We start from the raw sequence: 119,380 nt of genomic DNA on the forward strand, positions 1-119,380 counted from the left end.
CTTAGCAACAGCAGTTACAGTGTTAATTTGACTTCTGCCATTTTCCAGATGTTCCACAGTCACCATTAATTTACCCCCTTCACAAACAAATGCCTGTGGACTATTAAAGGGAGGGTGTGCAGACTCAACATCTCTTTCATCATATGAGAGATCATCTTTGTCTTACGGTCTCCTTTTCATGTTAAAGGTTTTAATAAACAACAATTAAATATACTGAAAATGTTTTAGTTGCTTTCACTGCCATGACATTACCTCATCGTATGGATTACATCAAACAGACATCTGCAAAATGATGTTGATTCCTATTTGTTACAACAAAGACCAAGGAATGGGTAGAACAATTTTACTGCAGACAGCTCATAAAATGCAAAACCTTCTTTTATTCACATCATTGCGTTTGCTCAATTCTGCCACTCTGACCCATTCGATTTGGAAAGATAGTTTTGTTCTTGGCAGTGTTTGCCACACAGATCACACTTTCTCAGGGTGAGATGCAGTGTTATGTTTTACACTTTGGACAGAAAGTTGTTACCTCATCAGAATATCTTCTTTCACATTTTGGCTGTGTGGCCTACCTGACTAAATGGGAATTCATTTGAGATTTCTTAAGCATCAGTATTTTGCTGCTCCTGTCAGTCCGATTTGAGGCGTGCACAACACAGCTGACCTTTAAACAGATTGGTCTGGTGCTTCACCTCCGGAGTTAAACCAAACATTAATCAGGAGTTTACCACTTTCTGATTTATATTTGTTAAAAAAAATTTAAAGCTAGGTTTAATTTTTGTTCTACTTTCAAGAGTTCTGAATGCATTTGGAAGAGACTGTTAATATTCTGTGTTTGTCTCTCTAAAATGCATGGCACAATCTTTACAGTGGAAGTGGAAGTGGAAACCTTTATCACATGCTCTAAAATCAGATTCTCACTAAATGTTTGTAAATTCAATAAAATAAAGATCTTAAATTATCCACTTTTGTTTCACTGGATACCCCTCCAAAGAACTAGTTTAAAACAGGAAGTGCTCTTAGAAATATTATAATGCATCACGTGAAGCCTGGAGCTATTCCTAACAAGAACAACCTCTTGAAAAGACACAATTGTGAGCACAAGTTTGGATTTGGCCTGCAGTGTTTCACTGAAGCCCGTAATTTGGACGACAGGTGGGCCTCAAATGCCTTCTTTGAGGTTTAGCTTGTAAACCTTTCTAACGTGAAGAAAGTGTGCACAGAGGGTGGGCAAACCTCTTTACGAGTAGAGCATATTGCATAATGTCACATTTGCAGAGGCGCCTCTCTTCCCTAGTGTCCGTTCACAGGTGGATGAAAGGCTTCAGACAGTAATGTTTCAAATCATCGCCCTGAGACAGCTGTTGTGTTTCCCCACAAAATCAAGAACAGATTAAGTGAACAAAATGTTCAGTCCTGAATAGCTGTGCTTTCATACAGAGAAGAAAAGTCAAAATGTTCATATCTCATACAATAGTTTCTGACAAAAAAAAAAAAAACATACTACGCCTACTGATGTAACACTGACATACTACCCCATTTCTTTCCCCCCTTCTTTGTTATTTTATTGTAGTGTAGAGTCAATCCTCACAGATCGCACCGCTCCAACAGGAAAATGCACAAACACAACATCCAGCATTATTTCCAAAATAATTTGACACGACAGACTACATTTTGGTGAAAAAGTATTAGCTATATTAATGAATAGAGTATCAGAGCGGAGAAGCACGCAGTGTAAATCCGGAGTTAGTCTCAAGATTGGAAGAAGCACACCTGACAGCAGGTGTAAAACTCAAATCCGTCCCTCCATAAGTTTTTATGTGGCTCTCTAGACTCTAGGGACGCATAAACTGAACCTTTAAGAAAGCAGTTGTGAACTTAAACCAAAGCTATTTTTATCTGTATACTGCCAAACCTCATCAATGTGGAATATAATATCATATATCTTATCTTCATTTGATAACACTTATTACCAAATGATGGGACAGCTGTTTATTACAATTTGTTTTTGTTAATGGGTTTTACAAACACATTCTAGCACAACAGGCCCTTTGAGGACATCCATGATTTGGATATGAAAATGAGTTTGACAGCCTTGCCTTACAGGTCCCTCCATCTTCCTCTCTGCGTTCGTCCACATCTCCTCCGCCACGGCGGAGTCAGCAGGCAACTTGAGAAATTGACAGTTGTCCTGTAAGGTCATATAGTTTCTCCTCCATTAACATAGCTGCAGCATACTGGCAATCTTCAGCTTGAATGATGGTACGCGCTGAAAGGGAGAAAGGGTGTGAGCAGTGTGTACACTTATAACGTTTAGCCACAATAATCGTCTCGTCCCTGGAATCAGATCCGTGTCTCCTGTTAGCGTTTGTCCTAAACTTGACCCAAGCTGAACCTAAACAAAGAGCCATTACCTGCTTGCAATCTCAGTGATGTTTGTCCGGTTTCCTAATGTGAGAGAACACATTTTTTTGTCGTTAGCTTATGTCTGACATCTGGACAGCTTTGTGAAAGCCAGTAGTTAGTTTGGGATGTTTTCTTTATGCTCTATCTAAAGAAACTGAGTTTATAGCTCACACTTGTAAAAAGTGACGGAAACCTTGTAAATTGTTCTGCTGGGTTATGCGTGGTTGGTAAACATATGCTAACTCGTACCTTACTTTGACTTCAGAGGGAAACATATTTTCATGAACATTTGAAGTGTGTACATTTCGTATATTTTTAAATCTTGAGATATTTTTAAAGGCAAATTCAAACCTGGGTTCCTAGAAAGATTTGAATTTGCAGAATTTCACCATCAATGAGGCACATTTTGAATACAATATGTTTACTCAATTGAAGTACCAAGTAAATATTTACAGATAAATCTTGAGCAAGAGCTAACACAGACAGCCAGAAGGGAGAAAGGCTGATTATTAGACTCAGACAGATCCAAGTTGGAGGGATAAGAACGCCAACTCCTTCTTCTATGAGGTTACCCACTTCAGCCTAGCCAAAAAAATAAAAGGTTTAGCACAATTTTATTTTCCTACTTGTTTATGTCCAAATAATTCTTTTCAGTTGTGGTTTCTTGTTGTTTTTTTGTTGTGAGACTCACTGAAGTTATTACTGTCACTAACAGCTGGCTTCCCAGCACACATAAAAAGGCCATCTGTTCTTTTTTTTTTTTTTTCCACGATGAGGCATTATGAGGACAGCACTTAAATATATTAACCGCCATCAATGTCTCTTCTTAATTATCCTGTGTCATCCATTTCACAGATTGCTGCATCCTAAATCCATTGAGGAGCATTATAGTAGATCCTTCCTCCCTGCAGCTGCTAGTCTTTACAAACATCACCGCTCCAAACAAACTCAATAATTGTTTACATCCATGTATCTTTGCAACTTTACTGTTGTACAGTTTTTTTTGTGGTAACTAATTGTAAATATTTTTAAAGTACTACTTTGGATCTATGTTGAAATTTTATCCTTGCCATACAGTATTTTACATTTTCGTCACTGTCCTGCTGTTATACAGGAAATTTCCCATTGTGGGAAAATACATGGCATTTCTATTCTATTCTATCTCAGCGCCAAGCTCAATGTTTTCCAAAATGTATTGCTTTTTGTCAACGAAATCAGCCCAGTGACTGTAGAGGTAAACATTTTATAAATTATTTTGTTAAATAGTTTCTGGGAAAATGAAAAACCCATGAGATGTGATCCTCAGATGTGTGACATTTTAAATAATTGATTTAGTGAAAAACATTTATGTGCATTTGTGAAATAAAAAATGGCTGGACCTTGTCATAATCTATTAAATATGAAGGTGCTGCTGTTCTTGTGTGAAAACATAACCGAGTGAAGATTTCAGTTCTGTTCTGCTACCACTGATACAGCCATCTTGTTTTGTCAGATTGGTAAAGCGTTTCATGCATAACCTCCATTCTAATACACGACTATTTTCTTAACAAAAAATAAATAAAATCACAAACAGTTGCATCGTTTCTGCAAAACGTCTCAAACAGTGAAATAACTTGTTTGTTACTACGCAATAGCCAGCCTCGCCCTCTCCTCTCAATTCCTCGGGGCTGACTACTGACCAGTTCTCTGTCTAACAGGTCCGGAAAATCTCTTAAGACCAGGGTCTTACCCTGAACAAGATCTTTGAGATAATCTGTTTAAACTGGTGGCGAAAGAAATTCGTCCAGCTCTCACTACCTTCGTCCAGAAGTTATGGCCTTCTTAAGTTAGGAAACGGTCAGCCGAGTAGCCCTCACAACTGCATAGTTTCAATAACCACTTCTGTTAACGGCAGTATTCTTTCTAAAATGTAACGAGTACTTGTTAACGGCTGGATAATCTTTAGTGACTAGGATTAAAATCAAGTCCCAAGGCCATCATCTTAAACTCACCAAAGGAAAGTCTGAAGCCACCACATTACTAGAATCGTGTATACTGGTTTTACTATAAATAGAAGAACTTTGATTCAAATGACTCAATTAATTTCAAGGTCCACAACCTGATTAGAATTTTATATTATATGCATTTATTAAGCAAGCTTTAGCAGGGTAAATGACAGGCATACAGAATTCACTTGAGATTAACATACAAAGAAAATCAATAAAATTTAGATCAATTTAACTATTTCCTAATAACCTCCCTACACTGTCATCTTTCTATCAAATAAGGTTTTGAGGTTGCAGCAGACTCCTACTCCTACCCAGATGGAATTGGATCTCGGCAACAGAAGTCCTTGGTTAGAATCCTTCCATTTGTGACCGTGAAAAATTAATCCTTTTTTGGAAATGAAACAAAATGAACTGTCTGTTATATCCAACTGAACAGCTCTTGATCGAATCTTTATCTTTAAAAAAGTAAATCCTTCCTCGGAATGGAAATAAGGTGAACTGTCTGTTATATCCAACCGAACAGCTCTTGATCGGAATCTTTATCTTTAAAAAAGTAAATCCTTCCTCGGAATTGAAATAAGGTGAACTGTCTGTTATATCCAACCGAACAGCTCTTAATCGATCCTGTGACTTTTGTTCAATTCCCCAAGTCTGTGCGATGTATTTTGAGATCGTTGGGTCGAGTGCAGAGTAGGGTAATCCAATGAGGAACCAAGGCAGTGGGTCGGTGGATCTTCCTGTTAATCCAGAGTGAGGTGAGTCTCGCTTTCCTTGGTTCCATCGGCGTAATCCTCTGCTGGTCTTCTTGCCGCTCTTGTGTTGAGCCTCAGCTCCGGAGACGAAGAACCTCGTGTTTCTTCAGACTCGTGGCTTTATACCTTTCTTTTCTCTCTCTCCATGGGAGTGTACCAAGACAAGGAACCTCTGCGCACGCAACCCATGGTCCCATCCAGGCCCCAACTCTCCACGTGTCTCTTTTTCCACGTGGGCGGTTGAACTAATGCACTTGTGACACCTGCAACCCGAGATCTGCTCCATTCACACCTCACGCCCTTCCTCTGATCTTTCACAGGCAGCTGCATCCTTCCACCATTTCAAGTTCAGAGTACAAATCACATTTATAACTTATTCTACCTCTCCAATTCATCATCTACCAATTCATTATAATATCCATAATTCATCAGTTGTAACTTAACGTGAGCTTACTACAAGTTTTCTGAAAAGAAACTAGGAATAATCCATAATTCTAATTACTTGACATCAAAGTTACAGTTTTAATACATGAGTAAATGTTTACTATAAGCAAACCAACATCAACAAAAGCGTTGCTCTTTAAATCTTATTCAATTACTCACAATATTTAGATAGTCTTTCTTATCTGCAGGCTGGAAACAGAATATTTATTTTTTTAACCTTTAAGTTTACTGTTGAGTATAAATTCCTCTTAAATGATTCATTTTAAAGATAACTTTGTTTATTGTTAACTAAAATCTCCAGCATCTTCTTGACTTAGACTTTTCTTGACAAATGACATTTCGTTTCTATTTAAAAACTGGAGAATCAGCGGCAGCAAGCACCTTTGCTGACTTCCTGTTGCTGCTCCCTGTTGCAACTGACAGGATGTCAGCAGCTCCGTGCACACACAACTCAGCCGTTCTCCTCCTCTACATTTCTCAATCATTCATAATGTTATAATAACTAGAATTTATCATAAAATTTATAATTAAACTCTCATGCTAAGTAATAGTCTGAACTATTTTTATAAATCTGCCGTTTCTTAATGAATATTTAGAACTCTCTGAGAATCCGCACACGCTCTGACTTCTAACCACTTCCTGTCGCTGCAAAGGGTTATTTCTCCTCCTGTGTAAAACCTCAATTCATTACATTTTAATTCATTACATTTTAACAACCATAGATTATTTGATTTTAGTTCATCATTATAACTTTTTCTTTCTCTTTATCAATAGAGGGACTACATATCAAGTAAATATAGGGAATACACATTTGATAAACAGCATTAATCAACCTACAAAGCTGCAACAATCTCTTCAGGCCTTTTTATGCTCGGTTTTTCTGCAATGAGCCTGGACAGATCTCATACACAAATATCAGATTTCTTGACACCCCCTCCATGAGATCAGACAGTGCTCAGCAGAAATCACACCGTCTTACTCAAAGAAATCAAGACCGTCATCACGGCAAAGAAATAGAATATACTCTTCATGCCAGGATGCAGGAGAAATAGATGGTGTCCTCGCATCCACAAAGTCGTACTCCGTCAAATTCGATGGGTCGTTCGCGCGTCGTTTTCTGGAAAGAATAGAGGTTCTTCTGGGATGTGAAGTTGCAGATTCTTCACCCTCAGTTGTCACAAAGGGCTCAGTGTAGCCATCAAAACTCCACTACTTTTGACACCCCCTCCTTGGAGTTTTAATTTCCCCCATTAGGTGATGAATGTCGAAGAGAACTTGGATCGCTCTGATTCTTTCACCGGAATCTTCGCTAGATGACTGTCGTTTCTTCAGGATGTTGGAAGGAAGGAGGCCTCAAAAAAAAAAAAAAATCTCGAATATTCAGCAACGCAAAGCAAAAAGAATAAGCAGCAATCAGTAGAGCTAAAAGCGGCAGCAAACTTCTGCAACAAAGGGATTTGTCCATGTTCGTAGTCGTTATCCGTAGCAAGGGTCCTTCAGAGGTTTCCGAGTCGTCGTCGTTGTCATCAGAGTCTTCGAGATCTGATGTGTTAGCAGGCAGATTTGGTATTGTGGGCATTCTTTTCAGGCGGACTTCTTCCATTCTGGTTTTGTCGCTCGATGAGGCAGTTGTTCTCCAGGGTCTGCCTCACTTGGTTTTTCGCAGATCTTCTTGAGAGCCTGGTTGGAGGGGGCCAGGTTCCCGCCCTCTCCAAACCGGAGGTTCTGATGGGGCGAAGTAATGCATGCTGTGCCATGATCTCGACATCTTTACATCGCCATCTCCTACTTTTCCAAAAATATTTTTTCCCGTCTAGTCCTCTATTTTTCTGCTGACCTTTGGTCTTGACGACTCGTTCTCCTCTTGCCTGTGTATCCGTTATTTCTGACTTTTCTTCTTCCATGGTAATGTGGAGGTGAGCATCTGCCAGGTACTGGTTTTAATTTTCTTATGAGGTGGCTCCGGTCCAGCACATGACACGGTGGCATAAACCTGCTCATCCGGCACCTCCGCAGATCATGACCCCCTAAATTGAGACCGGGGAGACGGGGAGGGTATGCAGAAACTCTGCCATTGCCTCTGTTCGTCTGGGTTCGTCGCGGCCCGGTTCCTCCCAAATGGTGGGGAGTCGGTTGGCTGTTAAACAAACCAGGCAGCAGCTCTTAGCTTCACTCCACATCAGCATTTCTTTCTCCATTGACAGGATTCCATTTTTGGCCCAATCCAATTTCTTCAGGGCTCTTCCTGCCCAAATCCCTGAAGCTGTTCTTCTAATTACAACCACCCCCTCTACGGTGGCTAGTCCGAGATAGGGTGGGGTATTACATGATCCACTGGCCATTTCACCGGCTTCTGTTTCTCTTTAGTCAGGAACTGGAGGGAGCTGTTCAACTCCTTGGATCCCCTTCTTCTTCTTTGTCTGTCGAGCTGCCTGTCCCCCAAAGCCTCTCTTAGTACTATCGAGCAGGGATGGGTCCAGGCTGGGTTGGCTACTAGCTTCACTGTCTGGATCTAGACATCTATCCTCAGTAGAAGTTTTCCCTCACCTGTATGCTATACAGTTACTGCGAGGGTTGTGACTGATGGCCTTATCAGTCACCACTAGCTCTTCTCTCTAAGAGCTAGCCCCTAAGCGAGCTATTCAGAATCACACATCTGTTTTCACTGACTTATTACCTGGGGCCCTCCTACTCCGTTGGACTTGAGCCCACCCAGGGACGCCATGTTTGTTACTACGCAATAGCCAGCCTCGCCCTCTCCTCTCAATTCCTCGGGGCTGACTACTGACCAGTTCTCTGTCTAACAGGTCCGGAAAATCTCTTAAGACCAGGGTCTTACCCTGAACAAGATCTTTGAGATAATCTGTTTAAACTGGTGGCGAAAGAAATTCGTCCAGCTCTCACTACCTTCGTCCAGAAGTTATGGCCTTCTTAAGTTAGGAAAGCAGTCAGGAGTAGCCCTCACAACTGCATAGTTTCAATAACCACTTCTGTTAACGGCAGTATTCTTTCTAAAATGTAACGAGTACTTGTTAACGGCTGGATAATCTTTAGTGACTAGGATTAAAATCAAGTCCCAAGGCCATCATCTTAAACTCACCAAAGGAAAGTCTGAAGCCACCACATTACTAGAATCGTGTATACTGGTTTTACTATAAATAGAAGAACTTTGATTCAAATGACTCAATTAATTTCAAGGTCCACAACCTGATTAGAATTTTATATTATATGCGTTTATTAAGCAAGCTTTAGCAGGGTAAATGACAGGCATACAGAATTCACTTGAGATTAACATACAAAGAAAATCAATAAAATTTAGATCAATTTAACTATTTCCTAATAACCTCCCTACACTGTCATCTTTCTATAAAATAAGGTTATGAGGTTGCAGCAGACACCTACTCCTACCCTGATTGCATTGGCTCTCGGCAGAAGTCCTTGGTTAGAATCCTTCCACTTGTGACCGTGAAAAATTAATCCTTTTTTGGAAATGAAACAAAATGAACTGTCTGTTATATCCAACTGAACAGCTCTTGATCGGAATCTTTATCTTTAAAAAAGTAAATCCTTCCTCGGAATGGAAATAAGGTGAACTGTCTGTTATATCCAACCGAACAGCTCTTGATCGGAATCTTTATCTTTAAAAAAGTAAATCCTTCCTCGGAATTGAAATAAGGTGAACTGTCTGTTATATCCAACCGAACAGCTCTTAATCGATCCTGTGACTTTTGTTCAATTCCCCAAGTCTGTGCGATGTATTTTGAGATCGTTGGGTCGAGTGCAGAGTAGGGTAATCCAATGAGGAACCAAGGCAGTGGGTCGGTGGATCTTCGTCCTGTTAATCCGGCGTGAGGTGAGTCTCGCTTTCCTTGGTTCCATCGGCGTAATCCTCTGCTGGTCTTCTTGCCGCTCTTGTGTTGAGCCTCAGCTCCGGAGACGAAGAACCTCGTGTTTCTTCAGACTCGTGGCTTTATACCTTTCTTTTCTCTCTCTCCATGGGAGTGTACCAAGACAAGGAACCTCTGCGCACGCAACCCATGGTCCCATCCAGGCCCCAACTCTCCACGTGTCTCTTTTTCCACGTGGGCGGTTGAACTAATGCACTTGTGACACCTGCAACCCGAGATCTGCTCCATTCACACCTCACGCCCTTCCTCTGATCTTTCACAGGCAGCTGCATCCTTCCACCATTTCAAGTTCAGAGTACAAATCACATTTATAACTTATTCTACCTCTCCAATTCATCATCTACCAATTCATTATAATATCCATAATTCATCAGTTGTAACTTAACGTGAGCTTACTACAAGTTTTCTGAAAAGAAACTAGGAATAATCCATAATTCTAATTACTTGACATCAAAGTTACAGTTTTAATACATGAGTAAATGTTTACTATAAGCAAACCAACATCAACAAAAGCGTTGCTCTTTAAATCTTATTCAATTACTCACAATATTTAGATAGTCTTTCTTATCTGCAGGCTGGAAACAGAATATTTATTTTTTTAACCTTTAAGTTTACTGTTGAGTATAAATTCCTCTTAAATGATTCATTTTAAAGATAACTTTGTTTATTGTTAATTAAAATCTCCAGCATCTTCTTGACTTAGACTTTTTCTTGACAAATGACATTTCGTTTCTATTTAAAAACTGGAGAATCAGCGGCAGCAAGCACCTTTGCTGACTTCCTGTTGCTGCTCCCTGTTGCAACTGACAGGATGTCAGCAGCTCCGTGCACACACAACTCAGCCGTTCTCCTCCTCTACATTTCTCAATCATTCATAATGTTATAATAACTAGAATTTATCATAAAATTTATAATTAAACTCTCATGCTAAGTAATAGTCTGAACTATTTTATAAATCTGCCGTTTCTTAATGAATATTTAGAACTCTCTGAGAATCCACGCTCTGACTTCTAACCACTTCCTGTCGCTGCAAAGGGTTATTTCTCCTCCTGTGTAAAACCTCAATTCATTACATTTTAATTCATTACATTTTAACAACCATAGATTATTTGATTTTAGTTCATCATTATAACTTTTTCTTTCTCTTTATCAATAGAGGGACTACATATCAAGTAAATATAGGGAATACACATTTGATAAACAGCATTAATCAACCTACAAAGCTGCAACAATCTCTTCAGGCCTTTTTATGCTCGGTTTTTCTGCAATGAGCCTGGACAGATCTCATACACAAATATCAGATTTCTTGACACCCCCTCCATGAGATCAGACAGTGCTCAGCAGAAATCACACCGTCTTACTCAAAGAAATCAAGACCGTCATCACGGCAAAGAAATAGAATATACTCTTCATGCCAGGATGCAGGAGAAATAGATGGTGTCCTCGCATCCACAAAGTCGTACTCCGTCAAATTCGATGGGTCGTTCGCGCGTCGTTTTCTGGAAAGAATAGAGGTTCTTCTGGGATGTGAAGTTGCAGATTCTTCACCCTCAGTTGTCACAAAGGGCTCAGTGTAGCCATCAAAACTCCACTACTTTTGACAAACTCAAAGTGAATAACAGAAAATATCTAAAACCAGCAGAGGACCTTAGCAGCCCAAATGAACTATGAAGTAGTTTAACATTCACAAATTTTCTGTTATGGATATTAGAATATGACTAACCAGAAATAAGGAATCTTCCACCACTTTCCTGCTGCTGATCTTTTGAAGATTTTACAAGGACTGTGTGTACTCATGAAACCCTGAGAAAATTAGGAGAGCATATTACGACTATAAAAGCAGTGATTAAGACAATTTGGAAAGTACAAGCATCTGCTCTGTAGCCCGTTGTGCTAGTGAGTGAGACGATGTGCTTCGGCCTAGAGGTGCTGCTTAATACTCTTGATTGATTGTTTGAATAATTGATTGATTCTTACATTGCATTCTAGCTTTAATGATTCTGAAACGTATAGAATTGACTTGACCAGACTGAAGCAGATGTTTGCAGGAACAGTACCAGGGGTCCCAACAAAGTCTGTTTAGATTTTTTCCCTCCTTCTTATATGAGTTTAAATATTATTAACATGGTATTTTATACAATTGTATACATTAATAAAAGTTGCAATTATGTATCAGAGTGAGGCGGATTATTTTTGTTGCATTTCTGGGTATATAGCTATAATTTGAGTAGAGATGCACAATATATTGGCACCAGCATTGGTATCGTCTGATATTAGTCATTTTAAACATATCGATATTGGTGGCTCAGTTTTATTTATTTCCCAATAAATAAACAATCAATATTTGTTTTGTATTTGTTTCTACCTGTTTTTCTCCCGAAGGTGTCAAAATGGTAGTGAAATATATATAATATTGGTAAATATCGGTTATCAGTCATGACAGCGATATTAACATCACATATCAATATCGGCCCAACTTTTTCGTATTGTTGCATTCCTGAATTTGAATATTCATTTTTAAACATTCAGTTATTTTAAACCAGTGCCACAGGCTCAAACTTAACCTACTGTGAGCTATCTGTCCATTACTGATTGTCTTATTGTTGCAGGGCCGAGGGGGGACAGAGCCTTCATCTGAACAAACAATGATGTCACTAACAAAACCTAAGGTTTTACTCCATATGCTCAAAGCTTTGACTTTGAAGCCTGTGGTTTGCCATATTTTTCCTGGCTTTTTAAAATAAATATTCAAATTTATTTGCCCAAAAGTCATAAAAAGAAACATTTAGCAGTCCTCATCAAATAGTTGTGATGTGGATTTAATCAAAGTTTTCTTCATTTTGCATAACTAAATGTAATCTGATTTAGAAAGTCTAATCCTGGGCTCTTTGGCTCCACACAGTTCCAGTTCTTTCAAAAGTCTGGAAGGGATTTCTGACAGCTCATTTAAGTTGGAGACACTGATTAGTGGAAGTTTTAAACCAGTTTTTGCCAAAGTAAAAACCTAATCTGCTCCTCAAGGACCTGGATGAAGTAGTCCAATAATTTATCCAATTTACACTAGACTTTTGCAATACACAGTTTGTTCATCTAGAAGAGTTTTCTTTGTCCTTTTCACATTGTTTGGAATGCAATTGCTCCTTTTTAAATTGGCTTGAAAAAGGGCATAAACTCTGATGCTCTATCTTGTTTACTGGCTCCCTGTCTGTTTTTTCTTAAGGTTTTATTGGCTCTAGGAGCCTTTATTTGAGAGTCATTAGACAGGAAAGTGGGTAATGAGAGGGGGAGACATGCAGCAAAGGTCATCTGGGCAGGACTCAAACCTAAACAGCCACGTTGAGAACTGAGGCCTCCATATTTGGGTTATGCTTTACCCCTCGCCACCACAGCACATCGAACTCCCTGTTTTTTATTAATTTGATTTCTTGCTGTTATTCGAAGCACTGAGAAATAAAACAGGCAATTGAACAAACTTTCACAGCAGCTTCTCTGATTCCGGGGTTTTGCTTTTATAATCCACATTGCTTAGACTGGAGAAAGGTTTTAATCCCTGCTGCAGAGTTATATTCTCTCAGCAGCTTTTCATCAAACAGATTAATGCCTTAGAAGATCATATATGTTAAATTTTGCTAAATTTTTTTAGTCAAATAGTCAACTAAAAACTGCAATCAGATTAGTCATACTTTCATAAAAAAAAAATAATAATATTTTATTGTCTCAAATCAAACATCTCAGTTTTCCAGGCTTTCCTATTTTTTATTTCCTAGGTTTTGAAAAAGGGCATAAGTCATTTTGTTTCAAATATAATTTAGAAACGTTAACAATAAACTGGTTGTGCTTCGTAGGAAGGACAACCAGTGGGCTACATACTAATTTGGCTTTATCCATCGCTGTGTTTTTTAAAGAGAAATTTGCAGCTGAGCACACCAGTCTGACGCTCCTCACTCATTTTTTTCATTTGCGTTTATGACTCTGCACTTATGAATACAGTAAAAGACCACTAATATGAATTATGTAATAATAACATGCTAAAGTTTTTAGACTAATCACAGGCGTTAACGTGAAAGTCTTGATTTTCTTCTACATGTTTTATTTCATTCTTCTGGACCAGACTTCCCTTTAAGATCAACCAAACTTCTGATGTTTTTAATTTCACCAGCCACTTTATTAGAGCCACCTGTCCAGTGACAGCATTATAGTAGAAAACACAGAAGACACTCCAAATACTAATCACATGGCACAGACTCGATCCATTTGGGCAGACAGGCTGAATGTGATTTAAAGTTCAAGTAGACGACCAGAATATGAAAAAAAGGGGATTTTCCTGAATTTGAGCATATGAACTGATCTACTGCAAGTTTTCCACACATAACCATCTCTCATGTTCAAAATGGTCAGACGACAAAAAGGCAGCATCAGGTCCAAAAAGCACTTAATACAACCAGTTGTATTAAGTGCCCTAAATGCACAAAATGTTTGACTTTTTGCAACAGAAGACCACACTTTTATGAGCTTTTCTAGTCCAGTGAATCTGGATTTTAGCTGTAACATTCAGATGGTAGAGTCAGATTTTGGCAGAAATAAGGTGGAAGCATGAATCTGCCCCACCTCGTATCAATGCATTGCACAATATGTACAATTTCCTTCGTTGTTGCAACTCACTTTGTGTCAGTCAGTTGCAAAATATTAGCAGCATGCAGTGTGACAGTAGTGACCACACAAATTGATGGAACAGTGACTAAAAGGGAAACCACATAAATTTAAACCATATTTATTGTGTTCTGTGTTAAGCTTAAGGTGTTAGGCTTCAAAACAACATTTTGTGCCCCGTCAGATGAAGTTAGACTGATACATGGAAGCAGTTCACGGACCCTGAGTATTTTGGCCTCCTGTCTTCATCTGCCACTTGAGTCAAACATAAAATAAATATTTGCACTGAGGTTTCATAAGCCATTCATTTAAAGTGTTAATCTGATCACTATCACAGAAATTGGCTGTGAAGCAGAATATATATATTTTTTGGGGATCAAAAGATTTTAGACATATTGGCTGTACACGTTTTACTGATTAAATTTTAATTAGAGATTTTTCATGAATCATTAATTGTGATGTCTAACAGTTCAGTTTAAGGCCTAAATGACGTATTCATACAAAGACATTCTGGGGAAAAGCTGACTTGACTTTAAGGTAAAGCTTCAACTTAAAATGTTTGAGAAATCATTATTAAACCTTGATCAAATTTTAAACAATGATATGCAACCATATGGATAATAGTTGCATTATAAAGCAGGATTATCTCTGATTGAGCTAGCATGGCAAATATACATAAAAACAAAATTATCCATCTGCAAAAACAACAGAAAATCTTTATGACAGCTATGGATGTAAGAGGGGAAAAAATGCATAAACCCAGAAATGATCATCCGGAGTAAAAAACTTTCTTTTGAATCAAAAGACAAAACAAATACTCGGTTTAATTAATATATTTACCAGAGTTGAATGCCATGTTTGTGGCCTTTTCACAACACCACTAGTGTCTCAAACACTTAAATGCTGGATGTTAATACTTGGTAGAAAGTCCTTTATCCAACAGCACTCAGTGTTCTCTTATAACATTTCACAAGGCTGGAACATACAGAAAAAAATCTTTGAACAATCCTCTTTGCACAGTTTCTTCCATCCGGAGTCCTGACTCTCTTATTCTGTCTTCTTTTTAGTACACACACACACACACACACACACACCGTCACGTATTGGGTATTGGGTCTGAGATTGGAGAAAGATTGCTTTAGTCTTGTTGACCATTTCTGTCTTCACTAATAAACACACTGGATGCCAACTCATCCTTAACTGTGAAAGAAAAAAAAAAAATCTGTCGAAGTTACAACTCACAGATAAGTTGCTTTTGTTTTTTTGTCCCTCATGCAACCCCCATTGTAATGCCACCCAGGGTATCTGCCTGTATGACCCATAAAAAACACAATGATGATCCAGAAACAGGCCCACAGCATCACACATCACAGCATCACACATCCTGCACCAAAGTGGGCAGGTACTGCTTTTCCACATGCCCATACTTTGTTTCACAGTAAATTCACCTGGAGTCTTGTAAACAAAGTATTCATGCAGATGCAGTGCACATATATGACATGCACTTCAACCTGTAGCATTACAAATTAAACCACAATACAAAGAGAAAAAATATTCCAATGTGAAACACCATAAATAAAAATACATGAAAAAAAGAATAAGAAGCAAGAAAAAGAGCACAGTTTTGTATTTATCAAACTTCTCAAGTATTCACAATGTGGCTGGTCCAACTTGCAGATTAAGCGAGGTAAATCTACAAATGAGATGATTTCTTCCTTCTGATCTATTGCCTGAAAGCATTTCTTGTGTGTTCTGTCTTTATATCACTGAATATTTACATTTCATTATCCTCTGCAGTAATACCTGCTGCACCATGACTCCACAGCGATTGTGTACGATAGTCCTGAGGTGGGCACTCCTGGTCCTCGAGGGTCGGTGTCCTGCAACTCTGAGATGTCTCTCTGGTCCAACACACCTGAATCCAGCAGCTGAATCACCTCCCAAGTGCAGTCAGGTTCTCCAGAGTCCTGCTAATGACCTCATTATTTGACTCACGTGTGTTGAAGTAGAGATGCATTTAAAAGTTGCAGGACAGCAGAGTGCCCGGTGATTTAAAAGGAACAGCAGTGCCCACTCCTGAAATAGACTTTATGACCATGTTATATTAATCAGACAACTATAATGTGCATTGAGCATCAAATGGCTACATTTCTCAGATGCTTATCACATATGAAGACTGTTTCTCTCTGTGTCTTTAGTCAGGCTCTGCAGCAGAGATCTCTGAAAGATCACATCGCTGGACTCAGGGATCAGAAACTCCAGCAGCAGGTCACAGATGCTGTAGATCAAATGCCTGCAGACAAGAACACAAACAATCACTGACAAATGTGAAGAGCCTCTAGGAAACGCGAATTCATGAATTAGACCTTCATTTACACATTTTGTTCAATTCCTCTGTGTTGATTATTAGATTAGCAGAATCATGGTGCTTTCCGAAATGACTTACTTGTTTATCTGATAGTCCTGTAAAGACTCCAGCATGGTCTCCAAGCTCAGTCTGTACTTCTCGCTTCCCAACATATCAGCTATTAACTCTATCAAGGCATAAAAAGATAAACTGAGTTCACACCGAGACACCACTCAAATCACAACAGCTAAACTTAAACCCTGCAGCTACTACAGACCAGGAAGCAGCTGCATTAGGCAGTTCAGACATTGCTCCTTGGTTTCCTTCTTTTCAGCAACACTTCGTTCAGGCCGAGGTTGAGCAGGCAGCGTCCCACCTGGCCACACAGCTTCTTGCAAGACCTGGAGGTAAATCACCCAGCAGGGGGCGCTGGTTAGGTGGGCAGCGCCTATGTCCAGCCATCTGGAATGGAAATGGGATAGTTTAGAAGAGGGGTGGGCACTCCTGGTCCTTGAGGGCCGGTGTCCTGCAACATTTAGATGTAGCTCTACTTCAACACACCTGAGTCAAATAAAGAGGTCATTAGCAGGACTCTGGAGAACCTGACTGCACTTGGGAGGTGATTCAGCTATTAGATTCAGGTGTGTTGGACCAGGCAGACATCTAAGAGTTGCAGGACACCGACCCTCGAGGATGAGGAGTGCCCACTCCTGGTTTAGATCTTCTTTATACTAAATGTGGGCATTTTGGTCAATTTATCAAACTCTGATATAAACCAGCAAAAATCTGTAATCCTGATGAATTGTTGCCAAAATAAAAAGAAAGCCACACCCAAATATAAAAATTAAGACTGGAAAATCTTGGTACTTCTCTGTACCAATCCTGGTACTTCTATAACAAAACATAAATGCTTGAAAATGCATCTGTTGCCATTTATTTATGTGTGTGTGGTGCTGTTCGCATTTACTATGCAAAGTCAGATGAAATCCCCCCAAAAAAAACTACCTTTCAATGAAGGTGCCAAAGAGAAGTCTGATGGCCTTCTGGATGTTCTCTGTGCAGAGCCAGCTCCAATGATCCTTCATCAACAGGCACAAAATGTTCAAAGCAACATCTGCCACAGCTGTGTCTGCGGTGGACACAAATACGCGCTGGATAAATCATGTCAACACAGCGACTTAAAACGTCTGAAATGAATGGTTCGGATGCTACAACGCAACTAGGTCAGGTTTGGCCACACGATGGAGTTCTAGCGAACCCTAGTGGAGAAACTAAGTCACTGCAGGTTACTGCTGCGCTACAGTACAGATAAAACTACAGAGTCGTGCAAAAGTATTCATTGACGTTTTTCACATTTTTGTCAAATTCAAAAACACTTTGACTTGTTTTATTGGAGTGTTATATGATACGCAAAGTGAAACATAATTTTATACTGGAAGAAAATAATGTAATCATTTCCTGAATAAAGATTTGTAAAGTGTGGCATGCTTTTATATAGAGTTTGCATGATGTTATTACTCCTGAATAACTCTTGTCTTCAGAAGTAACCTGCTTAATTCAATTAAATTCAGTTTATTGGTATTGCGCCAATTCACAACAAATATCATCCCGAGGCACTTTGCAAAAACTTAAAAAGAGATGAGCAGAGTTCATGTTCTTAAGGGTTTTATGCTCCTTTTTTGCAAAATAGCCCAAGCTAAATATGATTAAATGGAGAACACTTTTCAACATAAAGTTCTCAGTCCTGCAACAGAAGGAATTGGATTCAGGCCTGGACTTTGACTGGGTCATCCTACAACATGAATATAAACTAATTCGCTGTGGGTCTTTAGTGGAAGTGTACCTCCCAGCAACACAGTAAAGTATTTTCTCACAGCTCTATTCAGCTTCATGAATCTTCTACTCTGATCGGCTTCAATTACTTTCCTGTAGCGTGATGCGTTCACAGTGATCGAGTAAAGTTAGTTTTCCACCACTTTCTGGCTTAAAAATGCCAAAAAAGTGTACCGGTACTCATCTCACCAGAGAACATTCTTGTATATGTTTGCTGTGTTTTCCAGCAAACTTTAGACGTACTTTTCATGGTTTACTTCAACAAAGGCTTATTAGAGGAGCACACATCTGAATATTTTTGCAGGGCACTGTATCATTATCCCAACCTGTCCCATGAGTTTTCCCTGAAATCTTCTTGTCTTTAGCGTTCAGCTCGTAGCTCGGCTTGACTGATTCTGTCATGTTTGGCCCACCAATAAGTCTTTCCTGCTCTCTGACGAAGTTCTCCAAGCCACCCAGTGACATGCCATTGAGCACCTGAACAGTCACAACAAATGGATTGATTGGAAGGAATATGTCAACTCTGTCTGCTTTCTGCTTGGAGAACGCATTTTACAAATGTGTTCAGTGTGTTATCTCACAGAGCTGCCTTCACTGAAGCAGTATGTCACTTTAGGATGGAGATCTGGAATATTGAGCGATTGAGAAACTTTACTTGGGAAAAGCCTCCTGAGGCATGACATAAAGAAGCAAACAGAATAACGTTTTACTTATGCTTTTTAAAGCATTATTGCACAGAGCACTAAACAGACAGGGCTGTCACCTGTACTTTCTGTGGTCCATTGTTCTTCCGTCAGTATCGCCCTCAACGTCCTCGGTTGGACTGAAAAGCTCAGGATGAGGGAATGCTGTCCTCAGAGTATCTAAAGCATTTTCCATCATCTTCGGTCGCAAGTTTGAGAAGTTAAACAGTACAAGAGATAATCAAGATGAAACATGAAACTATAAATCTGATTTCTTCAGTCTGTTTTTAGCTACCTTATCAATTCTTGACTTTGTTAAGGGCTTTCTTCCAAAATACGAGCAAACATCTGAGTTGATAGCCAGGAACTCCTGCATGTCTTCACTGTTAGCTGTCTCGGGAGTACTGCTTAATTGCTACAAAAACAAGAGCACATAAAATATATCGCCATACATTTAAGTCCTACATGTTCAACATACCTTCAGGAAGGTATCCAGTTGGCTTTTACGAGCTTCAACCTTCTCGCTGTCCTGGTTGCCAAAAGGAAGGTCAGGAAATATTTTCTTTGGGCCTTTGACATCTGAAAAGCATTCCATTTACAGATAAGGATGCACTTTCATTGGAATAATATGATTTACTTGACATGAAAGTAGTTTATCATTCACTTCGGATTAGCTTCTTGAGCTCTGGCTTCTCCTCCAAGCGTGCTTGCAGGTTGAGGAACTCGCTGTATCTGCGGTTAACGGAGTGACAGACTGCCGGTGGTGCAGCACCTGTGCAGTCGCCATCAGCCACCGTCTCAAACTGTAAAAAAAAAATGATGATGATTTGGTCATATAAAGGTAAACTGCATGGTTAATAAATAGACACACAAAAGCATTTTGTAAAAGTACAGCTTAGCTTTGATCAGAGTAAGAATTTGTTAAACTTTTGATCCTGTCAGACAACGATAACGATAATTTTGTGCCAAGCGTTACATTAGTCTTTTTTGAAATCTTGTACTGATAATGGGAGGGCAAGATTAAGCTTGGGGTCTTCTTAAAGATTAAAATAAGTAATATGGTTAAAGCCTGGATTATTTTTCCTGAAACCTTTAATTTGAGTTTTAATAATTTTTCTGTTGTTATACAGTTTGAAATTTTCCCTTTTGATCTTTTCTAGTTAGACAAGAAATAACCTGCTACCAGATCCAAAATGAAATTAAAACTTCAAAACTGGACTTTGCTTAGAAATCTGGTCTTGTCCTAAATTTGTCTGAATAAAGACATTAAAAATGTCCATTTGTACAAACAAAACCCCATCGTCCCCAACAATGACTCAATAGCGTGTTGACATCCATAAGCTATTTTATTCTATTTGTACATTGATGAGCTAGGATGTCATTTTTATGTATTTCAACAAAATCTTGTTCTGAGTTACGGTAACATAACTCAGAACAATCTTTATAAAGACTTTCGTATCTTTACCTGGAGTTACAGTGGTTGAACAGGGTCGTTTTTTATTCTTATTTTGCTTTAACACTAGAGATAAAGCAATAATTGTGTGTTTGATGTGGTTATTGTTCAGATAATGAGAGAGGTCTAGAAATTTCAATTGGCAGGACAAGAAATCCTTAGTTCAATATCCATAATGGCTGCAGAAACACAATTTTTAAGCTTCTGACGGCTGGTATCACTTTTAGTCAGTACTACACAGAGTTTTTCATTGATACAATATGTAAAATTGACAAAAATACATCAGTGATCTTGGTCTGAAATTGTGATATTCTTATCAATTGATTGACTTGTTTAGTGTGTCACACAGATACACACAACTCCTCTCCTGCTGCTCCTCCAAACAAGATAAAGATAAATGTGTAACACTAACAATTTAATCAAGACATACCAAATAAAGTTCTAATCAATATTTTAAACCATTATAATGTACACTGATCAAATAAAGTCCAAGTGAAACAATGAGATAAAAAAGATCCAGCTCCTTTCAAACAGCCAAAATACTCCTCCTTGATTTGTTCACAAACAAAAACAATGTGAAGGGGTTTTTAACTCGCAACTACGACAGTGGCACCATTCACAGATCAGAGTTCAATCTCTGAGAGAGACTGAATCCACCTCAAGAGTCTCCAGTCATTATCATTGTAGTAATAGTTCAGAAAATATAATATAAATTCGTCAAACAGTAAGTAAAAGCACCTTGAGAGTGTAGAGTGTGTAGGGATTAGTGCCAGCGCTCCTCTGCTCCTTCACATTGACTGTGCCAGAAATGTGAACGTTCTGCACTCTGAATGGCGTTGTAGTCGGGCCGCTGGACAGATCAAAGCTGTACGAGGTCAGGCAAAGCTTTTTGGGGGGACAAACTGGGGATTTGTCCTGCGCAATGCCAGCTGGCCACTGGGAGTGTTTGGGCTCAACCACCTTCGATCCAAAATTTCTCAGAGGTCGAAAACAACCGCAGGCTTCTTCATCATTTACAGGGAGAAGGTTGCAGAGGTTGGTGGTGGGAGCGCAGTCGCAAGCACTTCCTGCCAGGTCGTCATCTGAGTCCGAATGGAGAAGTGGTTCTGCAGAAATGGTTTTGGTCTCTGATGACTGTTTATACTGGCCCGATGTGAGTGAGCAGCAGTTTACCTTGGACGGTGTGGTTAAGCCTGGGTGGTAGCTGGATGTTCGGGTGGTGGACGTGAGGCTGACCAGACTGCTTTGAGACAAGTCTGTCCCAGAGTTCGCACTCTGGCTCTGAGGCTCATCTAAATCAACAGAGGTGTTTTTGGAGCTGAAATCGGTCTGATCAGAGACAGACAGCGACTTGCAAGTAGCCCACGACTCCTCACGTCCATGACATTTATACAGTGCATCGACAGAGGGGTCAACCACGCTAATATCCTGTGATTCTCTGGTTTTGGTGAATATGTCCACAATGGTCTGATTGAGCCAGTCGGGATCGGAAACCCTGCTTATCAATGGCAACAGCACATTGCAGGTGATGAGCTCTGCCACCATGTAACCCCCGGTCCTAGTTTCCATCTGAGGGTATGGGACGAGGATATGCAACACAAGTTTAACCAACGCTCGGGTGTAGTTTAGCTCAGCGGTGGAGCTGCTCACAGCTGGATGAGGAGACTCGACTTTACTGTAGAGCTGCCACTGGCCACTGCTCTCCTTCTGCGCCAACTGGATCTGCCTTACAGTCATGTAGCTCTGCAGGTGACAGCCATACAGCTCTAAGAGCCGCTGAACCAGAGCCTTCCTGTCCACTCGCCGCGCACGCTCCTTCAGTTCCATCACCGACTCCAGCATTGAGTGACGCACAGCTCGTTCAAACTCTCCTTCCACCTCAGGAAGCAGGGTGCGGTACCATGAAGACACAAAGTCCCGTACTGCCTTGTGGACCGCACAGTGGATCTCATGGTTCAGCCTCCACTCATGCTCAGGGGAACATAGAGGAGGGGCAACTTTCCCCAGGGGTAAAAAATGTTCCAGATGCAGGAAACTGTTAGCATCCAGGGCAGCTCGGGACCCGAGCCAACCACCAAGAACCACCAGAAGGCTGGTGAAGACGCAGAGCAGCCACACATTCACCAGCAGATGGAACAGGATGAGCCATGCCAGTATGGCGCCGAAACCCAAGAGCCTCCGCTGGCCGAATAACTCCAACAAAGTCCAGTGAGTGGCGCTCTTTGAAGAGGGCATCACAAAAATATGGAAGATGACGTCCTGTGGAAAACAACGATATGGTAATTTAAAAGAACAAAACGTTAAAGAGAAAACTGTTATATTGACTTTTTTTTTTGCAATTATTAGGTACAAAGCGGAGGTATGTGGGTAAGTCACTACAGTGAGAGAATTTTTCAAAAATAACTTTAAAATACATGATTGCACATCGTTTTAATTTAGCAATCACGTTTTCAGTATCACCCAGGTTAATTGTTGCCAAATTAGAGGAGTGTGTGCCTGTAGAAAAGAGAGCTTCTAAAGCCAGAGCTACGAATTGAGGAATGTAACGATGCTGTGTGGAAAGGAATAAAAGAGCCTTTATTTAAGGATCAACGGGAATTCTTCGACATTGACAAAAGATTCCTCCGGTTTAGAGCACAGATCTGTAATTTCTGATGTGGGCTTGGTTAAAATTAAATCCTTCTTTGTTCATTGAAGTCTGTGTCAACAGAGTCTTTTCTCACGTCGACACGCCACCATGAGGACAGTAAAGAGAGTCCAAACTAAAATAAATTGCATTCATAAATTTTGTACTGAAGAATATTTGATCTACTTTTAAATAAAACTGTAACTTTGACGTACAAAATAGTAAAAAATAAGTGAAACTGTAAATTCAAATTTAATTCAAGGTGAAATAATTGAGAAAATAAATCCAGTATCATATATTAAAATATTTATCATGTAAAATTTTCCATCTGTTCCAGTTAGTTATTTATCGCCTGGGTAATCTGTCAATAATTGATGATGATGATGATGAATACTTTATTAATCCCCAAGGGGAAATTCAAGTACAATTACTCCCAGGTTAACATTGCTCAAGGACGTATTGTCTGTATTTGCATCCGTCTTATAAACATTCTCAAAGTTTACTTTTTGTCTAAATCTACAGCTCAGTATTTATGAAATGTTTGCTGCTCCAAAGGTTAAAGTCACCCAGTCGATATAAATATTAGAATAACTTGTAGGTCAGTTTACTGGTCGGCTAAACTAGATTGAGAGTGTTAAAACAACTCCCTGCTAAACTATGGAACATTATTTTAAAACTAATCGCCATGTAGAACATGAAATACAATGTTATGACTGCAAAATATAGGACTACAGTACCTGATATGTGACTGGTGTATATTAGCTGGAAAACTGTCCTGCTTCTCCTCCTGAAGCTTTCTGGACTTGCTTTAATCCTACAGCAAAGATTATCTGGATTGAAAGCTGCTGCCCATATGGACAGCTGACTGTCTGAGAGAAGCTGCTAATACTTCACTTAGCTGTTTATGCACATAATAAAACAACCAATTCTTCTGTGGATGGAAAAAAATTACATTTTCATAGCCAGCAAATATCTGGGTTTGAAATACTGTAAATATCTGGTCATTCAGATCATTAGTAAGTTACTAAATTCTGCAACAAAAAAAACTGATGTCAAAGGTTGATCAGGCATACAGAAATAAAATTATTATTTTTGTTTGTTTCTATGTTTTGTCTTCTGCAGGGGTTGCCACTTTGAAATACGTATCCCTCCCTTTGCCCCCAGAAGCCTATGTATGTGAGAACATGATGCTGAACATTTTAAAATGATATTTTGTTTTTTGGATTTATTCTGCACTTCGAGATGAGTCGTAGCCTCCATCTGTTCACCAATTTAAAAAGTTCTGGCACCCTCTTCTTGCTTGAAAACACATTCAACCAAGCCTATTGTAAAAAGACAACAAACACAAGACCAACTGTGACTCTGAAACTAGAAAATACAGAAACCTATTCCCCACCACTTATATAAAATGATGTAACTTGGCATGTATGTGAGAAAATGCCAAATAAAACTACTAAATGCACAGTTGTCCCTTACTGCAGCAGCCTGACTGCACAGCAGAGGGTTAATTCCCTGGAGTAAAGCGTTATATAATCCGCATGCCGTGGCTTCGCTGTGCTGCACGCTCGGTAGACGTTGCACAACAGCCCACAGAGCTGAGCTGACATCAGGAGGGGGCGGAGCAATTGTACAGCATATAAGAAACCCTTCCCAGAGTTATAAACGTTTTATAATCGGACAGATCTCAGATAAAGCAGAGAGGATCTGCAACCATCCATCAGTCCTGATGGCTCCTGTTGAGGTGCAGAATCCAGGTGAGCTTCCTACATGTTATACTCTAAGTAAGAATGAAAGCAGCTGTTCACCTGCTCATTCACCATGATATCAAGATGGCTACTTGCACACTGATCTTATAGTAGAGCTTTACTATGTCTAATTTATACAAGTTTTTTCTACATATGCTAAAAAATCAGCTTAGGGTTTTCTTTTGTGGACTTTGTAGGACACAATGTTCTTTTTGCAGCTAAACTCTGGAGGTATCAGGTTTCACGTTTATACGCTGTGTTTTGTTTGAATACAACACTCTCTCTTTAGCACTTCTCCTAAATTAAATAAAGACTTAGTTACAGGCATCATGCCTTTTAGTTGAGCTGTTTTCACACCAGTATTGGTTTTATGAGACTGACATTTAGAGTGTTTGAAAAGCTACATTAAACAAACCATTTTAACTATTTTAGGGGAAACTGCACAAGTAGAAAAGCAAAATTATAGTGTAATAGCACAGAAGACAAAAACCAAAAATATGTACTAAATCTTCTAGGCTTCTACTATTACAAAGCAATAGTACCTCTTTCTGCAAAGTATAATCCCGTTATTGAATGTTAGTGAAATTCAGTTTCCAGAAGTAATCAGAAACTTGGGATTTCTGTAACTCCTAGAAATTCTTCAGCATGCCTGCATGCCAAACATAAAACTCATACACTTGTATGAAGCGTGTGTACAAGACATCTGCAGCAGTTTCAAATAGCTCCCTGTGCTTTGTAAGTTTGATTCTAGGAATCTCTGTCTGATTAGACATATTGGGACCTTTTTTCATCCTTACAAATTCATTCTGCACCAGAATGAATTTTAGAATATATAAAAAGCACAAATTCAGTTTTCATCAGAAGGAACAAAGTGTTTGATAAACTGCATAAAATCAGATTCAGCTTCAGCTTGCATCTTCAATTCCCCCCTGGCCTATTTCACACATGCATAGGTCTGGGTGCACATGTGGGACATGTGAATGTAGACCTGACCGACTGCTGACACTCACCTGAGTTGGCAAAAGCCAACCTGACAGAGGGACAGCTAGTGCAGCACATTGCTCTAAACAATGAAGTTGTTTTGGCCCAGCAGATTCTGTAAAGTGCTTCTCTTATTTGTTAACACATGTCAACATGGTCCTGAGCTAAGTTGATTTTATCTGAGTGAATTACCAAATGAGGACTGCTGGTGTGCATTAAGGTTGTTATTTTTAAGCAAACATCCTCAAACTCTGGAGGTATCAGGTTTCACGAATAGTATTATTAAGAAAATGGTGTACCTTCCTGGTTGAGGAGAGTGTTGTTCCCATAGCAACAGATGATATTCATCTCCATGTTGTGTGGAGAGTCAGTTTATGGGCTAATTGCTGTGTGCTGCAGGCAACCAGCTGTTGAAAAAGAGAAAAGATCAAGTTTAGATGGCTGAAATCCTGTTTATGCTGTAGCTAGGCAACATTAGAGTCTGGACTGTTAATACAGAAACACAACAGAAAGGAGAGCTTGGTAAAGAGAATGTTTCAGTGCCTTTATGGCTAAATGTTGAATACTTTCCTCCACAAGATGATACACTTTGGTTAAACGTGATTCACTGATAAACCAAATTAAAAAATTTTCTGTAAGACAATTTATTGGACTAAGCTCCCAATAAATGGTATGAATTTCCTAAATCAAAGATGTTAATTTTCCTCCAAAACAGACAGTCACTCCTCTCTCAAATTTAAAGCTCAGATTTAACATTACTGCTTTGAAGCACAATTGCAATTCAGCGTTTGTATTTAATTAATTAGCTGTCAAGCAGTTATTTTTTAGACATTTGTTGTAAGTTTATGTTTCTAATAAGTCCGAATTTATTATTTTATTATGTTTTTTTTGTTGTTTTGTTTTTAGAACTGCGCTACTTTTGGAAAGATGTTCAACTTAGATGAATTCTGTTTTGAGTAATGTTGAGTTTTCATTTTGGCAAACTCTTCTTTGAAATAATCCTGCAGTGCCAATCCTCAGGAGAGAGGGAGTTGACTTGTCAGCTACATTTTTACTGTTTCTATGAAAAACAAAACAGCTGCCTACAAGAACAGAGGGAACAGGAACCGCGTGATCTTTATTGGGTTCATGTGTCAGATTTTGTTTAGCATTCAAAGTCAGATGAGAAAAAAATCATTTATTTCTCAGGGCTGACTGAAATTAAATGCATGTCTGGCTGAACATTTCAATGTGAATGTGTACAGAGGTTGATTGTGCAAGGAGGCCACCAGTGATCCAGTAAATAAAACTATTGATTTTTTTTTACAACTTTTGTAACTTTCTTTAAATGAAATAAGTTTGTCACGTGTCCATTATAATAGTCACTTTATTGAAGAAAGTCGTGTAAACAGTTTCTATTGCTGACATAAAAATATCTACCAGAACTGAAATCTAAATTTAGAGTTCAGTAAAATTCTACAAATCAAACTATTTTTGCAATGTCATGGTTATATAATTGTCTTTTGCTTTACATATATTTCATGGTCTTACCAAAGCTAAATATTACTTAAGAACTTTTTTTTCATAAACATATTGTGCAACCAAAGGCAGTTATACTGTGTAGAAACATGCAAACCACATGGATGTTTTCTATGCTTGAAGACCAACAAGCATGATGAATTTTAAGTGTTACTAAATGACAACAAAAGTCTAAAACTCCTCTAAAAGAAATTTTATTTGCATTAATTATTATTAATCTAAACAGCAGTCAATTGTTTAGGGAATTCCTCTGCCTTCAGTTTGAGATCTGCTGTTTTCCCCCAAAAAACCCTAACTAGTTATTCAATTTTCAATTTATCCCAGACGAGCCCCCAAGTGACAAATGGGGGCTCGTCTGGTGTAAATTGACTTCTTAGGTCAATGTAGGTGGACTATTTAATCTAACACATAACACATTTTTGGACTGTGAAAGGAAAACATGGTACTTGGTGAGAGACCATTTGTGTATGAAGAAAACACACTAAGACCATGCAGACAGACCTTGAGCCTGGAATCAAAACCCTTATCTTCTTGCTTCAAGGCAAAGATTTCTAATCCACAACATCACAACAGCTTTATTGTTTAGAGCAGTGTGCTGCACTAGCTATCCCTATAATGAGCACATGGATGATGCTTGATAGAGAAATAAAAGTGATAATAGTAATAGTTATAGCTGAACTGTTATATCCATAGAGTGTAATTAAGATACTGGTTATGTTTTCTTTAGATGAGGCCAAACCTACTGCCAAGACCAAAGTAGCTACAGGACTAGAGAGCATTGCTCCTCTTATAAGCACAGTAGAGGAAACCCCTGAACCAATCACCACCACAGTTGAAGGCTCCATCCCTTCCTGGATCAATGGTAATTTCCTCCGCAATGGACCAGGGAAGTTTGAGTTTGGAAACACGCAGTGAGTATGGAAATCAGCTTGGTTTGCATCACTCTGGTTCTGCTTGGTCTTAATATGTTTTCTTCAAAATGTAATTCTATACATCCAGTTCAGCATTTGTTTTTGCTTACAGCTACAACCACTGGTTTGATGGGATGGCCATGCTGCACCAGTTTAAGATCCAGAACGGCCAGGTGACGTATAAGAGTCGTTTCCTACAGAGCGACACCTACAAGAAGAACAGCGAGCGGGATCGCATCATGATGTCAGAGTTCGGTACCCTGGCGATGCCTGATCCATGTAAAAACTTCTTCCAGAGATTTCTCTCTCGCTTTGAGATGATTGGTGAGTGCAGTGGGTGGATTATTAGATATTGATTTGACAGAGGATGGAGAAAAATTAACAGAGAGACTTCTCTAGAAATCATTCTCAGTTTTGGTGTTTCCTTCTTATTTTCAATCTTGTCTTAAGAAAGAAAGAGTTTAGATTTGTAAAAAAACAAACAAAAAAAACTATAATCTATCTAGCTCTGATTAAGTGTGCAGAAACTATTTTTAAAGTCTTTGCTTATTCAAGCTCTTTTGTACTCCAGCTGTGTTGGAGAGAAGCCTCTTAAGGAATTTTCCGTGAAGCAGTTACATAATAATAAAATATAGCAGGAAGCAAGGGAGGAGGAAACATTTTACATAACCAAACTCCACACAGTAAGTTCAAGATGAAAACTCTTTCATGAACATAAAAGAAGCTAAAGTTGTTTTTTTTTCTGTTCCAGAACCTACAGACAATGCAAGTGTGAGCTTTGTGAAATACAAGGGTGACTACTATGTCAGCACAGAGACAAATTTCATGCACAAAGTGAACCCGGAAAACCTGGAAATGTTGGAAAAGGTACTATCATAGTCATCACAAAGGAGGCGATTCCTCCATTTTTAAATGTTGTGCAACATATTTTTCTGTCATGTAATACAGTTTTAGCAGCTATCATAATCATTTTCTGATTTCTGTTCAAAAAGTCTTTGCTGGGAGGCTCCCTTCCATAAAATAAATCTATAGATGTGTCTATAATGGAAGATTGACTGACATCAGACTCCAGACCTAAATCTCGTTCAGGTGCAAGACTTGAAAGTTGCTGTTCACAAGATACTTTTAAATCTAATCTGACTGAACTTGAGTTATGCTGCAATGAAGAATGGGAAAAATATTAGTCTTTAATATGTCTTATATTCTATATTTGCAGCAGTAATTGTAGTGAAAGCTGGTCTGTACAGAAAAGCACACTTTCCAGATTTTTGTTGGAAGTCACAGCTGTGCACTACTTTGTACCGTTCTCTGTAATGACACATTGAAACTAGAAACTAGAACATTACTTGTGCTTCACAGGTTGATTGGAGTAAGTTCATTGCTGTGAATGGAGCTACTGCTCATCCCCACTACGACCCAGACGGCACCGCCTACAATATGGGCAACTCCTATGGAAGCAAAGGTTAGTGAAGCACACCTATATAACTTTTTCTAGGTTTTTCTACTGTTTGATGTCTTCATTTTTCATAGGTTTTATAAAAAATAACAATTTTTACATATTTTTTTACAATTGTCACTTTGTCCTGACATCATAACTTGTAAAAAATAAAAATAAAAATAAAATAAAATAAAAAACCTGCCAGACTCCCCCATTGCTACAGTTAGCATAGCCACAGATAATTTTTTGGAACGGTAAGTTTTTTCTCCGCCATAAGCAGTTGTGGGATTCCACTGGTGCCAAAAATTGGAACTTCATGCCCTCAGGCTTTGAATGGTTGGTAAAAGTAGCACTGTGAGAATTAAGTTGCTTTCACATATTAATTTCCTCAAATTATACTGTAAGTTTTGACAAATACGTCAACCCCCCCCCCCACGCCCCCCTCCCAAAAAACACTTAAAAAAAAAAAAAGTTACTTACCTCAATATAAATTTCACCGCAAAGCCAATGATATCTCTTATGTTTTAGGAGCACTGTACAACATCATTAAAGTCCCCCCGGAGAAAACAGAAATAAAAGACACCCTGCAAGGAGCCAAAGTCCTTTGTTCAATTGTTCCAGCGAACAAGTCCCATCCCTCCTACTACCACAGCTTTGGTAAAGCCATGCTTCTTGGTACCTCTTCTTTGAACTCTTTTCCATTTGCTGCTTTCAGCTCTAAAGCTCCTCTCTTCTTGCCATTCTTTCTGGTACCAGCCATGTCTGAGAACTATGTGGTTTTCATCGAGCAGCCAATTAAGATGGACCTCCTGAAGATAGTCACCTGCAAGATCAGAGGAAAGGCTTTAAACCAGGGAATATACTGGGATCCAAAGCTGGAAACTGTTTTCCATCTCATTGACAAGCGTTCAGGAGAGGTCTGATGAAAAGCAAGAATTAAAATTAAAACCAAAAGTCATAATTTCATAAAGTTCATGATTTTGTTTATTGCTGTGTAGGTCATTCCCATGAAGTATCACACCAAAGCCATCTCCACCTTCCACCAGATCAATGCCTTTGAGGAGGACGGCTTCCTGATGCTGGATATGTGCTGCTCAGATAGCGGCCAGGCCATCAGCAACTACCTCATCCAGAACTTACGCAAATCAGGAGAGGCACTAGATGAAGTCAGTAAAACAACATAAACAAACTGTGTTGCGCAACCTATTTTCTCCTCTCAGATAACCAGTCAGCCTCCAGACTTCCTTTGATTAAAGACACCAAAATCATTCTGCTCCTCTGTGATCTTTCCAGCTGTATAACACCACTGACAAGACTTTCCCACGGCGGTTTGTTCTGCCCCTAAATGTGACCAGTGACACCCCAACAAACCAGAACTTGAACACTCGGCCTTCCAGCAAAGCAACATGCATCAAAATCAGTGCCAACAAGGTGAGAGGGATTTACAGTGCATTCCAGAGATATTCAATCCCCTTACAAATTTTATATTTTACTAGGTTACAACCACAAAATTTGTTGTATGTCACTGGAACGTTAGAGAACATCTCAAATAAGCTCTCCAATATTAGGAAACATTGGATATAAAAATACAGTTCATTGTTTTCTGCAATAGTAATACACATCAAATTGCAGTTATTATGCCTATTTTCAGATATCAACCAACCAAAGGTTTTAGGCTGCCTTCACACTGCAACCTGAGGTGACCCGATAACAAATTCTTTTTGAGATAATGTGACCGGTATCTGACTTTTTCATGACAGCCTGAACAACACAGATCGGGTTTTTTTTTCCCCAAATATGACCCAGACTACTTCAATATCCGATCTGATTCAAATGTGACCTAACGACCAGGTCACATTCATCTGACCTGAACGTCACTGATACTCAACAAATATCCCTATTCTGCATCCTGATGCACGCAAGCGGGAAGAAAAACGACAACCACGACAGACTATAAGGAGGATAAAGTTGTTAAAGTGCTGGCTGCGGTCGTACAACAACTTCAAAATCTATGCTCCACCGTTAGCATCCATGTTTACTTCCGCAAACACTGAGCACTTCTTTTTTATGGCGGTTGGCAGGGCACGCTATGTCTGTGTGACGCTATTGCGCCCTCTACTGCGCATGTGAGACACTTCCAGGTCGTTTGCAGTTCACGCTGGAGATCACATACAGGTCGCATTTATTTGGAAGCGTGAACGACCACGGCAAAAAATAAAATAAAAAATAAAACAAAAAAATAAAAAATCTGATTTTACAAAAAAGGCAGTCGAGTATTTACCTAACATCAGGGCCAGTAATGAAGCTTATAAATAGAAACAAACACATTCTAGTGATGCATAAGGTGTCCAACTTCGTTGAATTTGACTGAACGAAGCCTAACCATTCTTTAAATGAGAGTCTGACTTTAGCAACACACAGCTTTTCTTGTCTTCGTCAACAGGTTTTCTGCCAACACGAGGATCTCCATGGAGATGACCTGTATGAGTACGGTGGCCTGGAGTTCCCACAAATCAACTACAGCCAATTTAACACCAGGCCATATCGTTACTTCTACGGCTGTGGCTTCAGACACATGGTGGGAGACTCCCTGCTCAAGATGGACTTGAACGACAAGACACTTAAGGTGTGCTCGTGTTGCTAAATGTTCATTTTGGACGATGCACTGTACCATCAACAACTGTATGCTTCGACCAGGGTTCTGCAACATGTTGTTCTTTAAGCCTGCAGAACAAGCTAACAATAGACATGATCAGTAACTCAGTAGAGTTGCTTTTTTTTTTTAAAGGCAAAAAATAATAATAATAAATTGAAGAAATCATATATCAGGTTTGTAAAATTATTTGCAAGAAACCACAGAGGATCTGATCCTAAAAAAATCCAAATAAGGATTTCTTGTTTAATTTAACTAGCAGTAAATGTCAAAGAAAACCTAAAGTGTAATGTGTGGGCCATAAATGACTGCAGGTCTGGCAACAGAAGGGTTTCTACCCATCAGAGCCGGTGTTTGTGCCGTCGCCTGATGCGACGGACGAGGATGCTGGAGTCATTCTGTCGGTGGTTCTCACACCTTCACAGGTAAAACTCCCCACATCAGGCCTGATACTGAATTTTACTGAAACAGTTACATGAAGACAAGTGCAATACTTTTACCACTGAGTTTGTGTGCAGAACTGTCTAACGTCAGGGGATTTAGTTTAAGATTGAACATTTACTCAATTAAAAACCTATGATTTATACACACAATATACCTCAATAAATATTCCTCAAAGAAATCATACAAAGTGTTTACTTTGATATTGTTGAATATATTTTATTGCAAGAGAAACAAAGCATCAGTATTAAAATATTGAAACATGAAAGGTCTGTCATTTGCTTGTTCCTGTGGACGTCACACAAATATGTTATGTTTGTGTCCCAGATACATACAGGAAAATACTGATTATGTATACAAATTTATGCTAATTAATCCTAATAAAAATTATGAGTAAATTTATAAAAAATATTGCTTTAATCACAGACTAAGTTTTAAGTTAAGCTTCAGTGTTGGAATGCTTATGTTAGGTTTAATATAAATTCATGTTGACTCCAGTAAGAAGATGATTCATTTCTTTCTTTTAAGCTAGCAGCTGTATGCTGCATTTATATTACGTTACTGGAGGGTTAATGTCACCAAAAGATGGACTGCAGTGGTTTTCTGTTTGTTTGAATTGATTGTCCTTTCCATGCCTGATTTTCTCCATTCTCTCTGCAGGATAAAGGGACATTTCTCCTGGTTTTGGATGCAAAAACGTTTGAGGAGCTGGGAAGAGCTAACGTGCCTGTTAACATGGCTTATGGCTTCCATGGTGCCTTCTCCGCCTCTCCATAAGCCACTGCCTTCTACATTAACAGGATTAAAGTTACTGCATATAATGCAACTGGTACAAATCAAGTAGTAAGCAAAAAGAAACAGTATTCCTTAGGCTACAAAGTTGCTGTTACAATGTGCACTTATTTTCTTAGCTAAACCTTCTAGCACTTGTGTTTGTCTTCAGAGTTGTTTTAATTCTTCATGGTGCACTTTCAGCAAAGTGTGTGAAACAATCCCCAAAGGTTTTTGTCATGATGCGAATCTTGTTGAATGTAGCAGCTCAGCTCAAGACTCCTCTGATCTGATCTGTTATTTTGTCATTTTAAGAGCAGGTATGAATTGTAGCTGGAGTTTCTTGTTCTTAGCTGACAGCAGTGGCACCCGTTGTGGTTTGCAGCCTTTCCCCTTGAAGGTACGACATGTTGTGCAGTCAGAGATGTTATTCAGTTTTTGAAACACTCAGACAAACCTCGTCTGCAACCAAAATTATGCCATCTTCAAATTCACTTCCCCTTATTTTCCCATTCTGAACTGCAGGAAGTCGTTTTCACCACATCTAAATGTTTACAAGCACCAAGTTGCTGCCATGTTTTGGCTGATTTGCCTTTTGTCTCACGCAATTGAAAAAATGTGCCTATAAAGAGGCCTGCGCGTGAAAAAATGTTTAAGCGATTCACTTTTTATACTGACTAAATGCTGCTAACATATTATCTGCTTTCTTGAAATTTTTGCCTATAAAGCTATTAACTGACATATGATATTCTTATTTTCATTCCTTTTTACACATTAGCTCAAAACTGACAAGTTGTTCCTAAGGACACAGTAGTTTTAAATAAGCTGCCAAAATCAGTTGCCTTTGTGCAATTTTTCTTTTCCGTTTGTGTACTTAAATATTTCTATTCACGTCTACATTTTCTATTATCGAAGTTATAATAAAATTTTTAATCCGCTAACTTCTAAAGTGTTCCTGGTCATCTGTTTTACACATCAAGTTAAGGTTGTGTGTGACCTATAATCATCCAGATAAGTCCAACATTAAATTTAGTAAATTTATTAAATTAGTGAATGGAAACCAACAGAATCCCACTAAATAAACTCAAACAATAATTGTTTACATAATATCTGTTGCACAATTATTCTCTTTTCAATGATATTTTGTGGCTTCCTGTTTTGCTGTTTTGTTAATATGAAACATATAACTCAAATTTACTCAAGTTAAAGATGGGATTTCTATTTTGAATATTTTTACATTTCAGATTACGCCTCTGAAAACCAGATGGATTTTATTTTATGTTGTGTGCTATCCTCTTCCAAGGTTGCCAATAAGATGTAGATGGGAAATTCAAGAAAACTGCATCCCATATTCATGTTATGGCGCAAAAAGAGCCAGCCAGGGCATTGGTGAACTAAACTGCTGCGTGAGGCCATCGCACCAGCAGGGGGCGCCCGTCAGCGTCCTGCTTCTCAAGGAAGACACAAATTTAAAAAAACTCGAAACTTGTAGGTAGAATTATGGAAGCATTCTTTCCAATAAACCAAAATTTTTAAAAATAAGGAAATTTCTTTGAATGTTTAAATTTATTTAGAATTCACAAGAACTGAAAAAATATATAGCAAATATAAAAATGAAGATGTTTATATTTTGTCAAGATTTAAGTGGTCGTAATATTAATGCCATTCTCCATTCATAATTTCATTGCACAAATTGTTCAGTATAAATGAATCATTTATCATTAATAAATGCATTAATGACTTCTGTTGCTCGTGTTAACACTGAAAACAAAATTTTCGCATTTGCATTTTGTCATCACACCAAGAAAACCAATTTTGTTTCCAGTAGAGCAACCAATCATGTTACTAAATTTTGAATGAATTGTTTTTCAATAAATATTTGCCCAATCAGATGTCTAATAAATATGTAATAATATCACAAACAAGCACAGTGATTGTCAAGATTCATGACTGCGGTAAAATAATCCAACACTTGTCCACTAGAGGGCACCATTTGGCAAGAAGTGACTTCAGTCACTCGGATCCAAGATTTCAGTACAGAACTGAAATCAGTTCCTCGACAAAATAAGTGGTTATAAAAAGAGAGAGAAACTCTAACAAGTGAAAAACTGCCACATTCTTCCCTGTAGGAGTTATTCATTGATACTGCTTATTTTTGAGCGGAAAATGCCATATGTTGTAACATTGTTAAACAGAAACTCTCCCTGTTTGAGCTGTGCGGTTCTAAATCGTACCAGATGCAGTTTGCGTTGAAATGTTTGAACAAAAGCAGAGGGGAACATTTCTGGACCCAGCATGGACAATCCAGTCATGAGAGCGATAAAAACTGCGCTTTTCTTTAATGGAGGGAGAGGCAGCATCAAGGAGCACCAGGCTGGCTGGCTCACTCTAAAGTTTAGATTTGATTTTTCTGCACATGTGGGACAGTTAAGAGAAAATGCAGCAACCAGAAAGGAGAAATAAATGCAAGTTGATGCAAAATGATAGAAATTTTTACCTTCGTTTGCAAAGGAAATGTATTTAAATCAAAACAGTGGATTTAGCATGGAGACTAACTGTGGCTTCGCTTTTTACGCTGCGTGTGTGGCCAGAGAAAGGATGCAAACTTCCACAGAGGAGTGAACAAAAGAGAGGAGAGGAAAAAAAGAGCTTGCTCTGGGTGTTCCTGAGAGGCATTTAAAGCAACAGGGACCCCGATCTTAAAAGGACCCCCACAAACGCTAACGTGGGAGGATTTCGGGTTGCAGAGCATGCATTATTAATGGTTCCAAATGGATCTGCAGATTGTATTTTATAACAAGGGCGTTTCTGTAATTGGAATTTCAGCAGCTCTAGGTGTCCCGTCACTTATTTAAATTGGTGAAACTTTCAACCTCTTTTCGAGTTGCTCTCATTGCAACTTTATGGCAAAGTTGCAGAATCAGTCCTTTACCATGTTAACACACTCAGAAGAACTTTTGGTAGGAGTACAGAGTTGGAAATAAAAACACAGATCTATTATCAAACTGATTAATCTGACTGCTTGATGCATTTTTCTTGGAAACAATGATTTAACAGATACCTGCAAACTTTGATTAATTTATCATTTGCTATCACACAGATGAAAAAAGTTTGAAAAAAAAGTAATATCCCTTGAACTTTGATGCATTTTGTTGCATAACAAACAAATTTAATTTTAATTTTTTGTGGCAGACAAGCACCAAACATTGCGTAGTTGTGAAGCGACAGGGAAACACACAGTGGTTTTATTTTTCTTTTCAGACAGAAGAAGAATTGAGTCAATATGTATTTTTCCTCTGGTACTTTAACAATGTAGAGTGTGACACAACTGCAAATACAGAAGGACACTGTCGTCCACCTACACAAATCCTAAAACTTTAACTGTCTCCTGGATTAGTTGTGGACTCCAGAGACTGTGGCCATTGAGGACGATGAGACCAAGTGTTTTTTTGACTGACATATCCATCAGTAAACATGGTGGTGGCAGCATCATGCTGCAGGGTTGCTCTTTTTCAACAGGCACAAGGAAGCTGGTCAAATTTTTGTGGCGGTAAACACAGAGCAACCCTGAAAATAAACTTATTAGGATCTCCAAAAAACATGAGAAAGGAGTGAAGATCTTTCAGCAGGATAACAATCTGAAACATCCATACATAACTACGATGAAAAGGTTTCAATCGAAGCATATTCATGTGTGAGAATTAGCTCGATTAGAGGCCATTCTGATCTAATCTGGGAGTTACTGTTCAGAGATAATCTTGAAGTCTTGAAGCTGATAGAGACAGACTCCAAAGATGATCCTCTCTCTTCCTCCAAATAATTATACACCACTTTATGTTTGGCTGTTACAAAAACTCACAGTAAAACATATTAATGTTATGGTTGTAATGATATAAAATGTGAAAAAAGGGTAGAGATATTAATACATTAGTAAGTCTGCAGAGCAGCTCAGACTCGGGTCAGGGCTTGTATTCTTTTGGAAGGATGTTATCATGGAAAAATAAGTGTTAGATGTATTTTTAGCTCTTTTCTTGTCAGTGATATGAATAACTCCAAAAGCCGCTGCCTTCTGTGGAAATGGAAACTTTTGAAGACACAATGACTCCAGCGCTCGCAACGAACATGTTTTAGCTTCACAGTTCTATATAAAAAGAAACTACTCATAGGTAAACAACTAATCATTTAGGCTAACAGCAACTATCAGTTCAGCTTCGGTGAAAAGTGAAAGCAAACATTTCACAAGAGAAACTGGCCAAGTGATTTAAAAACAATCAAGCTGTAATCGCTTCTCACCACTCTATACATCTGTGGCGGCAGCCTTACTGAGAGCTGATCACAGGGTAAAGTTTCAAAGTTAAACATGCTCACAAAACGGGCTTTTTTTCCCCTCCACATGGAGAGCATATGGAAGAAATTCTGCTCTGATTTGGACTTGTCCATGAATAATTCCAGCTTTCTGCTATAAGCTCAGGTTCATGCTGCAAAAGCCTGGTGTTTTATTACTAATAGGTGATGAGAACATAATGTACAGTGTGGATTTATAGACTGTTTTAACTATTAACAGCAACTACAACATGTGTTCACACAAATATAGGAGCTGTGGATACTCTCTTTGTCCACCAAGACGAAGAAATAAAAAAAGAAGCTAGTTATTTAGGTTGTGGGTTGAAATCTTAGTTTGATGTCTTTCAGAATGAGCTTAGCCATGGCTGCTTATAGTCACACACACACACACACGCCCACACCCACACACACACACACACACACACAAACAAATTGCCCTTTACTCCTGAGACAGCTAAAAAAAATAAAAATAAAGGTATATAAAGGCGGGCCATGTGCCGTGTGCCGGTTTAACCTCACCACGTAATTCGATATTTTATATTACTGAGCCGCTGTACATCACATCTAAATTGGCTGCGCACACCCACACATGTGTTTGCAATTACCTCTGATTAGACCTCTGCTCAGGTTGACAGTAGGTGGAGATAAATATTACATGAAGTCCTCAAACTAGTTATTAAATAAAACAGATCGGTACGCTGTGAGGTCCTGAGTAAGAAGTCAAAAACTGAAACGCAAAATCAAACTGAACGGAGTGCAAAAACACTTAAGATTAGATCTAAGCGAAGGCAGATAAACGGGTCCTGAAGCAGAGAAGCAAACATCAGTAAAGCCGACTTGACCAGAGCGCTGAGAAAAAAAACAATCTCTGAGCTGATGTACAACGGCTGAAATTCTTCTAGTCACTTTATATTTGACTGAATTAGATATCACGGCTGTAAGGCACCATGTACAGATGCAGATAAATATGTTGGCAACTTTTGTAAAGATGTGTTAAAAGTCCTAAAAGAAATTGATCTTAAATGGCAGTAGCATAATCTCGCAGAAAAGCTCAGTACATTTATTAATCAGTGATAAAATGCTACATTAAGTTAAAGGAGCAGTGTTATGTGTTTTACTATATTGCCTTCAGTTCTTTTATAAATTCTGTATATTTCAAATATGACCTAAGAAACAGGATCCATTGGACCTTGCAAGCTATTTACCCTGTTCACGTCCCAGCGTGGTCGCACTGATCCCTTTTGCTTTTTTACAAAGTTTTTTGTTTTGTTTCAGAAACTGACGAGCTGATGGGACCCAATCATGTCCCCGTTGTCCGACTGTAAAATCTTCTGTGCTCCTCCGTGCTAAGACAATGGGAGGGTTAAAAGAAATTTGACTTTGCAATTTAACACCTTAAAATTGGGTTTCTGTGGCTTTAAAAACTCCTGCTCTTTCTGAAACTTCGCCTTCAGGAGGTAACCACAACAGCACTCCTCTATTACCCCTTCAAGAACGTTTTTACCAGCGTTGCACTGAGAAGTAGTTGTCATAAAAAGCTCAGCAGATGCCCAGTTCCACCAGGTGTCTGCTAATTACTGCTGGCTAGTCTGAAGGAGCCGAGTAAGAGGTCCAGCCAGGCGTTTTGCTACGGTAGATTAAAGGATTTCTTAAGCCTATAAAAGAATCAAAGCCTTACTGCAGGTATGGTTCTGATGAGGTAATAATACGACTTAACAGTCAAGAAAGTTTATTTTTACATAATACTGCCCCAGTAATTGTCTAAATCAAAAGTGGCACAACTGTTTCAGCATCTGCTGGTATGTTTTGGTTTGTATGGGTCACATCACTAAGTACTGGGCTCCTTTGTGGAGGCCCATAAATGACCTCTGACCTCTGGTGGGAATCTCTTCCACTTCTCCCTGAGCGTAATGGCAACGTCCCCCCGGCCCCTGCAGGTGACACAGTCACACACCTACTCTACACACACCTCCTATTCAATGATTTAATCAAGTCAATAATGCCATTAGGATGCCGCGTTGACACGACCTTTTTCTACATCAAAACTGCTCCGGCACATTGAGGCAACCAGCTCCTCCGTATTGCATGTCTGAGTTGTAGAAAAGGACACAAGAGATGCAGGATTTTCTTTGACCTCTCTTGTTTGGTAAATTTGGACGCCATCCAGTTACTGGCCAACAGAAAAGTGTCTCACTGTGTTTGTGCCCCTGGGAAACAAAACGTCCTTAAAATGTGATGTCCTTAAAAACTGAAAGAAAGAGCAAAGTATAAATTCTAGAAATTTGAAAAGTTTATTTTAAAAATGTTTAGCTTCATTTTGAACAAATTATTTCTTTACACCACTATATTGTCATAAAAAAAGCAATAAAAAAATGTTTACAGGACACATTACGTCCCATTTGTGAATGAGATGTGCATGATTAAAATGTTTTATTGTTAATTATCTTTAATTATGTCCTGAAATAAAAAAATTTATATCACAGAGGCTTATTAGATTTAGGTTATATAGTTTCTTACTGTTTTTTGTGCAGACTGTTTATATTTCACTTCAGGTCTTTCAGGTTTAAGTTTATTGATGTAGATATTTTTATTTTTAAAGACTTTTTGAAGGATGCTGAACAAACTTTACTAACGTACTGCAATATACTGACTTCAATAAAACTAACACTTTAGATTTATTTATTTGTGTTGTCATATATTCTGATAAGTGTGTTCATTCTGTAGGGAGTAGTGTGTGTGTGTGTGTGTGGGTGTGTGTGTGTGTTACCAAATGCACTCTCTGTATTTATATCATTGTGACTTATTTTTACTAGACAAATATAAACTCAAATATCTTGCAAATATAAGTTGGATTCATTTTAAAGTTAGGCCCCGATTATACAAATGCAGATTTTTGCAACATTTACATTTTTTGTACTGTTTGTTCACAAACTAGACCTTTTCAAAACAAGAACTTTACAAACTACAACTCATATCAATCTTTCCTCTCCTCACTGTCCTTCTGTCCTGATTCAGTTTGCAAAGTAGATGAATTTTATCAAAGGGCTAGCAAACTTTCATACAGAAGTTGCTTAAAACAAATGCATATAGTCAGATTTATTTTAAATTCCAGGTCAGAGGCCTGAGCAAGCCAAAAATAAATGTTGCCCCATGAGCAAGGATTTTTTTAAAATGCAAATTAAAACAGATTGAACAAAGACAGCAACACAGAATCTGGTCAATCTAAAGTCTCTCATTGACTGAGGAAAAGACAATCGAATCAATAAAAATCCATAGCAGTAAATAAATTCAAGTAGTCATCATAGTTTCTACTCAAACAGCAGAATGACTGAAGTTCAAAACAAATGTTGCTACATAAATTTACAAAAGGGTTCATGTCGCAAGATGTTTTCCTTTAATCCAGTATGTCACATGACAGTCACTTTAATGTTGATGCATTTTATTTGGTTTTATTGTGCACAACAAAACACATTATTGTGGAGGAAGTTAAGAAAAGGATTTTTATTTTTTTTTAGTGAATAAAAGTCTGAGGAGTGGAGCGTACAAACTAGGATAAAGATAAAAAACGTCAAGTCTCGATTAACTTACATCCTATAACTTTGTTTTTCCTCAAGCATTTAACTCAATTCATCCTCTCATCGCCTCTGACCAGCTTTCTTATCACTACAGATGATCCCATAGCATGATGCTGCCACCAACATGTTTCACGCATCACACAAACACTCAGGCTAAAAAAATATACATCTGTTTTAGTCTCATCAGAGCAGAGCTCCGTCTTTAAAATGTTTGCTGTGCCTGTGGTTCATAACAAACTTCTCGTGGTTTTCTTCTTGCCAGATTTATGATGTTTGATCAACAGATTCTTCCACCTGAGACGTGGATCTCTGCAGCTCCTCCAGAAACATAGCAAACCTCTCTGCATGTCTGAAGTTGCTGCCATGTTTGTTTTGAACACAGCTCTGTCAGATGAAATTTAGACGTAGTTTTACATGGCAACCCTGCTTTAATTACTTGACCTCTCTTCAGCGTTCTTTGGTCCTCATGATGCTAATACAAACCTTTAAGGGCTTCACACACGTTACAGTTATACACTTTGTGTTGCTCCATTACCTAACACCCAAATATAACACACTGAAGTTGTAGCACGTTAAGTATGGAAATGTATGACAGGAGTAATTTTAAATTTAAAACTGTCTAAAGCATTTTGGATTTCATAAACTTTAGGTGGATATGCAATCAACTAAACCTCAAAGTATTTTTCTCAGATAAGCAAAATATTTTGATTATGTGGAGTACAATGCAAATTTATTTCGGCTATGATGCACTGCTGTTCCTTAAAAATATGAACATTTTTAGTGGATTAATACCTGAAGAAGTGTGTGTAAGTAAAATAGCAACTGGTAAAAATGAGGTATATTAAGATTATAAAAAGCACAGCATTAAAAGACCAGTTCAGAATTCCTCTGCAGATTTGATTTGAGATTTGCCGCCTGGTAACAACTGTACCGTCTGCTGTAAATCAACAGCACAAGTCGTCCTTTAAGCGACTTCAGACGACCAGAACAGGGTTAGTGTTTCACTGCTGTGAGCTCCATTCATGTGATAATCATGTACATGTGAGGAATCTTCCTGCCGTCTTGATTCAGCTTCCAGTCAGTTTGTTGCATTACACCGAGTGTGTTTGTGAACATTATGGAGAATATGAAGCATCCTCTTTACCTCTGTGTGTGTTTGTGACAGCATGGCGTCCCACCACCTGACACACACACACACACCAGGCGTGCATCCTCACACACTACTACCGCAGTCTTTTTGAATACATCTCGCCTGATTCACGTTAACCCATAAAACATGTCTGACATATTAATCGGCTCTGTGTGTGGGGGTAGCTCTACTACTGCGCTGCTCTTCGGGGGGAGAGGACTCTCATTGGACCGCCTTACGCATGCGAGCAGCCAATAAGAGAAGACCGAATCTCTCCTCTCCTAGCAACAAGACTCTTTTTCCTCAGTGCGGCGCAATCAGCAAACTGACACCCATAATTTTACAATATGAATAATTGCAGCTTTACAGCTTTTGCAGCAGAAGCAGCAAAACAAGTTTAGCCTTCTCCACATCCACATTGGGACATCTTTTTCTTCCCTCTGCTCTGTATCTCGGCTGCAGCTACGACTCCGAGTGCATTCAGGCTAGTCTTGAGTTGCCATCTTAAAGGAGCCGGCCTGCATATTTAAGTTTTTGTCTGTGTGCGCTCACAGGCGGTGGGTAATGGTCTGTACTTGTTGACCTCGCTGTGCTGAGTGCTGGGGCCTCTCTCAGGAGGGAGAAGGAATACCTTGGCACAGAGCGATCGTTTCTCAAGACACTACGAGGCCTCAGAGCTTCTCCTTTTGTGCAGAAACTCCTGGTGGCTGCACGAAACTGTATTTCTCTCAAATATAGGACAGAATTATATTGCGAGGCATAATTCTTTAGCTACAGATGTCACAGGGACTACAAAGGGAAGAGTGCAAAGAGAAAATCTCCTGTGTAGATAATGCTCAGGAACACTAAAAATGATTGAAAGTTTACGGTAGTTTTCAGGAACTTGGCTTTGACTCTTCTGCAGCACCTGTTGCCATGCTACAACTCTGCACGTGTACATAGCTGTCCGACCCCTGACCCTGAACGCATTCCTGTCCTTTCCCTTTAGGGAGCCGGAGAGAGCGCAGCATATGTCAGTGTCTGCACAACAGTTTCAGTAAAACCCCAACTTCTTTTTGCCTTCTTTTTTTTTTTTTTTTGCTTTCCGTGTTTTGAACAGCATCGACTGCTGAAAACTCAGGTACAGACAAGAATTTGCTGGTTTAAAACACAGAATGTTTTCATGCATTTTTTTGTTGTTGTTGTTGTTGCTGTAATCCCCAGGGAGAGTTCAGTATTTGGTTTGTTCAGTCGTTACACGCGCTGAAATCAGAAATGGGAGTTGCATGGATGGATGTCTGAAGATAAAACTCCTGCACTGAAGTCTCTGTCTCTCACATCTCTGTGAAATTTGACGTCTGCCGATTTGCACAACCAGTCTGAACTTACACTTGCAGAATGACATCTCACAGCCCTAAGAGGTCGATTAGGGTGGGATACAGGAAGCATCTGGCAAACTGAGATGCAAATAATTAACTACTCATATGGCCTCCCGCCTTCTTCAGGGTCTTCAGTCGAGTTCCTGAATATCTGGCAGCGGCAACAAAATCCCCCACAAAGCTCATTTAGTCCACTTTCAATGAAGACGGACAAGAAGAAAGCGGCTCTTCTTTGAAGTGTGTTCCCCTCCATCCTGCTCCGGCGGATCAAGCCGTTACAGTATACGAGCCGCTCTCACACACAACCGCTCTTCAACCTTAGGTGACCCTTGCACTCATCAGACCCTGCCCTCCTGCGGAGGAATGCTGCTCGTTGGAGATTTTAATATTCTCCAGCCCTGCGTGCCCTCAAATTTGGTGGTGCGGCGTTAACACAAGCTGACACCACAGATTAGCCACAGACATCAGGAATGCCGCGGCCTTTTTGTGCCACGTGGACCTTGGCCAAAATGCCCTGTGGATGCAGGGGCCACAGAGACCTAAGATAAACGGCTCCCCGACGGAAAGACACAATCTGCATTGTGTCCTTAATGAATACTTTACAGCAGTTTGCAAACGTTTCTACACCTCTAGACTGTTTTTTAACACTTTTCCAAGTTACAGTCAAAGACTTCAATGTAATAAAAATCTGAGAAATCAATCTAGCCTACAAATCCTGTAGAGGACTCAGAAAACATGTGGAAGAGGATGACATGGTCAGGTGACAAAAACTTTCATTTATTTCTTTTTTTTGGTCTAAATGAAAACAAAAGTGTAGCAAAAAAAATATTCCACATCACTTTCCCTACTGTGAAATATGGTGGCCTGCCAGGGTATGTAGTGGTTTAAAAATATTCAGGAATTACAATGGCCTAGTCAAAGGCCAGACATAACTCTGAAATCAAAATTTAAGGTTAAAAGCTACAGGTGTAAAAAGCTGGTAGAGAGATGCTGTTAAGAACAAAATATACTCAAATAAATGAATAAAGTTTCTTACGACAGGAAGTAACATTAAAATTATGGATCTGTTGCTATGGAAATTTTTATGTTGTCATTAAAAGCATTCTAAAAATTAAGTTAGAACGATTAAAGAAATTATCTTTTGTATGACTGAAACAACATAAAATAAAATATGCAGACACAAAATTATATTACTTCAACACCCATACAGATGTTTTTTTTTTTTATTTTTTTACTTTAAAATAAACATAGGTATGAAACCCAAAACAAATAAAATGGGGTTTTTTCTACACCAACACATCGGGATTAAATGACGACTGCCTTAATTTAGTTCAATATCAGAACTGACTGCAATTAAATACTTTACATCAACCTTAGGCTCTCTGCTATCTTTGCAAAATACAAAGACAGAAAAACTGGTAAATGCAGTGAAATGATGCACAATAAAAAAATAGAATGTTTGTGAAACAAAAAACTTTTCCTAACTTATCTTTGTATCTACTAAAGAAAATATTTAAAACATTTAAGAACATTCTCCGTTTTTCATCCCCTGGATTGAAAATAAGCTTCTTCAAACATTATTCCAGTTGTAATGTTGCATATAATTTATCTTGTACAAATTACACAGATGTGTTTGCACAGGTTTGTTTTCTTTGATAATGTTCAGACATGATAATGAGTCATAAAAATAACAGATCTCAAAGTCAACGTTGTTTTCACCTTGAAATAAAAATCAAGCAGCGACTTTAACCATATAAAAGTCTTTAAAATACTATTTGGCTGTCATTTTGTGTTTGTAATTTTTAATAGTAGGTTATGCAGATGATCACAATCTTCTGAAGATTGTGCTGTTTTCCATCTCCATCGTAATAAAACAAATATTTAAAAATGATCTGCTTATCTTTGTTGATTAAGAAAAACTACATTTTCATCCAAGTTTAAATTCCACATACAAGCTTTCCACATGACGATAAAGACTTAAAATACTGATTTTCTCTGACTGGTACAATATTTGTATGTGGCATCATAGATAATGACAAAATATTACTAGAAGTGTGTTTATATCATCTAACAATTTTAAGTTTTCTTCATCTCTGGAATGACCAAACAAATAATAACTTTCATTTTGTATTTGAAAGCAACATATACATGAGATATTGTACCTATAGGGTAATAAAATGTGTGGACTCAGTTTATTGAATCATAAATATGTTACAGACATCTTCACAAAACTTGAACTGATCCCATGTTGGGGAAAAATCATTTACAGATGAATTTAAGAACACTAGATGACACTTTCTGACTCTTCAACTTTTTAATGATCAACAAATACATTCTAGTAAATTTGTCCATCCACTAAATATTGCTTCCAAATCAGATCAAGCCTGAGTTTCCAGGATGATATGTAGTTTTCTGCTGGTTTCGATTTAAGGCATTGGCTCCGTTTTTTGCTATGGCTCCAGAAATGAACCATCTAGATGCAAAAAAAGTTTAATTTTCTCAGTTTCTCTTCCAAATTCCTTAGTCGCCTATTTCAATATAACCGCGTTCCTTCTTTCCTGCAACTATCTCTGTGAATGAAAATATGCTGCAATGTCTGCATAAGCAAAGGTTTAATTAGCAGTGTTGACTCCCACTCAGGTTTTGAGACAAGGTTGTGTTCATTCATGCTGTGCCACAATCATATAAATTTATCAAAGGGAATCTGTGCGCACAGATCCGTAAATACGAATTATGAAAGATTCCCACCTTTGAGCTCGAACAGTTTTAGTAATAAAACTACAAAGTCATCAAACATCTCGGTTATTTTGTCTTTTTGGAGCAGCTGTAAATCACAAGTTGACACGTTAGGTTTGGTGGCGCATATCAAGTTTACAGGGGGTGACAAAGGAAGTAACTGAGCTAATCTGTCATTATGCAAAGCAAAGCAGGGGTTCCCAAAGTGTGGCGTGGGGGCCGTATGTGGCCCTGGGAATGATTTTGTGGCCACAATTCAATAATGTTACAAATTTGACCTGTCACCACACGCAGTTGACACAAAAACCTTTTTTTCTTAAAATCTTCTTAATATAAAAAAGATATTAGGTACAACACAAACCGTCTTTCATCAACTTCAGTTTTGCTTCCCTTTCAATTTCAAACTATGTGACATTTTCTAAACAAGTACATCAAAAGCAAAACTGTCCAAATTTAGGGCATCTTATTTTTAGAAGGGCAGCCCCTTTAAATACCGTCAATGTTATGCTTTTCAGTTTTTTGAAAGTAGAAATCTGCATTAGGTAATTAAAACCTAATAATTTTGATCCAAGTCAATTTCAAGAACATTATTTTAAGAAAAAAAAAAAAAAAGTCAGATGTCATCAATTTGCCAATTTCCATGAAAAATCCCAGAATATATTGACAATTTTAGAAACTTTATATTCATTGGAATATATCATGCTTTTCATTTTCAAATGCCATTATTCTGCAGAATCATATCAGTCCATTGTGCATTCTATGATACAGTAAGAAAAACACTGTGAAACTGAAAGGAACCTGATAGCAGTTAAATGCCATCATTTTAACACCAACCTGCACTTTGACACCACAAACATGGCATAAACACATCAGAGATCATCACCAACAACCTACACAAACAAGAGTGTGAAAAACGACAGCTTGAATCAATACTTTGTTTAAACAGAGAGCAGCTGCTGAAGGAGAACTGCGATGGTCAGAGCTCGATTTCAAAGAGGACGCCAGCAGCTGGAAGGAACCTGAGTTGGGTGGATGCCGTGTGTTGGGGAAAAAACATCCATCTGCTCTGCTGATCTTTGCAAAGTTACCCCAATTTGGTTTTTGACTTGTAAGTGGAAAAAAATAACTCTAATGTTTGGTTGGAAAATAACATTTTGTTGCATTTTGTTGCACTGTGTTGTTTCTTTTAAGGGAATTTCAGTTTTTGCATTTTGCCACATTACAAGAACAATTAAACATTCCATTAGAACACATTTGTGTGACATTTTGACATAAATGAGTGCATAATTAAGAACCAAAAGTAAAAGCATGCATGGTTTGCATGCACGCATGACCGTCAGACACAAACAAAAAGTGATAACATGTGCATGTAGGTGTTACCGCGAAAGCCTTTTTTTTTTTTTGTTGCCCCGATTTTCCCTTTACGACAATCTTCTTCCTGCAGTGTATGGTGTGTTACGTGGTGGTGTGTTGAATATGTCCAATCTAAAATCGGGCATATTCAACATTGTCTTGGCCCGATAATCGCAGCCTGTGGAGTTTTCCCTGACTGGGAGCAAGAACGCGTCCTGTTGAGTATGACAGGTAGCCAATCAGAAAGCGCTGCGACGTAAGAACGGAGGGGAATCCCAAATAGTTGGCATGGCAACTGAGAGTCCGGTGGACATCGGAGGTGATGTGTGGAAATGTTTATTACTATATGTAAAGGTCACATTTATGTATGTTTATGTTTATTCAGTTAAAAATGTTAACTATGAAAAAACATAACACCTCCAAATAGAGCGCCTGCTCCCTCCTCTTTTATCAAACTCCTTTTTTTCTTTTTGTTACGTCTTTTATCGCTTAAAATGATAATAGCGATATCCACACTCTGTTGTGGCTCCTCCAGCAGCAGGTTTTCATCCAGCTATCGTTAGCTCATCAGTTCAATGAGTCCACAAACTATCACTACTGCTTCTACATCGTCATCCGTGTTTGATTATTCTAAATTCACGTATGGTATGTTGGGGATTTTACTGGATTTTCTTCTGGAATCGGGATGTTCGTGAGTGGAATCGGTTCTTGTGTTGCTCCTGCCGTGTGAACCGATTGCACCTGTTGTACTATTATCGTGTCACAGAAGTTTGGAAAATCGGCCGACAATCCTTAAATCGTGCCGTGTGAACCAGACTTAAGACTCACAAGCTCTACTCCTCTCATCTCGTCTCGACCACTGCCCTAACGCTCTCTGACTCGTTTACGTATCCCTTCAAAATAAGATGCGCCACAAAAAACGAACATTTTACTTTTGTGAAAATTTTAACTCACGATAATGACAAATTAATGGGAGCCCTGAGCTTATTTCTCTTTAACAAGACGGTCCCATCTGGGAGTGATGAGAGACAATGACACCCGAAGTGTTGCTTATGCACAGAGTGCTTGGTCTTTAAGTGGAGAAGCAGTTTGAAGGCTTCATTGCCTCATTAGCGAGCCGGTCACTGTATTTTATACAGAGCGGGCTTGGAATGTGGGAATCACCTGCTGGTGATATAAATCCATTCTCCTGTCGCTTCTCTGGGCCTTTTCCCCTCCACAAAGAAACTTTCCAGAGACATTTGATCCGTTTCTTACTCATTTTGCTGCTTGTGGGCTCAATGTTGGCGCGCAAGATGTAACCGAGAGAATCCGGTTAAAGGATTTTCAAAATAAAAGATCCTCCAGCCTCAAATAATACATAAAACGGAAATATTTTATTATTTCTTGCGCGGCCCGGTACCAATTGGTTCACCGACAGGTACAGTCAGCGGCCGGGGGTTGTGGACCGCTGATCTAAACCACTCTGTTGTGGCTCCTCCGGCAGCAGGTTTTCATCCAGCTATTGTTAGCTCATCAGTTCAATTTTCCATCAGCTCTGTCCATACAGTGGGAACGAATCCCACAGTATTTAGCTGCCATTTTTCTCACCAATAACTATTTATTAATGTTCTCCAGGCCCAGCCTGTCAGCTTCGGTGGATGATAATGTCTTGGAAGGTTTGCAGATGTGCAGATGAGTATCATCTGCACATCTGCAGATGTGCACATCTGCAGATGTTAAGATGTGCTCTTAACAAATAAGAGCACATCTTATTTGTTAAGATGTGCTCTTAACAAATAAGAGTATTTGTTAAGAGCAAATACTCTTAACAAAGAGTATTTGCTTTGTTAATCCTGCTTACTGAAACATAATGTAGGACAACAAGCGGTTAAACAACAGTGAACAGGTGAGACATAGGGGGCAGGGAAACTAACAGAGCATGTACAGAGGGATCTGAGGAGACGATAAGGAAACTGACTGATATTTATCTGCTGGGAAGGGGATCAGTGACCTGTGACCCAGGTGAGACTAATCAACTAAATGCAACACAGCTGAGTGATGATCAGAACTGAGGAAAGATGACCGAAAACAGGAAACAAAAAGACAAAAGCTAAGGACTAAAAGTGATAACATAACCCAATACATGAAGAACAAAAGACAAGAACCAATAATATTTAAAACGAAACAAGGAACCAAGTACGGAACATCACAAGTGACAAAAATAAACCCCCCAAAAATATAAAAAAATCACCCAAAATGATCTAAATAGAAGTGTTAACAACACAAAGACCCACAGATCATGTGTCAAATATTACAATGAAAATGAAAGTAAACAGATCATGTTCACTATTGCTGGTTTTAATCTTTTAGTTAATTTAAAATTGTGTGCGATTTTATCTAGCTTTTGGCTAAGGACAGATAACAAATATTTCCACAAGAAAACAAATTTGTTGCAGATGGATCATTAAGCCTGAATATATATTTTGGCGTCTCAGTCTGTTCAGGTCACACTGACTTGCATCTCTCTGCCCCAGAGCCTTATTCTGAATTAGGCACCTGATGATGAGGAGCCTCAGTTACAGGAATCATTGCTGTGCTCAGCAGTAACAAATTACTGGAACAGCTGACGTGTCTGCGTGTTTCACCAAAACGTTCTGAACAACAAAATAAGTAGCAGACAGGGAGAGGGAGATAAGTCTGTGCTGAGTTTGGCAGATAATATTTTTTCAGGTCAAAAGAATGACAGATGACTTTTTTATGGTGTTTTAATTAGAAATATGAATATTACACATTTTTTTCATATTTGAGTGTATTAATAGGGTTTCTTTTTGTGTCTGATGGGATGTTTCAGTGTCTATAGCTGTTGGTCGGATGATTCTTTTTGTTGTTAAAGCGTTGGGAACACGACAACAAGCATAGATGACGGAGAGCAGTGACTGTGTGTTCACAAACAAGTTGGTATTTTAACCCCAAAACAACGTTTTTCAAACAAGTTTCCATTTCAGTCTGGCTCACCCTCAAAAAATACGCAACAAGCTCCAACCTGAGCTCTGACAGAGGTCAGGACCACAGAGTCATCTCAGGTAAGAAGTTCAAATTTAGCAAAATTATGAGCCATTCTTCAATGAAATGTGTGGCAGCATCAGTAGACGGCATCAAAAAATAGCTGAAATGTTCAACACTATGCAACGAGGGAACAGGGTGCTAAAACTAGTTCAGCATAAGAATGAAATAATAACCGATAATGGATGCACGGGGTGTGTTTAATTAGCACAACAAACTGCAAGTCCTTTCTGTACATATTCAAACAACATGGCAGATTGTGTGACTGTGAACACACGTTGCTTTTCAAAAGCAATGATGTCATTTTAGAAGTTGACATTAGGAAATAACACAATAGTGTTTTGGTGACCCACATTCTGCCAAGTAAGGGACGTACCTCCCGATTCAATGCAGTAATGGAAACCAGAGTGAAATATTTCTGAATTTCTTCCTCATGCAGGAGGGGCTGATGAAACTCACATTACAATGATACATTAGTAAAGTGGTGTAATTTAAGAATTTATTTAGATTAATTTGAAGGATCGCAGCTAATGAAAACTTAAAATTCGGAGACAGGGAAAATTATAAGCCAAGATTGCTTTCATGGTGATTTCCTGCTCGTCTGCGTTGATGGCTCTGCTTCCTCCCATCTTCCTCTTGATAATATTTCTTTACCGACTCTGTTGTTTTAGATCAGACCAGTTTGTAGGTCAATCAGGTCCAGAAAAACGTTTCTAATGCGTTCTCTGGTTCAAGGGGCTAAACCCAAGGAAAGTTTGTTGTAGCCTGAATCCGGGAAACAGTTTTGCCTGGTAGCTTTTATAGCATGAACTCCAGCTTCAGTTCACCTCTGGCTGATTTCCACCAAACTATCAAATGGACTGTCTTTCAAAATTCTCTCAAAAGGTCCTTCTCCCTGTCCACGCTTTTCTGTTTAGAGTCTACTTTTTAGATTATTATGCACTGAGACTCCTGTTCTTGCAACCCAGAAAAGGAATTAGAACGAACTAAGGCTGCGTTCACCCGGCAGCCTGAAGTGACCCACTGTCAATTTTTGTCCGTTCGGATGTTTTTGGCCGATGTCGTTCACACTTCCAAATATGTTTTCAGTGTTTTGCCAACCGTCATAAACAGAAGAAGTGCTCAGTGTTTGCAGAATTAAACATGGATGCTAACGGTGTAGCATAGCTTACAATTTTGAAGTTGTTTCCCAGAGCCAGCACTTTAACAACTTAATCCTCATTATCGTCCGCCATGGTTGTTGTTTTTCTTCCCGCTTGCACATATCAGGACGCAGAGTAGTGACGTTTGTCGAGTATCAGTGACTTTCAGGTCGGATGAACGTTAGGTCACATTTGAATCGGATACACATCGGCCCGGGTCACATTTGAAAAGAATCCGACATGTGTTCTTCAGACTGTCATGAAAAGATCAGATACAAGTCGCATTACGTCAAAAAATCTGAATTGGGTCACTTCAGGCAGCAGCGTGAACACAGCCGTAGAATCCAGAAAAACTACTTCCAGAACAGGAGGAAGATTTAGTTTTTAATTTTTCTAAGAAATTGTGGAGTACTCCCTACTTTTACAAATTTAGAGCATACTTAGAAAGTCCAGAGGATACTTACTTATGCTTATAGAGCAACCCAGAACAGGAGAATCTAGTTTACATACTTTGGATCAACATTATTAGATTCTTTTTCTTATTTTGCTCTTTCCTTTGGTTTGTTTGTTTTTTCTTGTATTTCCTTTTAATTCAGGTAAAGCACTTTGAATCGCCTTGTTGCTGAAAATGTGCGATATCTCTGTAATCACCTTACCTGATCTTCAAATAAACTTCTTTCTTTACGCTTTTCTTTAATAGGCTTGAAAAAGGCAAAATTTGGCACTTAACTTCTTTAGCAACTATATTTATTGTGTAGAAAACTGTCAATTCTGCAGTTTCCTCATGGTGGTGTAGGAAATATAACTCTTATTTTTTTAATTGAATTACTAAAATAAATCAACTTTGAGATAATATTCTAATTTGTTGCAATGCACCTGTATATCAAATAAACTCAGAAGTTAAACTGAAAGAAGTTTCTTCTATTTTTTTAACAAAAAGTAGAACAGCACAGAACTCAAAGTCAAGTATCATAAAATTAAGATTTTAATTATTTTACTCTTTTAAAGTGAAATGGTTAACTGTTTTGCTGTTATGGAAAACTATGGCTAAAATCACGAAGAAAAAAACTATCGTATCTGTTTTGGTTTGTATTCAATGTTCTCTCTCTAATGTGTTTACGAAATCAACTTAATTGTAGAGAAACAAAATATCACTAATCATTTTTTCTGTGGTGGATTTTATTTATATGTCAAGAAGTTTTTTGGTATTGATGCGAAAAAAGTTTTTTTGTTTTTTTTCTGTCCTGCCATCACAATTAAACATGATAGGTTTTATGGTAAACGAGGAAATATTACACATCCTTCTTTCTATAGGAGAGGGTTGGATGGCAACAGAGGCAAGTGTGCCACAGTTGAGTTAGTAAAAAACAATCATTATCTAGCAAGATATTTATTCTATTTCCTGAGTAAATGTACTCAAATTAACAGTTGGATTTCTCCAAATGTTGTTTTCTCATGCAATAAGAACCACTTCTTTATAACTGAGGTGCCAAAAATGCAGTTGGTATAAACATCATGTTTTAGTTTTGTTTTGAACTGTTTTACAGAACAAATGTCTGTTTCTTCTGCAGGAACAACCATCCTCTGCACAGCTCAGTATTCTGCTGTAATGCCACAACTATCGTGTGTTTTACCTTTCTCAATTTACTCTTATTTGGCTTCATTACCCGCATGCCTGATTTGCATGAACGCAATGTTGATAAAACTAAAATGTCTGCTGTAATTGTTTTTAGACAGATACATGTGGGCAAGTTTGCTTTTTTTTTGAGAGAGAGAGAGAGACGCCACAGCAGCGATGAAGTAAGTTGTGAGAGTACTGCGGAGTATTTCTGCAGAGCTCCTGTTGCTGTGAGGGGAGTTAGTGGGGTTACTGTGACAGTGCATTAGCAGCCAGAGTCCATTCTCTGCGTCCCCAGAGAGACCAGAGGAGGCATATTAACATTCTCCTGAGAAGGGCCACAGGATCTGCCTTCAATGCTGTCTGACTCCAAACAAAAGATGGTGTGTTTGTGCATATGCACATGTGTGAAACTCAGCAAGCTGCCGGTGAATGTGTGTGTGTGGCTGTGAGCATCAGCAGCAGAAAAAAAAAACAAAAGAGAAGGAACAGAGGGAAACAGCCTACAGTGGGAGAAGAGGCTGGGTTCCAGTATGTACTGGTCAGGGCGGTGAATACATCTTTCCTCAGACAGAATATGTGCTGCAAACATATAAATAAATCAGAAATACAATGTGATTTATTTTTTTATAAGAATATTATAATTTAAATATCTTACTCCATCATATGATGAGCTGCAGGTTAAATCTGAATTTTTCACTCTAAACTTACTGAGGTTGAATTTTTTTAAAGAATGCTTTGCAAAAGTCTGTTACTTTTAAACCTTTCCACTTTTTTTTTTTTTTTTACTTTAAAACTTATAAAAGACTACAGTGCAAAAGTAAAAATAATATATTACAAATCTGAAATGTTTGGCATGCATTTGCACTAAAATCCAGTGCAACTTGCTAATCAATGTAGTCACCTCTGTGTACTTGTGTTGGCTGGCTATGTGGCCAGACTTATGTTTATATTTGCCGGGAAACGTATTCCTACCCCAACAAACCTCAATATACAGCTCTGGAAAAAATTAAGGGACCACTAATCAGTTTTTATGATTTGACTTTTTCTAGGTTTATGTTTGAGTTTTTTATTCTATGAACCACTGACAACATGTCTCTGAAATCCCAAGCAAAAATTTAGCATTTAAATGAGAAATAGTCAAAATAACAAAAAAGACACAGTGCTTTCAGACCTTAAATAATGCAAAGAGAACAAGTTCATACTAATTTAGAAATAATACTGATGTTTTAACTCAGTTCAGAAACCCAGGAGGTTTTCAATGGGATTCAGTCAAGCGGGCTCTTGATTTTTTCCAGAGTCGTATGTTGTCAGAATTATATATCAACACAAAGTAGTGTAAATTATAAAGCGGAAGGCAAAATAATTAAATTTTTTGAAAAAAAAAAAACAGATTATATAGTATTTTTGTCTCTCCAATGTCGATGCTCCACATTTCCTTCACTCTATTGTCAGATCCTTCGTTGTTGTAACTGGTGTTACTTGTGCCTATTTTCTTGAATTTTCTTAATCAATAAAAGTAGTAATCATGCGTCCCCTGACCTTATCTCTGCATTTGGGTTTCTAAGTACATAATACACAGTTTTATTTGTAAAATATCTTTGGATGTGTGCATGTATCCATTTCCTTCCACTTCATATTTATGCACAGCTTGGTGTCGATTTACCACCTAAAATCCCAGTAAAATACATTCAAATTAGTGGTGGTAACCTGACAAAATCTTGAAAAGGTAACGGCTTCTTTAGTACGTCGGTGTATGTCTTTACAACCAATTCCCTCTTGAAACACTTGAGAGGTTTTGCTTTAAGAGAAAACTGCATTAGTTGCTATGCAAACTGTAACTAGGTGACTTACATGCATCTCCTCATAAATACTCCTACTCATGCACTGCTACTATTTTTATTTGCTCTTCTGTTTATATGATGCTCTTTGATGATTGTTTCTCAGAACCGGGACTGGTACTAGTTGTGCTGAGCCTTAATGTGACAGGTTTTTGTGGGTTTTTTTTTTGTTGGTCTCTACAGCAGATACCACTGCTGGTGCCTGTCTGCATCATTTTCATAAAGTACAGACATTTTAGTTTAGATGCATAACTGAGACATCTGGCCCTCATCTCTGCCTCAAATATTTCAACATTCCACATGATAACCGCGGCATGTCATGCAATACATTTCTACTCTGCTACTGTGATTATAATGCACAGCAGAAAGACTCTTCTCTGCTATTCAAATGAAGCAAAGCAGCCGCCACTTTTTCAAAGTTACTGAGTCGATAGCTGATAGATTTTAGCTGCGACCTCATATAATACTGGCAGTTCAGTCGATCTCGCCAACGTCTCGATTAAATTTCACACTGTGGTGTTGAGATGGCGGACGGCTCAAAGACTTGGCTTTATTTGAGCTGTTAGGCTTTAGTGGACCTGAAAACAGGTGAAGGCGAACACAAGAGTCTTGGACCGATCAAAATCACAGCTCTGGGAGATAAGATGTCTGAAAAAAAGTTGATATAAAATGGACAACTTTATCGATTAACCCAGGTGGATCTGATATGTAGCTGAACTAAATAAATACAGATAATGCTTTACTCAGTATTTTCTGTTGGATTTAGGCCACAGTTGAACCTCAAATTATCCAACTTCCTCTGCCAATTAAATGTGTGTGAAAAATGCAAAAGAAATTCTGCAGTGTGTGTATTTATATTTTACACAAAGACAAGAATTGCTACATCAAAAGAATTGCCCAAAAAGATAAGAGAGCAGATAACTGTCTCACAGATTACAAGAAAAAAAGGGAGGGAAACAAAAGCAAAGGACTTAAACGTCCCTGCAGATAAAATTGGAAGCAAAGTTTGGAAATTTGAAGGAATTGTAGCGATAGGAAGCTGTCAGCAGCAAACATCAGCTTCCAGAGCAGCAGGTAGACAAAGACACTCGTCTCACTGCAGAAGACCAACAGCAAGACTTAGTGGCTGCAGCCAATCAGGTTTCAGTTTCCACCATAAGGCCCACATTAAACTCTAATAATGTGCAACATTTCTGTCCCAAAAGTTCAAGAAAAGCCAGTTTGGGCTTCCAACAGGATAATTAACAAAAGCATATTTCAAACTCCGCCACGGTGTGGATTCAGAAGACGTCCTGGGAGATGTTAGAAGAGCCACCATGAGAATCCGGGACGTCTGGTGGGATTTGTAGAAGACAGCAGCAACATGCAGATCCATGAATATTAATGACCTGGATGCCTAACATGAACTGGGCTAAGATTCCTCAGGAAAGTTGACAGGAGATTTACAGTGAAAAGGAAAATGCCAGGAAACAGCCTGCAGCATGTTGACTGGAAAAATTAACACCCAGCTTTAAGAAAACCACTGGCTGGTCAGAGATTGTTTTAAAAAAGTACAAATTTCATGTTGTAACATATGAGATTCAGTGTTTGCATAACATCAAATTATCGTGTCGTTTTTAACCCTTCCAGACCGAACGGAGCGCCGGCGATGCAGCAATATTTTCAGTACCGTATTTCCGCCACACGTTGCGCTATCTGAAAAATAGCAACGGTTTCTGAAAGGGGAGCTGTTGCTCGTTCCAGCCAATATCCAGTTATTACGGTAATTTCAATCCCCGCCGCCCCCAGGCGGAGATTTGAATCTTAGAATCTTAAAGTGTTAAAGAGGAACTTAATTAGTGGTTTTATAATAAACTGATTCAACAATTATTCCGTTTACCATTTTCTCAACAAAAATTGATAATAAATATTGTGACATAACCACTTCTGATTTTGTCTAAACAGCTTTTCCTCAATCAACTGCAGGAGTTTAAGGTGAGAAAACATTTTGAATCATTCACTTCTCCACAACAGAATGTCCTGTAGTCTGACTTTTCTCCTTCCAAATAAAGGGTTTTATCAAATCAACAAGGAATTTTTCTTTTATTAAAACTACATTTGAAATGTTTGCGAAAAGTGAGCGGCACACGGCTTAAAGACTGGAAATGATGCAGGCTTTGGCCTGGTAAATGCAAGGTCAATGTAGAGCTACAGAAAATGTAGAAACAAACAGAAAAAAGTAGAAATCTGCCAAATGCGGATGGACAGATGGCTTCTCCTGGGAGAGCCTGTTTTCTTTATGGTCTTTATAATTTCAGCATAATGCTGTCTTCTTGGCAGAATGTCTAAGAGGATGAAAGACCTTCTGAACTGACTACTGCGTCTATTTGACCTCCACCTACTCACATCCACGTTTTTCACCAAAGCAAAGGCTTTTACAGCAATTCATCCAGGAATATGCACATGTGAATCAGTTTCTTTACTTTAAAACCATATTGTGCTTTTCTGTAAAAAATAAATAAATAAATAAATAAAACACCCGATGTTGTGCAACTTAGTTTGACAAATAGATGGAACTGGCATGAAAAGTTTAGCTTTAATAATGTATGTTCATAAAATTTTTTATATATGACCAGAACACTGTTTGGTTTTTCAGAATAAAACGAACAAATCGGTGCTTCAAGCAGCATTAAAGATCATTTTCTGTGAATTATACGCAGCACCATTTGTTCTGTCTGGATCTAGGCTTTTACTTACAGATGTGCGCTTAAGTGAGCCGTACTATGTGTGCAATTTACCCTTTTTAACATTTTTAACAAGGACTTCATGATTCGGATCAACAGAAAGTTGTGCATCAATGCAGTAATGCACACAAAGAAATAATTTTCACTTCCTTGGAAACTGAAATCTGTAAAGTCTAATAAGTTTGCCTTTGTATTTAGCCAGCTTGGTAGGAGCATCTTTTAAATTGTAATTGGATTTTGGGGTATTCTTTACCAACTCTATATCTGAGCTGAGATGTTTTTGTATTCTTTGTGAAAAAGCTTAAGCTCAGTCAGTCAGATTGGATCAGAAGTAGATGAACCATTTTATATGCTTCTTCCACATTAATTCAGGATCTCTGCAGCTCCTCCGAAGTCACCAAAGCTCTCATGGATGCTTTTAGGTAGATGGTCGCGTCTCTCTTTGCAGATGTGTCCTAATCCTCATGTGATGAACTGGACGACTACAAGCTCGGAGCTGAGATGTTTATTTAAGAAGCTGATGTTGTTTTTACAGACCTGGACCCAGATGATGTTTGTATTTCGATGGCGGTTTGAGCGTTTTACTCTGAGATGTTCAAAGTTTTAACATCGCCTTATAACCAGGTTCTTCACAACTTTCTCCTTACGCTGTGTTGTTTGTCCCTTTCTCTTCATGATGCTGTTTGTTCACTAGTGTTCTCTAACAAACCTGGATTTATATTAAGGTGATGTCACACGCAGGTTGACTTCTGAAGGCATCTAAATGATTTGGATTTTATTTAGGAGTAGCAGAGGAAAGAGGATGAAAGTAAGAAGACACATTTAAAAAGAAATCCAACGTATCGTGTCTTTTGATCTCTACTTGACATTGAAGTCTGTGGTTGTGAAAAGCACAATCAGTGCTCCAAGGACTAAACATAAAAATTAGTGACAGATTATGACTTTTATATATGTTTTTTTAAAAACTCACACAATGTAATTGGGAGATTACTAAATACTGTGATGATAATATTCCTGTGTTTCCATATGCTTTAGCATCTCGGTTAATAAAATCCAAATTAAATGAGGTAGTTAGGCCTCTTATGACCTCTTATGTATTACTAATTTGCAATGTGTCAATAAATAGCATTTCCAAGATCCAACAACATATAAAAGCAGCAGAAATTGTGCACATATAGATATTATGATGATAAATGTGATTCAAAATATAACTTTTCAATATAAATTTCTGTTTAAGAAGGTAAATCCCACTGGTGACATTTGAGGAAAAGTTGAACTAACTCAGCTTGTTTGCAACAGTTAGCGGAAAAGAGGATCCTACCCGAATAAATAGATCCAGATTTTGATTTTGTTGTTTGTAACATACAATCTGGGATAAAGCCTCAAAGTTTTTTTTATTTATTTCTTTATTTTTTAAATCAGAAGCACCAAACTGAATCAATTAAGTCACTGAAGGAAGAATAGGAAAGAATCAGAAGTGAGCAGTTCTAGTAAAAGACAGACGCTCCTGTCAGAATGGTAAAGTCTGGTTTGGACAATTTGGTTCAAGCTCAGAAGCGATGGGCAGACTGGCAGCACACGCTGTAACAAGATGGCGGCCGTCTGCTGCAGAGAATATAGTACTCTCTGTCCTGGGAGAGCCGAGACAGAAAAATAAAATAAAAAACAACAAAACGATCTAGACGGGGCAGCAAAGTGCCAAGTGTTACAGTGATTTGGACCAGAGCAGCCAGATCGGATCCAGAACCCCTTGAAGCAGCGATAGGTGAGCCGGGTGCGAGAACAATGGAATGGCTGCCTTCCAGACAGAGCTGCCGTACTGCAGTGATAAGGGAACGGGAACGAGGGAGGGGGGGCGTGCAGGAGGTACACACACCTGCTTCTGCTGCTGGAGCAGCAGCGGCTTCTGGAACAAGCAAAAGGCTGGAAATGAAGCAGCTCAATCCAGACAGCAGCCCAGCGTTCGTACGGCGGGCAGAGGGCAGCGCAGAGGTCAAAACCCCGCAAGTAACAAGAGAGGGAGGACAAAAAGCTGACATAAACCACTCTAACAGGTGTATGCTCACACATCCTCATTAATGCACTTAGAAATCAGAGCTAAAATGATCCAAGTTAAAACAATAGATGTTTTTTTTTTTATTCACGGTTTTACCATAAATAAAACTTGATTCGCCTCCAAAAGATATTATTTTCTATCACGCTTATCTGGTAATAAAATTTTAATAAAACTCAGAAAGTCTATTTTATAGAAAACAAACTGATAACAGCCAGGAGAAAACAGGTCAGGTAGGAACAAGTTGAATGTACCAGAGGATCATAATAAGATCACAGTCTAATTTTCTTTTATCGCCAAGATAGAATAATAAGCTTGTGTTCTGTCAGTCGGAGGCTTCAAGGTGTACCTGGTTTGTTTTCTTTCCAATGAACTCTCCTTCATCTTTTACCTGACAGTATCTGAGCCCCAATGGTTACAATATTTACAGCTGAGAGAGCCACAAAGTTTCAACTGAGGTCAAAGATCTTTGTTACATGACAAACGCAGACACATTTCAGTTCAGACTTACTTATCGGTGTATTTTTCCTCTTTGTCTTAAAAAGTATAATGTCATAAACTCAATGTTAAAGGTTATGCTAAGCTTGTAAATTTGGGAGCAGCATCCGCTTGACATCAAACTGAGAGTGAAACTGAAACCTAAACTCTTCAAAGTTTGGTACTTTGAGAAACTTGAATCTTTCACAACTTGTGAAAGATCCAAGATAAAAATGAATTGGAAGGGAAGTGATTTATTATTTTGGAAATTTTTACAAAGAAAATCTGAAAAGTGTGGCATGTTTTTTTCCCCGCTCTTTTTGACTGGGTGCCTCTAAATAAAATTCAGTGCAATCAAATTTAATTTCAGAAGGTGATGATTGCTGAACAGAGTGTAACTGGGTGTAATTGAATCCCAGTATAAATACGCTGCTCTGTGAAGGCCTCAGATTCGCAGACAGGTCGGGGAGAAAGCTGTGATGAAGCTTAAAGGGGGGGACTGGTCATTAAATCTTACATTCTGAAAACCTCACAGAGAACTGTCCAATTAATTTTCTGAAAATGAAAAGAGCAATTTTGAGCATTTCATGGCCTTTATGGGAGACTTACTGGGGGGAAAAAAAGGCAAACAAAATCCCATTTGCGGTTTGCAACAAGTCCTGTACTTAAATAAACAGCAAACGTGTGAAACACTATTCTGCTTTAGCCAGATGAGAGCAAAATGAAACTGTTTGGCCAAACTGCAAAATATGTTGTGTGTGGCAGAAAATGAACACTGCACCATAAAACATGCTGATGGCAGCATTATGCTGTGGTGATACTTTCTTCAGCAGGGGCAGAGAAGGTGGTCCGAGTTAAAACCAAGGCTGACGGGGCTGCAAAGAAAATCTGGACCCGAGGCTGCGGCTCAACTTTCAGAACAACCCACGAACATTTTGCTAACAAGACGGGGAATATTATAGTTTCTACATGCGCAAAGGTAGAAGAGACATTAGAGACATACTCCAAAAAAAAAAAAAACATGTAGCAGAATTTAGTGCATGCCACACTTTTCAGATTTTTATTCATAAAAACAAAAACACGCAAACTTTCCTATTGCTTCACAATTATGCACTAATTGTGTTGCTTTAGGGTTAATAACATGGCAAGCGGGTGTAAATTTCAAACCCAAACTGTATATTTACCCCCCAAACCGAGAAATTACTGGCTAACATACCACTTTACTTGTGGTACTAGACATAAAGCAAAAACACGACACGTTGATCGTAAACATCAACGTGTTTTATGTATCTGTAGTTAGAAAAAGCCTTAAAAAAGAAAAGTATAGAAACTGTTCAGAGTTTTGTCTCCATTTTGTAACTCCCATAATGTCTGTTTAGTTTCAGTGTAGCTATTAAACGATAAACATTAAAGCTAATAAAAATGTATCATGTTTCGAGCTGCATGTTTGTGTGGATCAAAAAGAAAAATAGTGACCACTTGACCCACTGCTGGGGAAGTTTAATGCTTTACGTCTACTAAAAAAACTAACACCAAGTCCACGAAACCACACAAAATATATATAGATTTTTTTTTTCTGAAAATCATGTTAAGGAATAAATCTTATTGAGCAGATGCAGGACTTTAAGTTTAAATTTTAGACTTACACAAGAACATTTTACATTAGCCAACACAGAATTCACATCCGACCTAAATTGTGCACAATATATGAATTCTGGGAACAAAATATCATTACAATAATTGTTGGCAATATTCACATTTGGCAAGTCAATACATTTAGGCTGATAGATGGAGTAGATGCGGACACCTGACACTAAATCACAAAGCTTTATAGTATTACAGGAATTTATTACACATAATATCGTCATAGCAACATTTAATGATACTATGGTTATGGTATAGTTTCCTAATATTACACCTACTGAATACCTGACAGCATAAATTAAACAAATCCTTTTTCATCTATGCACAGAGAGCTGCAGATCTGAAGGCTCATTCAGTTTCTTTGCTAATCAGTATTCTATTAGGATGACACAATGCACCAAAAATGGTAACTTCTTCTGTCTTATGAGAGCAAAAACCTCTTCAAAGGGAGGTTGAAAATAGCGCCTGAGCTCAAACTGATACATCCTTGAACCGCAGCCCATCTGAACTAATGAAAGAATGAGGACAAAACATCAAACGGCGTCTGCGTTCAAATGCTGCTGAAGTTTCATTAGACACTAAGAGCTACTTGAGACCAGATTAAAAAATACAGGTAATATACCACTGCATGCTGTAGTAGATTACAGTGTGGAGGGATGGGGGTTTACTGGTGAAGGTTACTGTGATCGCAGGTCATCTATACTTCATTAGTCTCTATGCATATACCAGTAAAGGTATGGAGAAACTTTGACTGCGACGATGCAAAAGTCTGGCAGTCAGCAGATGAAGACCTCAGCTGACCTCACTTGCGGCATGTAAAGCCTTGACTGGTGCTCCGCTAATTCTATTCTCCAATCAGCCGCATGAAAAACACTCTGAATGTAACGATTCGCCTGAATACATTCGTATCGTTGTTAATGAAGAAGCCATCCTGCTGTATTGAAGTATAAGTATCTATTTAGTTCTGAATGAGTTTCTCTTTTCAACGTCTGATGTTCGCATGCATTAACAAAGCCAGCCTCATTGGATGGATACGGAAAAAGATGATATTCATGAGGTCAAACACAAGTGTACTGAGCTTTCAGTGTCACGCTCTCACCAGTACTTTGTGCTGCTCTCAAGATAAGACATTTTGATTTCGGGTCTGTGGACAGATGGGTACAGGAGGTGCTTTTCCTCCTGTACCCATCAGGGTTTTACACAGTAGCTAGCAGTTTGTTGTAGCATATCAAAAGTCCAGTGTCTTCTGCAACCGAAGTGAGGTTCTGTATTCTGTCTGCAGAGATGTCTGTGTAAGATTACACACTGTGGGTGTAACCTAAGTCTCAGATTCCTCATTCATTCACTGTACCTCCCCACAAAACAATGCTGCTGAAAATCTGACAGTGCATCGCCATGTCACCCCACCTCGTCTGGTCATCCCTCCTCCCCCGGTCACATGTCTCTCATAGCCACATTCCTCTAGCCATCTTTCCTCTCATCCCCACCCCTACGGTCCACAAGCTGTGCATGCCTCTGGGTCTGAACTCTTCCACTTTCTGAAAGAAACCCAATGTTCCTCTTTTTCGTTATCTCTATTTGCATGCGTTCTGGATTGAATGTGCAGCTGGATAAAATAATAACAATAATAATAATTTTTAAAAAATGCTGCTGTTTGGTCTTTGCTGCGGTTTCTGTCCTTCCGCCATGTTAAGCGTGGTTTTGGCGTTTTGTTTTACAGAGATGTGTGAGTGCCCCTCGCAGCTCCCAAGAACCCAACCCGTGCACATCACAGCAAAACGTCACAAGTTAGGGTCTCAGGGAATGAGAAAGGTACAGATCACTCCTTGTCCGGCCTTTTTCTGCGCAGACGCTTTGGCTCGGGCTAAAGCAGCTTCCGCTCTCTGTGGCTTTGTGCTGTTACTGTAACTGATGTCACAACTTAGTCACCATCGCCACGCTCATTTCTCGCAATGGATTGACTTTAAACTCCAGTGACATTTTTTGGCCTATTTATATCTTGGATATGCATCAACTACCACACCTATTGAAGATCAAAAAATGTTACAATCTGATCTGCTAATGTACATTTGAGAGTGTTTGTGCACAGTAAGTCATCAGTGACTGACCATACACACCCAGGCAGAGACCTCTTTACTCTCACATGTTGCTCATGAATCAGACTCAGCATATTTGGCTCGCCTGTTACTGCCACAGCCTGACTCGGCTAGACCTGCATCAAACAAAATTGATTTGTCATTTAAAAAGCCATAATCTAGCAGAGCAGTCGGATGAAAAAAAAAAACAACAAAAAAATAGGAGAACAGATTTCATACGTGGGCTGCAGGGTCTTATACTTTCTGTCACAATGACATCTCCAAGCACAGCGGGACTGTCAGACCTGCAAACCTCCACTAGTCGATTACTTTCTGGGAAGAAACTCGTTTGTGTGGCGGAGAGAATAAAATCCGACCTGCACGCGAGATGGAAAAGGAGAAGGAATAGGAGGCTGGGAGGAGTGGTGAGATGAGACGCAAGGAAGGAGGAAAAGCAAGAGGGGAAACTCACCCCGTTGTCCGAGGCGGCTTATGCTGCCGCAGTCCTCAGCGTGTGTCTCTGCAGGTCATCTTAGCAGAGGGAGAGGAGATGTGGCCAGACAAAACGTAAAAAGAGAGAAATCTGCAAGGGAAAAGAAAAGGGAGAGGGAGAGAGAGGGAGAGAGAGAGAGAGAATGCTGCAGAGAAAAGTAGAGGAAGATTTTAGTGCCGCCTTCACTGGCTTTGTTCAATGGATCGCTCGAAGTAGTGCACGAGGCTTCTCGAGCAGATTGCTGCCGTCTAGCCGTCTGGTGCTCAGACATGCGAGACTGTACCATGTGCAGCCGGAGAGAAACAGAAGGAGAGGCAGGGAAACACAGAGAGAGATGCAGGGGGAAGCAGGTGCAATGTTAAAGGGGAGAGGGATAGACAAGTTTAGATCGGAAAGCAGTGAGGACTGCGGACGACGACAAAGTCAGAAAGAGTTAACGTGTAAATCTATCTTTAAAGATTGTCAAAAAAAAAAAAAAAAAAAAAGATTAGTGAAAGAACGAATGTGGTGTGGCACAAGAATGGTACGCACAAGGAAGAAACAAGCAGCTCAACTGGCCTGAGCTGCTACTGTACAAACCGTGCTGACCAGTACAGAAGAAGCTATAAGAAAGAGAAAAAAACGAAAAACATCACAGTGACAGCCGTGATACAGCAAAGTACGAGAAATGTATCTGTAATGGTCGAATCCAAAGGAAATCCCCCAAAGCAATTCAAAAATCCACACCTCGTGCCACAAGAATGTGAAATCTCAGCATTTCCTAAAGTTGTCTGCATGAATCGCAAATCAGATCTTAAAATGAAACGACATAGCAAAAAAAGCTAAATTTTAAAAAAATCTAAATTCAGCAGATCTTGACACAAACGAGTGCCAAAACGACTACAGGAGTGAATTTTTTTTTTGGGGGGGGGGAAACGTGAAACGCCTGTTGCTGTAGAGCTCCTGCCTCCTTTCTCCATGTGACTCTACTGCCTGTCGGTCTATCTGGTCTCCTGGCACAATCTGCCTCACGTTCCTTCTCCGGGCCTTTGTCTTTGGCTGTATCACACCTCTCAGCTTGAGCTTGTGCCGCTTTGATTGCCTTTCCCTCCTCTGCCTCGTATGCTTCATGGTTTTGTAGGCTCAAGTCCCCAGGGCAGACAAACTGTGGAGCCCCTGCATGCCCCTCTGCCTGTGACACACACTCACACGCCCGCACGCAAACACACACACACACACGCACACACACACACACACACACACACACACAAAACATCAAAACAGCAGGAGAAGAGTGAGGAAATTCAGATAATTTTCTATTCATTTCCTTCCACAGCTGAAATCACTTAGATTGCAAAAGGCCTGGTGTACAAAGAGAAGCCGAAAAACAGAGAAGCAGAGGAAGAATGGAGAAAGTGTTGAACATGAGCACATAAGAGAAGGAGCGAAGGCAGAAAAAGCAAAACAAAAAGGAGGCATGTTTTCATCTTACAGTGTCCGTTCCCAAGCTGGCTTTCATTTCAGACAAAAGAAAATTCCCCTCCGGTCGGCAAGTCCACTATTCTGTTCCTGTCTCCCTCGCCCTCTGTGTCTGTGAAAGTGAGTCGGTATTACAGCGTGCATTTCATGGAGAAAAGGAGGGTGGGAACAAGAGAAAAGGAGGGAGCAAGGGAGTAAATGCACTGGTTCAGGAAGAGGTAAAGGAAATGTAACTGTACGCCTGCTGGTTGGTACTCCTATGTTTGATCAATGTTACTTCTTTAAAGTAGCAGAAAAGGATTGTGGAAAAAAAAGAAGAGATGAAAGACGAAAGCGAGAGGACTGGGGAGAAAAGGGAATTACCGGAACAGGGTTCTTTAGAGGGACAGCACACAATGGACAGTGATCAGTAAAGGCAGAAAGAAGCCTGTGTGGTCCCATTCTGTCCCTCTGCTGGTTTGTATCTTCGCCTTGTAAAGCTCAGTCCGATAAAAATCGATCGTTCTGTTCCGTGTTTTTATGTTCTACATTTTTCCGAGCAGTTTAAAACACTTTTTTTTTTGTTCAGGAAGCTCCTCGTTTGGATCCAAATTTACATTAAGAACATGTGAGCAACTATTAATGTTCAGATGAAATACACGGAAAGTGGAGTGTGTGTGAACGAGAGAGCTCGACGGTGCCTCCTGCTGTACAGAGTGTTACACTACCCCACGGAGAGAGAACCGCAGCACACAAAGAAGGATGCAAAACAAACAACAACAAAAAGAAATCCGCAAAAAGCAAAACAAAATAAAGCCCTTTGCTTGCACGAGGGCAAAATGTACAAACTAGAGTAATTATGCACTGACCAAATAAACCCGGCAGATTAATGTTGTGTCTGCTGTAACTGTACACGCTCTGAGAAAAGCTACCCCATACCCAGGGCCTCTTCTTCATTCTGGCTCAAAGAGCTCCCTAACCCCACTGCTGTCGAACCCGGTGGCCTTGAGACAGAGAGCAAAGAGTTTAAGTGGAAACAGCCTCTCATCACCACGATGCTCCACGTACTTCACATCTGCACACAGCAGCATACCACAGCACCAGGAACAACCGGCCAAAGCCTCGGAGATCACATTTGAAAACTTCTTTGAAAGGGGAAAAAAAAAAGCATAATTATGCGTGTCTTATTATTTGTCTGGCTGCTTTTAATCTTCCTTAGTGTCAGGCAGTTTACAAATAAAATCCCTCTTTAAGCAGAATTTGATCAGAAGTTTATTCACAGGAACATGTTAATCAGGACCAGCTGAATTGTCTCCGAGCATGCACAGGAAATCAATCAGAGTACACCCCATATTAAAAAATAAATAAGTAAACCTCCAGTGGCTGTAGATGATTTTGGGGTCTGTGGGTTTCTTGGTCTGAAGCAGTGAAAGTTGTTTTTATCGCAGCAGCATGTTCACCGCATAGATGCACTGAGGAAATATATCGTTTTGGTTAAGTGAAATTGAACTTTGTTCATAATTGGCTGCCAAAACCGTGCTCTTCCCCTTGCGGGTGTATGGTGTTTCCCCCATTCAGTGGCATCTCTTTCATTACAGCGTCCCACAAACCTCAATGCAACGGTGCTTTTCCTTTGACTCTCAAACATCTGAAGCATTGTCCTGTGCTCTGTCAGGATTTTAATTAGCTCTTCCTGTCACAAATATTGTCACACGGGATGAGATGCTTGTCTTTTTTAGCTGGTCCAGATTTTTCTTTTCTGTTACTGGGCTCTGTAAAAATGTGAAAACATTGAAAATGTAGCATTCTTTTTTTTTTCTTTCTTTTTTTTTTAGAAATAGCTCCAAAAAACCCCACAAATACATTGAAATTGTTCACATTTAAATATCTGGTCAGAGTTGAGTGTGTTGTGTTTCCTCAGGGAAAGCTAGGAGGCTGTACAGTTATCTCCTGTGGTGTCACTCTGAACTATACAACCTACTACCTCAACCTGAGGAACACAGAAGGACGACGGCTCTGACAGGGAGGAGCGAGCAGCTGGAGGGGCAATCATACTGTCCATTGTTATTGTGAAAAAAACAAAAAACCCCAAAAAACATTCTGATTATGATGCTACTCAAAAGGACAAAAACTCACAGCTTGTTACTTTTACAGTTTGAACCATGTTTCGACTATAAATCCAATCAATTGTTGGTGTGTTTAAGTTTCAGATATGACCAAACATAATTGTTTAATAATAAAGTTGAACTGTAAAATATCGTGTTGTAGTAAACTACCCTTTTTTTAAATAACGTGTAAGTAGAGATGCACCGATCAGGCTTTTCCTGGCCAATATTAACTTTGGGTTTTTCATTAAGATTTTAAGCCAAGACTCAGAAGGTGAAGGACTCTCCAAGTCCTGAGCCTGGAGATAAAATCCTACTATATCTAAAACCATCTCAGATCATTTTATTTGAACTCATTCCAACCAATTTACAATGCAGACAAACAATGATACTGACTTTATTTCGCAGGTATCTATGTTGAGGAAGACAGGATTTGTTTTCAAAAAAATTGTTGCCGAATTTTGACTGATTTCTTTCTGAATATATTCGTAATACCTGAAAGTGTGATACTGACACACTTTCAGACACAGAGGTGAACAAAGGCAGAAACTGAGTACTGCAGTTGCTCAGTGGAGGGGAATTTTCTTATTATTATTTGAGACAATTTCCAATTTGTTTTTCAGATTGGACGGGGATTTCCTGAAATAACTTTGATAAATTTCAAATGTTTTTTTTCTTACCAATTCTGAAAATAACACGATATTCCTTCCTTCATTTTCAGTCAGACTGAGAATGAAGGAATGATAAGATTTTCCCAATTTATGCTTCAAACTTCCCCAATCGTTGTCTGATCATTGCTAAACTAATAAAAGGATCTAAAGTGTATGCTTTTGGTTTATATAATTACAGGGGTTGTTAGTTTTAATGCATTTAATGGTGAATTAAAAAAATAGATGAATAGATTAATATCCAAAGAGAAAACATTTTCATCTGCACTGAGCAAAGCCAAACATGAAAACATTTTAAGCCCTTTTCTCCAAATCCAGAGAGAGGAACGAGTCTGAACCATGTTCTCTATGTTAGTGGACTGGATCATGAATGGGTAACATAGTGAAAATGTCATCCACAATGTTACACCATAACACAGTCTTCCAAACTGGGTGGGGTCACTGCACAAACACGTCACATGTGGGATAATTTTGGCTGAGAAAACCCCGTATCCAAGGATCCAGGCTTCGTGTTGTTTAATCGTTAGAACACAAACAAAATCAGTTCCAGCCTTTATAACTTTTGAGTTAAAAAAATAAAATAAAAATCTGCTGCAGAGCTATTCCATCACTTCTCTTGTTGATTTTTCTGACAGGCGAAAGGCGGGTGGAGAATTTGCCAGGAAGACACATACCTATAGATACGAGCTTGCGTAGCCAGTCAGCACAAGTTCGGATCTACGGGTTTGTGGCAACTAGCATTACTCAATTCAAGACAGGAAAACCCACAAAAACATTCAGATACGAAACTCACTCTATACTCTCCAGGTAACTATAGTTATTCAAAGAAAAAGAGTAAGACAAAAAAACAAAACAAAAAAAAATCTTAAAAACGGTACAATTTTAATAGTAGACACCACGAAGAAACAATCATTTGTCCTTTGGTACATTTTTAAACACCTCTTAAAGGTAAGCAGAAAACCTATAGATATCTCCAACAGAGGCGAGCTTTGAAGTTGCAATAATGTTCTTGAACAGGCCAGAGCACATGACTGTGAGGGTAATGAGGTGTTTGTGTAGCCTACTTAACCCATTCGACTGAGGTCAGCATTCATGTCTAAAATATCACTCAACAATAAAAGAAAGCCTTAGAATCTTAACGTGGCATTAAATATTAAATGGGTTGATGCAATAAATCTGAAATCAGCTGGATGTAAAGCTAAGCAAATAAAATGTGAAGCTGCACTATGAACAACCCTCCCATGAAAAGGTGAATATTACAAGATCATATTAGAGCTATGAAGTACTACTAAAGTAACCCTGCAGCATATTCAGTGTGTGTGTGTGCGTGTGTGTGTGTGTGTGTTAAAAACAAAAACAATAAAACCACAAAAAAATAAAATAAAACGAAAGCGGTTCTGTATAAATTCCCTCTTCGTAGTAGCCTGATCATATATATGCCTTCATCTTTCCGACTATCTTTCCACCGGCCACACAACACAGTAAATAATTGTTAAGAAACAAAAATAGCAAACGATATTAAAATACGCACACCCAGATAAAAATCATCAGACAGACATCATATGATGCTTATTGGAGACCACTCTGACAGAGAGAAAACTAAAAGCAGTCTGAATAGCCAACATACCAGGGGGCACAGGCTGGACCTGGTGGTCAAATGTCCTTTAAAATCAGATGAAGTCAGGCTTGAGGAGCAGTGCAGGCCGGTGCTTTGGCGTAAATAACAAAACCCCTAAAAAAACAGATACATAAATCATCAGTATAAATGATCTGTGAACAGCAAAGCATGAGTAGCATTCAGAAATGCAATATTCATGCACACACGTTCCAAAAATCAAGCACTTACAAACACGTGGTGGTCCATGCACACCCTTACAGTAAGACACAAACGGCCAAAAAAAACTACAGGCAGCAAAGCAACGATTCAGAGAAAGTAACGAGGTAAAAAAAAGAAAAAAAGAAAAAAAAAAATCTAAATAACACCCGAAAGTGAACTGATAATATCCCCTCGTTCACTCCCAGTTACGCCCTCATAACCCGCTGTCCGGTCCCTATTTTCCAGGGTACAAAACCTCAAATCGCCTTTGAAAAAAATGGTACGGCAAGAGAGAAATGGCAAAAGGTTGAATGCGGTGAGATGTGGATGAGGAGGAGGCGCAGCGCAGGGCTGGCTACAGAGAAAGTGGAATTTGTGACCAAGCAAAGGAAAGGGTGGTGTTTTCTTTTTTTCTTCCTTTCTTTTTTTTGATGCTTCATTCTGCTTGGCTTTTTTGGATCCCAGCAGGATCCTTGGCTTCAGCTCTGTCTTTTCTTAGTGCTGCCAAAATCTGGACATATCCCTTTGTCTTAAATTCTGTTACACAAAATTAGTCTGAGGGATGGGCAAAAGATATAACTGAACAGAGACGAGAGCCAAATGATCTGTCAACAAAAGTGGAGCGAAAGTTGTTAAAGAAAACTCTAAAGAGGAGAGGAGCTCCGTAAATAAAGACAAAAAACAAAAAAGTCACGATGGATACAGCTTTTTGGTTGCCTCTCAGTTTTGTTTTGGGTTTTTTTTTTGTCCTGCAAACAGATTATTTCCAAAGTGCAACAGCCGAAACGTCTCCAATGCTATGCCACGTAATGAGAGAGGGAGAGAGAAAGCAGCCACTTTTTTCCTTTCCAAAATGGCTGAGGGCTGAGAGAAAGCAGCTCCGAGCAGAGAGGAAGAGAGGTGCACCCCGTCCTGCTCGGAGGAGGGCTGGGCGATTCAGCCAGCATCGCTCCCTCGATTCCCCCTCCTTATTTATGCCTCCTTTCAGAGGGAACGAATGGCGTACAACCGTGTTGTTGTGAATCCATTAGAAACTGTACTTGGCCTACCAGCCAGGAGAGGCTGCAACTGCATTAGTATGTCAGACTTTTAACAGGAATCTCCCGTTTTCCTGAAGATATTTTTTTAAATCTCATACTTTTCTTGTTTCATTTTAATTTTATTAGCAGCATACAAGTCAAATTGAGATGCCATTTATAAGCCTGTAGGATCTATTTTTTTGGGGGGGGTTTTTTGCACTGCCACAACACATTTTCCAATTTTGAAATTTTAAAATCTGAAACGCTCTTTCTGTTTAATTCTCTGTTCAGTAAAGTGTTGTACATGTTTTTAATCGTATTTTGCTCTCAGCATGAATCACATTTATTGGAAGCGTAGATTTAGCTGAATGTGGTTTCTGTGCTTTCTCTCTGACGTCACAAGACTACAGTACGTGGTGAAGCAGCTTCACTGCTGCAGTCATCCATGCTCTTCAGAGCATCTCAAGGCTATAACCATGGGCCGATACTAATCATTGTCTGCTTTCTTTGCCTTGATCCCTGAAACGTCTTTCAGATTCAGCATAGTCCAATGACTGCCGTCAGCTTAATGATTAAAAATGTCAGATAGTAAAAAAAAATAAATAAGACAGACAGTATCCTTTTTTCTGTAGGGAAACTGAATCACAGCTTCAAGATTCAATCTAAACCTTTAGATTAAAAGGTGACCTCTTGACTTGCACACTTTACAATCATTTAAGCAAGCCCTGAATGTTTTCGTTTTTTTATTTAAAATACGAAAACTAAATACGAAAATACAAAAAATATTTGACAGCGGAATAAACAATTATTCCTGATAAATAAAAAATAAAAAAAATCCAACATATTTTCACTTTGTTAAATCGGTGCATACTTTAGGTAAGCCAAAGTTTCAGTCAGAGCAGCATTTCTTCCTTCACTATGCAGTTCAAGTGCCTTCACTGAGACAGCCACTCCTCTTAAGTATCCTTAAGACATAAAAAACTAGAACAGGCCGTACAGTAGCCCGATTTGGCACTGACGTTTTTAGCCTCTGACAAATAAGTGAGCTTGCAAACAGATACATGAACAATTACAAGTTGCACAAGAAGCCGCATCTTAAAACAAAAACACCCGTCCACCCATCAGCTTATTGATGCTTATCAAATAAGGACAAATGCCGGGTTCAGGATGTTATGCGCCCAGGATACCAGTTCTGCCACAGCATGCCAATAGGCTGCTGTCTGCTCCATGGCCACCACTTGAATCTAAATGAACAGATTTGACTTTCAGGATATTGCCAAGAACCCTGCCAGAACCACAGAGAAGGGCCTCTCCAGAAACAGAAGGTTGCAGAAAACAGAGTAACCAACATGGGCACAACAACAAACCTAAAACAAGGTAACCTCTTAAAGGTACGCTGAGAGCCTGGGAAAAAGTGGACGAGAAAGGTGCCAACAATAGGTGGAAGTAATTACCTCGCTGTTTTACATTATGTTTCAAGCACCGAGGGTCGATGGGTGTCTCTATAAAGACGATTCAAGGTTGACCAGGTTTCTTTGACTTTATTCAGAGCCCAGGTCTAAACTTAGCTTGAGCAAGGACACTAAAAGTCAGCCATGTTTCACTCATTTCATCCAGCAAAATCACATTCAGACAGCAATTGACATCTTCACCTTTCAGTTTTCAATCACAATGTCACCTTGTTCGGATGCAAACAAAAAATAAACAATAGACTTAAGAGTACCGGTACATTTCTGCCCTAAAGCCTGATGCAATGACTGCAGTTCACCAGTCAATATGAAGGTCAAATGAAATTACTTAATTAGGAATCATGATTTTTCTTTTCAGCCATAGTATTTAGAGTCATTTCACAAGTTTAAAGAATCAATTTAGCCCAAATGACAAAAATGCACCAACAATTGAAATGTATTAAGTTTCCGTTAGTTGGCTCCAGTTGGTGATGGACAGGTCAAATACTGAACTTTGCTTTTCTAAATCAAATGCAACAAAACTAACAACATCCCACATATCCTCTCTATAAAAACACACAAACCAACATCAGATATAAAAAGCCAACACACTCCTGATTCTGGTGAAATAAAAAATTAAACATTGCCAAATGCATTGTATCTTTATATGCAGTAAATTTTAATGGAATATATCTCGACTGATGTTTCATAATCCCTCTTTTTAACGGTTACAGTAACACATAACACTATTGAATTACTGTGCATCTTTGCCCTAATACCTATTTTTATTGCAATGATTTGACCCTTTGAAAACTTTCTTAAATCTACAGCTTTTGGATGCAAAGTAGTAAATATTGGAAAAATCCTGGACTTTGTTTCTACTTTTCCCAACATGTTTAGTTGGTTTTAACATATATATATATATATATATATATATATATATATATATATATATATATATATATATATATATATATATATATATATATATATATATATATATATATAATTGACAAGTTGTTTTTTTTATTAGTAGGGTTAGTCTTGAAACGCCTTCAGTTTTATTGGATTCAAAACCACTACCTCTATCAAATTACTTGTGGCACAGATTTTCTTTTTTATGTCTCATAATACTTAGAGTAAAAAAATTATCAGGAGAGAAGACCTGAAAGGACTCATTATCGGCCAAAAATGTCTGATTGGGGCAACTCTAATGAGTGGTCTTGTGTCACCTCTTCAAGTTTTTATGATAATTACTTTTAAAGTTGTTGATGAAGGACCAGTAAGTTTCACGGCAACTTACTGTGAAAGTTGCTGTTGGAAACATTCACAGTAATCCCTCAACCTGTGAATGAGTGCAAACTTAAGATGGATACACAACAGCACTATTGGTGAATTTTTGGGGAAAGAATGAGATGGATGCGACTCTTTTTAAGCATAATTTGTTTACAACAGTGAAAATTAGCTAACTCCCACTAGATTTTGGGAAAAAAAGACGTGCTACTGTACAAAGATGCAAAGGAAACTTTGGTTTCGATCATTCCGCTCTTATCTCTGTGAGAACAGCGTATGATATTCAGCACGGATGCAGCAGCTCCCAAGGTTATCCGACACATTATCAAGTACTTGATACATGTGTTTGCTGATCCTATAGTTCAGATGACGTTTGCTATCAAATATTTAAAGACCAGTGGTTATCACATCAGAAAGATGGTTTGTTTTCCCTTTGCAAAAGAAGACTGAAAGTACTTATTCATTTACTCAAATACTGAAAGCCATTACTCTTCATTTTACCTGCTCTACTGTACTTTGTACACTGAATAATAATAATTTTCTACAGATATTATTCAGTTACTGTAACCACCTATTGTTCTGGGAGCATTCGCATCATAATACCTTGACATAATGTCCTTTAACTAACCCTCTATGTCGTAAACGGAGCGCCAGCGACAGCCAAACCTGCAGTAACGTATTTCCGCCACACGTTGCAAAAAATTCCAGCAGTTTCTGAAAGGGGAGACGTTGCGCTTTCCAGCCAATATCGGGTTATTACGGTAATTTCACTCCCACAGTAGCAGGAAGTGAAATCAATCGGAGGGGCGCTCTTTTAATAGACGGTAAATTGCAAAAATAACTTCCTAGATATTGAAAGTTCCAGTTGTTATGGACAAATGGGCAAATATATACAGTACAGACCAAAAGTTTGGACACACCTTGTAATTGGATTCAATTACAAGGTGTGTCCAAACTTTTGGTCTGTACTGTATTCACTCACAGGACATTTAAATAACTGAGTACTATTAAGATTAGTAAAGATATCCAGTATTTCCACTTTAAATTTAGGACTTAAAGGGCTTAAAATTGATATCAACTCATTTAAAACTACAACTAAATCAACAAATCTGCCAGAGCTCGGAATTGGTAAATTATTCCTTGATCGGCTCTGATAGATGATCGGCAGGTCAAATACTGAAAAAAAATTGTATCAAATTTCTAATTAATCAAATCCATCAAAACTAAGAACACCAACCATTGTTTTAAAAGATTAATCAATAGTGTATTAAATTGATCTTTTGTCAATTGAGAGTTTGATAAAGGTTGGGGAAATATATTATTACTTATATTTGCTTTATGTTCTTTTATGATATTTGGTGAAAAACTTGGTTAGATCTGAAATACCCCTAGAAATCAGCACAGACTTTGAAAAACATGGTTGGTGCATCGCTATATAAAACTTTAAATTCAAAGCCCTACCACACTTTCTCCTTTTTGCACTTTTGTCTTTCCCACATAAAAACCTGACTCTTTATGTGTAACATTGACCTTTTGATGCACTGTCAGCAGTTGATAACCCAACAATATTTCTTGCTCTTCAGTGACCTTACAGCATATCTCTGTAATAAATTTGTGATAAATCAACAGCTTGCTGAGAACTACTCATACGTTTCCCCTTGGCCGTTTCTTCTTTGAGCAGTCTATTATCTGGTTTCACTCCTTGTGCTCTTGTGGGTCTGTGCTCCGTTGAGGATAGAACAGACTGTAGGAGTTTAATCTGGTAACCAGACTATAATAAATCACATAAAATAAGTGGAAACGCCTTCATGTTTCTTTGTCAAGCTTTAATAGACACACACACACACACCAGATTACACTCAGGACTGCGATAAAGTTGGCATGTTTTTATTGTCGCATCCGATGTTAACACAATCATTCTAGCAGAAGAACAGTTTTATAAATAAATCCTTATTCTCCAAAAGTTTCATATCTTTAGAGCACAAATCAGATTATCCTGAAAAAAAATTGAGCACTGAAGTAACATTAAATGTATAACCACAAGACATTTTTCTTGTACATATTAGGCAGGATTTCTGTCCATCTATAGCAGAGAGTTTGAACAAAAGTCATTCATACTGGTTGCCAGAACAAGGAGGGGAAGAAATCCCATAAATAAACTTAGCAAAGCAACGTCAGGAAGATTTCCCACCTCCTGATACCTTAAATGGAAATAAATTCCTTTCAGGAATATTTGGTACCTATGGACAGACTGAGACATTCAAGATGAAAGGAAAACAGAAATGCCTGATTTCAAACATTTGACATAAATTAATTCACAAAACAACCTGTTTAAATCTTTACCAAACGAGTCAGAAAGGATTCCCTATAGTTCACACCGTCTGCAAATTCTACTTGGGCTCAACAAATATATACAAGAATAAATTTATAAAGTCAATAAATAACAGACTCATTACTTAATTACAGCTCTGAACTGCACATATAAAAGTATTTTAATAAAAGCCAGCAGAGCACTTTATTCACTGATCTGAATTTAAGCCTCTGCTGCCTTGATCCAAAAACAGACATAAACAGATTAAATATATCTGTCTGCATGAGAAGTTAATGGAAACACGAATAACAAATAAAATAATAATAATTAAAAAAAATCAATTTCTATATCCAAAAGTGCCAAAGCATTTCTTAAACAAGTCTAAAAGGTTGTGCAGTTATAATAATGAAAGTTTAACAGCATTTACTGCTTCAGCATAGAGATACAGTTATAAAGTACAGAAAATTTCTGCTTTGTTGTCCTTGTTTGCCATGTGTTTTAATAATATTTCTGAGCTTACCTGAAATGTATCAGTTTGTGATTACTTAAAGATATTATTTATCCCACTTATATCTTTAAACGTTTAAATCCACTACAGTAATGCTCAATCATAAAGCATCACTATTAGACCTCAGACAGCCACTGTATTAATAATTACTCAACATTGTTTTATTCATACCGCCTGTCTACATTTTTGCATTGTGAGGTTTTGGCCCATTTTTTTGTCCGTATCCCTCGTATCACCGAACCCGTTTCTTTCTGCTCCTTGTCCCTTACTGTTCCCTCCTCTCGCTGCCTCCATCAAATATTCTGCTCACGCACAACTGCGGCACCCTTTCTCCAGTCCTCCCCATTAATCCACACCACAGACTTCTTGGCCCACTGTCTCGTCTCTGACAGCGTGCACTCAGAAGTCTCAAAGTCTAGCCCGTTTCAGTCCCTCTACATTTTTCTTAGGCCACGAGGCCGAACATGCCTCTCACTGCACAGATAGAGCGTTCTGTCTAACTATAGGCTCCCTTTCTCTAAATGCCACTCAGCAGAAAACATGCAGCATCAAAGGAGAGGTCAAATTAGTATCAACAGAGCTTGCAGCACAAAATGCTAACAGGACACGCAGCATGTACTGTAAGGCTTACTTGAACAACGCCGGGCTGGCTGTTATCACTTTTGCTCATTATTAATGTAAAATAACACCTTTATTTTCCTTAAAACAATACAGAAGGTAATTCTGCTTGACATATATGAAGTATTTGTGAAAACATTTTAAATATATGTGGACAGCAGCAGAGTCTAACTGTGCATGAGATAAAATCAGAGTGATAAAGTTTCTTTTTTGGCACACTGCTCCTTTAAAGCACAGGGACATAGCAGGGGTGGGGCTGCAAGAAGAAGAAAAAGATCTAATTACTGTATTAATTGCTTAATTTCTATTCATCTCTGGTCTCCACGTGCTGCTACTAATCACTTAAAGAATGCAGCCAAATTCTCCGTATTAACACATCTTCCGTGACAGGCGGGAAGGGCGTTGGAGGTGCAGGGGGAGTCACAGGGAAATGCAAAGATTTGACAGGAAAAAAAGCAATTCTTTAAGAAGATAGAATCTAAATGCGGACACCAAATAAGAAACATTTTTTTTCTGATATGCCTGATTTAATGTGGCAGATGCAGAAACAATAATTTTCGGATTTTCTCTTCAGCTGGATCTTCTTTCCTTCCATCTTTTTTCCTCAAGTAAAGGTTCAAGACGGATTTTACAGAGGAGTTTAGAAATAGTCCACAGTGCCTCATCAACCACCCTCTTTTTTTGGCATTTCTTTCTTTCTCTCACCCTCCACTCCTGCCATTTCAGACCCTTATTTCCCTGCCCTCCTTCCCCTCCCTCCTGCCTTTCTCTCTCATTCATTCAGTTTAATTTTGAACTCTGCACTTGTAGACAGGGAAAGAGGATAGCTCCATGGTTACCTGGCACTGGGCCATCTCATTACACTGGCAATTGATTCTGGCCTGCCGCCATGTCCGCTGCCCACCTCCCCCACTCCCCACAACATCTCTGCACCCCAGACTGTCTGCAGCAAAGGAGATCTCAGAACACACAGGATGGAGACAAACAGCTTCACTTCGGCACATCAAACCAGTGATCCATCCATGCACTGCTGCCTACAGGAAGGCGAACAAATGAATATAATCATAATATACAGAAAGAATACGTAGAACGGCCCTTTTAAATCAAGAAGAGCCTAAAGTTCTTACAGCCACAGTTATAACCTTTAGATAATGTAAGAAGTTTAGAGTAAACAACACCACAAAATGCATAAAATCACAAACTAGCTAATCTATCAGACTAGAATCATCCCATTGAACTGTCGGGAGCTGTCTAGACAACAATAAGTGGTCAATAGGAGTAAAACATAAGTTTAGAAAAAATCAATAAGGTTTAGAAAGAAGTAAGGAAGAATGGATGGACGGAGGGACTACAGTCAAACTCCAGATTGTGTAGAAACCCTACTAAATGTTACAACCTTCACACTTTAGTCTGGGAAAGTTTAACACAAACAGAAAACTGACGGAAAAACACAAATCACAATTTCTTAGATGCATTTTGGAAGCAGTAATTATGGAGTAGTGCCCTCCAACTGAGATAGATTTACTATTTCAAGGGTCAGCCTTATCCTTTCCTATTGTAATTTCACAACATCACTTCCAGTATTTTTAGCAGTTGTTAACTTAGAAAAAAAATAAACACTTTCTCATAAATCCCATCTGGAACTGAATACAAATCCAGAATCCCAGCGACAACGGAGTGTCTGTAGACCTAACGGGAAAAGTTTGGAGTGGGAAACCAACCTTCAGAGAGGCGCTGCATCCCAGAGTGTTAGATTAGTCTCAGTGACACCAGACCTTTGACACCAGGTGTACGATCTCACACAACAATCTCAAGTAACTGATGCTGTCGACTCCAAAACTGCATCCTTTGGAAAACTACACTTGGCAAAATGGAAGGAAACTGAAAGCTTCTAATTTTACTCACAACTTTTGAAACAAAACCCAAAATAAAATCTTATTGCTGCTAACCTAGGCACAGGTTTCATCAGACATCCTGCAACAGACAGCAAACACAGGGGTTTTCTCCTTCACTTTATATGGAGCATGTTTTTTTTTGGAATAACTCAGACGTTGCCACTGCTGCTCCTTCTGTCGGCGCTGGCAGATGTTGGGGTCATGGCCTTATACTCAAGGGGGATTTAAAGGGATCAGGAGTCAAAGGGATTATAAAGCCATTATGATTTCTACTGTGCCTTATGTATTCCTACATCCATTAGCCAATCATTTACAGTCCAGTTAAAGGTATAACAATCATATATTGCTATATTGGAAGCCTTTTTAAACATGAAATTTTTTTAAGTTGTTCATTTTGAATAGGATTCCCATATATAGACAATATGTAAATGACAACATTTATTGTAACTCATATATTCTTTTAAACTTAAGAACACACAAAATGTATATTTCCTTTCATGACAAAGTAGAGATGTATGGAGAAATTTGTTGGCGATTGGAAACCGGTGAAGGAACTATATCGGTTCAGGTGTATCATAAGCCTGGCGGACCACCAGGCTTTACTTGTGCTCCCACCAGGCTAGGCACTGTTTACGTATTTCTTTTTAAACATTAGCATTTTTTAAGACTTTATAGTTGGTGTTCAGACATTAATCTTCCAATAGCACATAATTATCAGGTGATATTTTCAAATTTCATGTCAACTTTAAACATTTTTCAACTCAAAAACACGGCGGGCTGCTGGATGAATGACTGCCTTGGAGCCCGACCATCGGGCTTAGCAAGTTTTCTGGGGGAAACTTTGCTGTTTCTGACTCACGTATTTCCTAGATACTTACAATAAACTATATCGATATTCTCCAAGGCAGTGGTGCCCAAGTCCAGTCCTTCAGATCCACTATGCTGCAACTTTAAGATGCATCCCTGCTTCTACACAACTGAATGAAATGAATGTCTTGTTACCAGGCCTCTGTAGAGCTAAAAGATTCTGAGAGACATTGTTTTCAGGTGTGTTGATCTGTTCTGAGGGACACACAGAGATTGCTGCTTTAGCAAATTTTTCGTATAAAATGCTAGACAGATTTAAATGGCAACTAATCTATCATCAATCATTAAGTCTTTATTTAAAAATGTTAGATAATTGTAGGTTTTCCAAACTTCTGCCTCATCATCTGGAGCCATGGACGTCTTTGTGATTTTAAGTTAGAAACAAAAAAATAAAATACTTCTACAAATGGCAAAATGTTATTTTTTTTCCCCAAGAATATTACAATAATGGGAAAATTATTGCATCAATGTTAAATCACTACTACTTCACAACAAACATAATTTGGAAACACTTTACAAGACAAACAGGTTAAATTCATAACTAAATATTTAACATATAACTGAGTCGAGTTTCAATGCAAATCAGTCCAGTTCATGCAATACAATCAAATTCAGTTTTTACGTTCAGCCCTATTAAATACTGTGGCTTAAAAAATATAGATTTCTTTGTAGTGTGCTATGTATATAATGGTAGCCAAACTTCAGAATCATCAATCAATCATTAATATTTCTTCATATATTAATCACTAAAAACCAGGGAGAATATGTTCAGTAGAAATCCAACAAAGCTAAACAGCCGGCTTTGTTGGATTTAATTCTTCATTTGGTTTTGAGCCTGGAGGTGTTTTTTTTTCGTTCTTTGTTTCCATCCATCCATCCATCCATCCATCCATCCATGATGTCTCAGTACAGAGCCCACGTCACTGCAGACACAGCACTAATCCACCTATCGATCTCATTCCTGAACAAAACTCAGAGATACTTAAACTCCTCCACTTGGGACGGAACCTCCTCTCCAACTTGGAAAAGGGACTCTACCCTTTTCCAAGTCAAGACCAGGACCTTAGATTTGGAGGCACTGATCCTCATCAGTTTCAAACGTGGCTGCAAAATACTGCAGCAAAAGCTGGATATCACAATCTGATGTAGCCAAAAGAACCACATCATCCCCAAAAGACCTAATAAAACCACCAAAACGGATCCCCTCAACAACTTTGCTGCACCAAGAACTTCTGTCCATAGAGGTTATGAACGGAATCGGTGACACCGGCCAACTTTTACAGAGTCCAATTCTCACCAGATGTGGACCAAGCTCTTAGGTTGTACAGGCACAGTGCTTTCTACTAAAACAAGATACTGCACACATAAACTGAAGGCGTGCCGCCACTCATTATAACCTAATCAAACTATCAAAAATACCAAATAGACTAATATTCTCATACCACTAAAAAAAATATAAAAATTAATCCTCAAAAGAAATGTTATCTCAGTTATCTCAGTAGACTGAAAAACACTTTACAATCCACAAACAAAGTCTAACTTTTTGTGTTCTGTTAGAGTGAAAAACTGTGGAAAAATAAGCTAAAATGGTTTTTGAGTCCAATGTTTCAGACAGCATAGTGACAATGACTTTTTTAGTTCAGTCGGCAACATCTTACAATCCATTAGCAACACTGGTTCAGCAGAAAGGAATAAAGGATCTCCACAGGCAGTGAATCAATCTGCGTCTTTACTTGAAGTGCTTTGGCCAGTTTGTTCACGTTGCTGTTAATTCAATTCTTTAAAATATGTAGTACAAGAGTGAATCTTTATTATCGGGTTGCATTAATTAACCATCATCACCTGGTTACAATGTACGCCCGTCTGCATGCTGGCAAGTTTAATAATGTAATTGCAGAGAACAGACATACTGGAGTAAGTTGTCAACAAAGAAATCTGCACAGAGACTGCTCACTGTGAGTTCCTTTAGAAAAGCCAGGGATTAAAGATGGGCCTCCCCAATCTGGGGCCTCTTTCGTGTACATGCACTCGGGTTGTTTAAGGACACAGTGAACCAGGCAACCCGATCTAGGGAAGGGGCCAGGCAGGGGGAACATTGACAGGACGGCCAAGTGGAATAAACTCTCTGAATTGTAAGAGCTCCAGCTGCTGGCTTAAAGCTAGAAGGAACAGCGAGGGCTGGAGGAGGGAGAGGACTGGCTCATGTAAGGAGAGAGGGAGTGGTCAAATCTAACAGGAGGAGGGAGGAGGATAGATTTATAAAATCTGCCGACAGAAGTAAAACAAAAAGAAGAGGTGGAGATCAGAGTCCAAGTTCTTTTCTTAAAGGTGACTTAGAGAAGAATTTCAGGGAAAATTTAATACCACCACCTAAGTCGGGAATGCAGAAAGCAAAATGCAGAAAGATACACGCCAGTCAGGATTTTCCTTCAAATAAAACTTGGGAGTTCAGCGAGTTTGAGTTGGTCTATTATCAGTGACAACCCGTCACACCTGCACTATTGGGAGACAGGGGGTGCTGCCATACAGACGGTTTCCCCTGTCCTTCTCCATTTTCCCTCCCCTTGTTACCTTTTCCCTTCCTCTGTGTTCCTCTCCTTTTTTTGCTCCCCTTGCTGTGTGAGTGTGTCTGGGTCCCGCTGGAAAGGCTTTGTCTGTGAACATTGGAGCCCTGGTTGGTCCACGGGGGCCCAGTCCATGAATACCCACACTGTGAGAGCCGCCCTTTCACTTCACACCACTTTCTCTTTGGGAATGCCTGAGCAATGAGGTAAGGAAGCTCATGTACACGCTCCAGTGTGCATACACATCCGCACACGCACAAACACACGCATTTTCTCACTTTCTCCGCCTTATGCACACATGCATACACACGCCGGCGCGCATTCACATATACACCATACTTTACACACAAACTGAGTGAGTAGTGCAGTAATGAAAAGCCAGTGTTTTGTGTGAGAACCCTCTCACCCAGGACTAACATCCTGAGAGCCTTTCTCCTCCATCAGTCCCTGCCAAGCGCTCACTCTAATTAAAGACCATAGAGTCCAGTAGCGTTGGCCCAGCTTCCCCCAGACTGTGCCCCTTCCCCGAGCATAGAGGTCCTGAGCTGAGTAGAGTCTATAAGGAATGTGAATGACTGTGGTGATTAACAGCTTCTCAGGATTTCTAATTCCCCTCTAAATAGAGTGCTTGGACGCATGACTGATGCCAGTTCTGCAGAGGCCTTAAAGATAGACTTCAGTTGGCAAGAGAAAGTCTGCAAGAGCGTTACAACAAGCACAGCTCCAGTCTAAGGTTTGCATACTGTAATCTTAGCTTTTGATGTCACTATTATATTGGGATTGAAATGACCTTCTTATGACCTGTGCAACATTTTTTTACATTTAAGCTGGCAGCTCCTTTGTGTCAACATAAAAACACTTGACAGCACCTATTGGAAAGACCCCTGGGGCGTTCAATATATTATCACCATATCAGCATGCACAGTATGAATATCATCAAAGCATTTTATGGAATCCTATTATATTTCAAGGGCCATTAATTCATGGTTTGCATGTCAATATTGCACTTAGGCCATGTTATTTGGTCTGAGAAATGTTTGCATAGATTCAACAAGAAGTATTCCTTTGAGATGTTGATCCATATAGACATGATAGCTGGACAATCATGGAACAAACCTCTGGATCTAGTGACCAGAGATTGGTGCAGACCAATCAGTGGACTGATTGTCATTGTGAAGAAACCAGCTTGAGATTATTTGAATTTTGAGCCATGGTTCTTAACCTGCCAGGAGTAGCAATCTGAAGGTGGTCGTAAAGTTAAACAATGCCCAGGTAGTTCTAAGGAGTCCAAAGTGTGGTAATAAAATGTTCACCACATAAAAGCTCAAATGAGAACTTGCAATTTTTTCCCCAGACTGTTATTGGCCATTTTTAGCAGAGCCTCTGTAAATTGTAGCCTCAGTTTCCTATTGCTAGCTGAAAGCAGTGGCACCCAGTGAGATCCTCAGCAGCTGTATCCATCTGGTTCCACGTTGGATGCTTGTGTATTCAAAAATGTTATTCCTGCTTGTATTAAACCTGCTATTGACTTTCTACCATTTTGAGTCCCTTATCCAACACCAACAACAAGAAGATATGTTTTCTTCAAACACTTGCTACTCAGTTGATCTCTTCTCTCTCTGACATATTTTTGCAAACCAGAGAGGTGGCTGTGCGTGTGAAAATATCAGTGGGTAAGCACTTTCTAAAATACTCGGAACAACTCCTCTGGCACCAGCAACCATGAAACACTCAGCCAGTTGAATATCCGACTTCTGCGTATCATTCGATAAGTCGTCTTCCCCAAATTTAGGTTTCTTATGTACTGTGTTGCTGCCATGTGATAGACTCACCAGCATACCAAATAAAATGGTCAGGGTATATATTCACAGAATCTCACTGCATTTATCTCTACATCTATTATAATTAATATCAGTAGGTCACAAACAGAGTTGTGAAACCATAAAGACAGAAAGAACTTATGACAAGAGACAACATTAAACAACTGTATGACTATCTAATGTGTAACTGGCACAGAATAAAGGTAAATAAGCTCCTCGTGAATCTGAAAAGTACAACTGTACATGTAAAGGAGTACATTAAAATGGCATGCTACAGCTAAAAGCTGAAAAAGAAGACACGTTGTGTTTTGCAAGTTGACTAGAAATAACTAACTGCTAGCTAGATAATAGAAAAATACGTAGTAAAAGGTACATAAATAATATTTATTTTAACATCATTCAAAGACCGTGCACCCCACACTAGGTGGCAGTATGATATGGATAAGTTAAGTATTTGTTTTTTTCAAAAGGCCGTATTTGCAATGTTGTAATGAACAACCAAAAGATTTTCACTCATAGTCCATTAGCTAGTCACCTGAGCTAAAATGTTCAAGATAAAATCGTTTAATAAACCTAAACATTGACAAATTAATTATCTCAAGGTGCAATTTTTTCTTTCAGAAGTTTGTTTTAAGAAAATAGTTGTATTTACAAATTGACTCTTACAATGCAATTGTACATGAATATTCATATTCCTTATGAAAGTGTTTAATTAACATTGAAGTTTGTTGTACTGAATACAGTAAAATATTCTATATCAAAACTATGTCATAATTATTTGATATTAAGTTGAAAAAAATGTAGAAAAAATATTTCAAAGGCATTAGAATATTTTGATACTTGGGGAAAATTTGAGCATTTTTTCCCCAAAATTTTGAGGCAGTAAAGTTAAAATGCTCAGTGGAGATTCTTACCAGTTTAAAATTGTACATAATTTATGAAGCAGACAAAGGGCCATATGCTCATTGCAGTTGAAAAATCATAAGGATGAATAAAATTCTATCTTAAATACCTTTTTAAAGAAATGTGAAATGGTGTGTTTGGCAGTGTGAACATCTTATGCCCAGAAACAGTTTTTTTTTTCCAGCTTTTTCTGCAGCTGGTATGTTTTTAGGCAAATACCTCAATGACCAACCAGCGAGAAAAACAACGTGTAACATGTCAGCAAGGTGGATGGAGAGAAGTGTGTCAGGGGAGACTGCTGACTTTTGCTCTTTTTATCTTTTGCTTGTATTTATATTTGCATCTTTCTGTGATTATTTTACTCTTGTCATATTTTCATCTTCATCACCCAGGGTACTACTGCACTTTTGTTATGTTCTAATGACATAAAAAAATTTAAATCTTATGTAGGCAGGGAAACAAATGTTAAAAAATATTTGGAACCACTTGTAATTATTTTTGGTTTTATTTTGTTTGTTTTATTTTAAATGACAAAAAATTTCTTCCTTTCAGATTATTTTTATGAATTTTTCAAGTCGGTTTTGTTTCTTGAATGTCAGTCCAAAGCATCTGTGACAATTTAAAAAAAGCTAACAATTATGGGAGAAAATAGTTACGGCAATTTGGGTAAATATATAGTCATAACAAAAACACAGTCACAACATGTTAATTACAGTCAAAACTATAATTATCAATTGTACCATCTCTTCGAATATTACCATCTTGTATAGTGTGACAATCTAATTACTTGTTAATCAAGATAACATGAGTGAAACTCAAGCAGTAGCAGTGAGGGTGCAGTCTACGTGCAGAATGTAGTGCAAAAACAATTAGAAATTGAGCTTTTTAAATGGACAAAGAAAATATATATCTTTTAATTTTAAAGTGTGAAACTTGCAAAACAAAACATTCATATAAATTTTATAAGGACATGAGATTACATGTTTTGGATTTAAAATTGAATTTCTAATGAGGCAGATGAGAAGAAAATAAGTGTAAGGCCCAACAATAATTAATTGTTTATTCATCCATCCATGTTCTGCAGGTGTCTTTTTCAGTTTAGGGTCACGTGGAATCAGAGGACAGAAGAAAACCAAGAATAACACGGAGCAAGACTCTATGAACATGCACATAGGCGCTGTACATGTGTTGCTGCTTTTAGTCTGAGGGAGACCAGAAAATATGTAGCACTGTCTCCACAATTAATAATAATAAATAAACCAATAAAAATGTATGATTATAAAACATTATGTGCTACTTAAGTGTTAGTTCCAACACTGTCTAAACGTCTTTAGACAACCGTTAAGATACCCAAAAATGTTTCTCACTTATTATGACAGTAACTAAACAATAAAATATATACACCCATCTGTGTAACTGGGTGTGACGATGAAGGAGTGCAATGATTCATAGAGTCTGTCTTAAGGGGAAAGCCCCTCCCTTTTGATGATAAGCAAACCCAGATCCTGGAGTAAAACCTTCCCTTCAGAAACCCGTGGTGATGTCACAGACGCTGCGTCCTCCTGGTTTCTGCAGGCTGCAGCCATGCCTTTTCCGCTCTAACAAGTTGTTATTTTTCATTTTGGACTCAGGAAACTGCATCAGTAGCTTATTTCAATGAACGATTAGGGGAGCACACAACTCTGGAAAATACCAAAACGATGCAGACATTGCCAGACTGTTACACATGTCTGCGGAGGAGGAGGAGAGAGGAAGGGAAGAGCCAATGATCTAAAGCTGTGAAATGGGAGTAATTGGTCTGAAAGAGTGAGAGTCAGATAGTAAACAAATAGAGGTTAACAACAAACCTATTCCAGGCTATACCAGAGCAACAGAACAGTAAATAATGAATTCTAAATCAACCTGATGATTATTGAAAAAAGCTATTTAGCTAAATTAAAATAAATGCTGACTGTAAAAAACAAAAAAAAACAAAAGAAAAACATCATAGTAAACACTAAAATAAAGTGAATAAATGCTACAAGTTACAGCTTTAAGTCAGGAGAACAGATTGTGAGCAAAAAAGATTTGTAAATAATTACAGATTGAATATTGCAAGCCAATATATAGTTGGAAAAAAATTTGATGACTATTTTAGTTTTTCTTTCACACAGATTCTCAGCCATCCAAATTTTAAAGGTAGCCAAATATTTTTTTCTGCATCATTTATGTGGCAAACATAACTCTTGGCTGTCTGACACATCTTCCTTCCTGGTTCACCATTTCAGCAAAGATATTAAGAGAAGCTGTAAACACAATTGATTCATGATGAATTGATTCATATCAATCAAACATATCAAACATTTGCCACAGACAACCTCTGGCCCTTTTGTGGGTCAGACTGGGCTCACAGGACACCTTTAGCTCTGAAAGATGTAAAAAATACAGTTACAATAGAAAACATTAAAGTTGAGCGTTGTTTAAAAGCATTACGGTTTGGACAAATAATAGTCCAAAAAGGTAGACATAACTACAACACAAAGTTCAAATAAAATTATTTATTTAGAGACTCAACTGAAGAGCCTTTCTTGCGTTTTAGCTGTTTTTATGACATGGACTACAGGGTTTCCCCCAGTATTATAAGTCTGGTGGGCCACCACTTGTGGCCACCACTTGTGCCCACACCTGGCTAAGCATTGCTTATTTATTTAAGTTTTTAAAAATGTCTGTATTTTTCAAGACTGTATAGTTGGTGTTCAGATATTAATCTTCCAAACTTTCAATAATACAGGTTTTAGGAGGTTTTCTGTGGGAAACATACACACCTTTTCCCAATTTTTATTTCTAAAATAGTTTGATCATTCTCTCACTTCATAGTAATGCATAACATTGTCCTGGTCTGTCATATAAAATCCCCATTGATGCCACTGAAGTTTGTGGTAAAGCACTGTAAATATGGGTATAGTACTAAAAAGCCACATCTTCTTTAGTGGAACAATCCCACCTAAACACATTCACAGTCACCAAAAAAGCAGAGCTACATTATATTCCAGCAACAGGTCAGCAGTTAAAAAACATGTTATAACACCCTGTTTCTATATAATGACTCACTGAGTTACAAAAACAGCACTTTGATGGGTGTGTTTTTCCAAAAACACCAGACATGATTTAGAACAGTGGGAAGCCGATATGAGGGCATGAAAGTCCCAGACCTTCAATGGAGTAAATTGAGTGTGTGCATGCTGTGCACGTACACTGCAGTGTGCACCCACTCATCCAGGAAAATATTGTGGGTTCCTGTGCTATTGTGTCTGCCTTATGACTCAGTTGCACTTTCACTTGTAGTGAACTAAAGGAACAAACTAGTTAGACAAACCTATTTCAAGGACTATGAAGACAGTCTGAATCATATGTCCAGACACACACACACACGCCAACACACGCAAGTTCAAATCAGACAGACATTAACAGTTCAGACGAACAGAGCTGGGCGGGCATCTGCTGCTCATTTTATTTATGTCATGGGTAATTTAATAAGGAAATCTCCCCAAAATTTGCACTGAAAGATAAAAAAGCCTTTTAGGATTATAATAAGATTAGTAAAACTTTTTAATATGCAATAAGGGAAATAGTACAAGAAACCATAACAGGGCTCAAGTAACCATTAATAAGGTTTTGGATTTGAATCAGCCGTGACTGCTTTGTTTTGTTTACGCCAAAGTTCAAAGACGAACCTCATTTCAGTGAATCGTTCAACAACCACTAGGAAGTGATTCCTCCGATGTAGTTGATCAATACTAAATTAAAAGAATTTTTAAAAATATATATTTGGGAGTATACCAATATTCAATCTTTTCCTAGATAGCATTTTAAACCACAGAAGGTTGGGTTAAGGGTTAGAAACAAGACAACGGCTCATAATATTTCTAAAACAAAATCCAAAGACATTAATTCACTAGAAAGGCATCCAGAAGGAGTGAAATAAGCTACTGCTGAGGAACAACTGAAGTAAACCAAAGTGTTCTTTGACAAAAAGGAAAAATTATATATTCTATTGTTTCTCAATATGGAAACAATATATTTACAGAGCTAAAAGCTACAAACTAACTATTACTCCCAAGAGAAATTCAGTTGCCCAAGCTGATAGAGATGCACTGATAAAGGCAATAAAGCCCAATACTAACTACTAATGGTTTTTATCTTGTTGTTTTACAGGTGTGACCTGGCTAAAACATATGCAAAGTCATTTTTAAAAACCTTGTTTAGATCATAGATTAAAATAGTTGTGCTGTAGACACTGTGACATAGTTAAGAGTTTTCAAAGCCAAGAGAATATATCAAAAACTCATCAAGTATGCGTCAAAGTGTACATGCTTAACCTTAATAAGTTTGGATCAACTAAACAAATGTAGTTGACACCTTGTTGATGCATTTATAGACAGAAAAGGAAGGGGTTTTCCTTCAGCTTAGATGTATTAAAGGAAAAATAAAGCAAAAATAAAGATTTTTCAGGATTTGGACTGACAATCTGACTTGATTCTGAACACTAGCTGACTATTTGGTGCATCACTACATACAAATTCATAATAATGTACAGGGGGGAAAAAAAGGCTATTCAGGGGTCATAATCTCCAGGTGTAAGATTGCGAATAGAGAAAAGATGTGAGCTGTGGTCAGAATAACAACGGTCTGCTATTGTTCGTCAATGTTGCACATTTATTTGCACTACTACAGACTAAAACGCAATCAAAGATGAAATGATAAACAGTAAGAAAAAATTTTCATCAGTATCCCATCACTACCGTAAGATTTTCTGGTGAAGGCACGAGAAAATGTTTAAAAAAAGACCGAAGGGGAAAAGAAAGAATATTCTGATGGAGCCTCCAGCTTCAGTTTTGAAAGTGACACATTGAGATGAAATGAAAATGCTAAAAAGCAAAAATCCTTGAATGTGACTGCTATACTTGCAGGTGTTAAAACAATAAATAGACTACAAGCAAATTGTTTTTATTATCAGAAAGATAAAATAGGTTCACCTGATTTCTGTAAATGCAAACTATAGACTCATATTTCCATCCTATAAATAATCTGGTCAGGGTCCAGGAATCCATGCTTGTCTTTACTCACTGAAAATAAAAAACAATAGACAATGAGGAAAATTAAGAACTTAAAACTCTTACATTAAGTGTCATTTTTTATATTTGTTTATCTGTGTATAGCGCAGACAGAGAGATATAAGGATTGTGACATATTAAACAGCATTTTTGTGATATTACTAAGATATTTACAAATTCAGAAGAAAAAAAACTGCATAATGATTCCACAAGGTTAGACAAATAAACCATTTTAAAATGTTACTAAAAGTGACATTATGTACCAGTCTTAAAACATTCTTTGTTCAAATTGTTTAATAAAAAAAATAAAGAACATTATTCAAGCCATAAAGACACTTTCTTTCATATAAACCAATCATATTAAATCTAGTATTACAGACATAACAGATGAGCAATGGATATATAAAGTTTGTCTGAGACACAGAAGACAAATGGAAGACAAAGTTTGTTTTCATGTCTTTTTTTGTTTCCTGGGGGACTTTGTAGATATGACCTGTTTATAGTAGCTAAAAAAAAACCATCTTTCATAGTCTCCATGTTGCAGTGATAGTGCTGGTTTTCTGCTAAGTAGATGCAAGTCTGGAGATAAATTAAGCCTATCTGATTCTGAGTCTGAACAGGCTAAAGATTAATGTGTTCATAATGAAATCTGTGGTACTAAACTTTAAAGAGGAGTTATAATGTTTATCTCTTTAATTTAATTACAGTTAGAAATTGTTTTCTGATAAAAGTTCAACAAAACAATCACTGTTGCTTCTAGTCTTGATTCAGTTCCCCGTCATGTGATTGTATATCAAACACTGGTTTTGGACTTGTTACCAGTAGAGGAAACAGAATATAGACGTCATTCTGATGGTTTCCGATACCTGACAGGAGTCTTCTGAAGGCTGGACCACCATGCTGAGCCGACATGGAAAGAGGCTTCTGATCTGCTGTGACCGAGCTGACGGGCTATAAGCTGATTAGCTATATCCTTCCTTCCTCTGTTGATTCTTTAAGAACTGCCAGAGGCTGAGCTATGACTGGTGTACAGTAACAACAAGGCTCTACACATTTTTGAGGTACTGAAGACTTCTGAAGCTAAACGAGACACACCAGGCAGACTCTGCTATGCCACTCGTTTCCTGAACAAAATGTACTGATTGCGGCGAGATGTTGTCATTCACATTCATCATGTGATACCGTTTGTCTACTTTAGATTATTGATAAGTTAAATCAATTCAACCCAAAATGAAAAGGAAAAGCGACTCAGTCACAAATACGTCGGGGGGTTTTTTAAACACAGATTAAATTTTCCCTGTGGTATTCCCCTTACTTTGTCCTTTTCACATCAGTGAAACATAAAAGTCAGACATTATCAGTAGTAATGGAGCAGTGAGGTTTTAACTCTGGACATCTGCACGTATCAAAATTAAAGTTTTAAGATAAAGAATAATCAAATGTATTAAAATGTAAGGCAATAGCTAATGTCACATATAACTAGACCTGAATTAACTTGCTATTTGGCCATTTGACCCGAAAAGCGGAGAGCCCAGATCGGCATTTTGAATAAATTCTTGTTGCATTTATTCTTCTGTCTCCCTCTTTACTGCTGCTTCTTTTTTTGCTGCAGTGTTCTGTGATTGGTTGAACACATGTGTCAAGCACTGTCAGGATAAGGAGTCTTATTGGCTGGTAATTCAACCCAACTCCACACTTCACCAACCACACTCTCCCCAAGCCTGGGCGTAAATGAGCAGGCAGACAGATGAGTGGCTCAGGTGGGGTTTCGCTACTAAAGAGACGGGAAGAAGCACTTTTCGCCACTCCAGGTAACACAGCACCAGCATGGGGGACAGGGTAGCAACAACAGGCACAGATAAATCTGCTGGGATCAGTGGTTTAAGAAAAACCCTTTTAATGCATTCACTTTTTATTGCAGAAGCATAAACTCCCGCTGGAAAATCAAATTTTTATTTTGAGTTTTTAGTACGAAATCACTGCTGCAACAATTGTCACCCTAAACAAATTTTTTGAACCAAATTAAGCAAATATTCTAAATTGGTTTTTCCTAGACAACAAAAATAGATTCAAACAAGGAAACCATTTATTTTGTAGTGTGGCCATTAGGTTTAGCAGCACGCACACTGAGTACCTTGGTAACGAAGGAAAAGCAAAAAATATTCATCAATTTTTGTGAGAGAACTGCAGCAAAAAGCGGTGTCTTAGAGTCCCAGAGTCTCCATAACAACCACACAATGCTATCTTCATGCCAACTGGTCGTCTGGGAGGTGTGCCGGCAAAAAAAGAAGCTTTTCTCATCCTACCAACAAAAACAACTCTCCAGGTAGAGCATTTTTTGTAACAAACAGTCCAGGTGGAAAACACATCATGCTAACTGTGAAATATACTGGAGGTTCTATAGTGCTGTGGGCCTCTTTTTCTGTAATCATGAACTCGGCAGTGCTAGAGCATTTTCTACAAAACTCAGATGGACTTTTAACAGTAAACTGATACAGGTCATAGTTGGAGCTTTCAGCAAAAATTATAATCCAACACGTACAGCCAAACTGAGCAGAAATGGTTCACCAGAGACAAATAAATCAACTACCATTAACCTGAAGGATGTAGGCTTAAAATGGTATCATGTTGTGGCATTTATTCGAAAAATGATAAAAGTGAAGATATATAAGATATATATAATATATATATATATATATATATATATATATATATATATATATATATATATATATATATATATATTTTTTTTTTTAACATTAGGCTCTGCATAACGTTCAGTAATACTGCTCCATAAAGTCATTTATAATATTAAGCAGCACACAATAATTGCATTTGAATTTAACATTTACTAATGCTCTCACAGATGAAACCGGGTAGATCCGTTCCCTTATCATCATCATTATGAATCACAATGCTTGCCACACCACTTTATTCCGAGATAACATTAAACAATTCAAAATTTGCCCTTGGATAATGGACATCGGAGTCCCCAGCCATAGATGCTAAGAGATGCATCCTGAGGGACGAGCTGAACAGAAGAGAGCATAAGAACGAAGCCAGAACTCTGAACAATACGAGTCGGATAGCTTCGCTCCTCGTGGGCCGAGGTCTTTCAGGTTTTAGATGTGCCCCTGCTAAAACACCTGATTTCAACGTTCGAGTCATATCCTCCGTCTGTCACCAAGTTCTGTCAGACGCTGTCCTTTGAGGGCTGGAGCTGCCCACACATGCTCTAAAGAGAATGTGCAAAGATGAGTGATGAAAGATCTATGTCTCTGTGTGCTTCAACTTTGTTAAACGTTATAGAAGGAGATTCACTGCTGTCACGAGGATCTTATTTCTCTGGAATTATTTAGAGCGGTTCTCAAAAACAAGCAATGTAATTCTATCAATCAAGGTCATTGCTTTTAAACTGATTTATAATTTGTTTTAAACTCGTGTATATGGTTACAGTAGTTTTACTTTTATGTAACCAGGTCATAATGTGTTGCAGATTTCTGCCCACGTTCCTCTTGCAAATGAAATCTGTATCTCATTGAAGTTTTACCTGGTTAAATAAAGGAAATAAAAGAGGTGGTAGAATGTATCAACAGCAGCGGTACCAATGATAATTTTCTTAAACATGTTTTGCCCCACTCAATACATATTCAAAGCCTGGATTTCTCAAAAATTGTCAATTTAAGAATGTTTCTGCAACAACATATGACATTAAAGCTTTTTATACATTTTTAGAGGGGTGCCAGTGTTTTTTCTACATCTGTATATCACTTTCCTTTACATGTATTTATTCTGGAAAATGCAACTGAGTAGTGGTGAGCATTTATTGTATAATTTATAATTTATTGTAATAAAGTTCTGATTGTGATATTTATTGTTGCCACAATAAATTCCAATGAATAATGTTTAAAACGCCTCCATATTTCTATGTTGTCGGAATTGTTAGTTTTTTTCCACAGTTTATTTAATAAGAGTATCAATAAATATGAATTAATTTTTAAATATAATTTAATGTAGCTAACTGTGTGCAGTTTGTGATACAAATGGCACTTCTTAACTTCTTACTGGTGGCATATTACAAATGGAAATGTTTTTCAAGAGCAGTTATTGTGTTTATGTTGCTATGACTGCTGTGTCACGCCCAAAAAGTGAATTAATAAATACCTCTTATTATCACTTTTATTGTTATAACAATAGTACCACAAAATATCAAGATAAAACTTTAGGTCCGTATCGCCCAGCCTTAGAAATAATTATTTTTAAAAAGGATTTCCACAAGTTTATAATCATTAGCATCAATAGTGCTAATTGCTGTTCTGAAATCTAAGTCAAAACCAACCAACTGTAAAGTGCCAAAGGTCACTTTAGGGTAGCTCATCAAAGCTCAAAAAGGTTTGCAAGTCTGGAAACCCCCCCCCCCCCCTCCCCACACACACACACGCACACACACACACACAAAATGCAACTAAACTGGGTCACGTCATTGCTTTGCGTCACTTGATGTGTACAACACCAATCTAAATAGCTGCATGAGCATGCCGAATAAATCCACAGACACACACGCACACATTAGCATAACACAGTAGTGAGATGCAACAGTGTTTAATGCCTCTTAGTCACAGCACACCAAAAATCAGCAAATAGCGATGAGAAAAAGTGAGTTTTCCAACAGCGATTCTGCCAATATTGTAGTCTATCACAGTGCAGTAGGTGTGATTTTCACCTGCAGGCCAGACAGAAAAATAAAGCTCTGTGAAGATTCAACTTACCAGTGGGACTCGGTTGGCGCTCTCCATCCACTGCAAAAGCTCTTTCAGCCTCCTAAACAAAAAGAAAAACAACGACTGAAACAGATGTATTTGTCCAAACGGTAAAATACAGTCGAACACTGATGCTGTTTTCTACTGACTCTTTGTGCTTTTGATCTGGTGCTCCACATACACCAGTGATAATGTGAAGTCTAATATTCAGATCAGAGCAAGAGTGGCTGTTTCGCAGATTGAGGTCAGGATTTGGTACAGAGTGTTATGTAACCCGATATATGGGCCAGAATAATAGTATTACATATGAGACAGCAGTTCAAATGGAAGTCATGGTAGAGGAAGGCAAGCGGAGACAGGCTGCAAGAGCAACTATATTTTTAGGCCATGGCTCAGACAGGTATACCCCAGAGAGCTTTATATATTAAAACTATTTTAATTGCTCTACTTTGCTATTATTGTGTGCTTTCTGCTTTCCCCTTATATTCCATGTTTCACTTTATGATTATTTCTCAATTTTAAGATATCCGCAATATAATGCCCTGACTTTTGCACTTATATTTAAAGATCTCATTCAGGTCTTGTCAATCTGTCATTACTACGTCTGCTTTTTGTTCTCCTCTATTGCTTGAGAAGGGTGGGATATCCGCATTGGTTGCTATGGCACCAGACAGCTCCTCGTTTTCTCAGCAAACTGCTATCTGTGATTGTGTGTTTCAGTGTGCAAGACTCTGGACATGTGTGCATGTGTGTGTGTGTGTGTGTGTGTGTGTGTGTGTGTATGCTACCACCTGTCCACATGTGGGCACAGGCACTGTGTGCATGCATGCATACAGTTTACTGTGAGTTGTTGCAGCAAAATGACTAGAGTCTAAAGATGTATGCTCCAAAATGCTCAAGAATATGCCCAGCTCTTTACTAACCTGCTGGATGTCACATCTGGTGAACATCTGTTTAAAGTAGCAGTGTATATTTCAGTCGGTGTGTGTGTGTGCAAGGCTTCCCTACATTCGGAGGGAATTTAACGATTGGCACAAAAGAATAAATCTGTCATAGAATATGTCAGTTACTAAATGAGTAATGATCAGAACATGCAGGATAATTGTTAAAAAAATAGATGTAATATGTTTTTATGTCTTTGCTTCATGTTATTCATGGCTTGGAACCTATCATAGTTTGCGATGGGCGAGTGCGTGGAAGAGTTACCCTTTAGATAGGTCATTAGCGCATCACAGGGCCAACACAGAGATACAGAAGACAAACAGTGAACAAACACAAACATCTCTGACCAATTTACTCTAAAATCAACTGCAAACCTGAAGTTACTGGAGAAAACACACCCACACAGAGGGAGAACAAGACACACTAGGGCCTGCAAATGTACGATTAGAACAGGAAATCTGCTTGCTGTGAGGTGACAATGTTAATGAACACAATGCTGACATCCTTATTATTTATCATAACATCCACTTTCTATATTCACTTATTCAGCAGTTAATAGGCGAGTCGTGGGGAATACCCCGGACATCTTTAAATAGTGTGTCATGAAGATGTACAGTAACTTTTAATCCTTTTAAAAATTTAAATAATTGATCTTTATGTTTCAAATAGATGTTGGGTTTGAGTCTGAACAAGAGAATAACAGCAGCAAACAGCATACACTGAGCTCCCACCCCAAATCCAGACTTTTGTTCTGATAAAGAGAGGAATTGTGTTAAGAGGAAATTCAATCTTACTGTGGTTTCATTAAGTAATCCAGATAGCCTTGAGGTTAGCTTACCTAAAATTAAAATTAAATAATAGAGATTGACCAGCGTTAGACAAAGGCAACTTCATTTATAAGAGTAGTACAGACAGGAAATTGCAGAACATGTAACTAGAACTAAGGTTTTGTGGCAAAGGGCAGAGAAAAAGTATAACACATTCAAATTGAATGATTTTCAATTTATTTTGTGTTTTCTTATCTAATTTTTAGACTTTTTACGCTAATTTTATATTTCCACTTTCTTTTTTATTATTATTTTTATAGAAATTCTTTGCACTTTCCCTGGACTCCACGTTTTTTCCCCCATTTTGTGCACCAGCAGATGGCAGTGTCTCCATGGTGCTAACTTTTCCAATCAAAATGCAGTCAGTGGTTTTAAAAGAAGTGCAAATATCTAACTAATAAGAAAGGGTATTAGGAGCTTTTTAGTTTTTATGAAAGCAAGCTTCTTTTTCTCCTCCTAAGGTTTTTTTTTTTACTTTAAATCCTTGAGTAAATACACACTGAAATAGCAAAGACGGGTAAAAGATGAAGAACAGAGGCTTTCCCTGCATTATTTAGGATAATCAGGACATAATTAGACCGAAGAAATATCAAAATTAGTGCCAGGGAGGACTGAATATTTACAAAGTACAGCAAGTCTACTTGTTGAAAAATATCTCAGATAAGGTAGCCTGAAACCGAAGGAACTCTGTGAACTCGCTGTTCTGACAGCTGAGTAAAGGTGGAGTACAAAAAGTGAGGAGCAGTCGTCAGTCAGTGAGGAAGTGCGTGTGTGTCTGAGTGCGTGTTCATGTATGTGTGTGTCGAGGCTTTAGCGTTAAGTGAACGGGGTGTGTTTTTTCCACTGTGTGAGGCCTCAGGCTGGGGTAGGGTGAGGCGGAGCTCTGGGGAGGCGCAGCATGGGGCGGGCTGCTTCAGCTGAACTCGGTGCACTGTATCTGCGCTCAGGGCGGGAGGTCACAGAGTCCAGCATTCCTCCAGAGCGCTTTCTGTTTACATGACTGCTGCTGGGCCTGGGGGAGGTGGCAGCTCTGCATATCTACATCGTCAGATAAAACCATACCTCGCATTTATGTTCATCACCCAACAAGGACTGTCAACTTTTATTTGTAATCTTGAAAGCGTTCAGGACACAAATATGAAGTTCACTCTGACTGCCTGGATGTGGATTTGAACACAAACAGTAGCAGCAGTTTATCGGAGGAACACCATCACAATAATGCAACTTTACTTCCTGTTGTATCATCAGAACCTGATGAAGTGTATTACAATACGACACAGCACTCTGACAAAGTAAGAGTCATTTCAATATGACAAACCAAACTTAAGAAGACGTTATAAAGTTATTTATTTCATAAAAATGTATAAATTTACTTGTGAGGATTGTTTTTGAACATGAAAAATACAAGGAGTAATTTTACTGTAATGACTGTTTTGCAAAAATATTCGTACCCCTTTAACTTTTCCACATTTTTTCATTTTACAAAATCTATTTTCTTATAATTTCAAGTAATAAACCAACACAGTGCAGTGCGGTGTAATAGTGATCTGTAAAAATAATCTGACAATAATCCGATGATGGGATTATAACATATTAGGACCAAATTTAGTTGAAACCCAGAGTTTTTAACAGCTGAAAACATAAAAGAATGACTAATTTCTCCTCAAACATATTATATTTCTCATTATGACAAATATGTTGAATTAATTTTATCGAGAGAAAGAGAATCTTCATGTTTATTATCAAAGATTTACAGATTTGGTTATTTTATACATTTTTATGGCCTGAACAAAATTATTAAAATCAGTGTCATCAGATCAGGAGTGTGTAGAAGATTCACTCTGGATACAATGTATTTACAGATCTGTCAGGAGAGGGAATTAAATATGCCTGATGGGAAATTAATTATTTTTTAGTCTGCTTTCATATGTCAAAAAGCAGATGTGTGCACCACAATCCTTTGATCTTAAGAGATTGACGTAATCCTAAAACAAAGTGCCAACCCAATCCTGTACACTACCTCTCTGTACTTATTTTATTTGCTCCTGTTGCGTTCTCCACCTTCTCCTCTCTTTTCCTCCTTCTCCTGTACTTCTGCATCCATCTCTTCCCCCTCCTCATTCCTACTCCAACTTTCCTGACCCCTTTTTACAACTTCTCAACCACAGCTGACACTGTCCTTAACAGCAACAATGATAAACTTTGTAGCACTTTTGCAAAAAGAAATACGTAGCACAAATACAGTATAAAAAGCAACGTAAAAAAGGACTACACATAGGAAGAGGATTGATGCCATTAATTGTATTTTTCTGAAGCTGGTTGAAAAAGCTGCATATGGATGAAAAAACAGACCAATACTACTTGAAGAATAGTTTGTATATTCAGATATTGTCTTTTTAACTTTGAAGGTAATGTTTTCTTTTGCTATAAAGAAATATGTACTTTTTCTGGTCAGACTATGGATCGATTTAATTGAGTAAATAGATTAATGGTTTATGCACCAATGATGTAACATTGCTGATGGGCTTCCTTTACTAATCTGTGTGTCCTGAACCCATCCAAAACCACAATGTACGTCTGGGGTGGGATGATAGAGTCATGTAGGAAGTGCTTGCTGACCTGCTGTAGTCGTGTTTCTTGGTCTCGTGTCGTCACTGACCTTGGCCTCTAGGCCACGGAAAATATTGATTAATTTGACAAATTTGGCTGCATCTTGCACTACATTTCTTTTCTTTTTCTGTTTAAATTTGTCAGCCACACCTATCTCTTTCTCTTTTCCTTGTGGCATGTCATCAACATGCCATTGACACAGCAGTGGCTAATGGGGATCCTAACAAACAAACTAAATTAACCCGCCCCTTTTTTAATCCTTTTTTTTCCTTTTCAAATTGGGAGGCGTCACTTGTTTTCAATTTGACTGAAAAAGAACTACTGGGAAAAGAAAGGGGCAAAACTGGACATACCCAAAGTCTTGAAGTCTGTTTTTATTTTTAAAATAAAAATGTACTACAATCACAAAACAATGGTGGAAGTTTGAGAACGTGGGAAGGATTTTGTAACCTACACCATATGCAAGTTATTTCCTTAATCTAAAACTGGTGATATTATACTGCGCTTAATTTTTATTTTGTGAATATTTTGTGGTATTGATCGTCTGAAATCACAGAGCTGGTCAAGATATTTATGGTGGGAATATTTGGGCCGGGTTCAACGAGTCAGTGCTGAACGTTGACTGTAGCTCTTCTGTGCTGATGCTTTCCTAGACCCTAGAAGCCAGCTGGTCAGCTCCGGGGGAGCACAACAGAGATGGGGAGTGACATCCAAGCCCTCGAGAGACAGTGCTCTGACTGTACTGTGGACCAGGGAGGGAGGGCATGGCTGTCAAAGGCTCCATTGTTTGATAGGCCAGCATGGTTTCACGTGCAGCGCATGATTCCCACTGTGGGTCTGAACTAAAGCCCAGTCTGAACTAAACTGTCCAGGAGGATGTGGTTGAGGCCTCCTCAAGCAGGTTAAAGTGTAACTGTGTCCGTGTTTTCTCAGGGAAAGTATGTTTATCTAGAGGACCGACATGGAGGCCCTTTTGTTTAACCAAGTAGCAAGGCTCGCCCTTAAAGCAAAGCTCTGTGAAACACACGGAGAGGTCGTCCCTTCTGTGTTGCATTCGCTGCTCTTTAGGAACAATCTGTGCATGTTTACATGTACATAGAAAGACCAAAGGTCATGAAGCGAACAAAATACATGTTAAAAAAAATTACGTGAAGATGCATGGAGAAATAAAAGAACTATAGACAAACAATTCAGTGGCATAGGTTTCCAGAGAATAAAACAGGGGAAACCAAATAAATTATAATATGAACAGAAATCCAAACTAACTGGAAATGTTTATTAAATTATGTTGTTTTTGGGGGTTTTTTTAGCATATATCAACCTTCAGAAAGTTTAGGAGATGTAAGGACACCAAAAAGTTGAAGTCAAAATTTTTTAAAAGTTCATCATTTAATTTCAACTTTAATATTCAAGCATACTATTTATTATAAATCAGCTCTTATAAGATGACGGTGAATACAACCATATTTCCAATGAGGTTGTAAAACACCAATAAAAACAATGACAATTTTCAAATCTTGAATATAAAGTTAAGATATGTTCAAATGTGTTTTTGCAAATATTTACTCATTTTTAAATCGATGCCTGCAACACGTTCCAAAAAAGTTTCAAGAACCGACTGAAAACGATGTTGAATGCTCCAATAACACTTGTCTGGAAGATTTCACCAGGGATCAGGTCAACTGGAAACAGGTGAATGGCATAACTGGGTATACTGGGAGCATCCCTCTGTCGTTCACAAGCAAAATTATACAAATACACCCCATCAAAATTATCATTTTATGGTCACTCATTTACAGTTCTCCTCTGATCTTGATATGCACAAAACACCTGCAGATACGGGTGCAACAAGTGAAATAAGGTAAAGCGTGATTCTAAAAAAGTTGTTTCCTAACACAAATTGTCCTTCATATCCATCCATCCATCCATCCATTTTCTATACACCCTTTGTCCCTAATGGGGTCAGGAGGGTTGCTGGTTTCTATCTCCAGCTAATGTTCCGGGCGAGAGGCGGTTCACCCTGGACAGGTTGCCAGTCTGTCGCAGGACAACACAGAAAACAGAAAGAACAAACAACCATTCACACACACACACTCACACCTAGGGAGAATTTAGAGAGCCCAATTAACCTGACAGTCATGTTTGTGGACTGTGGGAGGAAGCCGGAGAACCCGGAGAGAACCCACGCATGCATAGGGAGAACATGCAAACTCCATGCAGAAAGACCCCAGACCGGGAATCGAACCCAGGACCTTCTTGCTGCAAGGCAACAGCTCTACCAACTGCACCACTGTGCAGCCACCTGTCCTTCATATTGTTGCTACAATTTACAGTCCCTTTAAGAACATGCCAGAAAAGGTTTCAGAGCATCAGGGTTTGTCTGTATAAGCAGAGTGCCCATTGTTGTCTGTTTCTGCGAGCTCTTGGTAAATTCCTCAGTTTTCTCCTGTTTAGGCTACAGATTAGCTGAGTGTGCCAACAGCTCATCTAATTAGTCAGCTAATAGCTTGTTAGAATCAAAGGGTTACTTTACAAAGAGCAAAACATCAAGAAGAGAAAATATCAGTGTAATAAAAACATTGATATAAACACTTCTGGTTCATTTAAATGTTTCTTTGGTAAACCACTTCAAATATTTAAGACTAAATATTGCCACTTATAATCTAAATACAATTTAAACTTTTGAGTTTATCATAAAATACCAACTCAGCTCTATGAATCTTTCCCTTTATGGCTCAGAAATGTAATAGCAGCGAGTTAACTCCGAACCACCACATGCTGCCTCACATCTTAAAAGAATCACACCTAGAAAAAAAAGCACTACTTGAAAGTGCTTTATTTATGAAAGGACCAAAGACACACAAGACAAACAAAGGAGGAGTGAGGAGGAGTTGACAAAGGAGGAGACAAAGGAGTGAGTGTGCATTCACACTCACTCCTGAAAACCTTATTCAAGTTAGAATGAAGAGTTCACATGCAGGATTGTGGGTTCGTATTCGGATCTGTTTACATAAATCTAGCAACACTAACACAGGTAAATGCAGGCATTACTGCCCAGCCATAACATTTACAAACGCTGAGTGATGTTGGTAATTTTCATGACATTACATTATTTTTCAAAGCTATGCTGGTGACAAATGGCTCCATACAGCCAAGACCAACTTCACACTGACTGTATTTCAGATAAAACAAACTCTAGAAAACATTCAATCATCACAAAACTAGAGTTTTAGTAGTTTGTCTAAATCTTAAGAGAGAGCGCGAGAATCCCTCAAGACAAATTTGAACACTTGCATTGAACATTCATGTTTTATTTAACAAAATCTATTTGCATCATGTTATAAATATTACAAAAAAATGACATTGCTAGTTTGACGTTTTCTCTCTCAGATTAGGGACTTTAATGTAAACTCTCGATCAAAGTCTTAACACCAAAACTAAATGTAATAGTCATTTTTATTAACCAGTTCATAAATGTAGTTAAGTTGTGAAAACACAATCCTAAGTTCACTGAAACTTTCACCTGAACCCTTTACTGTGATCAGATGAGAATAAAACTGAGCTTTTTATGCTGAATATGTGAAAGAGAACTTCATATCCACTGATACGATTGGTGGGAAATCTGTGGGCTTTTTCTCTTATAAGAGGTCACAGGGACCTCACAAAAAGTGCCTGGTAAAATGAACTCTATGAAAACGGGGCCCACAAATAGAATCAGCTTCTGGGCTGCTGCATTATGAGTTGTGCAAACTCATAATGCAGCAAAACATTTAATCCGATGAACTGTCGTAGGATCAAACAGTGCATAGGATTAAAAATTTCCTTTTTGGAAAATAAAATCTATTTCATTTACTATTCACTATTACATTGATTTAGCAGAAATGTTGGTTGATGCGTTTTGATTTTGGTTGGCTATGAGTTGTTAGGTTTTTTTTGCAGGAATGTCCTCCTCGACAGGCCACTCTTTTTCATGTAAAAAATGCATCAATTCATGGTTGTTATGCTAGCATGAGGAGCAAAGCAGCTTGATGAATTTATTAATCAATCAGAAAGATAAGAATGCCAAATAACATTTCAATAATTAATTTTAAGTTATATTTTAGAATAATAACTAAATAACAGATTTACAGAAGTTTATTTGAATCAATTTTCTTTTTTTTCCCCTCATCTTCCCTATGAGGGCCACAATCCCCACTTTGAAAAACACTGATTAAAAATATTAAATTTTGGAGACTAAATAAAAACGTGGCGATCTAGATAACGGAAACAATAAACTGATGGCTCTACCAAGATACTGAAAATGGCCTATTTCATTTTATTTTTTTAGCAAGTTAATAATCCAAAACCTGTGGCCAAATTGGCTAATTGTTCACCAAACATAACTCCCAACTGAATCCCCATGTTGAAATGTATTGAAAACCTGTGAAGTGAGTTAAAGAGGAACATGCATAAGACAAGATGTGTGATTCTGAAGTTGAGAGGAATTATCAGCTTCTTCTGAGTTTCAACCATATGAATTACAATTCATATGGTTAGAGCTTCAAGAGAGAGAAGAAGTTTTGATAATAATAGGAAAATGGTTCCAACGTGCATTTCTCTGGCCCACTATCCTGATTAAGAGTGCACTCACCCCAGAATCTTCCTTGCCACTCACTCAGTTCAATTGAATTTCACACCACCAATGCTATTAATATTATATTGAAAATGATCTCAAAAATATGATCATTTATTGCAATAACTTCTGGGACCATTTATCGCCCGGTGAAATTTGTTATTGTGGCAGGTCAAGGTGCACCAGTAAAAAGCTGAAGTGCACCCAAATTTTAAATTATAAAATAATAATTTAAAAAATCTAAATTATTAGTGCAAATGTTTTAAGGGCTAAACTTCTTACGATCTAAGTAGAGCAATACGTTCCTAAGTAATTTCACTCAATTCTCATTTTCCTTCACTATATGGGATTTGTCCCAATGAACTCAGGATGAATTTAACCAGGGAGATTCACTTAACAGAAGGATTTGTAAACGAAGGCGTCAATTTTCTTCACCATTTTTGATTTTTGAATTGTAATCTGTCTATGGTCGTAGTTTGGCAATGGCAGCAAGTAAGTGAATAAAGCTATTCAGCCCATGTTGGTCATGCTTCCAAATATTGACTTAAAGTTAAAGGTTGTAGCAAGAACAATGTTTAAAACGGTATATTGCTGGCAAAGATGTTGTAGATCTATCTAACTTGGCACTTCTTACTTTGCAGAAGGGAATGGTTGTTTGCAACGCAAGCAATTTCCTGTGAGCTTCATAGTGTAGTTTCATGTCACGGCTAAATGTTAGCGATTGGGTAAAATCAGATCCAATTGTTTAAAGTCGTGCATTTACATACACCTTGTTGTGAACACAGACATCAGGCCACATGGTCACACAAGGAGGAGAAGAGTCAGAGTGTAGCAGGTGCCAGAAGATGTTTTGGGCGTTTTCTGGCACCTGTTGTGTGAACAAACAACTTGTTGTTTGTTCACACAATTATAACATCATAACACAACCATAACACAACCCAACAATGACCTTGTCGGCTGATGATTCTGTCAGATAGGTAATGATTTTCAGATAGGTTAAATTTTCTATATTCTCTTCTCATCTAAGCTAGCCTAGCTTACTTATCTCTCTGTCTCACTACAGCACACATGAATGACTGGACCACAGCCAATCAAAGAGGGGTCCAGCTCTTCACTTTTTCTGATTGGTATAGATCTCAATATGGGCCTAATGTACATCTATCATCAAACCACAAGAGAAATGTCTAGTGTCAAAGTCATCTTTTTTTTTGTTGTACTAGAATGTTCTCTTTCCTTTACACCTCAACTGGTCAAATACTATGTTTTTAACTTCTTTCTCCACCTCAGTATTTAAATTCAAGGGCTTTTTTCCATCTATGTCCTGTTGTAAATTATACAATCAATTGGTGGCAAAGAGCCTTTGGAACGTTGCAGAGTTCTGCTTTTCTAGAATGCTAATCCTTCTGGCTAAAGTCCTAATATAAATATATGAACGGGGATGCTCAACATGAACTGCTTTCATTGCTCTGGATTCAAACCACAACTCTGTCCTGTGTGTTACCTGAGCAGAAACAGGAAAGCAACATCTGGATATGTTCTGAGGGCTGTAATTCTAGAAGCTCTCCAATACCCTTAATCCCCTCACAGTATGTTGTTTATTTTGGGTCTGTTCTCTGGTCAAGAGCCAGATTTCTTAGAAGCAGCCAGCAGGTTAACAGCAAAGACACAGTGAGGTTCCACAAACAGGAAGTTTGTACATTAGGCACAGACTTTTTCCCTTTAAAATGAAATAAGCACAGGTAAATTGATCAAGATAATGTATGCAATCTTTAGAAAACGAGCTGACTTTATTTTTTTCCTGCTTTGTATGTATGACAGGGAACTAATGTGTGTGCAGTATAATATCAACAACTGCAGATCGCATACCAAGAAGTATACTCGTATGAGAAGCTAATATCTCACGTAGACACCATAGTAGGCTAGCATGTGCCTTCTTTTTTTTTTAAATACCAGCACTCACCTTGTCTGAGTTTACTTCGACCTATAAACCAGGCCGCACATCTGTAAAAATGGGGGACAGGTGACACTAAAGCTTCCTGTCAATCAAACAGGTTCAGGCGAACCCCAGAGGATGGTCAGAGAACGACCAGGCTCCATGAGCTCATGGAGTATTCAAAACCTCCATGGGAAACCTGGACTCATAAGAAATGTCTCTCCAACAGTTATTTAGAGGGCCACAAGGAGAAAGACGATAATGCTTTTTCCAGCTCATTTATACCCAATAATAATAGCTATCGAGTAATGAGTTCAATGAACGCCGATCCAGAACCGCACGGCATTCTGGGGGATGTCTGCAGAAGAAACGCTTTGGCTGCTCAACCTCTCACAGCCTCTAAGCAAGGTTGATGGGATCAAGTAACTCACTCTAGGAACAACCTGCTGAGTAACAAGCACAGTAGCAGTTTCATATTGCCTTCACTCTTCAGAGAACCCTGCGAACTCTCTATGTGGATGTCCACTAGACTTGTCCCAAAATAGGTAAACTTATACGTATGTGTATTTGGTGATGCAGAATGCAACACCAAGCTCACAATGTTGGGAATAAGTACAACCAGCTGCAAGGAGTGACTGCCACTCCATGTGCAGCACTGACCGCTGTACAATGGCTGGCCATCTCATTCATCAGACTTCCTGCTATCCATTCGGATTGTGGAAAATGAAGACATTTGTCATGAGAAATGTAGGAAATCGGTACGCTCAACTGTGAAATGTCAAGCGTCCACAGAATACCCACAATACACCTGGCCACCTCGACACTGTGCCCCATAACTCGGTAAAAACAAACAAGAACAGTACAGAGAAACCCAGCGCAACAGCTTAAGAGGAAATTGAGGATAAAGAACAAAAGGTTACGTCACCAGTTTGGCAGTATTTTCGATACTTAAAACAAAAAAACTAATCAATAATAGTATGTTGACAGATATATATCAGGATGAGTTTTTCAGCCATATCATCCACTCTATTTTTACCTCATACATAGATGTTGTTTATAAGAAACTTTGCAAACTTTTATAAGAAAGAAACTTAGCAAGTAACTATAAAAACATGCTATAAAAAAAACCTTTAAGGTGAAAAACACAATGTGAGAAAAAAAAAATCTGTCCAAGATAGCTGAATAACACACCAACAAAATAGGCTATCCTAGTTTTATAAAGACTCTATATCTGCTGAGGTAGATCGCTTTCTTTTCGCTAGGTAAAAACTAATAATGCTTTCACCTTTAACAGCAGTTTTAAACAAGCGATATACTTGTCCAACTACATTAACTATGACTGCCACTAACTAATAATTGACTGAGAATTACAAAACACAAAAACCTTAAAACTTGACAAATGCCAAAATAAGTCTAACAATAAGAGACATAAAAAGATTTAAAAAAAAAAGCAGAAGACAATGGAGACAGAAAAAAAGGTATGAGAAGAGGTCAAAAGGGCAATGTCAGCAGTGAAAAGAGGAAGCGGAGGCTCATATTTTATAGCCGACGGCAAGCGTGCGGTTTGGCAGGCATAACAGGAATTAGTTTATTAGAGTTGTTCCTTTTACGAGGGGCTGTCCTAAGAGGAAATAGGAGAACGGGGTTAAAACTAGTCATTTGCCTGATAAAAGTACTACTCTTACTCATTTATCAGTAGATAAATCTATAGGTGACCACAAATTCTGGTTCAAAACTGCAGCGTTCCTAAATATAAAGCAACTACTTTTCCAAATAACTTGTTTGTGAAGGAATATTTGAGAGATTTAAGATAGTTTTTTGCAGTTATACAAAGCAAACAAATATAAGTTAACATCTCACAAAGAATGTCCAAGTTGAAGCTATCATCTAAAAACAAAAAAGAAAAAAAACAAATAAGCAGATCTAACAAGACATGGTTGTCCACCTAAGTTAACAGGCTAGACAAGAATGAGAGGAGCAGCCAAAAGACCCATGGAATACAGGTCAGCTAGATAGGATAACTATTGTTCACACACAACAGAAACTGTTTTGCTTCTGTCCTGCTTTTATGAAATATTATGTAGAAAGTTGATGTTGAAAGAAACCCAGAGGAAGCCATAGGCCAGGTAGGAAACCCAATAAACATGTGGGAGAAGATGCTCTGGTCAGATAAGATAAGGTGACCAAACGTCCTCTTTCCCCACCGGTCATATCCACTTTTCACATCCGGGGGATTTCATTGATGGATGAAAATGTCTGGTTTTTTATCATTTATCAGGGGACCAAAAGACAAACTTAAACTGACAGGTGTGATGTGTGAAATACGACAATCTTTCTTTGACGTCCTCTCTGAGCTGCTGCCTAGTAGATGGTTCTCATCCCTTCATTGACCAACAGCCAGTAGGACTGTGCTAAAGCTGATGTTTACAAAGCATAAGTGTACCTTTACGGACAAACTGGAAAATAAATTTCCTTCATACCGTAGTGGTTGCAACAAATGGGCAACAGAGTGCACCGTCTACATCACTGGCAAAGGTAGGCTACCTGGACACAAAAACTAAAAATATGGCTTAAAGTGAGAGTTTATTTATTAAAGTGGCTGAAGAGGATAAAGACAAAACCTAAAGACTAATGCATACACATTTTTCTGTTCTTAATTTTGGACTACAAAAAAATAATTGTTAGGGATGCACCAATATGAAAATTTTCCTGCACTTTCAACCCTATGTAACACAGCTTCTCTGCTCCAAGTTCACTGCCCCATAATCCTGTGCTGCATCACGGTCACATGACTGAAACACACAAAAAACAACAAGAAGGAAATAACATCAGCAGTTCATATCGATCGTGTTTTACTTGTCGGATCGATACAGATACGTTAAAAAATAACTAACATCGTCCGATACCGATGTTGATACACATATATCTTACATCCTCAGTAAACATTTCTATGAGTATCTATTTCCAGAGATTTTAAAGTCAATTTTGCACCTGTTGGTCCCTTGAAGATTACACAAGGTGGACAGCAGGACGACAAACCTGGAGATGCAGCCTAAGCTACAATGGAAAACTTTAAATCCAGAGTTCTCAAAATGTGGTACAAGGACCACTGGTAGTCCTGGGGCTGAGCTTAGTGGTCCTCTGAAGAAAATTGTAATTCTACTAAAAGATCTGAGAATGACAAGAAACCAACTGTAAAAATATGCCAACTCTAAGTTCAAAACCCAGAGGGATTTTCTAAATAACTGCTCGGGGTCTGTGATAATTATTACGAATACCTGCATTTCTGTGATTTTGTACTTTCAATAATTGAAGCAACATGTTCACTAAAAGAGATTGCTGATAGAAGAGTGCTTGAAAGGTTTCATGAGGTAAAAATGTTTGAAAGTGCAAATAAATGCTTTTTTTACTCATATTGTCGCAGTTTATACTCAAAGCCTCCATGTTAGATTCGGAGGTCAGGGAGTATTAAGAAAGTTTACACTTTCAGTTTCCAAACTACAAACAATAAATTGCATAATTAGGCCTAATCTGTGAACAAGATGCTAAAGGAAAATATATTGTTTTTCATTACTTTCTTTTTTAAGTTAGAACAAAGTGAAAAAGTCAAAGTCACTCATAAATCTTGATATTTAAAAAGGTGTTATAAAAAGAACCACTGGTTAAGATTAAAGCATTTTCACGTGAGCGGCCCATTTAAAGTCCAAACCGACATTTCCTAGCGTCTGACTGAATGTAACTAAACTGTTTAGTTAAGCTCTATATCTAATGCAAATATTCGCTTAATTTGATTTGCAAAGAAAAATGGGAAAGCTTTCAGTTTAGTTGTGCCAGGATGTTAGACAAACCCAAAACAAATCAACTTTTTTTTATTAGTATTTGTAACAAAAATAGCTCTTATTTTTTTTACACTTCACAATTAATTTGGTAAATTACATGAAATCCAAATAAACTGTCTGAAGTTTGAAGTTGTTATGGGATAACCTGAAAGTTCAAGAGGTATGAATAGTTTTACAAGGTTCTACAAGTGCAAATGTTCCTCCAAACAAACAGAACTATTAACTTTCAAATATTTCCAGCTATGATGTAAGCAGTCTTACTGTGGAGAACATTTCGCTTCTGGCGGTCCACCAGCTGTTCTCTGTACAAATATACGCTTTAAAAATGCATACAGAAAGCCAAGTGCATAAAGAGGTCTTAGCATTTGGACTACACTTCATGTCATGGTTACTTTTTTAAAAAGAACATGTTTATTTTTGTTAATAGATGTTTTACTTTGTGTACAATGAGCCAAGCAGAAGTTTTCACTGCCTCTAAAGCCCTTCTGGTTTGTTTAGGGATTACTCTAAACCGTTTAGTGAAATGGTGTGTAATCGCGCCATTGGGACATTGAGACTGTCTATTCATGCCAACAAAAAAAACAGGTTTTCTATCATACCCTGTCACCTGGAGCTAATACTTAACTTCATACTTGTCCTCGATAAAGAAATAAAGTTCTGTCAAATGTATGAGATAAAGATTTTATAATGAATGGATTCATGAATAGTCAAATAATTCTGAAAAAGCCCCCAAAAAGAACCTGCTCCATAGACACTAAGCAAATCAATGAGTTTGCAAACATCAAGCATGACACCAGAAAAAAAAAATCCGTCTCAGCCACTGGCTATGGCAGTGTGACCTTCAAGACCGGCTGTTGTTATTTTCCATAGAGGTCAGCAGCTAAGAATGTGAAACACGCATAGACAGAAACATGCTGTTCTTGTCCCAACAACCACCACAATCTTTTTATACATTTATCAATAACTTATTGTCTTTGGTGTTCACTCTGCTTTTCCTAAACAACTCATTAAATCTTTTTAATCTCAAACAAATGTACAACTTAAAGCAGATTTGATTTGTTTGTAGAATACAGAAATGTGAGACCTATTATATCAGTATTTCTCAGAAGAGTGCCTCCGGGCGAAACCTGAGAAAGAAATAAGAGTAGAGAAGCTATTTTTATCAGTTTTCCTGTAGGATATCCTGGAACAGCATGTACATTTTAACACGGAATAACTCACGACAGAAAAGAACAAGTTAAGCTCTCAGTGTGCTTAGTGTTATAGTCTTTGTTAAACCAGATCCAGAATTCATTCAGCCTTATTATCATCAACAACAGTGTATTATCTACTTTTTGGAAATGACCTATCTGATGGTGTGCACTGTAAAACTTTGAAAGGCTAATGTGAAACCCTTCACAGCAGGAGTTGTTAATTGCAAAAATGTCATCTCAATGTTAAAATGTACTCAAACACAAATATAAGAAATAACTGAAAAATCTTCATTAAATTTCTTACTGAAATAAAACATGCATCCATAAGTGATTATGTTCAACTTTTATTTATTTAACCCCACACACTAATTTAGAAATGCCTGCTGTTAGCTTAAGATTTTTGTATTAATTTTTAATTGTTGTTTATTTACAACAAATATATACCCATGTTGCGCATAAAGAGTTTATTTGTATATACAAGTACATCAAGAATTATGTTAGAATTGTGTTTCTATTTGGTTGTTTTTATTCTCAAACTTCTGAAGTTACAAAAAATTAAATACAATAAAACTGTCCTTTTGAAATATAAAACAAAGATATTTAAATTTAAACTCCTTCAAGCAAAAGTTACACCAAATAGTTACCAAATACAATAAACTAATATAAAGTAATCATTTTAGAAATATGTTGAAAAATTTTCATATATTTTTTCTATATTTAAGAATGAATGTAAAATATCTATATCAATTTTTATTTTAAATGCATTAAATCAATCAATCAATCAGCCAGACATAATCAAAAAATATTTCTAGGTTGGTTTTGGGTGGGAGTCAAAATGAACCAATCCCTAAGTGCAGGCAAGACCCCGATTCCCATAATTTAAAAACTAAAACTAGATACTCCCCACCACTTTTGGACTGTAAAGATATCAACCAACCGCATGTTAATTTTTTCTAGCTCAATGAAAAAAAAAAAAAGAAAGATTAATTTCAGGAAAATGGGGATGCATATACAATTCCTTCAGTGTCTGCTTAATCCAATTCTATTGCTCCTGTTACTGAAATGATAGCACATTTATACCAATAAAGAAAAATAATTAATGAAAAATTGGAATTAGCAAGTCACACTGCAAGAAAAACCGGGAAAAATGTATTTGGAAGAAAGTATGATTCGTTCATTCAATTTTTAAACCTACCAAATAATACAGGGTAGAAACAAAACATGTAGCTCATGCTTTCAAAGACATTTATGGATTAATATTGCTTTTTTAAATTTCATCTAACATCAGAAGTTTGATTTAGTTTTCCTGGTTACTCTTTTGCTTTTTGTGGGTTTCCTTTAATAGAAAAAAAACATGTTCTTATCAACATTTGCTTAAGAAATATCAGAAATTTAAAAAAAACATAAGGATGCCTTCTTTGTTTACTGTTGATACATTGGTTAATAAATGACTTATCTGCAAACATCCAATTAAGCTCCTGGCATTGTTGGTAAACAGTGGTTAACATTATGTAAGGAAAACAACTTTTCAGGAAGTTATTTAAACTAATACCTCAAACTATCTCTGAATGAATCAACCACTGCACAATTGCAAATAAATTGTCCGTTGGGCTTCTGGTCCAGGTTTCACTTTACCAACGGCCACACCTGCATGTGGTTATTCATTACCTCAAAGCTTGTATACATTCACGTTTTCTGATGTTTGTAAGATTCAGGTGTTTTCTTGCGTTTCTCGTCATGTCCAGCCATGCTAATGTTTATTATTGGTTTTCTGAATCATTGACTATCTACCACACCGGTTCTTTAGTTTTACTAAACTATATTTTATCTTCATCACATATCAGCCACTGAAGCTCAGCTTGCACTTAAGTTCACCCGTCATCATCACTCACAACTTTACATAGCAACAAGTTGTTACAATGAACACCATGTGAGGCGAAACTTTTAAGAACCGAGAGACAATTTAATTTAAACAACGTGTAGAAATATACATATTTTCAGGACTAAATTAAATTATTTGAAGTCAACTACTAACCAGCCCTGATCTAGTGTCTGATCTAAAGGAAAGACGTTATACCGTCTTCTTTCGTTTCCTGTGTGGCAATACGTGTGTTCCAGTAAGTGTGTTTATTTCTGGACATGTGAAATGTCTGTACAAATGATCACGGCACAACAAGACTTACCCGGAGAGACACAGAGCAGCTGAGTCTACTCCAAAGATCAAGCACAGAGCAGGCAACACTTCATAAAAACACAATACACATGCATGTGTACACGCACACACAGACGCAGGAATAAAAACAACATGCGTAGAAGAAAACTGCATCAGAACTTCACTTCTGATGCAGTTAACCACTCTACAAGGAAGGATCTACAAGCTAGCAAAACATTTCTGTGTATTTAGGTTGAAGCCCAACAAGTCAAAGTAACTTCAGCTGTTTGTGAGTAACTCACCCTTTTCTTCTCACAACTCTGTCTGTTGTCAGTCCTCTGCTCCAACAAGGCAAGTTTGTTCCTCGGATTTGTTGAGTCTCAAGATGGAGGGGAGAAAAAAAAAAAAAAAAACCTCTCCAAACACAATTCCTCTGCTCTGACTTTTGTTATTGTAAGTGTACCAGGTCAATTTCTGTCTCCCTTCCACTGCCTGTTGCACGGGCTACTAAGGTAACAACACAGATAAACAACCTGTAGGAGTGAGAGAAACCAGTGAGTGCTAAAACACACAGGTGCACGCAGACTGACAGATATTACAGAGGCACACAGAGAGCTCAAAGGAGAACTGTATGAAACGGCTCCTTTGCCAGTGATTCCCCTTGTGTGGGACTCCAACCTTACTCCACCTACCCCCTCCTCCCTGTGCCTCCGCTCCCTCGCTCCCAAACAGCTCAAAGACATAAAAGAGAAGGACTCACAAACTCCTCTTTCTCAAAATGTTGCTTTTGAACAGCTTTAAATGCAATATAACGAAACTTTTTTTTTTCACGTGCATCTTTTGCAGAGCAGTTTAACTTCTAGCAGCGCCATCCGAGTTAGTAATCTTTCCCTGTCACGATAAGATTAGATTACACAATTCAGTTACAATTGAATGAGAAATGTCTGTTGAATGTTTTCTCGAAATGTTTGGCAAGAATGAATGTGTAGGTGATAAAGGAATTTCAAAACAATTCAACACAATAACTGTCCAAAAGCCAAAACTCCCACCAAAACTCAAGACTGCTTATATACTGATGACATTTGAAGACAGAGTAAAATCAACATGAAGGTTTTCGAAAGCATAAATCAAAGTCCTCCTTAGGCTAATGTGGGCCTCAAACAGGCCCTGACAGTTCTTACATGAATAAATCTAGACGACTGACTTGTGTTCGAGTAAGTCAAAGCAAAAGTATTTCGCAATATTGAAAGTTACTCCTTCACTTAGAGAGAAGGCCTAATGGATTCTGAAGAGCTCCTCTACAATCACCGAGTTCAGTTTTATCCATTTAGAGATGGCGTTTCTGGCCATGTGCATGAGTAGTAATAACTGGCATTTTACAAACTGGAGTCTGTTCACAATTGGGAGAGATGTCAATAACTCGCGATAGCTGCTGCCCCTAGCATTGAGAGGCTAAGAGAACATTTTAATTCCAAACGCTGTAAATATATAAGTGACAGTGTATTTTGTGAAACTTTTTCAGAGCAGTCAGCTAAAATTGTTGATTATAAAAAACAACATCCGATCTTGATCTATTCCCCTCACATGGGTTTATCCATAGTTGGGACTGAATCCAAAATATTCCACTTTTCTAATCTCATATCAATGTTTTGCTTCCATTCAGTTTATTGATGTAGTGCCAAATTACAACACAAGTAATCTCAAGCTACTTTGGAAACCGGTCAAATATTCACTTCAGATCAATTTACTTTATGACAAAAATGCAATATGGTGCAATTGTATTATTCTATACAGTAAATCAGTTTCATCGTGCCAAGTGGTAAAACTAATATAAGAAAGTCCAGCTAAATGAGTAGATTCTATAACTTTGTACACATGTCAAACATTAACCTTCTTTTAAATTCTGTCAAAAATTTTACAGTAGCATGGATGAATATGTTTAAAGTAGGAACAAGGGTCACATTATGTCAGAGTCACCTTTCACACAGTAATAGTTCTATTATTAAGCCATCTGAGCTAAACTTGCTGTTGTCCATATGCAATTTGAATTTTTGTTCTACTAAACAAAAGATTAGTGAAAAAGCCAGAGCTTTGCTTTGACAGAAAGTATTCCTAAGCTTTATTTCTAATTATTTCTTGGGTAATATTATGACCAAACACACTAAAATAAAACATTGGTAATGTTCAGTTTTAATGTACAATGTACTATGGCTATATAACAATAAAAAATTTATTAAAATGCCAGAGATACTTCACTTCCTGAAAAAGGTGCAGCCTGATCTTGCTGACTTTTTCTGTCAGATCAAACAATTATGATGTTTTTTCTAAGGACTGTATCACCAACCAGATATTTGTTTACATTTTGTTTTAATTCCACAATAAAATTTAAATAACATTAAACACAAAGGGAAGATTTAAAGATGTAGTGATAAAAAATTATTGTATAAGAGGTCCCCTAAGAATGTACTAACCTTTATCTAATTAGTAGTAAACACAAAACAAATTGTATCAAAGAACAATTTGTTTATGTTTTATGCATAAAAATATAAGAGAGTTTTCAGTTTTGATGCCTTTACAATTTTTTTTCTAATTAGTATTTCACCTTCCAAATACAGACCAGAGGGAGTCAGAGGATAATTTTCAGATTCCAGTATGTCCCCAGTTGTTTAAGTCAGTTTATGCTCTCACTTTAAAAATTTAAATGTTAATATTTACATAAAGAATTACCTTTTTTCATGAAACCGTCACATCAACAAGCTGAATCTTTATAATTATGTTGAGGTGAAGAGTTTTTAACTGCCAGTTTAATTCATTACTTGCAAGTGAGTTATTACTCAGCAAAACCAATAACCATGATTGCAAAACAATTTAAAGATGTTTCAAATGGTAGTAAATGAAATATAATTTTCACTTTGAGACTTTTTCTGAAGCTAAAAAATGTGGATGTTGAAATCTTTATATTTGAAGTATAAAAAAAAATATTAATAAATAGAGGTAAAACAAAAGCTCTCTATGTGCCGAGTGCTACAACGAAGCCTAAAAATGTATTTATGTTTATCAGTCACCCTTAAGGTTGGAGGAATAATAAATATTTTATGTGATTTAAAACTACATCAAACTTTAATCTATCATTGTGTTGGTGCAATGCATTGAACCAATGTCCTATCAAAACGTTAAAACAAGCCAATTCACAAACAGGTTGTTGCAAACTGACTCAAAGAATTAATTAAAAACTAATGGGGTTTTTTTTATTATTATTTTATGACACAAGACATAAATAAGCATTATTTCTGACTTATGATTCAGATGTGCAAATTTATAGCTAAGCATGATATCTACTGTCATTGGTCCGCAGCACCATCTAGTGTTTACTTTCATTTTAGAAGTACACACTGCCTACTAATCATGTAATTCTACACCATGTATGTATGTATGTGTCTTGGTAACACACATACAGTAGGAAAAGGAAAATGACAGAAAACATGGCTAGCCAATTTGACACAAATATATATATGAATATATACAAAATAACTTATTTCACTCTATAACTGTAGATTAAAGTAGCTGAGGTACTTTGAACTCAATGGTTTGTAACCTTCAGTGAGTTACATTCACTGGCAGTTTCAGACTAGTCAACATGATGTGGTTGGTTTTGGTTGGTTCATTGAGGTTGGCTGAAGTTCTTTTTTTAAATGCACAGCTGTCTTAAGCTGTCTCACGCAACAGTAATTCGGTCTGGCTGAGGTTTAGATTTAAGACAGCAATCAGTAAACTTGATTCTTTCTTACTCAGTCTAAAGGTTTACCTTCGTACTGCTGTCCTGGCGTTATTGACAAAAGTCAATGCAGTTTTAACTGATGCACCCTCAGTAGACACAAGCTGATCTGCATGTTTTATAGCAAATAAAAGATTAAAAATAAATACTACAAAAAATTCCCATAGAGAAAAACAACTGTAGTATTGTATGATCTAGTGTCTTTGCCCCATCGGAGAAACTATTAAGATCTCACTTCGCCCAACATCTGAGACCATATTTTGTCACTCCGTTTAATGGAGTCGCGCTTTAGACGAGATGTTTATGAAACCATTCACAAAATTGTCTCCCGACCCCCATTTCTTAAACATAAGGTTCTCAATGTGATTCTTAGAAACATAAATTAGTATAAGCATCTTGACAGCAGATGTTAAAAATTCAAACGTTTATGGCTAATTAGCTAACTAGCTAATCATTTGCGGAACATTGAAGCGAAAGACACTTCAAATATTGTCTACTTCAACCTGAGGCTTAAATTAAATTTTGACTTTGTACGGAACATATTTCCAAGGGTTTAAAACGTTAAAGCAGCATTAAACTGAAAACATAATCAACGGAACAAAAACAATAGGTAGCTTAGCATACCTGAGCTCATAGATGTCTTCATATTCGGAGCGGAGGGACATATGTAGATGTTTTAGCACATTTTACCCAGCCAGATAACAACTATTTTTAAAGTTAAGGTATATAGCTAGAAATATATATTTTTTTTACATTATTTTATGAGAACGTTATGGCTGGCGATAATAGATATTGGAGGATACAATTCACAGGTGTATTCAATCTCATTAATTATTGTAGTTGGACACGATTCAGTGGAATTTACTGAGAAATAAATACTTTAAATATATAATACAATACAGTTCCATGCAAATGTATTTTGTAAATTTGTAACAAAACATTAACACATTTTGTTGAGATTTTAAGTAAAAGATCGACAGAAGGTGAAGGTACATACAGCCTGTTGATGATTTTATTTATTTTTTATTATTTTATTTTTGAGTTGGTTGGGTTTTTTCACTAACAGTAGTCTGAAAAATTGTACCTGGATTCAATCCCTCTGATTGAATAGTTTTTAGAAACACTGTTTATTGAAAGCACACCTGCAAGCCATGGTGAAGGTAAACCTCGGCCTGAGTTCAATCGTTTGCCAACTAAGTGTCTTCCATGCTTGTC

General features: G+C 38.0%; 2 protein-coding genes across 2 annotated transcripts; one reads left to right on the forward strand and one right to left on the reverse strand.

Annotated features, from left to right (window-relative positions):
• Positions 1-14,972: 14,972 nt before the first annotated feature.
• LOC122844835 (sorting nexin-19-like) lies at positions 14,973-114,985 on the reverse strand. The gene is made up of 15 exons (XM_044140627.1): positions 114,693-114,985; positions 96,292-96,343; positions 70,995-71,099; positions 26,119-26,226; positions 21,206-22,726; positions 19,679-19,817; positions 19,493-19,593; positions 19,310-19,429; positions 19,095-19,213; positions 18,913-19,000; positions 18,658-18,808; positions 17,504-17,627; positions 16,776-16,960; positions 16,598-16,685; positions 14,973-16,444 (listed from the first exon to the last, which is right to left on the reverse strand). The coding sequence occupies exons 4-15, from the start codon at positions 26,146-26,148 to the stop codon at positions 16,315-16,317; spliced, it is 2,796 nt and encodes a 931-aa protein (XP_043996562.1). The 5' UTR covers positions 26,149-26,226; positions 70,995-71,099; positions 96,292-96,343; positions 114,693-114,985; the 3' UTR covers positions 14,973-16,314.
• On the forward strand, positions 24,643-35,476 carry bco2a (beta-carotene oxygenase 2a). The gene is made up of 12 exons (XM_044140628.1): positions 24,643-24,847; positions 28,065-28,248; positions 28,361-28,572; positions 29,000-29,115; positions 29,608-29,710; positions 30,215-30,343; positions 30,443-30,603; positions 30,685-30,852; positions 30,980-31,117; positions 32,130-32,312; positions 32,654-32,764; positions 33,441-35,476. The coding sequence occupies exons 1-12, from the start codon at positions 24,820-24,822 to the stop codon at positions 33,555-33,557; spliced, it is 1,650 nt and encodes a 549-aa protein (XP_043996563.1). The 5' UTR covers positions 24,643-24,819; the 3' UTR covers positions 33,558-35,476.
• Positions 114,986-119,380: the final 4,395 nt, after the last annotated feature.

The sequence above is a fragment of the Gambusia affinis genome, linkage group LG15 (assembly GCF_019740435.1).
Source record: "Gambusia affinis linkage group LG15, SWU_Gaff_1.0, whole genome shotgun sequence".
NCBI lineage: Eukaryota > Metazoa > Chordata > Actinopteri > Cyprinodontiformes > Poeciliidae > Gambusia > Gambusia affinis.

Coding starts and splice junctions, on each gene's coding strand:
- LOC122844835 (XM_044140627.1), bottom strand. CDS start 26,148: ATGGGAACAACACTCTCCTCAACCAGGAAG. Junction 19,430..19,492: donor AACTGGATACCTTCCTGAAG/GTATGTTGAACA, acceptor TTGTTTTTGTAG/CAATTAAGCAGTACTCCCGA. Junction 19,214..19,309: donor CAAAGTCAAGAATTGATAAG/GTAGCTAAAAAC, acceptor TTGCGACCGAAG/ATGATGGAAAATGCTTTAGA.
- bco2a (XM_044140628.1), top strand. CDS start 24,820: ATGGCTCCTGTTGAGGTGCAGAATCCAG. Junction 28,249..28,360: donor TTTGAGTTTGGAAACACGCA/GTGAGTATGGAA, acceptor TTTTGCTTACAG/CTACAACCACTGGTTTGATG. Junction 29,116..29,607: donor ACCTGGAAATGTTGGAAAAG/GTACTATCATAG, acceptor TGTGCTTCACAG/GTTGATTGGAGTAAGTTCAT.